At 45.3% G+C, this 108,578-nt stretch overlaps 8 protein-coding genes across 9 annotated transcripts; 4 read left to right on the top strand and 4 right to left on the bottom strand.

The window, feature by feature from the left end:
* Positions 1-32,170: 32,170 nt before the first annotated feature.
* On the bottom strand, positions 32,171-33,819 carry LOC138352026 (ctenidin-1-like). Its single transcript, XM_069304198.1, has 2 exons — positions 33,766-33,819; positions 32,171-32,894 (listed from the first exon to the last, which is right to left on the bottom strand). Exons 1-2 carry the CDS (start codon positions 33,775-33,777, stop codon positions 32,523-32,525), a joined length of 384 nt encoding a protein of 127 aa, XP_069160299.1. The 5' UTR covers positions 33,778-33,819; the 3' UTR covers positions 32,171-32,522.
* Positions 33,820-34,689: 870 nt separating this feature from the next.
* Positions 34,690-36,273, bottom strand: LOC138352211 (myosin light chain kinase, smooth muscle-like). The gene is made up of 2 exons (XM_069304491.1): positions 36,220-36,273; positions 34,690-35,220 (listed from the first exon to the last, which is right to left on the bottom strand). Exons 1-2 carry the CDS (start codon positions 36,271-36,273, stop codon positions 34,690-34,692), a joined length of 585 nt encoding a protein of 194 aa, XP_069160592.1.
* Positions 36,274-41,415: 5,142 nt separating this feature from the next.
* Positions 41,416-41,910, top strand: LOC123763493 (uncharacterized). Its single transcript, XM_045750624.2, has one exon. It carries the CDS (start codon positions 41,416-41,418, stop codon positions 41,908-41,910), a length of 495 nt encoding a protein of 164 aa, XP_045606580.2.
* A 7,844-nt stretch (positions 41,911-49,754) lies between these two features.
* Positions 49,755-52,502, top strand: LOC123763790 (uncharacterized). The gene is made up of 2 exons (XM_045751108.2): positions 49,755-49,836; positions 51,744-52,502. The coding sequence occupies exons 1-2, from the start codon at positions 49,825-49,827 to the stop codon at positions 52,341-52,343; spliced, it is 612 nt and encodes a 203-aa protein (XP_045607064.2). The 5' UTR covers positions 49,755-49,824; the 3' UTR covers positions 52,344-52,502.
* Positions 52,503-55,988: 3,486 nt separating this feature from the next.
* On the top strand, positions 55,989-59,282 carry LOC123763789 (keratin-associated protein 19-3-like). The gene is made up of 2 exons (XM_045751107.2): positions 55,989-56,022; positions 58,475-59,282. The coding sequence occupies exons 1-2, from the start codon at positions 56,011-56,013 to the stop codon at positions 58,850-58,852; spliced, it is 390 nt and encodes a 129-aa protein (XP_045607063.1). The 5' UTR covers positions 55,989-56,010; the 3' UTR covers positions 58,853-59,282.
* Positions 59,283-72,825: 13,543 nt separating this feature from the next.
* On the top strand, positions 72,826-74,107 carry LOC123763788 (uncharacterized). Its single transcript, XM_045751105.2, has 2 exons — positions 72,826-72,977; positions 73,542-74,107. The coding sequence occupies exons 1-2, from the start codon at positions 72,966-72,968 to the stop codon at positions 73,908-73,910; spliced, it is 381 nt and encodes a 126-aa protein (XP_045607061.1). The 5' UTR covers positions 72,826-72,965; the 3' UTR covers positions 73,911-74,107.
* A 2,271-nt stretch (positions 74,108-76,378) lies between these two features.
* On the bottom strand, positions 76,379-95,899 carry LOC123763615 (uncharacterized). 2 transcript variants are annotated; one of them, XM_045750838.2, is made up of 12 exons: positions 95,808-95,899; positions 89,851-89,914; positions 88,507-88,654; positions 88,072-88,279; positions 87,527-87,729; positions 84,465-84,609; positions 83,758-83,912; positions 82,771-82,945; positions 81,049-81,218; positions 80,052-80,207; positions 79,064-79,212; positions 76,379-76,848 (listed from the first exon to the last, which is right to left on the bottom strand). In XM_045750838.2, exons 2-12 carry the CDS (start codon positions 89,910-89,912, stop codon positions 76,719-76,721), a joined length of 1,701 nt encoding a protein of 566 aa, XP_045606794.2. In that variant the 5' UTR covers positions 89,913-89,914; positions 95,808-95,899; the 3' UTR covers positions 76,379-76,718. The 2 variants fall into 2 exon arrangements, with proteins under 2 accessions (XP_045606794.2, XP_045606795.2); XM_045750839.2 differs by lacking the exon at positions 95,808-95,899 and adding an exon at positions 95,200-95,269.
* Positions 95,900-103,083: 7,184 nt separating this feature from the next.
* Positions 103,084-103,648, bottom strand: LOC123763492 (cuticle protein 8-like). Its single transcript, XM_045750622.2, has 2 exons — positions 103,532-103,648; positions 103,084-103,346 (listed from the first exon to the last, which is right to left on the bottom strand). Exons 1-2 carry the CDS (start codon positions 103,646-103,648, stop codon positions 103,140-103,142), a joined length of 324 nt encoding a protein of 107 aa, XP_045606578.1. The 3' UTR covers positions 103,084-103,139.
* Between the last annotated feature and the right edge of the window lie 4,930 nt (positions 103,649-108,578).

Genomic DNA, 108,578 nt, shown 5'->3' with positions numbered 1-108,578 from the left:
CCCCACCCCACCCCTTCCCCCCCACCCCACCCCTTCCCCCCCACCCCACCCCTTCCCCCCCTTTTGGTAAAAAATATATAAGTCGAACTTCCAGAAATATTTCATGATTTTCAGGACTAGTTTCATGAACTCGTACGAATAAGTTTCCAAATATTTATATATATATATTTTGAATGTGTATTATTTTTTTGGGTAATGTTCAATTGATGTTTATTTGTATTGTGTGTGTATTTAGCCCCCGCTAGCGACTTGGTTAAGGGTTCGAATGCTGGTCAGAGAGGATTAACTAGGCGCTAATTCTTAACTCTTCGTCCCCCCCCTGTTAACCCAGAAAGTATCTTTAACTGCCTGGTTGTTAACCGATTGACGAGTATAGTGTTTCAGTGAGGGGAAAACAAGGCTTACCAGGAGCTAACAGGAGAGTCAGTTGTTTGCTCTTGAATCCACATGTGTGCAAACAGAACAAAAAACAGAACAAAGACACTGGCATATCCCGGGTCTAAGACAACGTAACCTCACCGTTACTTGTCCTTATCATAGCAAATTACTGCTTTAATAACGCAAAATGACGTATAGGTTACGTTTTTCGTTTGCTGGGATGTCCTTGACGTCATATAAACGTTACGCTATCGCCACATTAGTCCTTCTCGAATATCGTTCTAATGTCACGCAAGCGACGTTATTACGTCAACTTAACGTCATGCGAAGATCGTTAATGATTGATAACGTCATGCAAATGTTGCTAGAACGTTGAACTAACGATATGCTAACATGTAAACATCATTCTGACGTCACACATATTGACACAAAGCCATTCTACCACACCAAACTAACGACACACCACATTCTAACACCAAACTAACGACACACCACATTCTAACACACAGAACTAACGACACACCACATTCTAACACACCAAACTAACGACACACCACATTCTAACACACCAAACTAACGACACGCCACATTCTAACACACCGAACTAACGACACACCACATTCTAACACACCAAACAATATACTCTCTGCGACATCCTTAAATTTTACTCGAAAAAAAATTATAATCGTTCAAGAATTTAGAAAATGACAGAGAAGAATTCTCCTATATTAAACTTCATCATAATTTTATCTAATGAGCGCCATTGACCTTCTATTCTGCTGTTACTATAATTGAATATAATTATTGACTTAATTATGCATAAATAATCATGTAATTGTTCTGAATGATTAAGTTTATTATGCTGTTTGGTTACACATAATGTATTGTTTCCTTAAAGACCTTGGGTTTGCGAAACAGCAAACTATGCAACATTGATGAAAGAAAAAGGCTGAAGAGGATTAGAAGTTGCTATGTGTATAAAATGTCCTAAAGTGTATCAAAGATTAAGAACAGATATGGCTATTAGAGTTAAACGCTAATAAATGCAAAGTAATGGGAATTGAGAGAGGAACAGGGAGATAAAAAGAGCTAAGCAACATTAGAGGTCAACAAATGAAGGAATCAGATAAAGATTAGGAAAGACTGACGTCGACAGAATTCTCCAGGCTTGCAAATAGGGAGGGCTTTGCAAAATCAACCTGGATTTACCTGGAGAGAGTTCCTGGAGTTCTCCTACTCCGCCAGCCCGTCCTGGCAATATTTGCTCGACTTGTGATAACTTGGTCCAACAGGCTGTTACTTGGAACGGCCCGAAGGCCCACATATTCACTACAACCTGATTGGTCCGGCACTTCCTGCAAGAACCTGTCAAATAGGCAGTCAAATAGGTAAGTAAACTATAATACTATACACATCTTGATACACATCGCGGGTATACAGGACTAGTATGGAACGCCCATCTATTGAGGTATATCTCTCAATGATTCAGTCATTCAGAGATTTCCTTCAGGACTTGTGTCAGAAATAGTAGAAGTTATAAAGACAGGTTTAGGAAGAACCAGAGGAGACATAATCACAGTACACAAAATACTGAGTATTTTGCATATTGTGATATACAATTTTCATTATCCGTATAAAATGTGGATAAATGAAATTGAAAAGGACAGTCAAATTAATGAGCGGGAACACATAACCAGGATGAACAGGTGGACCAAAAATGAGTATAAGATATAGAAATCACTCATTAAATAAAGGAAGACCCAAGTGGAACTCACTGAGATGTTTGGTGGTGTTAGAGTGTGGTATTTACTGGAAGCTTTAGATCACGGGTATAAAGCCAGATTCGATAAAGCACGTGTCACTTTAAAATGTAAACAAGAGCTCGTGCTAGGTTACCTACACAGCATTTGTTAGATTAGTGTGCAGCACTGCCATGGTGTCCGCCCCTTGTGGAGCAGAACACCAGCATTTTAAGAAGTACAAAACTTTGCAAACGCACGATGACAAAGAAGCTGCGACTTTGCTAGAAGCTACGACAACACCATATGACACTGCCCGACTTAGAGCTGTAGCAGCTCCCCATGCAGGTGATTTTCTATTAGCAACCCCAACTCAGCAATCTCACTAACGAATGGCTAGTTAAACACGTGTTGACTGAGCTCACCAATCTAACAGTGAACTTGCGCATACGAGTGTATTTGCTCACCCCCCTGAATATTACGGTTACCACTGAGCTAACCTTAGCGATATTTCTGTGAGCATAAGGCAAGCAGGAAGCAGGTGATTAACATACATCAGATGCCGGGCAGGTAGGAGCAGGGAGCAGGTACCTGCTCATATGGTAGACCCGTTGAATCCGGTCCCCTCGGGGGATTTGCACGTCCAAGTCTTCCGTAAACTTCTGAAATTAACGGCGCTCTGAACACGAAGAAATTGGCCATATATCGTGTGTCTGGGATTATCTCTTTGCTCCTGATGAACTGCTGCTGCTGTTGCTGCTGCTGCAAATGTTTTTGTTGCTGCTGTAGTTGCTATGGCTGTTACTACTGAACTCTGTAGTTACTATATGAGTACTGGAACACTTGATGATATATTGGACTTGTATCCAAAATTGACCATGTAATGTATCATTCATACAATGTATGTATGTGATGTAACTATATAACCTGAGCTTGTAAAAGCACCTTCATCACCTTCAGTGATTAAGTGCTTAATTGCACACTAGTTTCTTTATCAGCTACCTCACCCTGTCAGGGTAAATGAGACAAATGTATGTGAATGCATGTATGTGTGTATATATGTATGTGTATGTGTGTGTGTATGTATATGTATGGGTATAAAGCATATATGGAAGCTGATCAGAATTACATTTCACCTTTGTGAATGTACATTAATGACACTATGTAAAAGACACATCTAATACTTTATGTAGGGCGTACGTAAATCTGTGTATCTTTGTATTTACGTATGTAGGTTAGCTTAGCATTTTAAAAGCACCGAATCACCTTCTGTGGTTGAGTGTTCAATAAACCCTTGAACTGTATGTTTAACACTTCTCTAACCCTGTCCATGGAGGACAGAAGAAAATGTATATATGCTGGTTAGCACTGTAAATGTGTGGCCACGTCTGTGGTAGAAAAAAAAAAAAAAAAAAAAAAAAAAACTGCTGCTGCTGTAGCTGATTTTGATGTTGTTTCAGTTGATTTTGTTGATGCTGATGATGCTGTTGCTATTGTAGTTGCTGCTGCAACAGTTTATTCTGCGAAAGCTGCTGCTGTTTGTTTGTGTCACTGTTGCGTCCACAGCTGCTGTTACTGTTGCTGCTCTAACTAGACTATACTGTTGCTGCTGATACTGCCATGACTGGCGGTGCTGTGTACGCTGCTGTTATTGTTGGCAGGCTAGAACCAGAGCAGCGGTTGAGTCTCCCGCCGGGGACACCCAGCCTGCAACATAGCCCTGTCCGGCAGTGAGGTCAGGAATGTACACACACAAGGTCAGATACAATCATCGCCCTTGTCAGCTGCAACACCACCGCCAATGACGCCATCACACGAGCCACTGTCGAGCCACTCGCTGCTTGTACGCTGGTTGAAACCAGCTGTTTTTGGTGGTAAGAATGTAGTCTTATCCTCCTTGTACTTTCTTGCTCTGTAGTTTTGCATATCTTGAGGTAAATTGACTCAGAGGTCTCTCTTTCTATCTCTCTCTCTCTCTCTGTCTCTCTCTCTTTCTCTCTCTCTCTCTCTCTCTCTCTTTCTCTCTCTCTCTCTCTCTCTCTCTCTCTCTCTCTCTCTCTCTCTCTCTCTCTCTCTCTCTCTCTATCTCTCTCTCTCCCAGTGAAAGGAAAAGGTCCCCAATGGCATTTTGTATTCCAAGTCTTTTACGCCTGCCTGGATGGTAGGTCATTTTCTCTTTTTCTCCTCTTATCATTAATTACATTTCGAGTCAGGAAGTTCCCCTCTGCTGTTTCTACAAGCTTTGCTCTCCGTGTCTCTTCTCTTCGAGGATTTGTTGTTTACCAATGTATTCTTCTATGGTTGAAATCCCCCTTAACTAGTCACCGTGTTCGCATATGATGAGCTCTTCCAGCCTTATATTCTTGCCTGGGGTTTCCTGTTGTTTTCCAGGGCTGGAGGGAGGAGGGGGGAAGGGTTGCAAGTCCCTGCCACTGCCGCTCTCTGTTTGTCCCGTTGTACAACAACTGCAGTATAGTCTTGGTATCCATTTGCTGCCTCCATGTGTATAGCCACAAGGTCCACATTCGGGCGACCTAACTGCCCGAAACGCTGCGCGTAATAGTGGCTTGAGGTATTGTATGTACTAGCTCTATCAATAAATCCATCAACTTTTGTATCTTACCTTGTATGTATGTATGTACCTTACCTGAATAAAAATTTATTTATTTATTTATTATTATTTATGTCATTCCAACAGCAGTGCCAGTAACCTCATTCCCTTTGTCCTGTCTTCCTCTTCTTGCTATTTAGTATTCATTGGGAAGAGTGGTATTTGGCACCATTCTAGTTAGTTTTGTTTCCATAATGGCTATTATGTCTGGCCCCATTTACCTGATCCCCTCTCGCAGTTGCCGACACCTTGGTCGTCATATCACATAGAGGAAGGAGAGGGGGGTGGACCAGCCTGTGATGTGTGGCTTGTCCTGGTATTATACCTTATTTCTGGTGTTCCTTATTCTGGTATTTGCCAAGAGATGTAGAGAGATGGGAAGGAAGTAACTATCAGGAGGAAAGCGCAAAGTCATTACGACTGTATAGCACTGGGAAGGGGTCAGGGTAAGGATTTGGGATGGGACGGGGTGAAAGGAATGGTGCTCAGCCACTTGGACGGTCGGGGATTGAACGCCGACCTGCATGAAGCGAGACCGTCGCTCTACCGTCCAGCCAAAGTGGTTGGGCACCAATCCTTTCACCTCTTCAATTCGTGTAGCTACTTCATCTCGTTCTATGAGTGGCTTCAGAGATATATTTGTCAAACTTTGCAAGGTTACTTAGGAAGATATTTCTCTCTAACGTAACTTGGGGGGCCATCTACATTTGAATTGTAGGCGTGTTACTTTCTCTGCTCGCCCTCTGGAATGAACCTATTCGATAATGGACAGTAAAGCCGTTTTGGGCCTCTAATGCAACACCATTGAATAAATCTGCAACGACCTAACACTCCGCTACTAACCATTGCCGTATTCCATGGATCACGATATATTGACCTCTCCAATAACAGTATATAACATGTATATAACATGTGTATCTAGAAGAGAGAATGTCTCCCAGGTTAAAGGTCAGACACTCGGGGCTAGCCTCGTTAAACTTTACATGATTAATGGAGACTTTATCGGAAGTGTCGTAGGGAGGTCAGGGTCGGCCGTGTCCCCTTGAAAGGGGGCACGGCCCCCATTTTCCCACCTAAACGACGTTTGTAGATTTTACCATTTGTATTACAAATTAACTTTGCGAGGACAACCATTTGGTGGCAGTGGACGAGGTGGTGTATGGGGAGAATAGTTACTGTGCTGGGGGAGAAAGTGTGGGGAGACGGAGGGGGAGGATAGTGTATGAGATAGGGAAGGGTGTGCGAGGGTGATCAGGGTACCGGGGAGACCCGGGCAGCGCCGGGTACCCCAACTAGTTAGTTACATATTCTTGCAAACGAGCTGTTGCTTATGTTGTTAGTGGTGTTCCTGCCTCCCAGAGCACAGAGAGGCATCAGGGGAATAGTTATGAGCTGAAGAAGGAACGGAAATACGGAGAGAGAGAGAGAGAGAGGGAGGGAGAGAGAGAGAGAGAGAGAGTAAGAGAGAGAGAGAAAGGTGGAAAAGGTCAGAGTAGTTTGCAATAGGGTTATAGATGACCTGTCGAGTAGGGAAGCAAACATCGTGCCTTTGCACTGGAGTAGGGGGGGGGGGGGGGGTTCTGCCGTCTCTCACCATACTTCTCTCTCTCTCTCTCTCTCTCTCTCTCTCTCTCTCTCTCTCTCTCTCTCTCTCTCTCTCTCTCTCTCCCCCCCCCCTCTCTCTCTCTCTCTAAATATACTTCCCAACTTTCTTCGTTTTGCAGAGCGGAGGAAATCAACCTCTGTCGTTCCTTGGGTGTTCTCCTGTTCATCTCGAACACAAGAGCAGGTGAGGACAGCGAGACCTCTGTGAAGAACAGCGCCCCCTGGTGTTAGTGTGAACACGGGATCGATAACAATGGGATCACACTTTTCATATTGGTAAGATCACTCTGGTGTTCAAGTACAGTCACTCTCTCTCTTGTTGAGGAAGATGCACTGATGCCTGAGTTAGTGGTAAGTCAGTGAAGAACAAGGCGTATAGCGACGATGAACACACTTATAATGATGAACATATGAACAAATCCACAAGGGCCGTGACGAGGATTCGAACCTGCGTTCGAGAGCATCCCAGACGCTGCCTTAATCGACTTGAGCTACGACATGGTCAAAGAATTGCAACCAGAAATTCTACTGAACTTACTTGGATCCTGCAGCCTCTCCGAGACAGGATCCAAGACCAAGTAAATTCAGTAGAATTTCTGGTTGCAATTCTTTTACCATGTCGTAGCTCAGTCGAAATAAGGCAGCATCTGGGATGCTCTGGGATGAAGTCTGGATTATATCCGCGACGGAACCAACCTCCCGACGACACTAGTCATGGCTAAGAGATCAGAGTTAATTTTGACCAGACCGCACAGTGAAGGGACGACGACGTTTCGGTCCGTCCTGGACCATTCTCAAGTCGATGAGACCGAAACGTCGTCGTCCCTTCACCTTCTAGTGTGTGGTCTGGTCAACTCACTTTAGCCACGTTATTGTGACTCATCGCCTGCACAGAGTTAATTTTCATGGAACCTTAACATTACCAGAGAGAACACGAGCCTCAAATATAGCCTTTGAGCCGGTCGGCCGAGCGGACAGCACGCTGGACTTGTGATCCTGTGGTCCTGGGTTCGATCCCAGGCGCCGGCGAGAAACAATGGGCAGAGTTTCTTTCACCCTGTGGCCCTGTTACCTAGCAGTAAAATAGGTACCTGGGTGTTAGTCAGCTGTCACGGGCTGCTTCCTGGGGGTGCAAGCCTGGTCGAGGACCGGGCCGCGGGGACACTAAAGCCCCGAAATCATCTCAAGATAACCTCAAGTTATACTCACAAGTCAAATGTACAAAGGAACTCACTCTCTTGTGAGTTAAGTTATCATGTTATCTTATAGATTATATATTCCTAAATATTAAATAATTTAATGAAGGGTCTTAAGCCAAGTGGTTTGATAATAGGTTTATTTATATTTATGATTGATCGAGATGAGTCCTTGATGAGTATAGTCAACGACTCATCACATGAGTGCTACTTTATGCCCAGGATAGTCAAGACCCCGTCGAGGTCACTCACCTGTTACCTCAGGTGTTCTGAGTGACCCTGAATGAATAAATGAATCTCTCTCTCTCTCTCTCTCTCTCTCTCTCTCTCTCTCTCTCTCTCTCTCTCTCTCTCTCTCTCTCTCTCTCTCTTGTGTATTCCTTATTGCCCTTCTTCCATCTTTGCTTCGTTGTTTCCTCTGTACCTCCTCCTCTCCCTCTCGTTCCTTGCCTCATCTGTGTCATCCTTTACTCCCGGGCCCCAGGAGAGAGCAGGAATGACCTCCTCTAGCAGGCATCGCCCTAACCTGCCGGGAACCACCTGATGTCTCGTTAATCTTGCCTCTAATTAGCTCATTGGGCCCCCCTCCGTCGGCCAGGTGTGTCCCCTTCGAGGCACTTCCCTGCTCCTCCCCCCCCACCCCCACACACACACACACGAGAGTGTGTGTATAGCTGCCTCTTACCGGTTGCCTAACACCAGCTGTCCCTGCACCAGCTGGGGTTCTCTCACCTCAGCAGAGGGACCGTGTTTGGAACATGTATCAGCTGGCTTACCTGGTCCCCTTATGATTCATTTATCTCAGGTGAGGCGCCGTCCACCTGTCTCTCGAACCTGTCTCCCGTTTTTTTTCGTGTCTTCCGTCAAAAATGAAGATTTAAACACGTTGAAAAATGCTTGAAATGTTTCTTGTGGAATGGAATTTGTTTTTCTGCCTATGTGATTTTTTTTTTTTGTAAAAAATCTAGATTTCGAAAAGTGTCGATTTGTCATAATTTCTGCAAGTGCATATGTCTGTCTGTCTGTGTCTTCCTGTCTGTGTCTGCCTGTCTGTGTTGGTCTCTGTCTGTCTATACGTCGCTTGGTCTGTCTGTTTATAGACAGAGAGAGAACTGTGAGGAACATATCGACCCAGACTAGATAGACAGGGAAAGATAACAGATTATTTATACCTAATAGATGTGTGGGGGGATGAGTTATCTGCGAAGGTCAAGGTTCATGGGGGTCAAAGTTCATGGAGGTCAGGGTTCATGGAGGTCATGGTTCATGGAGGTCAAGGTTCACGAAGGTCAAGGTTCACGAAGGTCAAGGTTCACGAAGGTCAAGGTTCACGAAGGTCAGGGTTCACGAAAGTCAAGGTTCACGAAGGTCATGGTTCATGGAGGTCATGGTTCATGGAGGTCAAGGTTCATGGAGGTCAAGGTTCATGGAGGTCAAGGTTCATGGAGGTCAAGGTTCACGAAGGTCAAGGTTCACGAAGGTCAAGGTTCATGGAGGTCAAGGTTCATGGAGGTCAAGGTTCATGGAGGTCATGGTTCATGGAGGTCAAGGTTCCTGGAGGTCAGGGTTCATGGAGGTCAAGGTTCATGGAGGTCAAGGTTCATGGAGGTCAAGGTTCATGGAGGTCAAGGTTCATGGAGGTCAAGGTTCATGGAGGTCAGGGTTCACGAAGGTCAAGGTTCACGAATGTCAAGGTTCACGAAGGTCAAGGTTCACGAAGGTCAGGGTTCACGAAGGTCAGGGTTCACGAAGGTCAAGGTTCATGGAGGTCAAGGTTCACGAAGATCAAGGTTCACGAAGGCCAAGGTTCACGAAGGCCAAGGTTCACGAAAGCCAAGGTTCACGAAGGCCAAGGTTCACGAAGGCCAAGGTTCACGAAGGCCAAGGTTCACGAAGGCCAAGGTTCACGAAGGCCAAGGTTCACGAAGGCCAAGGTTCACGAAGGCCAAGGTTCACGGAGGTCAAGGTTCACGATGGTCAAGATTCACGATGGTCAAGGTTCACAAAGGTCAAGGTTCACGAAGGTCAAGGTTACCTTTGGCTAAAAGATTCCTTGAGGCTTGTATGACTACGTAATAATATTATTATTTTAATATTATTATTCTTATTATTATTATTATTGAGACAATTGGAGCAATTAGGTGACTGGACCCAGTGATGAGGGCCACACACACCTAACCCCCTGCACCACGACATGCTAATATACGTCATACAACCTGGGATTCCACAGAATCCATAGAAGGCTTCCGTAGAAGCTTCCACAGACTTACTGAATGTTTCAATGTCCTCTGAGTGCTGCTTGGTCCATCATTGTGTCTAGCTCACATCAAGCAGCTGCTCTTTCTCTGATGGGTTCTTTGCACACTTCCTTGCCACTTGTGCTAGTCGGTACTGCGACGTCTGCGCGTTCTTGCGGGTCTGAGTACGATCACCGAGGGTTCAAGTGGTTGGGCATCGTTTCTTCACACTGTTTTTTCTCTTCCAGCTGCCATCTTGTGTTTAAATCTATTCTACGGTTGGTATAGTCGTACTATATGGCACTATATATCGCCAAGCTTTCTCTAATGTAATAATCACACACACTTCCTTATCATTCTCGGTGAAAGTGAGAATGATAATAGTAAGATTCATCAATTGTTACATAACCGTTGTTTTTAATGCGATTTTTACATGGAGTCTTTGTTTCACTTGTCACTTTAACTCTCTTTTCTCTCTCTCTCTCTCTCTCTCTCTCTCTCTCTCTCTCTCTCTCTCTCTCTCTCTCTCTCTCTCTCTCTCTCTCTCTCTCTCTCTCTCCGTTAAGGTGCTCGTGTGTGGCCCTCTACCACTTTCTGCTTTATAAAGGCATGCGTGACCTTTGCTCTTTCCCCGCTGTCACGCCTGTGTTCTGAGCGTCCTTGCACCGCTGGTTCAACCATAAAGTTGCTTTTTCTTGCAGCGGGAACAAGTGCTGCCAGCTGCCTCCACTATCTGACACTCCGTAAACAATGCAATGGTTTCGTGGGGCCAGATACGTATGAACCTATCCAGGTCAATCCTCAGAAAACGTTATTATTTCCATGTCATTATTTGTCTACTAAAACGCTAAAATTTTAGCGTATTGGTTCATTGCGTTGAAAATGACAACAACGTATTAGTTGAGTAGATAAGGAGTTCTGTGAGGAAGTGTCTCATTCTTTGAGTAGATAAGGAGTTCTGTGAGGAAGTGTCTCATTCTTTGTGGGTAATTTCCACTTTGTTCTGTGTCTCATGGATCTCATTATGTGTGGTGGCGTCTAGCTCATCTTTTTCTTCCCCAGTGTCTCATCTCTGCGTCCACAACGGGGGCTGAAGGCTGAGTGGACAGCGCTCGGGATTCGTAGTCCTGGGGTCCGGGGATTGATCCCCGGACCTTGAGGCGGAAACAAATGGGCAGTTTCTTTCACTCTGATTCGCCTGTTCTCCTAGGAGTAAATATGTTCCTGGGAGTTAGACAGCTGCTATGGACTGGGTTTTTTTCGGGGGGGGGGGGAGTTGTGAAAAAATCAGTTGATTGACAGTTGAGAGGCAGGCCCAAAGAGCCAGAGCTCAACCCCGAAAGCACAACGAGGTGAGTACAAGGTACTCAAGTGTCATTACTCATTAGTCACTCATTCCCAAGTGAACTATAAAGACGACGCTCCCCTTCGTCCGACTCCTTCAGAGTGAGCCTCAAGTCAGGTTTGGAAAGTTCATAGCTTTCCCTTCTTATGAGTCCACTTATGTGTAAGGTAAGGTAAGGTAAGGTTTCTCGTGGCTCATCTCAGGAGACAGAGCCGAGTCAGGGGTGACTATATAACACTTGTAAGGGTTATGAGGACAACTATCTGGGTTAGCAGGGAAGGAACGGTGCCCAACCATTTGGGCTATCGGGGGATCGAACGCCGACACGCAAGAAGCGAAACCGTTGCTTGATGGTGTTAGCACCGTGCTCATCTCTATGTTGTCTGGGAAAGCATGATGGCCATGGTGGATCTTACCCTCCTTGATGCTGGCAAACTCACATGTGTTTGACCCTGTCTTTGTTCGTTGTGTTTTTACACACACACACACACACACACACACCACACACACACACACACACACACACACACACACACACACACACACACACACACACACCACACACACACAAACACACACACACCACACACCCCACACCACACACACACACACACACACACACACACACACACACACACACACACACACACACACACACACACACACACACACACACACACACACACCACACACACACAAACACACACACACCACACACCCCACACACACACACACACACACACACACAAACACACACACACACACACACACACACACACACACACACACACACACACACACACACACACACACACACAAACACACACACACACACCACACACCACACACACACACACACACACACACACACACACACACACACACACCACACACACACATACACACACACACCACACACACACACACACACACGCTCTTCTATTAGGCTGTTGAGATATGAATATTGCTACAATATGGTCGCCATCCATTCCCTTCTGGGGCCAGATTCACGAAACAGTTACGCAAGTACTTACGAACGTGTACATCTTTCCTCAATCTTGACGGCTTGGGTTACATTTATTAAACAGTTTACAAGCATGAAAACTTCCCAATCAACTGTTGTTATTGTTATAAACAGCTTCCTGGTGCTTCGGAGCTCATTAACTGTTTACTAATTGTAAACAAAGCCGCCAAAGATTGAGAAAAGATGTACAGGTTCGTAAGTGTTTGCGTAACTGCTTCGTGAATCTGGCACCTGACCCCCATCCCCTGCCCCAACAAGACTAACCACCCACCTCTAGCCTATCCCCCTATTATATATATATATATTATGTAGTATCCCTGTCTACTCCACTTCCTCCCCCCTGTCTCCTAAACCCTCCAATATGGCCTTTCTGTTTATTTTTACGATGACGGTCAAACACCCGTCACGGACATAAACGACAGTGAGAATCGGAGTAAAAGATATGTGAAGAGACGACGATAAATCCCGTCACGGAGGAGAAGGTCGTCTTAAGAGAAGAAAACTTGGGCGCTTGGAAAGACGTGTGTGCAATCCCTGTGATGGCGCTCTAAACGGCGACTCATCCGGTCTTTCTAGTGGTCCACTGACCCGCTGCCTCTAGTGGGTCACTTGTCCGGTCCTTACAGAGGGCCCACTCGTCCGGCTCCTTCAGAAGGCCCACTTGTCTGGCTCCTTCAGAGGGCCCACTCGTCCGGTACCTTCAGAGGGCCCACTCGTCCGGTACCTTCAGAGGGCCCACTCGTCCGGTACCTTCAGAAGGCCCACTTGTCTGGCTCCTTCAGAGGGCCCACTCGTCCGGTACCTTCAGAGGGCCCACTCGTTCGGTACCTTCAGAGGGCCCACTCGTCCAGTACCTTCAGAAGGCCCACTCGTCTGGTCCCTTCAGAGGGCCCACTCGTCCGGTTCCTTCAGAGGGCCCACTCGTCCGGTACCTTCAAAGGGCCCACTCGCCATTTTGGGAGAAAGTTGCTGGCAGACACAGTGAGAGTGACGGAATTTCTCCATTCATTTATTTACATTGTGTAAAATTTATGCCGCTTCCCCGAGCAGCTGAAGGTGCGTTCCCGGCAGTGTTGGGGAGTGAGGGAGTGTTGACCTGTTTCCTGAAGTGGAAGTGTTGACCTGTTTCCTGAAGAGGAAGTGTTGACCTGTTTCCTGAAGAGGAAGTGTTGACCTGTTTCCTGAAGAGGAAGTGTTGACCTGTTTCCTAAAGAGGAAGTGTTGACCTGTTTCCTGAAGAGGAAGTGTTGACCTGTTTCTTGAAGAGGAAGTGTTGACCTGTTTCCTGAAGAGGAAGTGTTGACCTGTTTCCTGAAGAGGAAGTGTTGACCTGTTTCCTTAAGAGGAAGTGTTGACCTGTTTCCTGAAGTGGAAGTGTTGACCTGTTTCCTGAAGTGGAAGTGTTGACCTGTTTCCTGAAGAGGAAGTGTTGACCTGTTTCCTGAAGAGGAAGTGTTGACCTGTTTCCTGAAGTGGAAGTGTTGACCTGTTTCCTGAAGTGGAAGTGTTGACCTGTTTCCTGAAGAGGAAGTGTTGACCTGTTTCCTGAAGAGGAAGTGTTGACCTGTTTCCTAAAGAGGAAGTGTTGACCTGTTTCCTGAAGAGGAAGTGTTGACCTGTTTCCTGAAGAGGAAGTGTTGACCTGTTTCCTGAAGAGGAAGTGTTGACCTGTTTCCTGAAGAGGAAGTGTTGACCTGTTTCCTGAAGAGGAAGTGTTGACCTGTTTCCTGAAGAGGAAGTGTTGACCTGTTTCCTGAAGAGGAAGTGTTGACCTGTTTCCTGAAGAGGAAGTGTTGACCTGTTTCCTGAAGAGGAAGTGTTGACCTGTTTCCTGAAGAGGAAGTGTTGACCTATTTCTTTAAGTAGCCGCGATAATCAACCACCATGTAACCCCGATATAACAACTCTGAATATATACAACGGCGTATAATTGGATTATACACCGAGAGGGATGTATAACCCAATTCCACTACGTATATATATATATGTACAGAATCCTGAAACATATTTAGGACGTGGTAATATACTGGGCAGAGTTGGTCAATAAGCTGGTGTGGAGGTGCCAATAACCCTCCAGAGGCTGATATAGGCCTCATAAGCCTCCCCCGAAGCCAAAGCAAACCTCCCTTTCCAATTATCGCGAGTAATTCTCGCCGTCCACACCTATTCCCAGAGTTCGCAGTTTGGGATTATCATCACGCCAACTCCAATCCGATGTAATGAGATAAAGTTTTAACATGAAACGCTCTCTGAATGTTAAAACGTAGAGCTCCCATGTGTGTGTGTGTGTGTGTGTGTGTGTGTGTACGTATGTATGTGTGTGTGGGTATGTGTGTGAGTGTGTGTGTGAGTGTGTGTGTGTGGGTGTGTGTGTGTGGGTGTGTGTGTGTGGGTGTGTGTGTGTGGGTGTGTGTGGGTAGGTGTGGGTGTGTGTGTGTGTGTTGTGGGGAGGGTGGGGCTGGGTAGAGGGGGAGGGTGTAGAAAAAGGGGGGGGGGGAGGTTAGTTCAGGGTGTAGGGGGTGGTTAAGGGTGTGTTGTTGGGCCGCAAGAGTTGTTACACTCGAGAAGAGAGGAAACATAGTGAGTGTGAAGGGGGAGAGAGTGAAGTGAGAGTGAAAGAGGAGAGTGTAGTGAGAGTGTAAGGAAAGGAGGAGAGTAAAGTGAGAGTGTGAGGTAAGAGTAAGGGGTTGGTGTTAGTAAGATATTTAAATAGTTCTTGTGTTTATTTTATTGTATTTCGATGTTTTTGCCTTATTTTAATTAGCGTTTTGAACTTTCTCATCGATATGTGTTAGGTTAAGTCTCTCTTTCTGTTTCTCTCTCTCTCTCTCTCTCTCTCTCTCTCTCTCTCTCTCTCTCTCTCTCTCTTTCTGTTTCTCTCTGTCTCACTCTCTCTCTCTCTCTCTCTCTCTCTCTCTCTCTCTCTCTCTCTCTCTCTCTCTCTCTCTCTCTCTCTCTCTCTCTCTCTCTCTCTCTCTCTCTGTCTCTCTCTCTCATATATATATATATAACAGGTAAATATGATATCTGAATAGGAGGACCGAGGTTCATCTGACACATTCTGATGAATATATTTTTTAAAATGTAAATGTTGTTCGGGAAATTTTCATTTCCAGATGTTTTCGTGCGATTCCTGACTTATTTTGGCAAATTAAAGGACCTTGGGAACCGAAGCATTAATGTTTTAGTGTTCACTCTGAATACTAAAGAAATTCCAATAATAATCGCTCAGACATGGTCAGATTCTCTTTAACGTGAGCAGATGATTCAATTTATATTCAAATTAGTTATAATTGGATGCATACTTTGAGCAACTTGTAAACTGCGAGACCGAATTCTTTGATGCTACGAATATATAATCTCGAAAAATCATGTTTTGAAAATTAATTCTTGAAGTTCGAGGGGGTATACACTACCAAGACTTCAAAAGTTGATAATCCCACGAACTGTCACAATGAATTGACTCATGATTCATCAATGAATTGATGAGATACGTAAGAGATTCCTGGCTATTTGTCTTCTAGTCTCTGCATGAAGTAGAGGAAGCTTTTGGGCGCTCAGATGAGTCGCAGAGGTTCGAACGAGGTCTTTCATCCGCTATTATTGAGGCGTTTATAACGTCTATACTTGCTGCCGTCAATTATGAAAACAAGAATCCTTTTTTTCATCCTATAACCCCCAAATCCAAATCCAAAAATAGAAAACGAGAATCCTATAACCCCAAAAATTATTTTGGGGTTTATCCCAAATTTTGGTTCAGGCTTACGAGAACGTTGGAAATTCTTTGGTAGTGTGGTATGTTTTGATTGTGCTGGGTGAGTGTATAAACACCGGAAACCAGCTTAGTGGAATGCAAGACAAACAAGTGACGATCAGACCATCAGGATCCACACTTTTATCTCGGGCTCCAAGTCTGCTATATCATGGTCGGCAGGACTCAAGGGTTTAAAGTTTCAATCCGTGTTCTCATGAGTTCCATATTTTTGGTGTCTATAATTATGTATTGTTATATTGCGGACAACTGCTAGTTATGAGGACCAAACCTCACCTCGGAAGATGGAACAATTCGACGACGTTTCGGTCCTTCCTGGACCATTATCAAGTGTGTGAGGAAGACCAAATACTGGTCCATGATGGACCGAAACGTCGTTTCACCATCTATTGGTTGGTTTAGTCATCGTGTCTTCAGCCCCGTTATTGTGACTCATCGTCTGCAACTGTTAGTTAGATTAAACACGACCAATGAAGCTATGTGACTTCATGTCTCGGAAGAACCTGTTGCCTTGAATGTTTCTGTTTTCTTTTCTTCTCATTTTTTAAGTAATTCTTTTTGACATTAAAGTATACCTATATATTAGAGCCTGTCCAGCCTCCTGGGCTTGTGACTCGAGGACGTAGCCCACTGTGCTTCTCTGATTAACTCATTTACGGTTAACGCCTCCAGCGCCTCTCTGCCTCAGTCCTTCCAGTGTTGGACACATCGTGTGTTTGTCCCAATTTCCAGCAGTGATACTGTTCACGCTACTAACAATATCCTTGATTCCTGCTACTGGAAAATATTCTATTTTTCCCCTTTTCCCGTCGTACCAGATACCTGATCAACCAGGCTGTGACTCATACGTCAGGCTGCGAGCAGCCGCGTCTAACAGCCTGGTTGATCAGTCCAGCAACCAGGAGGCCTGGTCGACGACCGGGCCGCGGGGACGCTAAGCCCCGGAAGCACCTCAAGGTAACCTCAAGGTCGTTAATATGGGTTTCTACCTATATGCAGCCTTGGAGTCCTTATGAGTAACTCGTCCCACACATACACATGCGACAGTCGAAGTGACGACGACGTTTCGGTCTATGCTGGACCGCTTTTCGTGCCTGAGATTAGGTAGGAAGGCATTATAAGGCCAGGGTGGGAGGTCCACTCTGTGTTTCTGGCCTTCTCTCTATATAGTCCTAGATGCTTTGGGGCCAGATTCACGGAGCAGTTACGCAAGTATTTACGATCGTGTACATCTTTCCTCGATCTTTGGAGGCTTTGGTTACATTTATTAAACATTTTACAAGCATGAAAACTTCCCAAATCAACTGTTGTTATTGTTATAAACAGCCTCCTGGTACTTCGGAGCTCATTAACTGTTTAATAATTGTAAACAAAGCCGCCAAAGATTGAGGAAAGATGAACAGGTTCGTAAGTGCTTGCGTAACTGCTTCGTGAATCTGGCCCCTTGCCTTTGCCGGTTCTTGCTACCTCTTCACTGCGTGTATCCGGTAGCTGAGTCGTAGACTTTACCATTGTCTTACGTCAGTAGCTTTCTTGGCGTAATGGACGCTCTCCTCACCTCCTCCGAGCTATCCTGCTTCGAGTACTCCTTCGACGCACTCTCAACAACCGTCCTCTCTATAAATGTACAAATGTGTCGATCTCAATAGGTTGAGATCGACACATTTTTTCTGAGAAGAGAAACACAGTTGAAAAATACCTTTGAGAAAGAGCGTTTAAAAACTACCTTCGAAGACACTTTCCTTCCCATGTAGTTAGCTCTCTCCAGTATGTCAAACCTTGACAACAGCTGAACCATCCTCAGTGTAAGTATTTCAAGAGCTAAAACGTATTTATGGATATGCTAATTGATTACATATATAAAACTGTAACAGTAAATTGGAAAAGTAAGCAAGTTTAAAATTCTTGGTTCACTTTGGCGACAGTTTCATGTAAATTGTTACCCCTTGTGTTCAGTGTCTCAGGTGGAGTGTTCAGTGGCTCAGGTGGTGTGTTCAGTGTCTTAGGTGGAGTGTTCAGTGGCTCAGGTGGTGTGTTCAGTGTCTCAGGTGGTGTGTTCAGTGACTCAGGTGGTGTGTTCAGTGGCTCAGGTGGTGTGTTCAGTGTCTCAGGTGGTGTGTCCAGTGTCTCAGGTAGAGTGTTCAGTGTCTTAGGTGGTGTGTTCAGTGACTCAGGTGGTGTGTTCAGGGGCTCAGGTGGTGTGTTCAGTGGCTCAGGTGGTGTGTTCAGTGACTCAGGTGGTGTGTTCAGTGTCTCAGGTGGTGTGTTCAGTGTCTCAGGTGGTGTGTTCAGTGTCTCAGGTGGTGTGTTCAGTGACTCAGGTGGTGTGTTCAGTGGCTCAGGTGGAGTGTTCAGTGGCTCAGGTGGTGTGTTCAGTGTCTCAGGTGGTGTGTTCAGTGACTCAGGTGGTGTGTTCAGTGTCTCAGGTGGTGTGTTCAGTGTCTCAGGTGGTGTGTTCAGTGTCTCAGGTGGTGTGTTCAGTGGCTCAGGTAGAGTGTTCAGTGTCTTAGGTGGTGTGTTCAGTGGCTCAGGTGGTGTGTTCAGTGTCTTAGGTGGAGTGTTCAGTGGCTCAGGTGGTGAGTTCAGTGTCTCAGGTGGTGTGTTCAGTGACTCAGGTGGTGTGTTCAGTGTCTCAGGTGGTGTGTTCAGTGTCTCAGGTGGTGTGTTCAGTGTCTCAGGTGGTGTGTTCAGTGACTCAGGTGGTGTGTTCAGTGGCTCAGGTGGAGTGTTCAGTGGCTCAGGTGGTGTGTTCAGTGTCTCAGGTGGTGTGTTCAGTGACTCAGGTGGTGTGTTCAGTGTCTCAGGTGGTGTGTTCAGTGGCTCAGGTGGAGTGTTCAGTGGCTCAGGTGGTGTGTTCAGTGTCTCAGGTGGTGTGTTCAGTGGCTCAGGTGGAGTGTTCAGTGGCTCAGGTGGTGTGTTCAGTGTCTCAGGTGGTGTGTTCAGTGACTCAGGTGGTGTGTTCAGTGGCTCAGGTGGTGTGTTCAGTGGCTCAGGTGGTGTGTTCAGTGTCTCAGGTGGTGTGCTCAGTGTCTCAGGTGGTGTGTTCAGTGGCTCAGGTGGAGTGTTCAGTGGCTCAGGTGGTGTGTTCAGTGTCTCAGGTGGTGTGTTCAGTGACTCAGGTGGAGTGTTCAGTGTCTCAGGTGGTGTGTTCAGTGACTCAGGTGATGTGTTCAGTGTCTCAGGTGGTGTGTTCAGTGACTCAGGTGATGTGTTCAGTGTCTCAGGTGGTGTGTTCAGTGTCTCAGGTGATGTGTTCAGTGGCTCAGGTGGTGTGTTCAGTGGCTCAGGTGGTGTGTTCAGTGGCTCAGGTGGAGTGTTCAGTGGCTCAGGTGGTGTGTTCAGTGTCTCAGGTGGAGTGTTCAGTGGCTCAGGTGGTGTGTTCAGTGTCTCAGGTGGTGTGTTCAGTGGCTCAGGTGGAGTGTTCAGTGGCTCAGGTGGTGTGTTCAGTGTCTCAGGTGGTGTGTTCAGTGGCTCAGGTGGAGTGTTCAGTGGCTCAGGTGGTGTGTTCAGTGGCTCAGGTGGTGTGGTCAGTGGCTCAGGTGGTGTGTTCAGTGTCTCAGGTGGTGTGTTCAGTGGCTCAGGTGGTGTGTTCAATGGCTCAGGTGGTGTGTTCAGTGGCTCAAGTGGTGTGTTCAGTGTCTCAGGTGGTGTGTTCAGTGGCTCAGGTGGTGTGTTCAGTGTCTCAGGTAGAGTGTTCAGTGGCTCAGGTGGTGTGTTCAGTGTCTCAGGTGGAGTGTTCAGTGGCTCAGGTGGTGTGTTCAGTGGCTCAGGTAGAGTGTTCAGTGTCTCAGGTGGTGTGTTCAGTGTCTCAGGTGGTGTGTTCAGTGGCTCAGGTGGTGTGTTCAGTGGCTCAGGTGGTGTGTTCAGTGGCTCAGGTGGTGTGTTCAGTGTCTCAGGTAGAGTGTTCAGTGGCTCAGGTGGTGTGTTCCGTGTCTCAGGTAGAGTGTTCAGTGGCTCAGGTGGTGTGTTCAATCTCAGGTGGTGTGTTCAGTGGCTCAGGTAGTGTGTTCAGTGGCTCAGCTGGTGTGTTCAGTCTCAGGTGGTGTGTTCAGTGGCTCAGGTAGAGTGTTCAGTGGCCCTGACCGACGGGTGCGCCTCTGTTGCTTTATTAACCACTAAAGGGGGTAACCGGCTTAGCCCAGGTCTCTCTTTCCCTCTCCTCTATCCCAATCTTTCCTCTTATCTCTGTTCCCCTCTCACCTGTCTCCCCTCCTCTTCCATCTCCCCTCTCCTTCGCTCTCCACCTGATCTCCCAATCTCCCTCCCCTCTCACCCCTCCCATCTCTACTTCTCTCTCCCACCCTCTCCACATTCCTCACCCATCTCTCTCTCTTCCAAACACACAGAAAACGTAATCTATAAATCATGAAACACAGAAAACTACCAAATAACTCTACGGGGAAGCACATCACCTATTTCAGATCTGACCCCAAAAACTCCGTGGGGGAGAGTGGGCGGGGATCGCTATAAATACCGATATTTCTTACCCCTGTGGCATTGGGTCCAACCCCCGACTGTCCTGTGACATTCCCATACCCCCTATGTGTCGTCTTGGGAAGTTTCGTGAGGCTAGCCCCGAGCATCTAGCCTTCAACGTCGGACATATACCTACAGACAGACAGGCAGACAGGCATTCTCTTTGGTACATTTAGATAGAAGATTATGGACACAACTAATATATTTTTGGGATTTCAGTAAAACCTTGATGTTCTTGAACTTGACTTGTCGAGTTCCTTGTATCTCTCAGCTGTTCATGTTGTTCCATGTTCTTCCCTTGTTTTGTTCATGTTCTTCCTTCGATCACCTTCTCCTCTTCCTCTTCTGTTTCCGTCTTTTCGTTATTCTCTATCTGCATCTTTTCTTGAACCTTTTCCTCACATCAGCTATTATGCCTTTTCTTCCTGCCTTGTCTTTCTTCTTGCCCTGTCTTGGGTTCGCTGCCCCTGGCGGGGTGCGGCTGGCGTCCCGCGCGTCGAGCCGCGGTGCAAACGATCGCCTGGGGGAAACTGCAGTAAAAATAGAATTTTTCAACGCGATTTATGACCCTTACGCTTTGAACTCTTCTACATATTCACGCCTGTGGCCACTCTCTCTCTCTCTCTCTCTCTCTGTCTCTTTCTCTCTCTCTCTCTCTCTCTCTCTCTCTCTCTCTCTCTCTCTCTCTCTCTCTCTCTGTCTCTCTGTCTTTCTGTCTTTCTGTCTCTCTCTCTCTCTCTCTCTCTCTCTCTCTCTCTCTCTCTCTCTCTCTCTCTCTCTCTCTCTCTCTCTCTCTCTCTCTGTCTTTCTGTCTTTCTGTCTTTCTGTCTCTCTCTCTCTCTCTCTCTCTCTCTCTCTCTCTCTCTCTCTCTCTCTCTCTCTCTCTCTCTCTCTCTCTCTCTCTCTCTCTCTCTCTCTCTTAAACATTCCCCCAGATAAAACTAGTAAATTAAAACACTAACATGCATATAATCATACACATGTTTAACAGTGTTTTTTACACAGTGTAATTACCAACACGGACCTGCGTTGCTCGTGACGGAATTAACATGTTTCTATCACAAAGGGATTGAATCTGTTATTTTTTTGGTATTCACGAGTGTAAAATGAGAGCTGGAAATAAGGTCATTCGCACTTTTTTGCCGTGGATTACTGGCTTCAAAGTGATGGTGTCGGCCAGAGTTTGGAGTGGATAATTTATGAATATCGCCTGAGGTTAGTCGTGTCATATGGGGAGTGTGAGGTTCCATTCTGTGTGGGGGGGGGTTGGGGGTGGGGGTGGGGGGGTGTTCTCACTTAGTTGTGCTTGCAGGGGTTGAGCTTTGGCTCTTTGGTTCCGGTGTGCTGGTGGGTGAGGGTGTGGGTGGGAGCGTGGGTGTGTGTGTGTGTATTTACCTATTTTACTCATCTATTTGTGCCCTGCAGGATCGAGCATTGGCTCTTGGAGCTCGCCTTTCTAGCCACTGGTTGTTTATAGCAATGACTCCTGTCTTATTTCCCTATCATATCTCGGTTTAAACTATGAATGGCGTTTGATTCCACAACGTGCTCCTTTAGTTCACTCTATTTTCCCACTACTCTCACGCTAAAACACATTGAACACAGGTTGTTATCACATTGAACTTGTCCCCTAGAAGCCCACATCAAAAGGATATCATCAGCGGCATATGCCAGATTGGCCAACATAAGAACTGCCTATAAAAACTTGTGTAAGGAATCATTCAGAACTTTGTATACCACTAATGTCCGAACAATTCTGGAGTATGCAGCTCCAGTCTGGATTCCATACCTAGTTATACACAAGACTATGCTACCTGACTAGTCCCAGAAGTGAGTGGTATTAACTACGAGGAGAGGCTACGATAGCTAAACCTCACGTCGCTGGAAGACAGAAGAGTAAGGGGAGACATGATCACCACCTACAAAATTCTCAGGAATTGATAAGGTGGACTCACAAGCTATTTAACATGGGTGGAACACGAACAAGGGGAAACAGGTGGAAACTGAGTACCTAAATGAGCCACAGAGACATTAGAAAGATTTTTCAGTGTCAGAGTAATTACCAGATGCAATGCACTAGGAAGTGATGTGGTGGAGGCTGACTCCATACACAGTTTCAAATGTAGATATGATAGAGCCCAGTAGGCTCGGGAATCTGTAGACCAGTTGATTGACAGTCGAGATTCGGGACCAAAGAACCTAAGCTCAACCCCCGCAAGCACAACTAAGAGAGTACACACATCCCCAGGAAGCAGCCCGTAGCAGCTGTCTAACTCCCAGGTACCTTTTTACTGCTAGGTGAACAGGCCATCAGGGTGAAAGAAAGTATTCGTTTCTTCATCGGGCGGAAATTGAATCCGGACTCTAACGGCTACGACCCCCGAGCGCTGTGTGTGTATACTCACCTATTTGTATTTTTTAGGATCTAGCATCACCTCTTGGACCCCGCCTTTTCTAGCGCCGGTTGTCTAATGCAATGATTCCTGACCCATTTCCCTATCATATCTGGTTTTACAATTGTTAATGGCGTTTGCCCCTTCAACCTTCTCTTTTAATTCATTCCTTTTCCCAATTCTCTTTCGCCGAAAGAAAACTTCTAACATCTCTATAATTCATCTAAATCTCGAACTTCCATCCATGCTCTCGTGTTCTGTTGTTATTCATTGTGAACATCTAATCTTTTTCCACTGTCAGTCTCCAAAAGTATTTTATACGTCTCTATTATGTCTCCGCTATCTCTCTCCTCCTTTCTAGCGTCGACAAGTTTAATTCCTTCAGTCTTTCTTCATATTTCATACCTCGCAATTCTTGGGCGAGCCTTGTTGCAAACTTCTGAAGCTTTTCGAGTTTTATTAAGGTGTTTTCTAGATGGGTGTTCCACGATGGAGTGGCATACAGCTATCCTAGTATAGTTGAGTTCGTTTTAGACAGTCGAAAATCCGGGGTTCGAATCCCGGGCGGGACAAAAATGGCTGGGCACGTTTCCTTTCACCTAGCAGTAAATAGGAACCCGGGAGTTAGTGAACTGTTACGGAGCTGGGAAGGAATAACAGTCTCTGTGGTGCAGTGGTAAGACACTCGCCTGGCGTTCCGCGAGCGCTATGTCATGGGTTCGTATCCTGGCCGGGGAGGATTTACTGGGCGCAATTCCTTAACTGTAGCCTCTGTTTAACGCAACAGTAAAATGTGTACTTGGTTGTAACAACGATTCTTCGCGGCGGGGATCGTATTCCAGGGACCTGCCCGAAACGCTACGCGTACTAGTGGCTGTACAAGAATGTAACAACTCTTGTATATATCTCAAACAAACAAACAAAGCTCAATAGTTCCACCTTGGGAGAGGACCTCGATACATGCTTAACGTATATACATTCACAGGCTGCCTGACCCTCCCCGACAAGGGAAGGGAAGGGACAGGCAGCCTGTGAATGTATATACGTTAGGCATGTATCGAGGTCTTCTCCCACCGTGGAACTATTGAGCTTTCCCAGGATCCTCATAAGAGTACGCTAGTTCGGTAATATTTACAATAGTTAGCCGCCTCCAAAGTTGTTCGTTTTCTGTATTACAAACTTAATAAGAAAACGCAGGTTTTGTGTGTAACAAAAGTAATACTAATATTTCACGCAACAAAAATTCGTTGTGAATTAATATCGGGAATTTTGGACACCACATACTTCACTAAGCTGTGTTGTGCTTGGTTACCCAGCCTCTGAGGCGCATAGCTCACATGCTCCTCACAAGCAGTCCTTCCTCCTGTTATGGTAAAACTTGTAGTACCACAACAATATGTGTGTTGGCCGAAACACTATGAGTGCTATCTTATCTTGAGGTTATCTTGAGATGATTTCGAGGCTTTAGTGTCCCCGCGGCCCGGTCCTCGACCAGGCCTCCATCCCCAGGAAGCAGCCAGTGACAGCTGACTAACACCTAGGTACCTATTTTACTGCTAGGTAACAGGGGCATAGGGTGAAAGAAACTGCCCATTGTTTCTCGCCGGCGCCCGGGATCGAACCCGGGACCACAGAATCACAAGTCCAGCGTGCTGTCCGCTCGGCCGACCAGCTCCCTAGTGGCTGTACAAGAATATAAGAACTTTTGTCTATATAAATAAATAAAAAAGTTGCACAACAAATGGGTTACCTTGAGGTGCTTCCGGGGCTTAGCGTCCCCGCGGCCCGGTCGTCGACCAGGCCTCCTGGTTGCCGGACTGATCAACCAGGCTGTTGGACGCGGCTGGGAGCGGCTGGGAGCGGCAGTAATAAAAAAAAAAACCCTGGGAATAATCAAGCGGACCTTTACCCTCGAGGAAAAGAAAGTTATCATTCAATGGTGTAAGTCTCTGGTGCGTCTCCACCTGGATTATTGCATCCAGGCATGGAGACCTCATCTTCAGAAAGACTTTAACCATTACGCCACGGGGGACTGGTTAGACTCTCACCTGGCGTTTCGCGAGGGCTTTGGCCTGGGTTCGTATCCTGGCCGGGAAGGATTTTCTGGGCGCGGAAGGTTTTTTTTTTCTGGGTATAGAATGGGTACCTGGTTGTTAAACAATTTGGCGGGTCGTATTCCGGGGAATATAAGGATTAAGGACTTGCCCTAAACGCTATGCGTGCTAGTGGTTGTACTAGAATGTAAGAACTCTTGTATATATAAATATTAATAACAAAAATCATAGCTGCTCTGGAGAAGGTGCAACACCGGACAACACAAATCATCACAGAGCTTAGTCATCTCACGTATCAGGAACGGTTGAGGGCCACAGGGCTAACAACACTACAGACCAGGCATACCAGGGCGGATCTCATCGAAACCTTGAAAATACTGAACAATTTGGAGGATGTCGATCCGGACACTTTCTTCAAAAGGTCAGGAGTAAGACGAACGAGGAACAACGGGTTCAAGCTCAACAAGCCACAATGTAGGACTGAAAACAGGAGATGCTTTTTCACCCATAGGGTTGTAAACCCGTGGAACCGCCTACCCGCCGAAGCCGTAAACGCCAAAACTCTGCTGGGTTTTTAAATTAAGCTGGAAAAGAGCATCAGGGGAAAAGGGGGGACCTTTGACAAGCCGTCGGCTTCCTGTCCTCACCGAGGCCACTAGAGTGTCAGTGGCCTTCAGGTAAATACATTGAGCGGCAGCTTCCATCTCAATAAGTCACACCGTAGGACAGAAAACATGTTTTTTTTTTTTTTTGTTTTTTCACCCATAAGGGTAATAACCCTTTAGACACGCCTACCTCGCCTTGCCGACCTCCTCGCCATAGCTGTCATGGCATTTATCGCCATAACTCATGGCATTTATCGCCATAACTCATGGCATTTATCGCCATAACTCATGGCATTTATCGCCATAACTCATGGCATTTATCGCCATAACTGTCATGGTATTTATCGCCATAACTCATGGCATTTATCGCCATAACTCATGGCATTTATCGCCATAACTGTCATGGTATTTATCGCCATAAATGTAGATAGACCAGAGAGACGTCAGGAAGAACCTGCCAATGGGAGGGTTGCTCACAGATGAGTTTAATGGGGGATATTGTGTTAATATCCCCTAATAACATCCTCGTATACCATTACCTTAAGATAGCATGCAGAAAGTGAGCCCCTCGTGTTTACAACCCGATTGCTGCCAACGCTGGTTTCAAGAGTTGAAGCTCAACACCTTCACCGTATATGAAGGTTCATACGTGCACACACACACACACACACACACACACACACACACACACACACACACACACACACACACACACACACACACACACACTCTCACACACACACACACACCTACACACTACACACTCACACACACACACACACACACACACACACACACCTACACACACACACACACACACACACACACACACACACTACACACTCACACACACCTACACACACACACCTACACACACACACACACACTACACACACACACACACACACACACACACACACACACACACACACACACACACACCTACACACACACACTCTCACACACACACACTCTCACACACCTACACACTCTCACACACCTACACACTACACACTCACACACACACACACACACACACACACACACACACACACACACACCTACACACACACACCTACACACACACACACACACTACACACACACACACACACACACACACACACACACACACACACACACACACACACACACACACACACACACACACACACACCTACACACTACACACTCACACACAGGTCAATGTAAGGAGGAGGTACACAAGAAAACGCCAAGTTCTCATGTCGATCAAACCTTTATTTTCTTAATATGATACATAATGTAGAGGAAGATCAATTTTCAGCAGGCATGTTTGTGTGTGTGTCTCCTTGTCAGCCGTACAGGCCTCCTCCCAGGCCTACTCCGATGCCTCCCAGCCGGTAACCTCCAAAACCCAGGCCTCCGAGGCCATATCCACCGTAGCCAAGACCTCCAAGGCCCCCGAGCCCATGTCCAAGGCCTCCAAGCCCATGTCCAAGCCCTCCAAGCCCTCCAAGACCGTAGCCAATTCCTCCAAGGGCTCCAAGCCCTCCAAGACCTCCAAGACCGAGGCCTAAGCCACCAAAGCCAGCTTTTGGGTCAGGCTTTGCGACTGGGTCAGGCCTTGCTGCTGTCAGGCCAATCAGGACGACGACAATCTGTCGGTACAGTGATGGTTAGGTTGTTAGCATTTGAATATATATATATATATATATATATATATATATATATATATATATATATATATATATATATATATATCGTGGATGTAAACAATGCACAATGAAAATTTAAAACACAAAAAATTGTGGGGGTGGGGAGCTTAAATAATGCTGAACAAATGGTAGGAATTTATCTTGAATTTAAAAATGTACATGGACACTAAACTCAGACACGAGAGGACGTGGGAATTAGGAAACGTCTTGGTAATGGTCCAAGGCTTTTAAGAAGTGCTCTAAGACTTTTAGAAGTGCCGCCACCTCTCACCGTCTTGAGTGCGTTTTTCCTGTCATAGAATTGACTGATATTCTTCTTCATGAGGGTGATAAACACACGTGACTAGAGCTTCACACACACATGACTCAGACTTACACATATGACTCAGGCTCACACACCTGACTCAAGTGCAGCAACCTACAGGATGTGGTTGTAAGCGGATTAAGAAGACCCTGGTTTAATACTTGTAAACTAACATATATTAAGGATATTTTATAACGATATCTTTATTGCCACCACGTAGACTCTGACGAAGGAGGCGAGGGTGGCGACGTGTGTCGGACCCGTCCGGATCGTGATCAAAACGTGTTCAGGACGGACGGTCGAAACGTCGCCAGTTCCGTCCCAGAGGGCAACAGGTAATAAGATATATTAGCATATGAGAAAGCTATCTCATATTAGATATGAGATAGCATTAAGCCAGTACGACTCTGTGTAGTATTGGATCACAGTACCTCGCTCTCAGTGGGCATGCTTATCCATGAATAACGTCGATTCAACGTTATTTAAACGTCGAAACAACCCTATTTAGACGTCGAAACAACGTTAATTCAACGTCGATTTCACAGTGATATAGAACGTTACTATTGGATATTATGCCCTATATGGGTTTATTTTTTGTGTGAGAGTTGGATTATATATTTCCTGTTACATTATTGTAGCTAATTCTCCGTTTCTGTCATTAAGACAACAATATATTTCTGAACACTGAACTGTTCAACTGAAGGTTTACGAAGTTTGAACTAGACAGAGCAGCTCAACTCTAGTACCCACCAGGATCTTCATGGCTGGCCTGTGTGCTGGTGCTCTACTGTAGAGGGAGTGTGTGAGAGGGAGGAGCTGCCTCCTCTTTTATACTCTGGCTTCCAGGAGTTGAGAATGTGTGGTCACGTGACCGTGGCAAGGATAACAGTTAATCATTGAAGCATTTAAACAGTGGAACAAGTTACACAAGGTCGGTGGGACAGTGGTAATATATAAAAGCAAAGATAATTTAAATGATTAAAGATAACTTAGAGCAAAGATAATTTAAAAGATTAAAGATAATTTAAAAGATTAAAGATAATTTAGAGCAAAGATAATTTAAAAAAAGATAATTGCAAAGATAATTTAAAATATTATTTTTGTTAAGTTTTCAGTACTTTAGTATTTTTAATAGTAATTTTTAATTGTTCCATCAATACCTGTGGACACGCCCTCCCAGTTGTTCCATCAATACCTGTGTTCACCCTCCCAGTTGTTCCACCAATACCTGTGTTCACTCTCCCAGTTGTTCCATCAATACCTGTGTTCACCCTCCCAGTTGTTCCACCAATACCTGTGTTCACCCTCCCAGTTGTTCCACCAATACCTGTGTTCACTCTCCCAGTTGTTCCATCAATACCTGTGTTCACCCTCCCAGTTGTTCCTCCAATACCTGTGTTCACACTGCCAGTTGTTCCACCAATACCTGTGTTCACCCTCCCAGTTGTTCCACCAATACCTGTGTTCACCCTCCCAGTTGTTCCACCAATACCTGTGTTCACCCTCCCAGTTGTTCCACCAATACCTGTGTTCACCCTCCCAGTTGTTCCTCCAATACCTGTGTTCACCCTCCCAGTTGTTCCACCAATACCTGTGTTCACCCTCCCAGTTGTTCCACCAATACCTGTGTTCACCCTCCCAGTTGTTCCACCAATACCTGTGTTCACCCTCCCAGTTGTTCCACCAATACCTGTGTTCACCCTCCCAGTTGTTCCACCAGTTCCGTAATGATTTGTAAATGTTGTAATGAATTTATTTAACACAAATGTTTGAACGAATCAGCCCTGAATTTAATTCAGGGAATGTTATTTCTTCATTTTATTCGTTATCAGTATTTCCCGTTATCAGTATTTCCCTTACGTTTAGTAGGCAGAACTTTTAGTTTATTTTTAGTAAACTGTTCCACATGTTTATCACCCGACTATAAACAAAAATTATTAAAGAAAATGGGTTTATTAGAATTAAGGAAAACGGTTGACCAGACCACACACTAGAAATTGAAGGGACGACGACGTTTCGGTCCGTCCTGGACCATTCTCAAGTCGATTGTGAATGTCATTCTCAAGTCATTCACAATCGACTTGAGAATGGTCCAGGACGGACCGAAACGTCGTCGTCCCTTCAATTTCTAGTGTGTGGTCTGGTCAACATACTTCAGCCACGTTATTGTGACTCATCGCCTGCATAAGGAAAACGGTTTTATTGTAATTAAAGAAAACGGTTTTATTGTAATTAAAGAAAACGGTTTTATTGTAATTAAAGAAAACTGCTTTGTTTGAATTAAGGGGGAAACGACTTTATTGTAATTAAACCGGTTGTGTATAATTTGATAAGTCATGAAGATTGTCTTGTCGTTTTATTGTTAATAATATTGATAATAGGGTTAAATATATTGTTCTCCTGGGTAAAATATACTATATTGTCTTGCGTGATTTGGTTTATTAAACTGGGTATGAGGCGAGCAGTTGGAGATGAGTGCCCAGTCGCTCCTCCCTATCCTGGGCCAAGTTTTGTCAAGTACTTAAGACACCACTTACGAAGCCTGTACATCTTAGCTCAGTCAGGCGGTTTTGTATTTATTAAACAGTTTACGAGCTCTTAAGCTCTACGAGGTTGTATATAACAACTATCTTGGGACGAGAACGACCTCGTAGCGCTTGCGTGTTCGTAAACTGTTTAATAAATACAAACTACGTAGCCGTGATTGACGAAAGATATACAGGTTTCGCAGGTCAATGAATCCTATAGCTGGCCCTGGGGCTCGAACCGTGGCCGTTACTGAGTTTCAAGGCGAGAACACTGTATCCGACCACCCCCACAAGGAGGGAGGGAATTATCAGGTGAAAGCACCGTTGTTTGTTGTTTAAGATTTAGCTACTGGGAACCAAAAGTTGCAAGTAGCACGGACTATGGTGAGCCCGTAGTGGACTTGCCTGGCACCGGAGCGGGGCTGTAACTGGGAAAGCAGCAAGCCATTACGACTATATAGCACTGGGAAGGAGTCAGGATAAGGATTTGGGACGGGACGGGGGGGAGGGGGGGAGGACGGAAGGAATGGTGTCCAACTACTTGGACGGTCGGGGATTGAACGCCGACCTGCATGAAGCGAAACCGTCGCTCTACCGTCCACTCCAAGTGATTGCCACACCTTATATGGCGTTACATTTCTTAAAGCATCAGAAGGCACCTGTCTACTACCTTACCTTGCCAGGACTTCGGGGATCAGGATCCCCGCGGCCCGGTCCCTCGACCAGGCCTCCTCAGGAGATCGTCTGGGTGGTTTAAGGCCAACACACGGGGCAGAATGTTGACTACGGGGAAAGAATGACCTTGGGGGGGGGGGGAGGAGGGGGGAGGAGGGAGGTGGAAAATACGTTGGACTGAAAAGTGGAAAATGTCGACCATCGCCTCATGAAGCATTGATGATCAGTGATGGATTGTGTTGAGATATTGCCCATTGTGTTGATTGTACTTCCGTCTATTCTATGTGTACACAGACGTGTATCATGTGTACAAACGGTTATCATGTGTACACAGACGTTTATCATGTGTACAGACGTTTATTATGTGTACACAGATGTTTATCATGTGTACAGACGTTTATTATGTGTACAGACGTTTATTATGTGTACACAGACGTGTATCATGTGTACAAACGGTTATCATGTGTACACAGACGTTTATCATGTGTACAGACGTTTATTATGTGTACAGACGTTTATTATGTGTACACAGACGTTTATTATGTGTACATAGATGTTTATCATGTGTACACAGACGTTTATCATGTGTACACAGACGTTTATCATGTGTACACAGACGTTTATCATGTGTACATAGACGTTTATCATGTGTACACAGATGTTCATCATGTGTACAAACGTGTATCATGTGTACAGACGTTTATCACAAGTGCACATCCGTCTTTTGCGAGTTCACATTCGTCTGTGCCATATTTGTACACACATCTGTCATGTGTACATGTGTATACCACATGTGCACATCCACATATGCCATGTGCTCGGGATCTCTAACTTCTTTCACTCGTAAATTAAACGCGTTCACAATATGAACGCGTTTCCTATATAATTATGTTTTCATGTTCATATTTCAATAAAGTCTCACATAAATAGAACAAACTGCCAAGAACATAAGTGAATAAAACTTGGGGGTATTTTTAACCCGCCCCTCAACCCGTCCTCTTAAAAATAACGTCACTTTTGGCTCGTATGCGCACTATGGCCAAATTTGGACGTAATTTGAAATGAAATCGACTCACAAAAGTGACGTTCTGTTCCGTTTTCTATTTGAGTCGTCCGACGTACACGCAGAGCTTATAAGAGGACACTTTAAATTAACGTTTTTCATAACGTTTTGAAACTTTATGAGAATTTCCTGCCCACCTAACCTATCAGAGGACCTTAACTTACTGTTGTTGAAAAAAAAAAATCCCAAATTTATTTTCAATTTTTTTTCATTTTCAAATTACGTCTAAATTCGGCCATACGGGCAAACGGCCAAAAGCGACGTTCTTTTTAAGAGGACAGGTTGCTCACCTAGGCCTGGAGGCCTAGGTGACCTGTAGGCCTGTAGACCTTCCCCTCGTGATTTTCTAGTCATTTTCTAGTCGACCTGTGATCCTAGTTTACAATCTTTAGGGAGATTCAGAGGAGCAGGGACTGTCTGGAGAGAGAGTGAGAGAGAGAGAGAGAGAGAGAGAGAGAGAGAGAGAGAGAGAGAGAGAGAGAGAGAGAGAGAGAGAGAGAGAGAGAGAGAGAGAATAGTAAACAATGGGGGACAAGTTAGATTAGTTTAGAAATAAAAAACTCTGTAATTAGTGAATAGGCCTGCAGATATATATGCCATGATTGGTTATTCACAGAAGCGGCCTCGTATGGCCTTGTATGTTTGGTCCATTATACACACTTCTATACCGTATACTTCCCACTTGTTACAGTCACGTGATGTCTGAAAAGACATGCTTAAGGATCGCGTTATATAATGATACAGATTATGTAAGGAATTTTATTCTTTAGCAGCCATGGAAGAGTTTCATCTTTTTAATGTACGAGGAACGTTGAAGTCTCCTAACCAAAGAGGCCCCCACCGAAATTGTTAGTGCCACCGCCGTAGTTGTTAGTGCCACCGCCGTAGTTGTTAGCGCCACCGCCGTAATTGTTCCCGGCGCCCAGGTAGCCGTTCCCGCCGCCCAAACCTCCGAACCCGGAGCCGAAGAGGTTGCGCCCGTAGCCCTGGATGCCGTAACCCAGGCTGCCGATGTTGTACCCGAGGTTGGCTAGGCCGTTGCTGATGCCCCCTAGGCCCTGGCCCACGGTGCCCAGGCTGTACCCGATGCCCGTCAGACCCAGGCCTAGCACCGGCCCGATTATGGGCTTCGGGTCTGGCTTTGCCACCGGCTCGGGCCTCGCTGCTGCCAGAGTCGCCAACAGTCCAATGATCTGACGGTAGAAAAGAAGAAAAGGAGGGGAAATATAAGTCAGTAATTAGCTTATATAAAATGAAGATAATATTCATAGTGTCCAAAAAAAATGTATATATTATTTTTTATCCATTTAATTTTTTTCTCCATTTTCCTCGTGTCCTAAGGAGCGGGTTCAGAGTTTCTGTTACAAGGTGATTATGTCTTCAGACGTCTCAGCTGTTACGTAGGAAACTATGATTGAGTCGTTCTGTACTGCTGAGTCATCACCATTCACTGCGTCGTTTGCTCTCAGATTCCCACGATTGATTCACTATCATTTAGCCAGCTTTGATTCACCATACTTCTATGTTCAACACTATTTCTATCTTGACTAAAGTAGACCACTAAAGTATATACGTATACTAAGATATATATATATATATATACACACACACATACACTCCCGGTTGCAATTGTTTTGACAATGAATTGAATTGTTTTGGAGCTGGTCGGCCGAGCGGACAGCACACTGGACTTGTGATCCTGTGGTCCCGGGTTCGATCCCGGGCGCCAGCGAGAAACGATGGGCAGAGTTTCTTTCACCCTATGCCCCTGTTACCTAGCAGTAAATAGGTACCTGGGAGTTAGTCAGCTGTCACGGGCTGCTTCCTGGAGGTGGAGGCCTAGTCGAGGACCGGGCCGCGGGGACACTAAAAAAGCCCCGAAATCAACTCAAGATAACCTCAAGATAACCTCAAGATAACCTCAAGATAACCTCAAGATAACCGTGTCGTGGCACAGTCGATTAAGGCGGGTCTGGGATCCTCTCGGACTATTAATGGACTAATATTAGATTATCATAATATTTGGTAGATAAGTCTATGAGGTAGATAACTTGATCTACTCACCAAGACCTTCATTGCTGGCTGCCGCTGCACGTCGTTGCTATGGGGACGAGGGGAATGAAGGGTGTGTGAGTGTATGGCGACTGTCTATCCTTATATACTCCAGCACCCCCTCCCCTCCCCCCTCACCCCCCCCATCCCCCCCCCCCCTAAAAGTGTGTCCAATGTCCCTGACAAAGTGCAGCTAGCAGGCAAGGGGACATAACCCTATCCAAGGCATGTATATAATCATATACATTTGCCTCCACTGAGGGCCTCCCCCCCCTCCCTCCACCCCCCACCCCCCCTAGTCTGACACGCACACAGGCACACTCCAGTGACCTCAACAGGTGTTTGGGAGCCATGCTTGGAGGGCGCTATGCTCCAGGGAGCGGTGTGCTGCAAAGGTGGCGCTATGCTCCGGGGAGCGGTGTGCTGCAAAGGTGGCGCTATGCTCCAGGGAGCGGTGTGCTGCAAAGGTGGCGCTATGCTCCAGGGAGCGGTGTGCTGCAAAGGTGGCGCTATGCTCCGGGGAGCGGTGTGCTGCAAAGGTGGCGCTATGCTCCAGGGAGCGGTGTGCTGCAAAGGTGGCGCTATGCTCCAGGGAGCGGTGTGCTGCAAAGGTGGCGCTATGCCTCGAGGGTCAGGTAGGTCACCGGTTCCCGCGCTCGCGTCCCTTCGGGTCGTTCATTGTCCTTACCTGATGACTCTCAGAATGTAGTCATATATGTAGTCATGTATACAATTTTCGGATATATCGAAGACTTTATATATATGGCTACAAGCTTGTGGGAAGACTATATGTGACTACAAGCTTCGGTGAGACTATATATATGACTACGAGCTTTGGGGATCGAACCCGCGACGGTGGACTCCTCGGGAGCACACTCAGTACCAACTCGACCATGATGGGCTGCAAGTAGCTAAACCGGAAGTAATATTTATTCGTCAATTTATCACGTTTATCATTTCGTTGTGCACTACAAGGTTCCGTTCCTTAACCGGCTTGCACTCTGTGTCCGGCTTGCAGTCTGTGTCCGGCTTGCACTCTGTGTCTGGCTTGCAGTCTGTGTCCGGCTTGCACTCTGTGTCCGGCTTGCACTCTGTGTCCGGCTTGCGCTCTGTGTCCGGCTTGCGCTCTGTGTCCGGCTTGCACTCTCTGTCCGGCTTGCAGTCTGTGTCCGGCTTGCACACTCTGTCCGGCTTGCACTCTGTGTCCGGCTTGCACTCTGTGTCCGGCTTGCACTCTGTGTCCGGCTTGCACACTCTGCCCGGCTTGCAGTCTGTGTCCGGCTTGCACACTCTGTCCGGCTTGCAGTCTGTGTCCGGCTTGCACTCTGTGTCCGGCTTGCACTCTGTGTCCGGCTTGCACTCTCTGTCCGGCTTGCAGTCTGTGTCCGGCTTGCACACTCTGTCCGGCTTGCAGTCTGTGTCCGGCTTGCACTCTGTGTCCGGCTTGCGCTCTGTGTCCGGCTTGAACTACGTACATTAACCTGTTAGTGTAACTCAGCGCGCAGTTATCAACGGACAGTTCACGGACGCATAACGTTTAATAGTGCAGTAAATATTTGATAGTTCCCCCCCCGTAAGTAACGAACCTGTAGAAAGAGAAAAACGGCTTCGTTCGGAACGAGAACGAGTTCGAAACAACGAAACGGAACGAGTCATATGTATAATCTCCTCACATATTCCAATTCGTTTTCTCGAATTTCTCCTCCGTCAAACAAACAAAAAAATGGCGGTGGGTTAGTTAAACTGAAAGGGTAAAACAAAAAAACTAATTTGCCGGAGCCTATGTGTGTTTTACATGCATATACATATGTGCTTCTGATGACTCTGTCCTCCTTACCTGTCAGCCTTGATCCCCCCCCCCCCAGTCCTGCCTGATGGCACAGTCGTTGACCTTGTCGTTGACCTTGTCGTTGACCTTGTTGACCTTGGAGACTTCGTGACGCTTTATGTTCGTTTAGTCATGAATATTCTTTGAATCGTCAGACGGTGATATATATATATATATATATATATATATATATATATATATATATATATATATATATATATATATATATATATATATATATATATATATATATATATAATATACATGTAATCTATGTGTGTATGTGTGTCTGTATGGGGGATTATTTATTTTGTATTTACAATTTAATATAGGGAGTACAACTACATTTCATTCATATGTTACTGCTCCATTACATATTTTATTTACATTTTTAATGATTGTATATAGGTGAGTGTATACAAAATATAGGAACATGCAAGCAGAAATGCGCGCGCGCGCACACACACACACACACACACACACACACACACACACACACACACACACACACACACACACACACACACCACCCGGCTCCATCGCCCCATACTTCCCTGTGGTCAGTGTCCTTCAGATGAGTGACGGAGCTTTATGGGGAGTGACGCCCACACTCTCCCCGGTACCTCGTCCACGTGTACCTCCAGGTGTGGCAGTCGTCCACGTGTACCTCCAGGTGTGGCAGTCGTCCACATGTACCTCCAGGTGTGGCAGTCGTCCACGTGTACTTCCAGGTGTGGCAGTCGTCCACGTGTACCTCCAGGTGTGGCAGTCGTCCACGTGTACCTCCAGGTGTGGCAGTCGTCCACGTGTACTTCCAAGTGTGGCAGTCGTCCACGTGTACCTCCAGGTGTGGCAGTCGTCCACGTGTACCTCCAGGTGTGGCAGTCGTCCACGTGTACCTCCAGGTGTGGCAGTCGTCCACGTGTACCTCCAGGTGTGGCAGTCGTCCACGTGTACCTCCAGGTGTGGCAGTCGTCCACGTGTACCTCCAGGTGTGGCAGTCGTCCACGTGTACCTCCAGGTGTGGCAGTCGTCCACGTGTACCTCCAGGTGTGGCAGTCGTCCACGTGTACCTCCAGGTGTGGCAGTCGTCCACGTGTATCTCCAGGTGTGGCAGTCGTCGACATGTGCCTCCAGGTGTGGCAGTCGTCGACATGTGCCTCCAGGTGTGGCAGTCGTCGACATGTGCCTCCAGGTGTGGCAGTCGTCCACGTGTACCTCCAGGTGTGGCAGTCGTCGACATGTGCCTCCAGGTGTGGCAGTCGTCCACGTGTACCTCCAGGTGTGGCAGTCGTCGACATGTGCCTCCAGGTGTGGCAGTCGTCGACATGTACCTCCAGGTGTGGCAGTCGTCGACATGTGCCTCCAGGTGTGGCAGTCGTCCACGTGTACCTCCAGGTGTGGCAGTCGTCCACGTGTATCTCCAGGTGTGGAAGTCGTCCACGTGTATCTCCAGGTGTGGCAGTCGTCCACGTGTATCTCCAGGTGTGGCAGTCGTCCACGTGTATCTCCAGGTGTGGCAGTCGTCCACGTGTATCTCCAGGTGTGGCAGTCGTCCACGTGTACCTCCAGGTGTGGCAGTCGTCCACGTGTACCTCCAGGTGTGGCAGTCGTCCACGTGTATCTCCAGGTGTGGCAGTCGTCCACGTGTATCTCCAGGTGTGGCAGTCGTCCACGTGTACCTCCAGGTGTGGCAATCGTCCACGTGTGCCTCCAGGTGTGGCAGTCGTCGACATGTACCTCCAGGTGTGGCAATCGTCCACACCTGAACAGTTATTTCCACTGGTAGTTATGGCTATACATATGATATCACGTACGTAACCAGATGTGTTTAAAGAGTCGAATTCTAGCTCCTGAGCCCCTGTCTTTCCATCTCAGGGTCAGTTAATGTATAGACTGTCATTGTGCTCTAGAAGGTTCTGGTGGAATGCTCTATGATATCCTTGTGTAAACAGTTATAAATAAAGCTGACTCTACGTTCGAAATGAGAAGAAAGAGACGACGTTTCGGTCCATCCTGGACCCATATCTAGACCTTTATCCACGACTTTGTATGGATGCAAGAGTGACTGAAACATTGGCGCTTCCCTTTCATACGTGAGGGTTGGTTTGTTTCACCCAAGTTGTTGTGGCCTGCCTCTTGCATCTGGTCCGTTATATTTGCTGCCAGTTCTCATGTTAAGGGATCGACTCCCTCCTGACACACTCTCTCTCTCTCTCTCTCTCTCTCTCTCTCTCTCTCTCTCTCTCTCTCTCTCTCTCTCTCTCTCTCTCTCTCTCTCTCTCCAGCGTTCACACACTTCCTCTGTTCCTCATTTAGAACAGTGCCTCTGTCTTCACCACATCACGTCTTCTAAATAACCTGTAGCTGTTAACTGCTCCTTGATTCGTCGTTCCTTTAACGAGGAGCGGTAAAGCTCGTACAGCATTTCACTGTGAGTAAGTTTCCTCAGCCCAGAGACACGACTTGTTGCATACCTCTGTACTTTGCATAGTTTTTACTCTTTTTTTATTGTGAATTCTCTTCGTGGCGTTGCAAAATCAAGGGTTGGTCTAGCGTAGGTTGCGCATAGTGATATGGATGTCTTTGTTGTCCAGGTTCCTGAAGGTTGTCCTGATATGTGGGTAGAGTGTAGATGATATTACATGTAGGTGGGAAGGTTAGATTAGGGTGTGTGTTACATAGTCCCACATTTTCCTTCTTTTTCCTCTTTCTGCCAACTTCTTCTCTTTCTCCTTCTGGTGTGTGTGTGTGTGTGTGTGGACTCACCTAGTTGTGCTTGCGGGGGTTGAGCTCTGCTTTTCGGCCCGCCTCTCAACTGTCAATCAACTGTTACTAACTACTAATTAACTAATTTATTTTCCACGCACACACACACACACACACACACACACACACACACACACACACACACACACACACACACACACACACACACACTCACACACACACACACACACACATACACACACACACACGTTTCAGGAACCTGTACACCAGTTGATTGACAGTTGAGAGGCGGACCCAAAGAGCCAAAGCTCAACCCCCGCAAGCACAAATAGGTGAGTACACACACACACACACACACACACACACACACACACACACACACACACACACACACACACACACACACACACACACCCACACACAGAGAAGACAGAAGAGTAAGGGGAGACATAATCACTACCTACAAAATTCTCAAAAGAATTGACAGGGTTGATAAAGATAAACTGTTTAACACAGGTGGTACGCGAACACGGGGACACAGGTGGAAACTGAGTACCCAAATGAACCACAGGAACGTTAGAAAGAACTTTTTCAGTGTCAGAGTAGTAAACAGGTGGAATGCATTAGGAAGTGATGTGGTGGAGGCTGACTCCATACACAGTTGCAAATGTAGATATGATAGAGCCCAGTAGGCTCAGGAACCTGTACACCAGTTGATTGACAGTTGAGAGGCGGGACCAAAGAGTCAGAGCTCAACCCCCGCAAGCACAAATAGGTGAGAACACACACCCAGGAAGCAGCCCGTAACAGCTGTTTAACTCCCAGGTACCTATATACTGTTAGGTAACAGGGGCATCAGGGTGAAAGAAACTCTGCCCATTGTTTCTCGCCGGCGCCGGGAATCGAATCCCCGGACCACAGGATTACGTGTCCAGTGTACTGTCCATTCAGCCACCGACCCCCGTGAGTGTGTCTGAGTGTGTGTGTGGTGTGGTTGGGTTTTATTGTCTTACGTTAGGATCAAAATAATGTGACAGAAGCATTCAAGAAATTAAGTACTTATGACGACATTGTCTATACAAAATAATTATTAACATCTAACGACATTATCACGAACTAACAAATATAACTTAACACTGAATATTAGTGAGAAGCCCAAGGTTGACCTCCACAGCAAGATTTGCCAAGGTTAAACTCCTCGGCCAAAAGGCCAAGAATTCCTAATACATCAATATGTAAAGGGTGATTTCCTGGCAAAAAAATATTTATGCTCCCTTATACGTCAAGAATGTCAAGAATGTCAAGATTGACCTCGTAGAATAAGACCAGCGATCCTCAACACACACATCAAGAATGTCAAGAATGCCAAGATTGACCTCGTAGAATAAGACCAGCGATCCTCTACACACACATCAAGAATGTCAAGGATAACCGTTTTTGTAAACGAAATCAGAGGTATCCCTTATACTAAGCTAAGAATATACCTTAATATAGGCATAATCCCTTATACCTTAGGCTAAGACTCCCCCTTACACTTCAAGAATATTAAGCTTAATTAACATTGTTAAAAAAATATCAAATGAACCACAATACATCAAGAATGTCTAAGGGCGACCTCTCTGTCAAACAACTCAAGACTCCCCTTGCACATTAAAAATCTCTAAGAATGGCTTCTCCGTCAAAAAACGCCAAGAATCCCCCCAATCCCTGCCAAAGATGATCTAAGGAATTCTGACGTGTTGACAGCAAGCGACTTACGAAGCAACAGTAATGGGAGCAAGTAGCTGCAAATATTGCCTAAACAACCATGAAGAGTTGGCGGAATTGCTGTCCGTTGGCCTCGGGAACTGACAAGGACGTCTTGTTTGACATCACCGTCGTAACCACCTGACTGTCATGGCTGTCGAGAGGTGTGGACGCCTGATGGCAACCCGCCCTGCTAATAGAACGTCGCATTTTGACGTATAGTCTACTCGAGGCTAAAAAAATGACGTATTAGAAAACGGAAGCGGCCCGCGAAATTGACATATTGTCCCGTTTTCTGTTTTTTTTTGGGGGGTCCTCTGGTAGGTTAGGAGAGAGAGCTTTTTAGTACGACCGTTTCTTGACGCTGGGAGACCTTATGAGGACGGGGTAGTGGATGCCGCTTGTCAGATGGAGTGAGACTGACACACAAACTGAGTGAGAGATGCACATGAGAGAGAATAAACAGAGAAGGCATAGAAATAATCTGGAAATAAGAATAAATACATAGTGTTCACCTATCAGTACTAACCTATAAGTGACCACAGGGAGGATGAGATCTAGCTGTTCATATCTGACGTGCTAATTACCTTTCTCATCATTAACAGGTGAGACAAATTCACCTCATGCAAATATCTCATAAGAATACAATGGAGAAAACGACATTTTTTTTTTTTGGCTGGGGACACAGAGTGGGTAACTACTCAAAATGATCCAGAGAATGGGAAACTACTCAAAACAACCCACAGAGAACGGGAAACTACATAGAATGATCCACAGATAATGGGAAACTACTCAAAATGATCCACAGAGAATGGGAAACTACTCAAAATGATCCACAGAGAATGGGAAACTAAAAATGATCCACAGAGAATGGGAAACTACTCAAAATGATCCACAGAGAATGGGAAACTAAAAATGATCCACAGAGAATGGGAAACTACTCAAAATGATCCACAGAGAATGGGAAACTACTCAAAATGATCCAGTGATAATGGGAAACTACTCAAAATGATCCACAGAGACACTGCGAAAACATTTCATTGTCAGTATATTCAGTGCTCAAAGAAGTGAAGTGGTGGAAGCGGACTCCATACACAGCTTGCTTATTTACCTGAATTTACCCGAGGGCCGCTATTACTGGTGGCCGCGATGAGGACAGGAAGCCGGGGGCTTGTCAAAGCTCCCTCCATTTGCCCTGATGATCTTTTCCAGCTGTATTGTAAATCCCAGCAGAGTTTTGGCGTTTACGGCTTCGGCGGGTAGGCGGTTCCACGGGTTTACAACCCTATGACAGAGCCAAAAAGGCTCGAGAACCTATACAGCAGTCCCAGCCACAATCAGCCATCAAGCAAGCCACAATGAGTCAGTCCCAGCCATCAAATAAGCCACAATCAGCCAATCCCAGCCATCAAACGAGCCACAATCAGCCAGTCCCAGCCATCAAACGAGCCACAATCAGCCAGTCCCAGCCATCAAACAAGCCACAATCAGCCAGTCCCAGCCATCAAACAAGCCACAATCAGCCAATCCCAGCCATCAAACGAGCCACAATCAGCCAGTCCCAGCCATCAAACGAGCCACAATCAGCCAGTCCCAGCCATCGAACGAGCCACAATCAGCCAGTCCCAGCCATCGAACAAGCCACAATCAGCCAATCCCAGCCATCAAACGAGCCACAATCAGCCAGTCCCAGCCATCAAACGAGCCACAATCAGCAAGTCCCAGCCTTCAAACAAGCCACAATCAGCCAGTCCCAGCCATCAAACAAGCCACAATCAGCCAATCCCAGCCATCAAGCAAGCCACAATCAGCCAGTCCCAGCCATCGAACGAGCCACAATCAGCCAGTCCTAGCCATCAAACAAGCCACAATCAGCCAGTCCCAGCCATCAAACGAGCCACAATCAACCAGTCCCAGCCATCAAACGAGCCACAATCAGCCAATCCCAGCCATGCGTGTGACCGGAAGCCACACCCTGGTCTGGTATGATGCCTCACCTTGGCCGCTTTGCAGTTTACAATCACCTGAGCGTCTGAGAAGGACCACGTCGATGGCAGTGATGTGGTGGAGGCTGACTCCATACACAGTTTCAAGTGTAGATATGATAGAGCCCAGTAGGCTCAGGAATCTGTACACCAGTTGATTGACAGTTGAGAGGCGGGACCAAAGAGCCAAAGCTCAACCCCCGCAAGCACAACTAGGCGAGTATAACATCTATCAACTGACCGACCAGAGTAGACCTATGGGGAAGTCGTTGCTTTTGGCAAAAAAAGTAAAAGATACTTTATTCATATCCCGAAATTAAATAAAAATATTTATTTTCCGTCTAACGAGGGTTTAACAGCTGAATGATGAGGTTAAGGGACTGTCATTTGTTAAGACCTCGTAGTCTAAAGTACAGTGAATTACATCTAACTAGTTTATTGACACAAAGGTTCTTTGTAATGATTTGCTTCAAAGAGCGTTTAAAACTTTTGAAGCAAAACATTAGCAGTTTTGCCGTTTTCTTTAGAGACTGTAAAAAACGGGGGGGGGTGCAAATTTATTGTAATTTAATTATTTCAACCATAAATTTTAATATTTGTTGATAGATATTTTAGGATAAATGTTTCAATATAATAGTTATATGTGGTAGACATTTTAGAATTAATATTTTGAATAAAGAATATTATAATTGTTAGATGGTTTACAGTGATTATTTAAATGAAAATGATTTTATTTGGTAGGTATACTTGAAGGCTGAACTCCTATGATTATATCACTGGAAAGGTCCTCAAATGAGTGTCTTAACTCGACGTGACTATCACTTATATGCGAGCATTATATATTTGGGACAGGAATTAGGAAAATATAGTTTTTGACATGTTCTCTATACTACAAAGATTTGTTCACATCTGTTATATAGAACTAACGATGAACTAACGATAGACTTGAACACTTTACAAGAGCTGTTCTTATATAATTAAAAAAAAAAAACATCGGTGTATCAAAAGATGAATGAAGTCAACTCAGGTAGTTCCGGAATGAAGTCAGTGCTCGTAGCAGAAGTATGAAGTCTGTGTGTAACATCAGTATATCAGTATGTGATATATTGTGATATCACGCCTCCTTCCCTCGAGGTAATCAGAACAGACCCATAAAAATAATTCATCGTATAATTGAAGAGTAGACTACTGATTTCCATGCATAGTTCACCATCATCATCCTGATGGTGAACGGTGACAGTTAGCCACTAAGTATATTTAACATTCCTGACCCCTGGCATCGCTGAGAACTGAGGACCCGCTCACTTTGCTTCGTGAACCGCAGGAACCACTTACCCTGAAGAGGATCAGCTTACGTCTTAAAAATGGAGATTAAATGAGACGAAATGCAAATCACTTGTGTCAGTAATGGTGTTAAATCAGTGATGTGGTAGTGAGGTGTGTAATTCTTCTTCCTTGTGGATCAAACTACTTTAGGATAACTAGAAATTCACGCTGTTTGCCAAAGAGTATAACAGCGCTTTAGAGTACTGAATATACCTTGAATATATTAATATTTTATTTCATGGTGACACAAATAAAAATGTTAAGAAACTAATTCATAGAAAATTTAAGAAACTAATTCATATAAAAAAAATTCATATAAAAACTAATTCATATATATCACATAAAGGACTTATTGTCAGAAAGATTCGAGTATATTTTAAATATAAATATTGTTACAAATAAGACGACTGGAATATACAATGGTAAAATTTGTCGATGGAAATTTGAGCAAAGTTACGGAATTAATATTATCATTGGTAAAAGTCCAGAAAGTGGACCGGACGGTGGACCGGAAGGTGGACCAGAAAGTGGACCAGACGGTGGACCTTGAGGTGGACCGGACAGTGGACCGGGAGGTGAACCAGAGGGTGGACCAGAGGCTGGCCCAGAGGCTGGCCCAGAGGCTGGCCCAGAGGGTGGACCAGAGGCTGGCCCAGAGGCTGGCCCAGAGGCTGGCCCAGAGGCTGGCCCAGAGGCTGGCCCAGAGGCTGGCCCAGAGGCTGGCCCAGAGGCTGGAACAGAGGCTGGCCCAGAGGGTGGACCCCAATACGATCTCTGGTCAAATGGCGACGCTACGTAGTTTGGAATTTTGTATATTGATAATATATTACCCTTATCTCACAGCCAATAAAAAAAAAGTAGAAACTGGAAGGAAACAAATGATTACACTTTTTCCCCCCAGGAAGTTAGTCACGGGAAGCTTTCACTTCAGGCAAATCAAGAGGACCAAATGAAATATGTCCTGAGTGAATGATTCTCTTCCTCGATACTGGGAAAATTCCCACACGATAAAACACCGTTTTCACTGCTTTCTTGTCATAGATTCTTAATGTTGCCCTCAGAGGGCTCTGTTGCCTATCTGCCAGTGCCAGGCCAAGGAGTTCCTCTCTGTTATTTCACAGGAATGTAGAGTCATTAGCAAGTCATCTATCTAGTGAAGAGTCATTAGCAAGTCATCTATCTAGTGAAGAGTCATTAGCAAGTCATCTATCTAGTGAAGAGTCATTAGCAAGTCATCTATCTAGTCAAGAGTCATTAGCAAGTCATCTATTCACCGAAGAGTCATTAGCAACTCATCTATCTAGTGAAGAGTCATTAGCATTATCTTCATCTATCGAATTTGGCGATCAAAGGGAAAAAACAGGAATATTCTGAGTTTCAGGTTCAGTCTTGCTTGTCGCAAGTTTGGTGTAATTACTCTATTCACGATATGTTTTAAGGTCTTAAGCCCATCACTAAAGCAATGAACAGTTCTGAACAAGACTAGGACACCTGACATTGAAGAAGGTTATGAAGTGTGTGACATGTACACTATGAGGGGAGAGAATGGGGAGTTGAGGAGACCTTCAAGAGTATAGTCAGAGAGGCGTGACTAGTGTGTGGTAAGCATTGTCTCTCTCAAGGTCACGCGTGTGTGTGTGTGTGTAGGGGGGGGGGGCGTGGGTGTGTGTGTGGGTGTGTGTGAGTGTGTGAGTGTGTGTGTGTGGGTGTGTGTGTGTGTGTGTGTGTGAGTGTGTGTGTGTGTGTGTGTGTGTGTGTGTGTGTGTGTGTGTGTGTTTGCTTACCTGTGACTAACTGGGCAGAGATCTATCTCCCCCACCTCTGACCGGAGTTTATATTCCCTTCAATAACCACTCTCTCTGAATACGACATTTGTCTTAGGCAAATACTAAAGTTTGTTACCAGTTTCTACCTGTGCCTTTGTTTGCGTGTGTGTATTGATGAGGTGAAGAAGCCTGTCTGTACCCACTCTGTCTACTGCCCTCGGTACCATGTACGTAGCGATCATTTCTCCTCGTCATCTCCTGTTGTTATGTACTTAGAGTTCTCTGAGCCTGGCTTCACAGCCCATGTCTCTTATCTCTTATATTTCTCTATGGATAACTTTCCAACTTTTGTCTTGTGTGTCGCAAGGGTGGACCGCATCAAGTAGGAGCGGTCTGACATACGTTGCATGTAGTATCTGGAAGAATTGTTTAATCTAAAACATAAACAAATCTGAACATCAGAGTAGAGGAAACTGGAGAAGGCTTACTGGCCCATGCGAGGCCGCTTATATTTATATCTAACCAAAGGCACTCATATATTTGGCTGGCCTGCTCTTGAAACAATCCAGCGAGCCAGCGTCTATTATGTTACCTGGCAACCTATTTTCAACCCAATTTTTACCCAATGGTTTGAGAATCAACTTTTTCCAATTTGCACAAATTGTTTCGTGTTCTATTTCGGCTAAACATATTTTTCATCATATAAATATTCCCTCATATATATATATATATATATATATATATATATATATATATATATATATATATATATATATATATATATATATATATATATATATAGTGTGTGTGTGTGTGTGTGTAAATCACGAAAAGTAAACACGTGATTAAAATATGACAGTGTCAGACCACGGAGGAAAATTGAAACAGGAATTTCCTTAAGTACTTTCGTATATTAATACATCTTCAGAAGGAGTGGTTTTACAGGTCGAGTACTGGACATAAATAGGCAGGAGAGAATGGTGGAGTGAGGTGAGGTACAATACGTGGACACTGCAGAGGGCCTATTGGCCCATCTGATGCAGCAACCACACATGGATAATTATAGCATAAAATAGTAAATATTACAATGAATTAGTGAGACAAATGTGTTCCAATGATCCTACTCAAATCGCCCTTTAATTGATTTATTAAAAATGGATCTAAGTTATATAAACCACAAACCATTTTGTGGTTTATATAACTTAGATCCATTTTTAATAGATCAATTAAAGGGCGATTTGAGTAGGATCATTGGAACTATATAAAACCACAAACCATTTTATTATTAATATACGAAAGTACTTAAGGAAATTCCTGTTTAAATTTTCCTCCGTGGTCTGACACTGTCCTATATATATATATATATATATATATATATATATATATATATATATATATATATATATATATATATATATATATATATATATAATATTCAATAATCCATTCTCATATTTCACTCATAGTTCCCCCTCACTCTTTATACCTATCAGGAAATAGTAAATTAAGCTTTCTTAATCTTCCATTCACTTGGGCTGTAGGAGACTCGAACCGTGGACCCCACGGACCCCAGGGACCCCACTGACCCCGAGGGACCCCACGGACCCCAACAGACCTCCACGGACCCCAACGGACCTCCACGGATCCCAACGGACCCCCACACATCCCCATGGACCCCACGAACTCTCACGGACCCCACAAATCCCCATGGACCCCCATGGACCCCATGGACCCCCACGGATCCCATGGATCCCAACGGACCCCCACGGACCCCACGGATTCCAACGGACCCCCACGGACCCCCCACGAAAACTTCTCTTGGAAGATCGACAGCAAGAACCTCATACTCCCAATTATAGATGACCTAATTGCTGCACAGAGTAAAGGGTCTCGAATCTCCTTTGTATGGATACCTTCACACATAAATATAACCCATCATAATGAGACAGACATTGCAGCCAAATTAGCGTGTAACAAGGATGAAGTTGAATTAGATATAGGTATCTCCATTTCTGCTGTCAAAACTGTATTGGTCCAAACACTCAGGTCTGATAGGAAAGAAATTACTGACTCCCAACGACCTGAAAGTACTAGTATAAAAAGCTATGATTTGTTCAGATCTGAAACCTATATCTATAGGCAGCACAAAACGTCCACTAGACTGTGCGACAGTGTGGTTGCAAGGATCAGGTTGGGTTACCGTTACCTGTGGCAGGTGGCTACAGGTGACGGATCTCCCAATCCTGAGCACTCCAGGTGCAAACTCTGTGAGCAGGAACTGCGGCATGATCTCCCGCACTACGTCACTGAATGCCCAGTTATTAGACCTTTCAGACCAGTTGGCATGAGGTACCTGGAGCTTTGCAATTATTTTATTCACTCTCGTACTCTTGAAGATATCCTCACAGTGTACCCAAAATTTGCCAGTGCAGGCTATTAAACATATGGCTCTGTATGACTAACCATCCTGCGAGATGGGGACTTTTATTACCACTGCTACCTTTTTCAATCTTGTGTTGATGATATCCTCAAAATGCATCCGGAGTCTGCCAGTGTAGACTGCCTATCACATGCCTCTGTATGACTAACCATCCTGTGTGATGGGGATTTTTTAGCATCACCTAGTTAGCTTTTTAGACACACTGTACTTCACTTCATATAGTCTAGGGTAGCTGCACTAATGCAGATGTACCTAATATGTTAATACAAAAAAATTAATGCGAAAGATTTGGTGTAAATTCCTTATATAAATGTCACAAATACTCAAATATGGGGTGTCTATCCCCATGTTATTTTGTTTGTGAGAAGACAACATTACCATTGCTAATTATGTTTTATGAAAGGGAAGGGGAGGCTAAGCGGGTGGGAGGGGGGGTCGAGGACGAGTGATGGGGGGAGAGGTGGGGGAGGGGAGTGGGGAGGGCACCCGAGCACCGCCGGGTATCCCCTTCTACTTCTTTATGTATGAGAGGGTCTTGCAGTGTAGTGGCAAGGTTTTGGTACGCGGCAGAACCGAAACGTTTTGGTTCGCTTTCCTTTCATCGAGTGCATATGTTCCCTTGTCGGTAAATAGGAACTTATAAATAAATAGCTTTATGTAAATTAAGTACTTTGGGACGTCTCTGAGGCTTAATTGTCTGTCCGCTTTCATGCTACGTGCCAACGGTCCGCTATGTTCCTTGACAGCTCTCCTTAGTGTGTGTGTGCGTGTTGTGTGTGCGTGTTGTGTGCGTGTGTGTGTGTGTGTGTGTGTGTGTGTGTGTGTGTGTGTGTGTGTGTGTGTGTGAGGAAGAAGGTGAACGCGTGTTCTCCAGGAACAGTGTTGGTAGTCCGTAGATGAGGCTCGACGCGCGCCATGACCTTGTGGAAAGATGGCTTAATTATAGGAGTTGGCTTTATGGTGAAATAAGCCGGAGTCACTTGGGTGAATTACAGGTGCTAGAGACACTAAACACTGATGTGGTTCCCATCGACGTGTGATTCAGTGGCCACGTTAGGCACAGCTGTGGACACAAGGACGAAGTTGAGGTGTGGTGTCCTGTCCCTCCTCTCGTCCGTGACAACCCGGGGCCAGGAACTGTGTGTGTGTGTGTTACCCTGCTGCATGGGTAACAGCTTCTCCGTATCAACCTACCCAGGTTTTGCGCCCTGGAGAGGCCACTCCAGACCGACAACCAGAGCGCAATTCCGTAGTCTCCTGAGACTGATGGTTGCCTACTACTGTGTGTGTGTATGTGTGTGTGTGTGTGTGTGTGTGTGTGTGTGTGTGTGTGTGTGTGTGTGTGTGTATGAGCTTAGCTACTGGGTATTCCACCCTCTCAGTCTATGTTTGACTGATAAGATTACATCCTGTACACACAGAAATCACATTAACGTGATATATCACATGACCAAATCCACAAGGGCCTTGGTGAGGGTTCGAACCCGTGCGCTGGGTGTTCCCAGACGCGCTCTGCTCAACTGTACCACCACATGGTATAAGAACTGCAACCTGGAGTGCTGCTGCCCCCCGCACGAGGATGCCGAGGCTTCCACTGGTGCTTTTCCGGGGTTTCACATAACCCCCCCCCCCTCCTGCACCTGGGCTCTGTCAACCAAATAGCTACCTCTGAGCTATTCATCCACCGCACACGTGGATGAATAGCCTCATCATGGCCCTTCCCGCCAAACACACACACCGAAACTACGACGTTGGTACAACGTTCGAACAAGTTTTAACACCTCCTAACCAGTTATAACAACCAATATAGCAAGTTGTAACAACGTTCTAATACGTCATAAACACGTCAAGCCAAGATGTAACAACTTTATTACAAGTTGTAACAAGCAGAAAATAGAGACAGTTACGGTTTGTGTTTCCAGGGTTGTGGATTTGTTCATTATATCCTGTGTGTTGTATCATGCCAAATGCTTGGAGCGCATGATGATAACCTCAGCTTAAACATTCCCAACATTCAAAAATGTTGACAATGACACGCATCAATCAACTGCCATCCCCCCCCCTCCCCCCCAGACCTGTAGATGGTGTTGGGTGGAAGTAGAGCGTTAAACTCCATGACTGTCCCGGATGATCGTGTACAGCGTCATGACAGGTGTGTGATGGCACAGTATATAAGAGGATAGACAGCTTCCTCCTGCAGCCACACCTTCCTTCTTCACCAAAGTGGCGAGACGTACACACACACACATCATGGAGGTCCTGGTAAGCGCTCACTCTTGGGGCTCTCGTCCGTGGGGTTCACACACGTCATGGAGGTCCTGGTAAGCGCTCACTCTTGGGGCTCTCGTCCGTGGGGTTCACACACGCGGAATGAAACAGCAATGGCAAATGAAGAGTCACAATAACGTGGCTGAAAAATGTTGACCAAACCGCACACTGGAAATTGGAAGAGACGACGAGGTTTCGACTTGGTAATGGTCCTGGACGGACCGAAACGTCGTCGTCTCTTCAATTTGTAGTGTGTGGTTTAGTGAAGCAGCAGTTACGTGACTGGAACACGTTCACACACTCGGAACACGTGAGGACTGGAACACTCATCTCCTCACTACTCTACAACCCGTCCACCTACTGCAGCGTCGCATTTTGACGTATTAGTCTAACTAAGCCCCAAAAAATCGTCGTACTAGAAAATGGTAGCGGCTCCAGAGAGAGTTACAGCCCCGCTCCTGTGCCAGGTAAGTCCACTACGGGCTCACCATAGTCCGTGCTACTTGCAACTTTTGGTTCCCAGTAGCTGAATCTAACACACCAACTGTAGCGGCTCGCGAAATAGACATACTGTCCCGTTTTCTGTTTTGGGTCCTCTGGTAGGTTAGGATCAGGGGGGCTTTTAGTACAACAGTTTCTTGACTTTGGGAACCCGTAAGAGGACGGGCTGCACTCCATAATCTATCTAATCAACTGTTAGAAACACATATGTGCCAACAGCAACAAAAACTTAAAATTTGATTGGAAAAATTAACTCTACATCGTAATCAAATTAGTGAGAAAGCGAGGTTTACATTGATTGTATGAATAGAAGTGTTTTAAATAATATTGATCCGGAGAACAGGACTTGCTGTGACGTGTGGAGCACAGACGGCCGCACGAGGACGGTTTATCACCTCGGAGAACATTGTCAGTTCCTGGGAACTTTTGCCAAGACTGTCACAGTCAGATGGATCCCGGGGGGAAATTCGCTCTAAATATAATGAGTCAGTTTTAAATCATTTAATTTTAAATAATGTAAATAATTAGTCCGTTATAATTATTATGTAGATGGCTTAACGTGAGATAAATTTTAAGGAAGATGTATATATGTGTTAAGATTATATATATATGAATGTAGAGGATTGTTACACGATAAAATTGATTACTGACAAAGTTATTCACGAGACAAGGATGAAATAATATCCATAAAACTTCATTCGAGAAAAATCAATTTCAAACGAATAAATATGGAAAATATAACAACGAGAGAACGAAACGTATAGACTCGATGTGCAGTGATCCATAACTTTGTGTTCAGACGCGCAAAAAATAGCAATCATGGAATATACTAATTCACTACTTGCCCACCTGAATGATCACGGGGTCTCGAACCCGGGCCTCAGAAGTACTATAGACTGTTGTCCCACCAACCACACCAGGATCTCCGATGATCCTAGCGAATTGCATCTTACTGCGCATGGGTGTGTGCGCATCGCGATGCTCGCGTGCGCGTGGGTTGAATGATTGTATTTTATAGAGGTCTTCCCAGTCAGACCTCGTGAAGGTCAGTGATGAAGTGATCGTCTGGGATCACACCTCGAGGAAATAAAGAGTGTAAGCTTAAATATTGTGTGTTTTAGTATATATAATTTAGTCCTGGGATGCCCAACCACTTGGGCTGAACGGTAGAGCAACTGTCTCACTCCATGCAGGTCGGCGTTCAATCCCCCGACCGTCCACAAGTGGTTGGACACCAGTCCTTCCCTCCGTCCCATCCCAAATTTTTATCCTGACCCCTTCCCAGTGCTATATAGTCGCCCTTGGCCCTTTCCCCTGATAATTCCCGTCCCTTGGTCCTGGGATGATAGGTCGCCTTCTGCCGCGGGAGGAAAATAATTGTTTGTTTATTACACCTTCAGATCATTGTCGTGTTGGCGTGTGTGGTGGCGGGCCGGCCTGAGGCTGCCCCACGTCCCCTCCCGCAGTCTGGCCTCGGATACGGAGGCCTCGGACGGGGTCTCGGAGGCCTTGGGGGCCTCGGACGGGGTCTTGGAGGCCTTGGAGGCCTCGGAGACATAGGATCCGGTTACGGAGGCATTGGCCCTGGATTCGGAGGCTTTGGTTCCGGTCTTGAAGGCCTCGGGTCCGGTCTCGGAGGCCTCGGGTCCGGTCTCGGAGGCATTGGCTCCGGTTATGGAAACACCGGATCTGATTATGGAGGTCTCGGGTCCGGTTACGGAGGCAGCGGTTCAAATTACGGAGGCATCGGATCCGGATACGGAGACACTCGTGCCGATTATGACGGCACTGGCTCTAGTTACGGAGGTCTTGGATCCGGATACGGAGACACCCGTGCGGATTACGGAGGCAGCGGTTCCAATTACGGAGGCATCGGATCTGGTTACGGAGCTCCTGGTTTTGGTTACGGAGGGATCGGGTCCGGATACGGAGGCACTGGATCCGATTACGGAGGCATCGGGCGCGGTATTGGAGATTACAGAGATGATCTTTATGGCTAAGATGCCGCCAGCAGCATCCGGAGAAGGCCTCCCACACCCCTAGTGAAGACTCGCGCATCTCAACAGTTCTCAAAATGCTATCAACAAAAAAACAGGAAAACCCCATAAATCATGTCATTAAAGAATAATATCCTTGTGAAATTAAATCTATCAGAATCATTTGTGTTTTATATTTGTCCTAATATATATTTTATTGCACCGTGTTTGAGAAAATCAGTTGGAGAAATGCTGGGATTTCAATTAGCGTTCTGGGGAATACTAGACGCCTGACTTAGACCACTCGAACGCTGGTTCGAATCCCTGAATTACCCCAAAATATTTTCTCATTGATATATCATGCCACTGTGAGTTATTTTTGGACACCATGTCTGTTGCTTCGAATGTGTGTGTTTACTATTTGTGTTAACTGTTTGTGCCTGCAGGATCGAGCTGCTAGCTCTTGGACCCCGCCTTTCTCACCGTCGTTTGTCTAATGCACTGACTCGCGGGTTATTTTTGCTCTATCATATCTACTACATTTGGTGTAATTCTACTCACAATTTCTCACGGCATTTGTGAAATGTGTTTTGGGAGTTATTGGTTGTTAGTGCAACATTACATGTGCCTGTCCGTGCGGTTCTGGCGTCATCGGTCTCAACCTGTACTAGTCCGACCACACACACACACACACACACACACACACACACACACACACACACACACACACACACACACACACACACACACACACACATCCAGCCGTACATGGTTAAGACAGGATATACCACGCCCTCATCTGGCGTGATCTGTTGACCTTGACTGACAACAATCCTTCGTCTGATTATTCTGACACGACCGACTTGAATACATTTATCTACTGACTAGATAAAACAGTCAATTAAACATGATCACTACATCGAAAATAGCGACGACAATTCGGATAATGAATACTGCAAAGAGTTGACATTTGTAAATAAGTATCACCCATTAGGAGAGTCCGGCGCTTAGAGAACGGTGACACCCATCACAGTGACTGTTAGTGAACGGTGACAGACATCACAGTGCCTGTTAGAGAACGGTGTCACCCATCACAGTGCCTGTCAGTGAACGGTGACACCCATCACAGTGACTTAGTGAACGGTGACACCCATCACAGTGACTGTTAGTGAACGGTGACACCCATCACAGTGCCTGTCAGTGAACGGTGACACCCATCACAGTGACTTAGTGAACGGTGACACCCATCACAGTAACTGTTAGTGAACGGTGACACACATCACAGTAACTGTTAGAGAACGGTGACACACATCACAGTAACTGTTAGTGAACGGTGACACACATCACAGTGACTGTTAGTGAACGGTGACACACATCACAGTAACTGTATAGAGAACGGTGACACATCACAGTAACTGTATAGAGAACGGTGACACATCACAGTAACTGTATAGAGAACGGTGACACATCACAGTAACTGTATAGAGAACGGTGACACATCACAGTAACTGTATAGAGAACGGTGACACATCACAGTAACTGTATAGAGAACGGTGACACATCACAGTAACTGTATAGAGAACGGTGACACATCACAGTAACTCTATAGAGAACGGTGTCACACATCACAGTAACTGTATAGAGAACGGTGACACATCACAGTAACTGTATAGAGAACGGTGACACATCACAGTAACTGTATAGAGAACGGTGACACATCACAGTAACTGTATAGAGAACGGTGACACACATCACAGTAACTGTTAGAGAACGGTGACACATCACAGTAACTGTATAGAGAACGGTGTCACACATCACAGTAACTGTATAGAGAACGGTGACACATCACAGTAACTGTATAGAGAACGGTGTCACACATCACAGTAACTGTATAGAGAACGGTGTCACACATCACAGTAACTGTATAGAGAACGGTGTCACACATCACAGTAACTGTATAGAGAACGGTGTCACACATCACAGTAACTGTATAGAGAACGGTGACACACATCACAGTAACTGTATAGAGAACGGTGACACATCACAGTAACTGTATAGAGAACGGTGACACATCACAGTAACTGTATAGAGAACGGTGACACATCACAGTAACTGTATAGAGAACGGTGACACACATCACAGTAACTGTATAGAGAACGGTGTCACACATCACAGTAACTGTATAGAGAACGGTGTCACACATCACAGTAACTGTATAGAGAACGGTGACACATCACAGTAACTGTATAGAGAACGGTGACGCACATCACAGTAACTGTATAGAGAACGGTGACACACATCACAGTAACTGTATAGAGAACGGGGACACATCACAGTAACTGTATAGAGAACGGTGACACATCACAGTAACTGTATAGAGAACGGTGACACACATCACAGTAACTGTATAGAGAACGGTGACACACATCACAGTAACTGTATAGAGAACGGTGACACCCATCACAGTAACTGTATAGAGAACGGTGACACACATCACAGTAACTGTTAAAGAACGGTGACACACATCACAGTAACTGTATAGAGAACGGTGACACACATCACAGTAACTGTATAGAGAACGGTGACACATCACAGTAACTGTATAGAGAACGGTGTCACATCACAGTAACTGTTAAAGAACGGCGACACACATCACGGTAACTGTATAGAGAACGGTGACACATCACAGTAACTGTATAGAGAACGGTGTCACACATCACAGTAACTGTTAAAGAACGGTGACACACATCACAGTAACTGTATAGAGAACGGTGACACATCACAGTAACTGTATAGAGAACGGTGACGTAGGTATATTATATAGTTACAATAATTTATTAACTAATCAAATAATAAATGAACAAACAAGAATAAATATAATTTTTGAATTCGAATTTGAATAACTGAATTAACTGAAACTCAAATATGTGTGTATATGTTTTTCAACATGTGTAATATATGTATTTGTCCCTCAATATGTGGAAAATGGCAATGCGTTTTGCATTAAGCGATAGTAGAGATACCAAACTGTTGTGGTTGGAACATTGCTGTAAAGGACTGAGGAAATTCCATCAATTTAAAGCACTTTAGAGGTTCAACAAGGAAGAAATCCATACAAATACGTTAAAAATATTTTGGATAATCAACTTCTGATGTTCAGCCTAGATACGACCAGGCTTTGTGAACTTGAAAGTACGTTTCTTGAAATATAGGCCTAGGGGGCGGCAATAGGCCTAAAGACAACGCTTATATTGTTGAATTAATTACTTTTGTTTTATAAGCGAATTAGAATAAATAAACACTTTACTAAGAACACACAAATACTGAATCATAATACAAATAAAATATAACTCAACAAGATTCTATACAATAATGATAATATAATAGTTAATAAATCATCAAGAACAACAAAATCAAGACGTGTAAACGACCTCATTGGCTGAGAGTTCGTGGAACGACTTGAGACGTCAGTGAGGCGTCGTCCACGATGCGACCTTCACCGGGAAGACCACGTCCACGACCTCAGGTAACGACCTCTGGGTAATCCCAACGATAAAGGACAATACTTATTGTTCATTGTACACACTACCAAACACCTGTGTCCTCGATGGCTGAGTGGGCGAGAGAGTATATATGTGTGTATATACGTTAGGAGGCGGCAGTCACTCACAGACATCCACACCCTAAAGTCATGAAAGTCCAGGTGAGTCTTACTTCTGGGGCTGTCCTCTGAGGTCTATGTGGGGTCTCTGGGGTCTCTGTGGGGGCCTCTGGGGTCTCTGTGGGGGTCTGTGGAGCACCATGTAGCTGCCTTCTAGTAGATTGGTCTCTAGGTCTTCGTAGGTAGAGGCTGAGAAACACCACCAATTTAATCTAATTGAGAATATCTACCCACTGTGCACACGCACGCACAAACACACACACACACACACACACACACACACACACACACACACACACACACACACACACACACACACACACACACATTACAGAGCCCGATAGGCTCAGGAATCTGTACACCTGTTGATTGACGGTTGAGAGGCGGGACCAAAGAGCCAGAGCTCAACCCCCGCAAACACAACTAGGTGAGTACAACTAGGTGAGTACACACACACCCCAATAGAGTAGTGGGATTACCAGTGGGGAGGTAAGGAAGCTTTTGCTAGAGTTGGACAATGACAAAGGCTCAGATGGAATCTCCCCTTGGAACCTAAAGGAAGGATCAGAAGCACTGTGCCTGCCACTCTCCATAGTGTATAACAAATCACTGGTAACATTTTAACTGCCAAAAATTTGGAAGACGGCTAATGTAGTCCCGATATACAAGAAAGGGGATAGACAGGAGGCACTGAACTACAGGCCAGTGTCCCTAACCTGCATACCATGCAAGCTGATGGAGAAGATTGTGCGAAAAAAGCTAGTGGAACACCTGGAGCGAAGGAACTTTGTAACACAACACCAACATGGGTTCAGGGATGGCAGGTCCTGCCTCACAGGGTTACTTGAATTCTTTGACCAGGCATCAAAAATCGTGCAAGAAAGAGAAGGGTGGGCAGACTGCATATTTTTGGATTGTCAGAAAGCTTTGACACAGTACCACATAAGAGACTAGTGCACAAGCTGGAGATGCAGGCGGGAGTGGTAGGGAAGGTACTCCACTTGATAAGGGAGTACTGTACCTAAGCAACAGAAGACAGCGAGTCACTGTGAGGGGTGAGGTCTCAGATTGGCGAGACGTCACAAGTGGAGTTCCGCAGAGTTCAGTCCCTAGACCAATACAGTTTCTGATATATTTATATGATCTCCCAGAGGGTATAGACTCGTTCCTCTCATTGTTTGCTGATGATGCAAAGATTATGAGGAGGATTAAGACGGAGGAAGATAGTATGAGGTTACAAGATGACCTAGACAAACTGAATGATTCAACAAATGGCTACTAAAGTTCAACCCGAGTAAATGTAAGGTAATGAAACTAGGCAGTGGAAAGAGGAGGCCAGACACAGGATACCGAATGGGAGATGACGTCCTTCATGAAACGGACAGAAAGATAGACAGAACGAGTTGATATCACACCAAACTTGTCTCCTGAAGCCCATACAAAAAGAATAACATCGGCGGCGTATGCAAGGCTGGCTAACATCAGAACTGCCTTCAGAAACCTGAGTAAGGAATCATTCAGAACCTTATATACCACATATGTAAGACCAATTCAGGAGTATGCAGCCCCAGTATGGAGCCCGTACCTTGTCAAGCACACGGCGAAGCTTGAAAAAGTTCAGAGGTATGCCACTAGGCTAGTCCCAGAACTAAGAGGCATGAGTTACGAGGAAAGGCTGCCAGAAATGCACCTCACGACTCTGGAAGACAGAAGAGTATGGGGAGACATGATCACTACCTACACAATTCTAAGAGGCATTGACAGGGTAGATAAAGATAAACTTTTTAACACTGGTGGTACTCGAACAAGGGGACACAGGTGGAGACTGAGTACCCAAATGAGCCACAGAGACGTTAGAAAGAACTTTTTCAGTGTCAGAGTAGTTAACAGACGGAATGCATTAGGCAGTGATGTGGTGGAGGCTGACTCCATACACAGTTTCAAATGTAGATATGTAGAGCCCAGTAGGCTCAGGAATCTGTACACCAGTTGATTGACGGTTGAGAGGCGGGACCAAAGAGCCAGAGTTCAACCCCCGCAAGCACAACTAGGTGAGTACCCTGTTTGTGAGTACAAGTTGGTGAGTACTCAATGTATGCACACACACACGTCTTTATGCATATTACATGAAGCCATTGTGTGAATTATATTTACACAATGGTTTATATTGTGTAAATATAATCTTATATTGTGTAAACATAAAAGCTTGGCATCACAGTTGTATATTTACACAAAGTTTAAGCCAAATTAACTCATAATTCACTTGAACCAAAATTATTCACTATACATACAAAACATACAATGTTAGTTTTAAATGAAATGCGAGCTATTGTATCATAAATGTTGTGTGTGAACTGTCAGGGTTCGGGAGTGATGCGCTGTGAGTCGCTGCGACGGTGATGTCAACGCTTTTCTCTCTCAGAGAAAACAGATTTGTGAGATTTTCTCATATATAACGTTAGTGTGATTTCTCTGCGACTTTTTGTTCCTTCAGATCTTGTTGATGTTGGTCGCCCTCGCTGCCGCGGACCCGAAGGCTGCCCCAAACCCTAAGGCAAAGCCAGGCATCGGCTTGGGTCTAGGGGCTCTTGGCCCCTTAGGGGGTCTTGGGTACGGCCTCGGAGGTCTTGGAGGACTCGGAGGAATCGGATACGGTCTTGGAGGACTAGGAGGAATCGGACACGGTCTTGGAGGACTCGGAGGAATCGGATACGGTCTTGGAGGACTCGGAGGAATCGGACACGGTCTTGGAGGACTCGGAGGAATCGGATACGGTCTGGGAGGTTTTGGAGGCCTCGGCAGTGGCTACGGGATCGGCTCTGGACTGCCTCTGTACAGCTCCGGCTACCAGAACGGTGGCTACTTCGGCTAGGCAGAGATTCGCAGCTTGGAGCCGTATTGCTCTCTAAGGTGACTCTAGTCTGTATATGCTCCAAGGTAGCTTCAGTGACCAGAGCAGCAATGATACACACTACACACTGGAGCCAACTTGGAACATATTCACACTAGAGCAACCTTGGAACATGCTACATATTAGAACCAGCTTGGAAGAGTTAAACACTAGTGGTACTGTGGACACACTAAAAGTGAGCACTGGGTGACGATATGGCCTACGGTGAGAACCACTGGCCATAAGTAGCCGTAAGGGCCACTGAATGGTGGCCACACCAGCTAGGAACCACTGAACACCGTTACATAGGACAACAGCCATAGAGACCCCTTGTATCTCTGTACCTCTGTGGCTCGGCAAAGATCTCATCTACCGTCCTGTTCTTCAGTCAATAAATTACTTCAGCATTCAATGTGATTTAAATATCCTGTACTGCACTTGAATGGGGAGAAAGACTGAATTGGATTTGGTGGGAAAAGTGTACTGGAAGTGCTGGGGGGGGGGGGGGGGGGAGTGTGTAGTAAAGTTTTAAAGACTGTGTTTTACAGTCTCCGTGGTGTAGTGGTAAGACACTCGCCTGGCGTTCCGCGAGCGCTATGTCATGGGTTCGTATCCTGGCCGGGGAGGATTTACTGGGCGCAATTCCTTAACTGTAGCCTCTGTTTAACGCAACAGTAAAATGTGTACTTGGATGAAAAAACGATTCTTCGCGGCAGGGGATCGTATTCCAGGGACCATAGGATTAAGGACTTGCCCGAAACGCTACGCGTACTAGTGACTGTACAAGAATGTAACAACTCTTGTATATATCTCAAAAAAAAAAAAAAAAAAAAAAAAAAAAAGTTGTGTGGAGGCTGCTGGGGGGGGGGGGGAGATGGGGACACCAGGCCCATTACCATCCTCCCTCCCCCCCCCAACCCACTCGCAACACAAATACTCTTGAAGAAGAAACAAGCAAACTAAATTCTGGTAATTTCCGAAACTTTTGCGGTAATTATCTTACGCTAAAGCGGTGTTTGTGCGTCTTTTTTTTATTAATTATAATAAGTAATTAAATAGGCTTTCTTAATATGCAGAGAATGACGCTATAATGACAAATGACAAATTTGGGGAAATTTTATACGGGGAGTTGTTCTCACTGATTCTAGAGGATATTGAGATAACCAGAGATGAAGGAGGCTGCACCTCAAGGAGCCAGACACGGGTAAGGCACTGGTTGAGATATCACCGTTTCTACTAGAAGACTGAGCAGGTGACATGTCTACTTGCTATAATCCACTTAAATAATAAGCCGCTGGGAACAGGAGAACTACCAGAGGTAATTACCAGGAGAGAGAGTACTAAGCCATATGTGAGAGAGAGTACTAAGCCATATGTGAGAGAGAGTACTAAGCCAGTGTGAATATTCATCCCATCCTTGTCTTTGGGAGGTAGTTACAGTAACGATAACTTACTATAAGTAACGGCGCCGTGGAAAGGGGGGGGGGACCTGCTGCTTGGGTAACAGCTTCTCCGTATCAATCTACCCTGGCTTTGCGCCCTGGAGAGGCCACACCAGAGCGCAACTCCATAGTCTCCTGAGACTGATGGGTGCCTACCCTACAGTAACGATGAGGACAGTATATATACCGACCTACAGCACAATTAGAAAGTAAAAATCGGTACCATTGAATTTGGACAAAGCAGAAAAGATTTGATATTTATGTTGCAAAGACAAACTACCCTAACGTAACCATTCTAGGCCTAATACACGATATCTAAGGCCTATAGAGTGCATATGTGTGCTACACTAGGCCTAGGAATATTAAAGTTTGTTTTTAGCTTAATTTTTCGGACTCTATAAAGTGAATAGAACAAAATACTACTAATTGCTTAGAACGTCAATCTGTGTACTATGGTGCACATAGTTATAAAAACTACTATGTAAACAGGAGGATGGGTTGGAATATGCAACACTTATAAAGGATGTGAAATTAAGCATTTGGGGTAGGATGGAGAGGGAATGGTGCCCAACAACTTGAACCGTCGGGGATCGAACGGCGACCTGCAAGAAGCTATGCATCGCTGTGCTGACCAGTCCAAGTGGTTGGGTGAGAACTACCAGAGTGTTGGAAGACAGCTAATATCGGGCAAATGTATGTATAAGGGGGAACAAGAGAAAATAAACCACAGGCAAGTATTGTGTCTTGTTTACAAACCATACACAGTGATGGAGAATACCATAAACATGAGACCAGCAGAAGGCAACACTAACAGTGTCAGAGATGCCAAATACTCTCACACAAACTTGATACAGTTTGTCGTGGCACAGTCGCTGACCCTGTCGTGGCACAGTCGCTGACCCTGTCGTGGCACAGTCGCTGACCCTGTCGTGGCACAGTCGCTGACCCTGTCGTGGCACAGTCGCTGACCCTGTCGTGGCACAGTCGCTGACCCTGTCGTGGCACAGTTGCTGACCCTGTCGTGGCACAGTCGCTGACCCTGTCGTGGCACAGTCGCTGACCCTGTCGTGGCACAGTTGCTGACCCTGTCGTGGCACAGTCGCTGACCCTGTCGTGGCATAGTCGACTAGAGTATGCCTGCAAACACCCAGCGCACAGGTTCGAATCCTCATCACGGCTCCTGTGGATTTGTTCACTGATACAGTTCTATTACTGGGCGATCGAACTCGGACAAGAACCAGGAAGGGTGTGCGAATTGTATATTTTGGATTGTCAGAAAGCCTTTGACCCCCCCCCCCCCCCACAGGAGACTATTTCCCAAATATGAGAAATAGACATGAGTAACAGCATGTTTTCCAGTATATAAAGAACATCTGCAACAGAATACTGAGTCACAGTAAAAGGAGAGAGTCTCAAAGTGGGTGTCTCACAGGCGGGACCAAAGAGACAAAGCTCAACCCACGCAAGCACAACTAGGTGAGTACAGGGAGTCAAATCCTTTTCCTAATATGTGAACAACTTTCCAGAGGAGACAGAATTCTTTCCCTCAACGTTTGCTGATACAAAAATGTTGAGGAAGGAACAGACATACTATTGAAAACTGAAAGAAACTAGAGAATGACCTGAGCAATTAAAGAATGATCCAGCAATAGATTAATAGAGTTTAACTCAAGAAAATGCAATGTAATGCAACAGGGTTCCGGTAATAGACGATCGAACACAAGATACCATATGAGACTGGAAACCCCACTTGGTATCGGTGAAAATAAATTAAGGGTTACTATTATATGGAGTCTGTCATCAGAAGGCCACATCAAACAAATATCATTTGAACATGGAAGGAAAAGAACTGCCTTTAGGAGCCTAAATCAAAATATGTTGTTCAGGATCTTGTATGTCAGACTAACGTGGAGTCATAGTCTCGTTAAACACAAAATTAACCTTGAGAAGTTCAGTGGTATGATATCAGAGTTGTCCCCGAGTTGAGAGGATTGAGTTACAAGAAAAGTCTAATAGGATTAGGCACTTAACGTCACTACAAGAGAGAAGAATCAGGGGCGATATGATTATCACACAAAAGTATTACTGAAATTTGAAGGGCAAACAAGAAAAACCAATTTAACATTCGTGGTACCCGAACTAAGCGTTCAAGTGAGCCACAGAATCATTCTAAAGAATTTTGTCCAGTATCAGACATGATGAACAGATAGAAAGCACTAAGAAGTAAGGTGGTTAAGTCTGACTCTATACACAGCTTCAATTATGGGAATGGCAGATTCCAAATTGGTCCCGGAACCTGCACACAAGCTTATTAAAGGTTGAAAGGTGGGATTAATGAATTCAAGCGGAACCACCGTAAGCACAAGTAGATGAGTACAACCACACACACACACACACACACACACACACACACACACACACACACACACACACACACACACACACACACACACACACACACACTGTCATATGTAGATATGACAGAGCCCGATGTAGATATGACAGAGCCCGATAGGCTCAGGAATCTGTACACCTGTTGATTGACGGTTGAGAGGCGGGACCAAAGAGCCAGAGCTCAACCCCCGCAAACACAACTAGGTGAGTACAACTAGGTGAGTACACACACACACACACATTCCAAGACCACACGAAGGCTATGTCAGGTAGGCAGGAAGAGAAGCCACCTCCCCGGGGTCCACCCACACCACCACCTTGTGGTCGGAACTGACCTCCAAGTGAACGATCCCTGACCGCTCGTCACCCATCACAACTCCCAGAAGGTCTATTGACCTGTGACTACGTGATGCTGATGGAGACCTATGACGTCATTATACCCTTAGCTTCATGTGACGTCACTATACTCAAAGCGTCAAGTGACGTCATAACATGCGAGCTCCAATCAGCAGTTGGCAACACAAACTCCGCTTGATTGGTACTGAAAACTCTGCCACAAATGTTTCTTTTTTTTATCTGGTAAAGATTGAGTGTTGTGAGTTTACATTTTCCAGGTGTGTGAAGGAGCGGATGTGTGGAGGCGCCAAGCGTGGCGAGAACAGCTGACCGTGGCCTCCCACTCTCTACATGAGCTATAAGTAACTAGTTCTGCTAGTACCTTTAGTAAATATTCCTTTCTAGTGTTTCAGGTAGGTGATCCTACTAGTCCTACACGTAACTAGTCCTCCTAGTGCCACCTAGAACTAACTAAGCTCTCCACCCACTTTCGCATACAGAGTGGTAGACGGTTGGAACAAGTTAGGTGAGAAGGTGGTGGAGGCCAAGACCGTCAGTAGTTTCAAAGCGTTATATGACAAAGAGTGCTGGGAAGACGGGACACCACGAGCGTAGCTCTCATCCAGTAACTACACTTAGGTGATTACCCCTTTCCCCATGAGTAGATATTTCCATTTATGTCAAATAAATCATACAAATGCGCAGGTAAATGGCGGGAGTAAGGTCAACACTCTACAAATCGTAGATAACACATCTACGATTTCATTTCCGACTTTATTAAAATCGTTCAGGTGGGTGGGATTGGTTACAGTTTATGTTTCTTATAGACTTTAACAATGGCCTGCCCCAGCCAGCCTATGTTGGTCCCGTACCCCAGTGCATTCTCCCTGCATATTTGAGTGAGGCTAGCTCCAAGCATCTGGCCTCCGACCTTGGACAGACAGGCAAACACATTCTTTCATATATATATATATATATATATATATATATATATATATATATATATATATATATATATATATATATGTATATGTATATGTATATATATATTGGTATATGTGCTTCCTTGCAGGGCAGTAACATTCTCTCCCACACGAGTGGTGTCGGGGACGGTCACGGTCATTCATATAACAGATCACAAAATTGTCCTGGTGACTTTCACCCGCGTGACGCAAAAAATATGTCATGCACCTTTGCGTCCTAGTTCGAGTTCCTTGCGTCCCTTCACGGCCGCTAGTTCTACCCTTCGTCAGCAGGATGGCTGTGTGTGTGTGTGTGTGTGTGTGTGTGTGTGTGTGTGTGTGTGTGTGTGTGTGTGTGTGTATGTGTGTGTGTGTGTGTGTGTGTGTGTGTGTATATATATAGATGCTGTGGGTCCCTCCTCGCTCCCACTCATCTCCTAGTCGTGGAGTGAGATGCTGTTGATATTATGTGGCTGAGTGAAGGAAGCTGTGTGATCTGCGTCTTCGTTAGGTGTATCATGGCTTTTGTGACGTTGTCTGCCTCTTTTGAAGCTAACAGCCTCGTTTGTTAATGTGTATGTCGTTAACAAGGTGCTTAATTAACGAGCGAACACACGCACACACACACACACGGTTAAGCCCAAGATTAGAAAGAGGTGATTGAGAACATCGTCTGACAATTTCACACACACATTCAAGATAAAATATAGGATGTTTTATAATTTATATATATGTCACAAATCCCCACAGACACCAGTCAGAAGATACAATTAACAATTGACTACAAAAACAAGAAGACGTCCAACCTACTTATGAATAACTCTCCAGACACCAAACAGAACGCCTTACAAGAGACTAACGTCGTCTATGCCTTCACATGTCCGCTTGGGGACTGTCAGCCTCAAAGATCTCAGTATATAGGCAAGACCACAATGTCTCTCTAGGCGATTAACAATGCACAAGCAACAGGGCTCCATCAAGGAGCATATAATCTCCACACACAACCAGACCATCTCCAGAAACATCTTAACAAGCAACACTGAAATAATCGACAGATATAACGACAACAGAAGACTCGACATCAGCGGGGCCCAACACATCAAAAAGTCAAGACCAGCAATCAACAACCAGTTAACACATAATTATATTCTACCCAACTTCAAGACCCCGAACCAACACAGAGACAGTAGAAGTAAGAGCATAAGCTGTTTATGTTCATTTATGTAATAGCCTATTAATATCCATTATGGTTCATCCACTTATTCATCTCAATCACGTCCTGTACCACCTCACCCTAAGAGAATAAATGCCTTTGCAAAAGCATGGTAAATTTGTCTGAAAATGTAAGGAGTATCTTGTGAAACGCATCCCTAGCGTTAGATCATAATAAATTGTGAAAATGAACTTTTGAGAGTTAATTTTTCAACTTCCCTCGACAATGAAGAAAAACATAAGAAATATTGAGAAGATTCATGTTGAATCATTAATCTTACCCTTACGGTCATATTCAACAACATATGTCTACAAGAAAGAAAAATTTACCAATATATTTATATATATATATATATATATATATATATATATATATATATATATATATATATATATATATATATAAAGAGAGAGAGAGAGAGAGAGAGAGAGAGAGAGAGAGAGAGAGAGAGAGAGAGAGAGAGAGAGAGAGAGAGAGAGAGTAGCAGTAGTAGTATAGTATAAAATGATAAAGCTATCTAATACATTATATATGAGTTCATTTTTTTGGGAGTTAAAACTAACGTAGAAATATGACCAAACCTAACCTAACCCAACCTTCTCTTCCTAACCTAACCTACCTAACCTAACCTAACCTACCTACCTAACCTAACCCAACCTACCCTTCCTAACCTAACCTACCTAACCTAACCTACCTAACCTAGGTAACCTAACCTATCTTAACCAAAGCTAAACTAACATAATTAAGTCAGTAATTTATGTTCGTAATATAATATAATATTATTTCAAATAAACCCAATTAATTTGTTTTTGTAAATAACAAAAAACTACTCTACTTATTATGCAAATCAGGCCTTGCATACTAGGCCGAGAAGTACATTCTGGCTATTCGGTATGACATATATACTTTGAAGCTGGCCACACACATCTCGGTGTATATATTCATTCTTTCTCATCTTTATACTGTACATACACCTGTATGTATGCATACCTGTTTATACATATACCTGTTTGTTCATATACCTACGTGCACATATACCTATATGTGCGTATACCTGTATGTAGATATTGTAAAATGTGTGTTTGGGTGTGAACCATTTGGCTCAATTATACACCTAGGGAAAAAAGATCGTGTATAGAAAACGAGGTGTGTGTGTGTGACGAGAGTGGCGTCATTAAGGAGTAACTATCACAAAGTGGTGGCGTGTTGACACGCAATCTAAATCCTTTTGAAGTGAGATTCCTCTTGAATGAATTGTGTGTTCAAAGAGAGTTTGGCTTTGTTTCTAAGTTCTAACGTTAATTACTAACCTACATATATGCTGTTACTAAAGCTCATATAAAAAATGTTATATATAATGTAATTTTGATTACATATCAATATACATATTATATATCTGTAAAAATGATTATATTACTGTACTCTTGTGTATTTACTGTTTATGCCTGCTGGATCGAGCTGTTAGCTCTTGGGTCCCGGCTTTCTTCCCGCAGGTTGTCTAATGTACTGACTCCCGACTTCATCATATCTACAACATACATTGCTCTGTAAATTTTAAGGTTACGGGTAAAATTACAGACCAAAAAAACAAATGATTAGGGTTATGTTGACACAATAATGAATAAAATATATTATGATAATACATCAGTCATTGAAGTTTTATTTCATCCCTTCTGTTAAATAACTTTTAGCTTTTAACAAGCTTTGTATCGAATTTTGGAAAGTTGAGCTCATCAGAGTTAACTGCTCATTCAGATAGACTATATACACCATGTATATTATTCATCACGTGTATATGTTATATACCTCATGTATATATTACTCACCTGGTGTATACATTCTACACCTTGTATACACATTGTACACCTCGGGTGTACATTATACACCTCGTGGATATATTATACACCTAGTGCAAACATTATACACCTCTTGTATACATTATACACCCCGTGTATACATTATACACCTCGTGAATACATCATACAGCTAGTGTATACATTATACACCTCGTGTATACATCATACAGCTAGTGTATGTCACCAACCACACCTTCAAGGCCTTGTAAGGCAAGGTGACGAGAGGAGAAAACCCGCAAGACGGGTTCTTTCCCAACGTCAAGAAACTGCCGTATTAAAGTGCCCCTCCTTATCCTAACCTACCAGAGGACCCAAAACAGAAAACGGGACATAGCGTATCACTTTCGGGAGCCGCTCACCCTTTCTAGTACGGCGATTTTGGGCCTTTACGTATACGTAAAAAATGCGACGGTGTGTTAGGAGGCCGGGTTGAATAGGTGACCATTGTGAGGTAAGCCTTGCGTGTGAAGGTGTAACGTAACGTGCTGTAACGTGTTGTAACGTGTTATAACGTGTTATAACGTGTTGTAACGTGCTTTAACGTGTTGTAACGTACTGTAACGTGTTGTAACGTGCTTTAACGTGTTGTAGCGTACTGTAACGTGTTGTAACGTGCTTTAACGTGTTGTAACGTGCTTTAACGTGTTGTAACGTACTGTAACGTGTTGTAACGTGCTTTAACGTGTTGTAGCGTACTGTAACGTGTTGTAACGTGCTTTAACGTGTTGTAACGTGCTTTAACGTGTTGTAATGTGTTGTAACGTGTTGTAACGTGTTGTAATGTGTTGTAACGTGTTGTAACGTGTTGTAATGTGTTGTAACGTGTTGTAACGTGTTGTAACGTGTTGTAACGTGTTGTAATGTGTTGTAACGTGTTGTAACAGTGTGACGTGTTCACTGTGACGTGAACTAATAATATCACGTGTAGCTTGTGACGTAACGTAAGAATGTGACGTAACACTGTGACGTAATCCTCTCAGATCATTAGTTTCCTCCTCCCAATCATTTATGCCAATCACTAATCCAGTATGTCTGCTACCATGACTTCGTATATAATACTGCATTATGTCTGAAATTACAAATGCCTCGACATGTTGGGCAGAATCGTTTTGTCAATGTTTTCTTTCACCTCATGCACCTGTTCACCTAGCAGCAACGTTTTATATATATATATATATATATATATATATATATATATATATATATATATATATATATATATATATATATATATATATATATATATGTCGTACCTAGTAGTCAGAACGCACTTCTCGGCCTACTATGCAAGGCCCGATTTGCCTAATAAGCCAAGTTTTCCTGAACTAATACTTTTTCTCTAATTTTTTTCTTATGAAATGATAAAGCTACCCATTTCATTATGTATGAGATCAATTTTTTTTATTGGAGTTAAAATTAACGTAGATATATGACCGAACCTAACCAAACCTACCTAACCTAACCTTACCTATCTCTATAGGTTAGGTTAGGTTAGGTAGCCGAAAAAGTTAGGTTAGGTTAGGTTAGGTAGGTTAGGTAGTCGAAAAACAAATAATTCATGAAAACTTGGCTTATTAGGCAAATTAGGCCTTGAATAGTAGGCTGAGAAGTGCGTTCTGGCTACTAGGTACGACATATATATATATATATATATATATATATATATATATATATATATATATATATATATATATATATATATATATATATATATATATATATACATATATATATATATAAAACGTTCTTCCTCCGGAACGTTTTCGAACGGGAACGTTTACGAACGGGAACGCTTACGAACGGGAACGTTTACGAACGAGAACGTTTACGAACGAGAACGTTTACGAACGGGAACGTTTACGAACGGGAACGTTTACGAACGAGAACGTTTACGAACGAGAACGTTTACGAACGGGAACGTTTACGAACGGGAACGTTTACGAACGAGAACGTTTACGAACGGGAACGTTTACGAACGGGAACGTTTACGAACGAGAACGTTTACGAACGGGAACGTTTACGAACGGGAACGTTTACGAACGGGAACGTTTACGAACGAGAACGTTTACGAACGGGATCGTTTAAGAACGGGAACGTTTAAGAACGGGAACGTTTACGAACGGGAACGTTTAAGAACGGGAACGTTTACGAACGGGAACGTTTACGAACGGGAACGTTTAAGAACGGGAACGTTTAAGAACGGGAACGTTTACGAACGAGAACGTTTACGAACGGGAACGTTTACGAACGGGAACGTTTACGAACGGGAACGTTTAAGAACGGGAACGTTTACGAACGGGAACGTTTAAGAACGGGAACGTTTACGAACGGGAACGTTTACGAACGGGAACGTTTACGAACGGGAACGTTTACGAACGAGAACGTGGCGACTTGAAACAGTGAGAACCGGAGAACCCACAAGGTTCCACTCGGGTTGTGGAAGGCCATCGTGAACCACCCCGGAAACTGTACTTTTCACACCCATAGGCATTACTTCCTCATGTTCCCCCTGACTCGTCTGCACATATGTGGAAAGATATGTACGCGCGTGTCTCTAAATGTGTGTACTCACCTAGTTGTACTCACCTAGTTGTGCTTGCGGGGGTTGAGCTCTGGCTCTTTGGTCCCGCCTCTCAACCGTCAATCAACTGGTGTACAAGTTCCTGAGCCTATTGGGCTCTATCATATCTTCATTTGAAACTGTGTATGGAGTCAGCCTCCACCACATCACTTCCTAATGCATTCCATTTGTCAACCACTCTTGACACTAAAAAAGTTCTTTCTAATATCTCTGTGGCTATTAGAAAGAACTTTTTTTTGTGTGTGTGTGTGGGTGTGAGTGTTTGATTAGCAATGTGAAGGCTGCAATTGGTGGCGACATAAGAAAAACACACACACACACACACACACACACACACACACACACACACACACACACACACACACACACACACACATACACACACACACACGCACACACACACACTCAAACACCGTGACACACACCAACCGGACTGGACGGGGCCACACGTGTCAGAGGGCCGAGCTCTGACCTTCGCGGTTCCAATACAGAAACCAAAAAGTGTACTCAAAATGCTTTTAGTGACATTAGTATTTCTAGATTACTTAGATCTAGATTATATATTTAGATTATTTAGATTGGTTTTTTAGTATTTCTAATGGGACCTGAAGTATGCCTTGAATGCTGGTAGGAATGGGTGTATCTTTACATATGTTCAACATGCTCCACACATGTTCAAAATGTTCCATGTCATGTTGCACGTGAACATGCTCCACGCATGTTGAACATGCTCCAGGCATGTTCAACATGATCCACATGTTCAACAACCTCCACACATCTGCAAGATCCAGACATGTTCAGCAAATTACACAAACGTTCAACATGCTGTACACATGTTCGATAATCTCAACACATGTTCAGAATTCTTCACACGTTCAACATTCTTCACACACACATGTTCAACATGCTCCAGACATGTTCAATATGCTCCCTGCATGTTCAACATGGTCCAGAAATGTTCAGTTATTTGTTTAAACTGTCTCTAAGAGCCTTAATTATGATCAACATGACTACAACCTCACATATCGCTCATAACCTACAACACGCCGTTCAAAACATCAAGGTTTGTAGTGAGAAATATTGAACATTATTGTGTGTACATTAAGTACACAGACGTGCCACAGACGTGCCACAGACGTGCCACAGACGTGCCACAGACGTGCCACAGACGTGCCACAGACGTGCCACAGATATGAAGGAACTATGTAGCACCCGCGTCGTGAACCAGCTTGCTATAGTCATTATAGTTCCGGAAATATGTGGCTGGTGATGCCATGAGCGACCCCGAACAGCTTGCTGGATCTAAGTGTGGTCAATTGGGACCGTAGACTGCACAGCGCTCTGGTTCATGCAGTCGCTGGGAACTGGACCAACTAGCCTGTGACTATTCTCTCATAGCACGGGATCACGACTCACGTCTCTCTAAATCACTCAGTTCCATCAAAATGCAAATTTCTAAATCAAAATGTCACCCACCGGCCAAGACTGACAGTTCTGGCTGAGTTACCCATCTTCCGTCACATTGACGGCGGGCTAGAGACCATGAAGACTGAGGTGCTGGTCAAGCCTGTGTGTGGTATCGATACCTGCTCGTATCTTCCTCCTGCTCGTATCTTTCCCAGCTCGTATCTTCCTCCTGCTCGTATCTTCCCCCTGCTCGTATCTTCCCCTTGCTCGTATCTTCCTCCTGCTCATATCTTCCCCCTGATCGTATCTTTCTCCTGCTCGTATCTTCCCCCAGCTCGTATCTTCCCCTAGCTCGTATCTTCCCCCAGCTCGTATCTTCCCCCAGCTCGTATCTTTCTCCTGCTCGTATCTTCCCCCAGCTCGTATCTTCCCCTAGCTCGTATCTTCCCCCAGCTCGTATCTTCCCCCAGCTCGTATCTTCCTCCTGCTCGTATCTTCCTCCTGCTCGTATCTTCCCCTGCTCGTAACATAAGAACGGCCTTTAGAAACTTATGTAAGGAATCTTTCAGAACATTATATACCACATATATCAGACCAATCCTGGAGTATGCGGCACTAGTATGGAGTCCATATCTAGTCAAGCATAAGACTAAACTGGAAAAGGTTCAAAGGTTTGCCACCAGACTAGTACCCGAGCTGAGAGGTATGAGCTACGAGGAGAGACTACGGGAATTAAACCTCACTTCGTTGGAAAATAGAAGAGTTAGGGGGGACATGATCACCACATTCAAGATCCTCAAGGGAATTGACAGGGTTGATAAAGACCGGCTGTTTAACACAAGGGGCACACGCACTAGGGGACACAGGTGGAAACTGAGTGCCCAAATGAGCCACAGAGATATTAGAAAGAACTTTTTTAGTGTCAGAGTGGTTGACAAATGGAATGCATTAGGAAGTGATGTGGTGGAGGCTGACTCCATACACAGTTTCAAGTGTAGATATGATACCTGTACACCTGTTGATTGACAGTTGAGAGGCGGGACCAAAGAGCCAGAGCTCAACCCCCGCAAGCACAACTAGGTGAGTACAACTAGGTGAGTACACACACACACATCCACACAGGGGACTGGTGGCTGAGTGGACAGCGCTCTAGACTCGTGGACATAGGGACCGGGGTTCGATCCTCGCCGCCGTCGGAAAACAAATAGGCAGAGTTTCTTTCACCCTGATACCCCCCTGTTACCTAGCAGTAAATAGGTACCTGGGAGTCAGACAGCTGTTACAGAGCTGCTTCCTGTGTGTGTGTGTGGGAGGGGGGGGGGGGAATTATTAGTAGTTAGTAACAGTTGATTGATTGACAGTTGAGAGGCGGGCTGAAAGTGCAAAACTCAACCCCCACTAGCACAACTAGGTGAACACACACACACACACACACACACACACACACACACACACACACACACACTCACACACAACATTGACAGTTGAGAGGCGGGACCAAAGAGCCAAAGCTCAACCCCCGCAAGCACAAATAGGTGAGTACACATACAGTGAAATAAACTCTTAACTGAAAATTATTCAGCCAAATTTCTCGACTTGGTCTTGAACTGAAGCTAGTTCATCTGTTGCATTTTTTCACCGAATATATTATTCAACACCGAAACTATCAAAGTAAACTGGACGGCTATAATGCTTATGATTAGTTAAACCATAATCCCAATCAATCTCATTAGAAAGTTGAGGATATTATAATGGATATGACCTTTGGGTCATCCAAGCATACAGGATATTAAGGGTCCCGCGACACAAGGTTGCCTGCTCGGTCCAGTATATATATATATGGGACCGGACTCCTCACACTCACACCTCTCCTTTCTCCAGTCCAGGACAATCACCGAGCAGTCATGAAGGTCCAGGTTAGTATCCCCTTCTCTTTGTTGCTCTCGTTTTCTCTCTCTCTCTCTCTCTCTCTCTCTCTCTCTCTCTCTCTCTCTCTCTCTCTCTCTCTCTCTCTCTCTCTCTCTCTCTCTCTCCCATATTATTGTTTGATTTTGATATTCGACTTAATGCCTAATGAACAAGTTTTGTTTCATTTGAGTATGTTTATTAAACATGTTCCTTGCTTGTTTAATAGGCCCTACACATGTTCAATAAGCTCCACACTCATGTTCAACACACACACAAACAAACCTTCACATCATTTCAATCCGGATAAAACTTCCATGTAAGGTGCACCTTTTCATGACTAGGAATGTATCCCTATTCCCTCTCTGTATGTATTAGCTTTTTTTTTTAGAGAACACACCGTTTTCGTAAGCATATACCTCCGTGTTATACAAGAGTCGCCTAACTGCCATTACAGCTAGTATCAAGAGTTACAGATGTATAATGCTGTACTCCCTAAATGTGAACACAGAACACTTTAAATATCGATTCCAGAGAACAAATTATAAAATTATCTGTTTTAAATTCATCTTCAGGTCGTGATGATGTTGTTAGCGCTCTCTGTAGTGGCTTCAGTAGCTGTGGCGGAGCCCGAGGCCAAGCCAGATTTCCACCTTGGTCTCTTAAGCCCCGGAGGGGTCGGTGGCTTTGGTAAGCAAGCGGGTTATGGCGGCCAGGATGACATCGGGTCGCTGTTGGGTCTCAAGGTCCTGGCGGCTCTAGGGGGCCTCAAAGCTCTTGGTGTTGCTGGGGCCCTTGGAGGTCTCGGAGGCCTTAGAGGCCTAGGCAACGGCCTTGGTGGTGGTGGTGGTGGTGGCCGTGGCTACTATGGAACCCCATATTACAATGCTGGTTACGGCTCTTCTTCAAACAACTTCCCGCTCAAGAAGAGCTACACTACTTAAGAACCTCTGGCTGATTATTAACTACTCCAGCGGATACGGGTACTCGAAGAACTGGAGAATTGAACGAAGAACGAAGAGCTATGAGCTGCGGCACGTCTCCCTCAGCACCGTCCAGATCTACCGAGCTTCTGCAGTTAGCAATAACTAAGAGCTCCAGTAATGTGCATGTTCTTCTGTTAGTAAAAAGATCAGCTATTTTTATGAAGTATAATTTCATCCTCTTGGTCAAGGCTCCTGCCACCAACCTTCAGTAGTATATGTGCACATGTGAGCTTAAGTAAAATGTATGAAATGGATTAAGTTTCTTATATGTATAATTTATATAAATATAATAAGTTTCTTATATTTATGTAATTTGTAGTGGCTATAGACTTAATACTGAGACAGTTCAGCTCAGTGCATACACACTGATCAAGGTGCATATATCTTTTGGTATACAAGTAACTCTGCCCTTGATCACCCCCAGAGTAACATATATAATATAAGTGGTCTCAGTAAAGGTCCAACCTTGGGTTCATAGTGAGACCTTTATCAGTGGCCTCGTTGTCCAGTCGTCCGGCCTGACACAATCCTCAGTGATACAAACATTGAATGTCTCAAAGGAATGACAATTATTTGGCTTCCAAGTGAGTTAAAAATTTGTTGAGGGTTTATTTAAATCTTTTGATTTTGACTGAGGTAAACCAATAGGCTGTGGAAGCAGAGTTGAGAAGGATATCCACCTGCTTTGTTATAACTCCAGAATAGTGAATGTTAACAGACTTTTTCAGTTTAAAATCCGGTTAGAAAAAAAATCATGAAGAACACTGAGTGACAATATGATAAGGCGACGGCTTCCTGTCCCCGTCAAAGTCATGAGAGAGAGAGAGAGAGAGAGAGAGAGAGAGAGAGGGTGACCTTCAGTAGATCCCCCCCCCTTTTCCACGGCTATTTTAGACTAGTCCCCGCTGAATATCCTTCGTTTTCTATGTTTATCGACATACTGACCTTTCTTTTAGTTCGTTATGCCGGGGACAGAAAGCCTGTGTTTATATATACTTTAGCCTCGTATCGAAGTCTCCTTTAAGGTCGAACCACTGTCCCGCCCTAAGATACCCCACCACAGTTGCCTAATTTCCGGATACCTATTTACTTCTAGCTGAATAGAGGCATAATAGTTGGAAAGAAAAGTACTCAGCCGTTTCTGTCCCGCTGGGAATCGAACCAAGGATCCCCAATTGTGAGTGTAGAATGAAGCCAAGTGTACTTGAAGACCACCTTGTAATATATATATATCCCCTTATTATAGTGGAGAGGGGGGACCTGCTGCATGGGTAACAGCTTCTCTGTATCAACCTACCCTGGCTTTGCGCCCTGGTGAGGCCACTCCAGACCGACAACCAGAGCGCAACTCCATAGTCTCCTGAGACTGATGGATGCCTACTACTACTATTATGTTACTTGCTCCTGGTTCGTTATCTTGAAGGTTATCTTAAAATGATTTCGGGGCTTTTAGTGTCCCCGCGGCCCGGTCCTTGACCAGGCCTCCACCCCCAGGAAGCAGCCCGTGACAGCTGACTAACACCCAGGTACCTATTTTATTGCTAGGTAACAGGGGCATAGGGTGAAAGAAACTCTGCCCATTGTTTCTCGCCGGCGCCAGGGATCGAACCCAGGACCACAGGGTCACAAGTCCAGCGTGCTGTCCGCTCGGCCGACCGGTGTCTGTCCTCACCTAGATGTGCGTGCAGGGTCGAGCTAGGCTCCTGGCCCCCGCCTTCTCAACGCTCTTAGACTAATGGTCCCTCGCTGTTGTTTAGACCTTGACCATGGCGTGAAGGCGAGGGCACGGCCATGCCTCGCCGTGTTCGTGTGCTCCTCGGTGACTTACGCCTCAAGGCTGCCACTAATCTGACAGCTCTCTTAACCAGTAGAGCAGAGAGGCGCGCGAAGCAGTGATGTCAGGCCACTTCTCCCGGCCAGTAGAGCAGAGAGGCGCGCGAAGCAGTGATGTCAGGCCACTTCTCCCGGCCAGTAGAGCAGAGAATCACGTAATGGGGGTTATATGGACATCATCGAGTCGGATCAAACCTCATTATATTCGACTTTAATACAAGTCGAGCAACAAATCGGCACCTTGTTGTTCCTCATACCATAAATATATAATAATTATAAAATATATGTCGACATATTAATAATATAATATTTTACTAAGTATGATGGAAGGTTTAGTGAAATGATTGGATAAAAAATTAAATGAAGGATAAGTGAATTTAGTGAAATGTATTTTAATGAAACAGTGTCAGTGTGTCGATAATGAAATTTGAAATGTATTTTAATGAAATGAATTTTAGTTTCATTTAGTGAAATGAAGGATAAGTGAAATGATTCTCATCTTCACTTTATTTAAAATATCAGATGTTTGGAAGTCGTAGCTCCGTCGTCAGTGCTGAGACACAAGAAATACAGCGCAGGATTAGCTAAAAGCATTTTAGTAATTTTAATTCATTTAATGAGATATATAATTGTTAACTATATATATTAATATGTTAACTTTGGCTTCATGGTGAGTTTTCCAGTGGCCTCAACCAATCGTCGAATTCCTCCATTCACCTGGGCTGTAGGAAACTCGAACCGTGGACTTCACATGTGTGAGGTCGAAGCTCTATCGATCGAGCTATTTCTTCGACCGACCGAGTTGAATTCCTCATTAGCCTAAGCCAAGGCTCGACCTTGATAACAAGACAAGGCCTCAGAAGCCTCGCCCTAGGCTTCAGTACGAGACTTACTCAGTTGGCTCAGCCAACTTGACTTCAGGAGGAAACTTCCTCAGCAGTCGGCGGACATCTTCGCCAGTTCCTTCCTGAGCAGTTTCCCTGTTGAGTTCTTGGGAAGAGCCTCCACGAAGTTAACGCCCCCGGCCAGCCTCTTGTGTTCAGCCACGCGGGACTCCAAGAACCTATAAAATGACATTTTATGAAAATATTAACCAACACGATTGATTGATTGATGAAGATTAAGCCACCCAAGAGGTGGCACGGGCATGAATAGCCCGTAAGTGGTGGCCCTTTTGAGCCATTACCAGTATCAAGAGCTGATACTGGAGATCTGTGGAGGTGCGACTGCACCATGCGTGACGGGAGATGTCTCCCGTGTGTTACTCCTGAAACCAACACGTGACCGACCTAGCTTATGTATAAACTGGATAATCCTCTCATCTCCCTCACCAGAAGGTGACCTGACAAGGATCTCTAGCGCATGACTTTCGTAATGTGTGTCTATGTATATATTAACACGTTGTACTGAACGGGGTGAGAATAGCTTGAGCTACCTCATCCCTTTGTGTGTATTTTACCTCAATAAACTTATTTCTATTTCAATTTCGTATTACAAACAGCACTCACAGAAACATGGAGGAATGTGGGAAAACATGGAGCTAGTCGAGGAATACTAAACTAAGGACATTGCTTCACACTGCTGGCCAACCTAAGTGAAGAGGAACAGTACTAAGTATATAAGTTTAGAGGAAACTGCAGGAGGACTATTGGCCCATGGGAGGCAGTTCCTATTGTGTTGATTTATAGTGACATAATTGCCATGGGATCACTGGGTTGGTTCAAAGAGTATTTATGATAAATATATCAGTGGGTGTAGTTAGAAATACATAGATAGTAAGGGTAGGTAAATGTCATGAGAAAGTTTGAAGCAAGTACGACTATATAACACTTGGAGGGGCTGTGAGGAGGTGGCGCTGGAACACGAGTAGGGAGTGAAGGAAGCGTGAAGACCACTTACACTCTCGGGGCTCCAACGCTAACCCTGCACTAAGCGAGTCCGTCGCTCTGCCATCCAGTCCAAGTGATTGCGTGGAAGTAAATAGAAGCTGTCTCACATGAGGCAAGAGGACTTGAGCAATTCTTCTGTTTATATGTGAATTATTTGGTAAAGTTTCCATGAAACTGGAGAAGCGGTTGGGGGCGGTGACAGTCATGGACTCTGGGGCCGTGATCGTTGGTGCTTGTGGCAGCAAGTTACACTCTGCTGAGGGAGCCGCAGTACAGCAAGTACTGGTGTCGACAAAGGACTATTCCGTCTATACTCTACACCAAGGTGACCGCCTAACACCCAACCAGTAACCGGATACGTTGTAAAACTCCCTGATTTGTGTCCCGCAAAATAAGAAATGTATATTACAGGATGTTTGTAACGGCAGTCCTTCAGTTCGTGACATTTGATTAATGTTTCATACGATGAAAACTTATGCCCAGGACGACATCTGGTCATCGTAAGGCAGACACAACATACTCTGAGGTGTAGCTCTCAGTGTATATGCACTGAGTTACTTGCGGGTTGGTCAGTAACTAGTGTGGTGGAAGTCTTAAGAACCCTCTCTCACCTCTTGGTGATATTAGGATGTTTGTCTAAGATTCTAAGGTATGTGATAATTAAACCATCGTCACTGTATGATAAGGTCTCGTCTTATCCAATTTCTCGTGTCGTGTAGCGCACACATATACTGGGACATCCTACACCTACACCACACCCGTGGATGTCCCCCCCCCACACCACCCTCCCTTCTCCCCACCATGCTGTGGATGTCCCCCACCACCTCCCTGCCCCACCATACCTGTGGATGTCCCCCCACCACCTCCCTGCCCCACCATACCTGTGGATGTCCCCCCACCACCTCCCTGCCCCACCATACCTGTGGATGTCCCCCCACCACCTCCCTGCCCCACCATACCTGTGGATGTCCCCCCACCACCTCCCTGCCCCACCATACCTGTGGATGTCCCCCACCACCTCCCTGCCCCACCATACCTGTGGATGTCCCTCCACCACCTCTCTGCCCCACCATACCTGTGGATGTCCCCCCACCACCTCCCTGCCCCACCATACCTGTGGATGTCCCCCCACCACCTCTCTGCCCCACCATACCTGTGGATGTCCCCCCACCACCTCCCTGCCCCACCATACCTGTGGATGTCCCCCCACCACCCTCCCTGCCCCACCATACCTGTGGATGTCCCCCCACCACCTCCCTGCCCCACCATACCTGTGGATGTCCCCCCACCACCTCCCTGCCCCACCATACCTGTGGATGTCCCCCCACCACCCTCCCTGCCCCACCATACCTGTGGATGTCCCCCCACCACCTCCCTGCCCCACCATACCTGTGGATGTCGTCTGGCTTCAAGTTGTCCTTAGCGACGACGAAGGCCCTGGGCGCCTCCCCCAGCCTGTCGTGCTGCACGCCCACCACGCCCACGTCCAGCACGTCCGGATGCTGCCGGATCACGTCCTCCAGCTCCGACGGGGATACCTGCGGGCGCGGGGAAAAATGCCTAGGTTGAGTTGGGTTGGGTTGGGTTAGATGTGTTTACAGAGCCGGGCTCCCGTAGAGGGTTGCATAGTTGTCTCAGGTCTTAGACGGTACTCTAGTGTATGTGGACAACATATGTTATTACAGTTCCATCTGTAGAGTAGTGAATTTGTGCGCGTGTGCATTCACCTATGCGTGCCTTCAGGATCGAGCTCTAGCTATTTGGACCCCGTCTTTCAAGCCTCCGGGTGCCTGATGACTCCTGACCTATTTTTTTCTTATTTCATCCGCTTTTGAAATCAAAATAGAGATCCCTTCTTCATACTGATCGTTTTCTTTGTTTCACTGTTCAACTTTTACGTCAGATAAACTTTTTAACTTCTCTCTGGGTCATTTGTTGCTCACGCTCCCATCCATGGCCTCTTGATCCATTGGTTTGTTGTGGAGGTTTAATGTGTGTGTGTGTGTGTACTCACCCATTTGTGGTGAGAACACACACATTACATGTTCACAGGAAACCAATGTGTGTGTGTGTGTGTGTGTGTGTGTGTGTGTGTGTTCTGTTCCTCATTGTATGCACGATGTCTTTCTGTCTCTCTCTCTCTCTCTCTGTCTCTCTCTCTCTCTCTCTCTCTGTCTCTCTCTCTCTCTCTCTCTCTCTCTCTCTCTCTCTCTCTCTCTCTCTCTCTCTCTCTCTCTCTCTCTCTCTCTGTCGCTCTGTCTCTCTCTCTCTCTCTCTCTCTCTCTCTCTCTCTCTCTCTCTCTCTCTCTCTCTCTCTCTCTCTCTCTCTCTCTCTCTCTCTCTCCCTCCCTCCCTCCCTCCCTCCCTCAGATATTACCTGGAAGGCCTTGACCTTGATGAGTTCCTTGGTGCGGTCGACGATCTTGAAGAAGCCCTCCTCGTCGTAGTGGCCAACGTCGCCGGTATGGAGCCATCCCTCACTGTCTATGGTCTCAGCCGTCGCCTTCGGGTTGTTGTGGTAACCGGACATCATCTGTCGAGGGGTCCACAGTACAGCGTGTAAACAATAGACTTCTTTCTGTCTATTCCAAGGGAACCAGCTGAACAAAACCCCGTCCAATCTACAGTTACCGGATTAATGAGGTTTTGCTGATAGAAAACCAGAAGGCTCTCCCTTCACTCTTCTCTCTCAGCTCTCACAAAGTGTGTGGTAACCGTGACATACTGTAAACAAGTATATTGGACTTTGTTTATTACCTGAGCTATATTGCCTATTACCGCCGCCAGGGTCTTTTAAGCTGCTAATTAAGCTGGCATTGTCCACATCGTAACAGGCTGCACCCAAACGAGGTATTAGTATGCCATATACAGGAACAGTTCCTGTGTGCTTTTCGGTGGGCATTCATCAAGCACCTAGTTTGTAGGTGCTTGATGAATGGTGCTCATTCAATAGTTGACGATCTTTGGAAGCGCTACGAAGTTGTCTATAACAATAATGACATTTTCGAGCTCGTAAATTGATGAATTAAATGTAAACAAAGCCGCCATCATGGAGGAAAAAACAGGTTTCGTAATTGGTCACGTTAAATGGTTGAGAAACCCCGGTCTGGGAAGTCCTCAAGCATGGCTCGCCGTAGTCACTTCCGTAGTGGAAGTTGGCTGCCACAGAAGCCACAGTTGTTTAATAATTCAAAAGGATGAATTGTGTATTCTTATAAAGTTTTTTTTTAATTAAAATCGGTGACATTAATTATTGCATTTACAGCGTATCGAGGAGATGGTATTGTGTTGTAGTGTCATAAAGTGTCAGGAAAAGTATCTCCTGTGTTGCAACAGTTGATGTGGAAGCTCATACTCGAGGGAGTGTCACTTACTGAAGGAGTCTTGATACAAATTTCACCATCCTGGTGAGCTGGGAGCGCCTCCCCGGTGGTCAAGCTCACCACCTTGGCTGTCACGTCTGGCAAGAGCTTGCCAATCGTGCCTATTTTCTCCAGCCTATTTGGTACTAGCGAAGCAATTAGCACCTCGGTCATTCCCCATCCTGTTGGCACAAATAAATCACAGTCACCAGGAAGAGTTATCTTTGAGATATTTATAAATTATTTGAATAAGGTTATTGAGTTGACCAATCTGGTGTTATGTAGGACATGTCAAAAGTCTACATATACAGTTTGTGTTGTCTAGAAAACGATTTTCCTGTAATGCTAAACTGTAGATAAATGTTTTTTTTTTATGTATTGATGGATGTTTTAATATACTTTTTTAGCCAAAAACTGTATATGCCTATTTTTGCTAAATTCTGCCTTGCTCATGTAAAACTAGGATTAACAAAAATTATGTTCAATATAATACATAATTCATTACTTTTGATAGGTATTTATATATATATATATATATATATATATATATATATATATATATATATATATATATATATATATATATATATATATATTGATCCAACACCAACTTATCCACCTCACTTTACAGAAATAAGCGAATTTTTCCTCACTACTGCCAATCTTAAGTAGTAATTAACGATATTAAATAATAATTCACGCAATCATTCACACATTACATTATTGTAAGTAAAATATTCCACTAACGTCCAGTAGACTAAGACAAAACTCTCTCCTGTATATATATATATATATATATATATATATATATATATATATATATATATATATATATATATATATATACATATGTATTAGTAAGAGAGGAAAGAAGAGCAGAGTACACACCAGATACTTGCAAGATTAGATCGCTTTAGGGAGGTTGGAGAGATGTGTTGTAGTGTGTGTAGTGGAGTGTGTTAGTGCCTGCTGAGAGCAACATCAAACACACACACACAGGCCTGACCTGGCCTGTGTGGGGGGGGGGGCCCCTAACGGCTGAGTGGACAGCGCTCAGAATTCGTAGTCCTAGGGGTCCGGGGATCGATTCCCTGCCGAAGCGGAAACAAATGGGCCTAGTTTCTTTCACCCTGATGCACCTGATTTCCTAGCAGTAAATAGGTACCTGGGAGTTAGATAGCTGATACGGGCTACTTAATGGGGACGTGTATTCACCAAGTTGTATTTACCTAGTTGTGCTTGCGGGGGTTGAGCTCTGCTCTTTCGGCCCGTCTCTCAACTGTTATTACTAAGATTTTTCCCTTACACACATACGCTTCCCAGGAAGCAGCCCATAACAGCTGTCTAACTCCCAGGTACCTATTTAGTGCTAGGTAACAGGGGCATCAGGGTGAAAGAAACTCTGCCCATTGCTCTTCGCCCATCATGATCGAACCCGGACCCTGGGGTTACGAGTCCCAAGCGCTGTTCATTCAGCCACGGCTCCCGTATGTGTTAGAGTGAAATATACGTAATAGATATAATAGAGGAAAATAGATTGGTTAGAAAGGCTAGGCCGAAGAGCTAATAGCTCTATTATGCAGACACAAATAGTAAATATATCTACAAATCTTGAAAAATCGAATACCTCCTACCATACTGTTCCCTAAGTTACTCAAGTTAATAAGTTGCGTACCTAGTTAGTATTAAGTTAGTTTGTAAGGTTTCCCCTGATAATTCCTTTCCCTTCCTCACCCTCGTGAAAAAAGGCGTCACTGTTGATCTTCTCCCGAAGGGCTCTGGCGGCCGACGGGTGCACAGGCGCTGCGCCGCACGCGATTCTCTTGACATGAGACATTGTCTCCGGCGTCGCCTTGGGAGAGTTGATCAGGAAGTTGAGGATCGGAGGAACCAGGTGAAGTGTCTGTATCTGTGGGGAGCAGTGAGGCAACTTGTTGTGTTACGGCGCCTTACACAGATCTACAGACCTGTCCAACACTCAGTTACAAATTAGACCAAGTTCCAGCTTTATTATCCAGACGAAGAGGTTCCCGTTTCGACCACTCTCTCTCTGTCTCTCTCTCTCTCTCTCTCTCTCTCTCTCTCTCTCTCTCTCTCTCTCTCTCTCTCTCTCTCTCTCTATCTCTCTCTCTCTCTCTCTCTCTCTCTCTCTCTCTCTCTCTCTCTCTCTCTCTCTCTATCTCTCTCTCTGTCTCTCTCTCTCTCTGTCTCTCTCTCTCTCTCTCTCTCTCTCTCTCTCTCTCTCTCTCTCTCTCTCTCTCTCTCTCTCTCTCTCTCTCTCTCTCTCTCTCTCTCTCTCTGTCTCTCTCTCTCTCTCTCTATCTCTCTCTCTCTCTGTCTCTCTCTCTCTCTCTCTCTCTCTATCTCTCTCTCTCTCTCTCTCTCTATCTCTATCTCTCTCTCTGTCTCTCTCTCTCTCTCTCTCTCTCTCTCTCTCTCTCTCTCTCTCTCTCTCTCTCTCTCTCTCTCTCTCTCTCTCTCTCTCTCTCTCTCTCTCTCTGTCTCTCTCTCTCTCTCTCTCTCTCTCTCTCTCTCTCTCTCTCTCTCTCTCTCTCTCTCTCTCTCTCTCTCTCTCTATCTCTCTCTCTCTCTGTCTCTCTCTCTCTCTCTGTCTCTCTCTCTCTCTCTCTGTCTCTCTCTCTCTCTCTCTCTCTCTCTCTCTCTCTCTCTCTCTCTCTCTCTCTCTCTCTCTCTCTCTCTCTCTCTCTCTCTCTCTCTCACCTGGTGCTGGTAGATGAGGTCGATGTAGGTGTTGCTGTCGAACTTGGGCAGCGTCAGGAGCTTGGCGCCCTCGTAGAGGCCGCAGATGGTCAGCACCACGATGCCGTACACGTGGAAGAAGGGCATCAAGCACAGGAAGGCCTCCTGCTGCGTCTCTGGAGGAGATGAGACATTCTCTCTGGTGTGTCCGGTGGTGTTAGTGGGGGCATGGTTATACCAGTGGGTTGTTAAGGGGTTCGTGCCCCACCATTCAACACCTTCCCGTCTGTCTCTGTCTCTTTGTCTATTTTAATGTCTTATGTCTCTCTCGGCAGCTATTTCTATTTTTATTTCTCTGTCACTGTCTCTGTCTCTTCGTTTCATCCTCTCTCTCTCTCTCTCTCTCTCTCTCTCTCTCTCTCTCTCTCTCTCTCTCTCTCTCTCTCTCTCTCTCTCTCTCTCTCTCTCTCTCTCTCTCTCTCTCTCTTTCAATATAAAAATAAGGTTTATATGTGTTTGTACCTTACCTGTGGTGGTCCTCGGGAGGTGGCACCCCTGGTACCTTACCTGTGGTGGTCCTCGGGAGGTGGCACCCCTGGTACCTTACCTGTGGTGGTCCTCGGGAGGTGGCACCCCTGGTACCTTACCTGTGGTGGTCCTCGGGAGGTGGCACCCCTGGTACCTTACCTGTGGTGGTCCTCGGGGAGGTGGTAGCCCTGGCACCTTACCTGTGGTGGGCCTGACGCCGAAGATGTCCGGGTGTGAGAAGCGCACAGTGTTGGCCGACAAGGCGTTGTGAGAGACACTAACACCTTTGGGTGGTCCCGTGGTGCCGCTGGAGTACGGCAACACCGCTATCTCCTCCCCCGTCAGCTGTGGGGTGGGAAGATGAGGGCTGTGAGGAAGATGAGGGCTGTGAGGAAGATGAGGGCTGTGAGGAAGATGAGGGCTGTGAGGAAGATGAGGGCTGTGAGGAAGATGAGGGCTGTGAGGAAGATGAGGGCTGTGAGGAAGATGAGGGTTGTGAGGAAGATGAGGGCTGTGAGGAAGATGAGGGCTGTGAGGAAGATGAGGGCTGTGAGGAAGATGAGGGCAGTGAGGAAGATGAGGGCGGTGAGGAAGATGAGGGCTGTGAGGAAGATGAGGGCTGTGAGGAAGATGAGGGCTGTGAGGAAGATGAGGGTTGTGAGGAAGATGAGGGCTGTGAGGAAGATGAGGGCTGTGAGGAAGATGAGGGCTGTGAGGAAGATGAGGGCAGTGAGGAAGATGAGGGTTGTGAGGAAGATGAGGGCAGTGAGGAAGATGAGGGCAGTGAGGAAGATGAGGGCAGTGAGGAAGATGAGGGCTGTGGGGAAGATGAGGGCTGTGGGGAAGATGAGGGCTGTGAGGAAGATGAGGGCTGTGGGGAAGATGAGGGCGGTGAGGAAGATGAGGGCTGAGAGGAAGATGAGGGCTGTGAGGAAGATGAGGGCTGTGAGGAAGATGAGGGCTGTGAGGAAGATGAGGGCTGTGAGGAAGATGAGGGCAGTGAGGAAGATGAGGGTTGTGAGGATGATGAGGGCAGTGAGGAAGATGAGGGTTGTGAGGAAGATGAGGGCTGTGAGGAAGATGAGGGTTGTGAGGAAGATGAGGGCAGTGAGGAAGATGAGGGCTGTGAGGAAGATGAGGGCTGTGAGGAAGATGAGGGCTGTGAGGAAGATGAGGGCTGTGAGGAAGATGAGGGCAGTGAGGAAGATGAGGGCGGTGAGGAAGATGAGGGCTGTGAGGAAGATGAGGGCTGTGAGGAAGATGAGGGCTGTGAGGAAGATGAGGGTTGTGAGGAAGATGAGGGCTGTGAGGAAGATGAGGGCGGTGAGGAAGATGAGGGCTGTGAGGAAGATGAGGGCTGTGAGGAAGATGAGGGCTGTGAGGAAGATGAGGGCTGTGAGGAAGATGAGGGCTGTGAGGAAGATGAGGGCTGTGAGGAAGATGAGGGCAGTGAGGAAGATGAGGGCTGTGAGGAAGATGAGGGCTGTGAGGAAGATGAGGGCTGTGAGGAAGATGAGGGCTGTGAGGAAGATGAGGGCAGTGAGGAAGATGAGGGCGGTGAGGAAGATGAGGGCTGTGAGGAAGATGAGGGCTGTGAGGAAGATGAGGGCTGTGAGGAAGATGAGGGCTGTGAGGAAGATGAGGGTTGTGAGGAAGATGAGAGCTGTGAGGAAGATGAGGGCTGTGAGGAAGATGAGGGCTGTGAGGAAGATGAGGGCTGTGAGGAAGATGAGGGCTGTGAGGAAGATGAGGGCTGTGAGGAAGATGAGGGCTGTGAGGAAGATGAGGGCTGTGAGGAAGATGAGGGCTGTGAGGAAGATGAGGGCTGTGAGGAAGATGAGGGCAGTGGGGAAGATGAGGGCTGTGAGGAAGATGAGGGCAGTGAGGAAGATGAGGGCTGTGAGGAAGATGAGGGCAGTGAGGAAGATGAGGGCTGTGAGGAAGATGAGGGCTGTGAGGAAGATGAGGGTTGTGAGGAAGATGAGGGCAGTGAGGAAGATGAGGGCTGTGAGGAAGATGAGGGCTGTGAGGAAGATGAGGGTTGTGAGGAAGATGAGGGCTGTGAGGAAGATGAGGGCTGTGAGGAAGATGAGGGCTGTGAGGAAGATGAGGGCTGTGAGGAAGATGAGGGAATGCCAGGAAGACTACCAACGTATTTCCTCACTACGAGCAATAAACAGTTTACAATCAAGTAATACGTGCTTGTCTCAGAAGCTAGACGTAGATATATAAGAATACTTAGCAAGAGGGTAAATATAAAAATGTTGTGGATTCCTTCTCACATTGGCCTGCAGGAACATGACAAAGTTGACGCCCTTGCTAAGGCTGCAGTAAATAAAGACAGTATTGAACGGAATCTTGAGTTATCAAATAGGTCCCTTAAAAGTGTCATTAGACGAGAACTCCTGGATGGATTTGAAGAAAGTAGAACAGTGCAAACTGGAACTAGCAGGTCCATTGTTCATCACAATGAAATGTGTGAAGTAAAACATGTGTATGGAGCAAGTAACAAAGTAAGTAGACTAACAGATGTTGTCACAGCTCGTATAAGACTTGGCTACAAGTATCTCTGGCAGTTCGGCTTGTATAGGGATCTAGAGGAAGTAAAGTGTAAAGTGTGTGGACAAAGACAGGGACACACACTCGAACACTATATCTTGGAGTGTAGTAAAATTGAGCCATTTACAGATAAATCTAAGCTCACTCTGTATGATATTGCAACCTATCTTATTACCATGGATAAATTACCTGAAATCCTTGCACTGTATCCATATTTCACTTTCAGTAGATAAACGACATATGAGATTAAGAAACAAGTAGTGTATTGTGAAGACTAATAATAAACAGCAGCACCCTAATGACTGTAATATCACCATTGTTGAAACAATTATGTATTAGCGAAAAGCCCTACCATTAATGTATAATGACTTACTGTAAATATATAGCTCTTGAAATAGAACATTCTCGGTAACTAGCTGACATGTAACTATAAGGTGTGAAAGATAGATGAAATTGTTTATGTAATAATTTAAGATGAGGTCTGATAAAGACCTTTTGTGCCCTCTGTAATGCTTTTGCGCTACCGCTCACAGGATGGGTATGGGGTGCACAATAAACTTGCGGCCTCCGGCGGCAACAATCAATATTACATGAAGGAAAATGAAGTATGACATACTTGGGACTTTCGTGTCTATTGCAACATGGGGTCGTTACGTGTGGTTAATTAGGTAGAAGTTATAACTTGTTGGGGAATACAAGTTACCTTAACAGGGTCGACTAAGGGGATGGTTGGGTCATCAAGGATCTTCTGCAGGTTAAGGGAGCCATGGGTGCTTGAGGGCCCGTTAATTACTAGGTGAGTAGGGCACTTGTAGAGCCTGAGAGCCTCAGATAGTGTGGTCTCGATTTGAGGGTCACCCACTACCAGCTTCGCCTGGCTGTCGGACAGTTGTCGAGAGATCTCCTCTGTGGACGACAAGAACGAAGAAGGTAACAGTTACTGGCAAGCGTCTTTACTCAGCCAATCAGCGCTCGCCATCGCGGGAGCGGGCGAGGTTTTATAACCGGCGGGAAATTTGAAATTTGAAATTTTGCCCCGAGTGGCGGGTTTATTAGGCAGCGCCACTCATCCTGTGAGTGGACACACCGCCATAGCAGCATGTACAACACTCCCCAATAGGAAGAAAACCCACTGGGATGTTCATCCTGTCACTTATACCCAGACACAGCTGGGACTTGCTTAACTGTCTCAAGTGAACAGCTTCCCCAGCCAACCAGCGGGAGTGAGGCACAGACCAGCACACTGACCTGGGGTGTAGACGGGGTTGATGGTGGTAACTGTCGCGCCCACAGCCAGCGTGCCAAATAGGATCATAGGGTATTCCGGGCAATTGGGCAGAGCTATTCCCACCACGTCCCCCTTGGTCACCCCAAGCTTGGCCAACAGGCCTCCCCACCGCCCAACCCCTTCCATCAGCTGCTCGTACGTGTAACTTCGACCAGTCACGCTGCACTCCTGAAAGATGAAAAACATGTCAAAGACACGATCCTGTCTCGCCAGAAAATAAACAGAGCAGCAATACACAAATTCTATTTCAACCAAATCTATAAAACAACCACAATTGCTAATCAGAGTTACTAGGTGTAAAATGCCGTTGAACGACCCCCAGTAGCTATTCTGAATAACTACCGGACTGCCCCCGTCCCCGTAACTACCACTGACAAGTAGTTATGTGAGCGCACCGTAGCAGTCTTGTTGGTCCACTTGGAGACGTTCTTGAAGACCAGGTCGACGAGGTTCCCCTGCGGTAGTTCCATGCTCGGGTAATGTGACTTTTGGATATTAAGAGCAGTCTCCGTGGACTTGTGCAGGGACCTCCTCCTCCATGACCTGTGACGAGAGAGGTGTGTCAGGACACTCACCTGTCACGGAACACTCACCCGTCACACAACACTCACCCGTCACACAACACACTCACCCGTTACACAACACTCACCCGTCACACAACACACTCACCCGTCACACAACACACTCACCCGTCACACAACACTCACCCGTCACACAACACACTCACCCGTCACACAACACTCACCCGTCACACAACACACTCACCCGTCACACAACACACTCATTCGTCACAACACACACACCCGTCACACAACACTCACCCGTCACAACACACACACCCGTCACACAACACACACACCCGTCACACAACACTCACCCGTCACAACGCACTCACCCGTCACACAACACACTCACCCGTCACACAACACTCACCCGTCACAACACACACACCCGTCACGGAACACTCACCCGTTACAACGCACTCACCCGTCACACAACACACTCACCCGTCACACAACACACTCACCCGTCACACAACACTCACCCGTCACACAACACACTCACCCGTCACACAACACACTCATTCGTCACAACACACACACCCGTCACACAACACTCACCCGTCACAACACACACACCCGTCACACAACACACACACCCGTCACACAACACTCACCCGTCACAACGCACTCACCCGTCACACAACACACTCACCCGTCACACAACACTCACCCGTCACAACACACACACCCGTCACGGAACACTCACCCGTCACAACGCACTCACCCGTCACACAACACACTCACCCGTCACACAACACTCACCCGTCACAACACACACACCCGTCACAACACACTCACCCGTCACAACGCACTCACCCGTCACACAACACACTCACCCGTCACACAACACACTCACCCGTCACACAACACACTCACCCGTCACACAACACTCACCCGTCACAACGCACTCACCCGTCACAACACACTCACCCGTCACAACACACACACCCGTCACGGAACACTCACCCGTCACACAACACACTCACCCGTCACACAACACACTCACCCGTCACACAACACACTCACCCGTCACACAACACTCACCCGTCACACAACACTCACCCGTCACAACACACACACCCGTCACGGAACACTCACCCGTCACACAACACACTCACCCGTCACACAACACACTCACCCGTCACACAACACACTCACCCGTCACACAACACTCACCCGTCACAGAGAGGTCTGATGGCAGCCGCTCTGCGCCACGAGCCACGAACCAACACATGCATGGCTGGAAAGTAAACAAAACAAATTTCATTTAACCACATTTTACCTGTCGTAAAATGTTCATAAATATGAATTTAAGACGTCTTAGAAACAAGGCCACAAGACCAGTGTTCTTATCTTCGCCCTCCTTATGGAGACGATAAGTTAAACAACAATCTTGACGATAAGTTAAGCTTGACCACAGCAGATAAAGACAAGTATTTACTAGAAACAACAGGATTAAATGGCATTGAATTACGTGTTGATTAGGGTCCAAGACGGACCGAAACGTCGTGAGGGTCCAAGACGGACCGAAACGTCGTGAGGGTCCAAGACGGACCGAAACGTCGTGAGGGTCCAAGACGGACCGAAACGTCGTGAGGGTCCAAGACGGACCGAAACGTCGTGAGGGTTCAAGACGGAACGAAACGTCGGCATGTCTGTTTGATTATAGACGTTTTGGGCTGGGTTTTTGAAAGCAGTTTTTCATTTAGAAATGTGTTACTCAGTAGCACCGAATTAGATCAATTCAAGGATTAATTGAATTCAATTTATTCAAATAATCAAGGATTAATTAATAAACTAATCAAGGATTAGATCAATGATTTTTAAGTTTGTAAAGTTCATTTTATAATTATATTGAGCCTAATGCGTGTTGGTAAAGGATATGTTTTTGCTAAAGCTCTCTTTAACATCATCGGAAGCAGAGGGGAAAAATAATAATCAGATGTGACAATATATATATACAATGTAGGATGTGAGGAGGGGGGGGACCTGCTGCTGCATGGGTAACAGCTTTTCCTCCATACAGACCTACCCAGGCTTTGCGCCTCTGGAGAGGACACTCCAGCCTAGACAACCCGAGCGCAACATCATAGTCCTCCAAGACTGCAGGATGCCTACTTCTAAGATCTGAGGTGTCACTCAGTCGAAAGGACTTGAGAGCAATCCTACATTTCCTCTGATTGGCTGGAGCAGTAGATGTGGTGAGAGCTGGAGCAGTAGATGGTAGAATGTAGATGAGCGTAATCTGGCTGTTGAATAGTTGGATAAGAGTGTGTGTGTGGCATGTAGTGCTTCGGCTATGTGCCTCTACATAGGTTCAGTGTCTCTCGCAAGGTCAGAGACCGGGCCACGGGGACGTTGATCCTCGGAATCAGCGCAAGGTAGGTTCCCCGTCTCTCGTAAGTTCTGCTTTCATCTGGTATTTGTTATCCTAAGTCCTGTTTTCATCTGGTATTTGCTATCTTAAGTCTTTCTGTCATCTGGTATTTGTTATCTTAAGTCCTTCTTTCATCTGGTATTTGTTATCTTAAGTCCTTCTTTCAACTGGTATTTGTTATCTTAAGTCCTGCTTTCATCTAGTATTTGTTATCTTAAGTCCTGCTTTCATTTGGTATTTGTTATCTTAAGTCCTTCTTTCATCTGGTATTTGTTATCTTAAGTCCTTCTTTCATCTGGTATTTGTTATCTTAAGTCCCTCTTTCATCTGGTATTTGTTATCTTAAGTACTTCTTTCATCTAGTATTTGTTATCTTAAGTCCTTCTTTCACCTAGTACTTGTTATCTTATGTTCAATACGTCTAATAATTCGAACCCTTTAAATTTCGTAATTTTCCTTTCCACATAAACGTTGTTAAGGTGTATAATAAACAGGCTTGTGAGACCTTCTTATCAAACTCATCCTTAACTAAAGGTAACATTTTAAAAGAAGATAAAAATATTGGAAAATATGAGTAATTTCACTCCATTTCAAATATAAGCGAGAAAGTATAAGATATCTTCCATAAGAGCAGTTAACTGCTTATTAGAATGATAAGGCCCACTTATAGAGCGCTTATACTCGTCTGCTCGGCTTATCTTCTTCAGGAGATAACGTGTCAATCTCTGAGGAGTTAGTGATTTGTCATTCGGAAAGTACATAGTGGATGATAGTTGTGTTTCGGCTGACACGTAACGTCTGCAAGACGCTATCTTCTCCATCTTGAGGTTATCTTGAGATGATTTCTGGGCTCAGCGTCTCCGCGGCCCGGTCCTCAACCAGGCCTCCACCCCCAGGAAGCAGCCCGTAGCAGCTGCCTAACTCCCAGGTACCTGTTTACTGCTAGGTAACAGGGGCATCAGGGTGAAAGAAACATTTTGCCCATTTGTCTCCGCCTCTACCGAGGATCGAACCCGGAACCTCGGGACTAAGAATCCGAAGCTCTGTCCACCCAGCCTTCAGGCGCTGGAACAGAAGGCTTATAGAATGGTATATAATCTATAAGCCGTGTCGTTCTTGAGGTTATCTTGAGATGATTTCGGGGCTTTAGTGTCCCCGCGGCCCAGTCTTCGACCAGGCCTCCACCCCCAGGAAGCAGCCCGTGACAGCTGACTAACACCCAGGTACCTATTTTACTGCTAGGTAACAGGGGCATAGGGTGAAAGAAACTTTGCCCATTGTTTCTCGCCGGCGCCTGGGATCGAACCCAGGACCACAGGATCACAAGTCCAGCGTGCTGTCTGCTCGGCCGACCGGCTCCCTCCAGCTTGTGGGAGAGCTTGACTCAAATATTTAATTAAAGAATAGTGACTTCAATAGCTACGAAGGACCACCACTTTTTGTAAAAAAAATAATGGAAAACTAAAAAGAGTAAATGTAATGAAAATTAACTCCACAAACTAGTGCCTGTGGATCTTAATAAAATAATAATGCAATGTGAAATCACAATATATATTATAGTTAACTAAGAGTCAAACTCGCAGGCGATGAGTCACAATAACGTGGCTAAAGTATGTTGACCAGACCACACACTAGAAGGTGAAGGGACGACGACGTTTCGGTCCGTCCTGGACCATTCTCAAGTCGAACTTGAGTCAAACAAGAGTCAAACTCGCTCTCACAACATGGCGGGTACAGACGCTAAGGAAATATTCCATTAATAGCGCTATCATCCGATGCTGATTCTTCATCAGAGTAGAACAAAAAATATAAATTTATACATAAAATATATATATATATGGTATAATGATACAGGGTTAGTAAAATCAATTAATCTTGTATGGAAGATCAATCATCAACTAATGGTTATTAATAACTACAAAAATATGATAACAGCTTAGCTGTTTAGCTGGAAATTGTGTAGGCGTGTTCTTGTCACTGAGCTCTGGCTGAAATCACGATTAAATTGTAGATAATGTCTGAGCTAAAGTGAATATACCACTATTCTGATTGAAAAGTGGCGACATAAGCGACAATAATACTAACATTGGTGGTGTTGTTATCTCGTGTCCTGACGACGAGAAGCCTACAAGTAATATGTATATGTGCACACTACATAAAACATCAGTAGGAAATTGTCTACATTACACTGGCCGGGACGTGTGTTGGATATGGTCACTCTCGACCATGTTTATGTAATCAAAGATGAGGTCTGATAAAGACCTTTTGTGCCCTCTGTAATGCTTTTTGCGCTACCGCTCACAGGATGAGAATGGGGTACACAATAAACTAGCCACCTCCGGCGGCAGTAATCAAATCAAATTACTCTTGATCTCTGGCCCCTGCTGCTGCAAGGATGACGCAATTACCAGTCAATGGAAACGTGAGATCCTCAACACGGCAACTTTTCAGCAGTATGGCTGCTACACTCCTCCTCCCTCACACCTGGAGATGCGCGGGACTCCACTAGGAAGGGAACTATTAAGGGGAAAGCACCTGTTGTTTTTGATTCAGCTACTCAGAACAAAAGTTCCAAGTAGCACGGGCTATGGTGAGCCCGTAGTGGACTTACCTGGCACAGGAGCGAGGCTGTGTATGTGTGAGGAAAGCACCAAGCCATTACGACTATATAGCACTGGGAAGGGGTCAGGATAAGGATTTGGGATGGGACGAGGGGGGGGGGAAGGAATGGTGCCCAACCACTTGGACGGCCGGGGATTGAACGCCGACCTGCATGACACTCTACCGTCGCTCTACCGTCCAGCCCAAGTTGTTGGACGACTCCAGTAGGAATCCCCAGAGTAAATAATTTATCTATTTGAGGTTAATAAGGGAAGGAAAGGTTTATGAAGGATATTTACTTCATAAATAAATGTGTTATATTCAGGCGATGAGTCACAATAACGTGGCTGAAGTATGTTGACCAGACCACACACTAGAAGGTGAAGGGACGACGACGACGTTTCGGTCCGTCCTGGACTATTCTCAAGTCGATTGTGATCACAATCGACTTGAGAATGACGGACCGAAACGTCGTCGTCCCTTCACCTTCTAGTGTGTGGTCTGGTCAACTGTGTTATACTAAACTTTCTCGCAATGCAAGTCATCTTATTAAGACTAAATTCAACTAGAAGAGTTAGAGGAGAATTGTTTTACATTGCAACATTTTCTGCCAGTGTAGTTAATCTAGTCTAAATCAGCGAGTACCAGTAAGCAATAATATGCTAAATGAGTTAACACATTAATAAACACTTATCCTCAATAAACGGAAAGAAATAACTGGACTCTATGAAATCCAACAGTATGTGGAAAATTTCCTGTTTCCGGCTGACTTAACGTCACGACGTCACGGAGGCTAGGAAGGATTTGACAGAATATTGGGCAGTATGAAAATATTATTATGGTTAATTTTACAAGTTAGTAATTTTAGTAACTACTTGTTATTAATGTGAGATGTTGTATTAAAATACAAAAATACAAAGTGATGAATGAAAAACTGTTGGTTATTTCCAACAAGCCATATATAGCACTGGGAAGGGGTCAGGATAAAGATTTGGGATGGGACGAGGGGGAGGGGAAGGAATGGTGCCCAACCACTTGGACGGTCGGGGATTGAACGCCGACCTACGTTCAATCAATCCCGCTGCCAATGTTACATATGTACCATATATGTGGGATGAACCAAACGTCGACTTAAGGGGTCTAACTGAATGCTCATTGCAGTCTTGTCAGATCTTGGTGCTGAAGATGACAGTAGATATATCCCTGGAAACACAAACCGTAACTGTCTTAATTTTCTGCTTGTTACAACTTGTAATAAAGTTGTTACATCTTGGCTTAACGTGTTTATGACGTATTAGAACGTTGTTACAACTTGCTATATTGGTTGTTATCACTGGTTAGGAGGTGTTACAACTTGTTCGAACGTTGTATCAACGTCGTAGTTTCGGTGTGTGTTTGGCGGGCGTCGACCTGCTCAGATAGCAAGGGGGGGGGGGGATAATATAGACTTGCTATCGTGTTGGTCAATATTGGTGTGTTGGAACACTGTCGTGGTGGTGGGTGTCACTAAGGCACTGTTGTTCCTTGTGACTGGTGGAGCGTCTCACCTTAACTGTTGTTCCTTGTGACTGGTGGAGCGTCTCACCTTAACTGTTGTTCCTTGTGACTGGTGGAGCGTCTCACCTTAACTGTTGTTCCTTGTGACTGGTGGAGCGTCTCACCTTAACTGTTGTTCCTTGTGACTGGTGGAGCGTCTCACCTTAACTGTTGTTCCTTGTGACTGGTGGAGCGTCTCACCTTAACTGTTGTTCCTTGTGACTGGTGGAGCGTCTCACCTTAACTGTTGTTCCTTGTGACTGGTGGAGCGTCTCACCTTAACTGTTGTTCCTTGTGACTGGTGGAGCGTCTCACCTTAACTGTTGTTCCTTGTGACTGGTGGAGCGTCTCACCTTAACTGTTGTTCCTTGTGACTGGTGGAGCGTCTCACCTTAACTGTTGTTCCTTGTGACTGGTGGAGCGTCTCACCTTAACTGTTGTTCCTTGTGACTGGTGGAGCGTCTCACCTTAACTGTTGTTCCTTGTGACTGGTGGAGCGTCTCACCTTAACTGTTGTTCCTTGTGACTGGTGGAGCGTCTCACCTTAACTGTTGTTCCTTGTGACTGGTGGAGCGTCTCACCTTAACTGTTGTTCCTTGTGACTGGTGGAGCGTCTCACCTTAAATGTTGTGTGTCGTGGAGGTGTAGACGCCACGGAGGAGACGGTCACAATGATACCGTCACCTGTCCTGCCCTGGCTCTCTATCTTTCCTCCTTACCTCTCCTCCCCCCCCCCCATTACTCCCCCACTACCTCTCCCCTCTCCCTCATTCTCCCCCTAACACTCCTCTACCTTCCCCTTCCCCTTCATGATCTATGAAGGTCTATGATCTTCATGATCTATGCTGTGAAGTCTATGACATACTTCGGTGATATTGGCTGTAACTTCAACAGTTGCTGAACTCCCGGGTGCCTATTTACTACCTGGTGAACAGGTGCATTAGATGAAAAGGTGCCAAACTGTTTCCGTCCTGCTCGGGGATTGAACCCGGTTCGTTGGTATGAACCGAGGACGTAGACCACTGTGCTAATGTCCGTATTAATATTACCGAAGCATCCACTCCAGTATGTAAGGGGCAGGGTGCCTTTAACAAGCCGCTGGCTTCGTGTCCTCGTCGAGGTCACTGGAGAGAGAGAGATAGTGGCCCTCAGGTGAAGATGCCTCTCTTCCCATTGGTTTGGTACTGGACTCGAGGGTACCAACCTCTGGAGGGTTATTAAGGCCACCACAACAGATTATTGACCATCCAGAAAGTATACTTTAGTCCTGAACTTTATCTTGAGATGATTTCGGGGCTTTTTAGTGTCCCCGCGGCCCGGTCCTCGACCAGGCCTCCACCCCCAGGAAGCAGCCCGTGACAGCTGACTAACACCCAGGTACCTATGTTACTGCTAGGTAACAGGGGCATAGGGTGAAAGAAACTCTGTCCAATGTTTCTCGCCGGCGCCTGGGATCGAACCCGGGATCACAAGTCCAGCGTGGTGTCCGCTCGGCCGACCGGCTCCCCACGTTGCTCCTTTAGTCCTGAACGTTGTCCAAGACTAAAGTATTTTTTTTTTTTTTATTTAATTTACCCTTAATGTTTATACATACATACGAAGAAGAGAGGGGTATATATATCCCTTGAACCCTCAGCGTATATATACACCGTCGAGTATACAGGTATGCAGGTATACGTGTATCCTCAGCGAGGAGTGAACCTCAGCACTCGGTAAAAAGAGACGCTGCGGCTTAATTAGCTAAGTCCCTCCTCTCCTGAAGGTCTCGTTTTCCCTCGTACGCGCAAACATGGCGGACGTCAGGATGTATTTCTGTTTCGTAATGGTTGTTTGTTGTATGTGATTGTTTAGGGCAGCAGCCGCGTCTTGAGTGGCTCTTGAGTGAGTCCAACTAATCAGAAGACACGATAGTAATCTTGCCTCGCCTCTTGAAGATTGTTTCTGTGGATCTCTGAATATGCGTTGTAATTCTCAGATATAAAATGTGTCGGTCTTGTCTTCTGATCTGTCAGCCTTCGTTGTTCTTCGTTCTAATTAACTACTGTTCTTATTTACACATTGTTCTTCCATTTTCTATATATTTACAACCACTCCATTCTTCATTATTATTATTATTATTATTATTGTGTTTTGCTGTGTGTGAGGGAGACATGTTGTGTATTCACCTAGTTGTGCTTGCGGGGGTTGAGCTCTGGCTCTTTCGGCCCTCCTCTCAACTGTCAATCAATCAACTGTTACTGATTACTAACTAACTTTTTTCCACACACACACACACACACACACACACACACACACACACACACACACACACACACACACATGATGATGCAAAAATTATGAGGCGGATTGAAACAGAGGAAGATAGTATGAGGCTACAAGATGACCTAGACAGACTGAATGAATGGTCCAACAAATGGCTGCTAAAGTTCAACCCGAGTAATTGCAAGGTCATGACACTAGGCGGTGGAAGCAAGAGGCCAGACACGGGATACCGAATGGGAAATGAAGTACTTCATTAAACAGATAGAGAGAAAGATCTAGGAGTTGATGTCACACCAAACCTGTCTCATGAAGCCCACATAAAAAGAATTACATCTGCGGCATATGCGAGGCTGGCTAACGTCAGAACAGCCTTCAGGAACCTGTGTAAGGAATCATTCAGAACCTTGTATACCACATATATAAGACCAATCCGGGAGTATGCGGCCCCAGCATGGAACCCGTACCTTGTCAAGCACAGGACGAAGCTGGAAAAAGTTCAGAGATATGCCACTAGGCTAACCCCAGAACTAAGAGGCATGAGTTACGAGGAAAGGCTGCGGGAAATGCACCTCACGACACTGGAAGACAGAAGAGTAAGGGGAGACATGATCACTACCTACAAAATCATCAGAGGAATTGACAGGGTAGATAAGGATAAACTGTTTAACACGGGTGGTACGCGAACAAGGGGACACAGGTGGAAACTGAGTACCCAAATGAGCCACAGGGACGTTAGAAAGAATTTTTTCAGTGTCAGAGTAGTTAACAGGTGGAATGCATTAGGCAGAGGCTGGAGGCTGACTCCATACACAGTTTTAAATGTATATGTGATAGAGCCCAGTAAGCTTAGGAACCTGTACACCAGTTGATTGACAGTTGAGAGGCGGGATCAAAGAGCCAAAGCTCAACCCTCGCAAGCACAAATAGGTGAGTACAAAGAGGTGAGTATACCCAGGAAGCAGCCCGTGGCAGCAATCTAACTCCCATATAATTATTTACTGCTAGGTAAAGGAGCATCAGGATGAAAGAAACTGCCCATTTTGTTTCTCGCCGGCGCTGGGAATCGAACCCCGGTCCACAGGATTACGTGTCCAGCGTGCTGTCCACTCAGCCACCAGCGCCCGTGGAGAGAGTGTGTGTGAGAGACACGCTGCTGCCTGGCCGTACTCAAGTCTCCTCTGCTCTCATACTGAGCAGTTTGTGCTCACTGACGTAAGATTCCTTGTGGGGTAAAGTCCAGGGGCCAGATTCACGAAGCAGTTACGTGAGCACTTACGAACGTGTACATCTTTCCTCAATCTTTGCCGGTTTAGTTACATTTATTAAACAGTTTACAAGCATGAAAACTTGCCAATCAACTGTTGTTATTCCTATAAACAGCCTCTTGGTGCTTCGCAGCTCATTAACTGTTTAATAATTGTAAACAAAACTGCCAAAGATTGAGAAAAGATGTATAGGTTCGTAAGAACTTGCGTAACTGCTTCGTGAATCTGGCCCCAGATTAAGTGTTCAGTGGCAACATCCCTTCAAGCGCAGGTTTTCCCTAAACTTCAAGTGATTTTGTCACTTGATTTTGTCCCTTATCTTGCTTATCTTTGCTGTTTTTCTGTTGTTTTTCCTGAGAGTAATATTTTTTTTTATTTGTTGTAAATAACTGCAAGATAATGTTACGTGGGAAGTCTATGTAGTAATTGGTATAAATGACATGAATCGTTCTTGTCATCCAGTGCCGGTCACTCCTAACTTATATTTGTATCATTGTTGCATTAATCTTTTCTTAGATGTTAATTTAACAAAGGGTCTTTGTTAGGGTCAAGGGCCGCGGGGACGCTAAGCCTCGAAACCATCTTAAGGTAACCTCAAGGCTGAAGTAAACTCACAGTGTACATACACCTGAAGTACATACACCGAGCTGTGCGGTTTACACCCCTCGGACATAAAACAGGAGACATTTTCACCCATAGGGTGATAAACCTATGGAACCGCCTACCCGCCGAAGCCCAAAGCACCGAGTCATTGCTTTATTAATCCAGCTGGAAAAATCTTTAGAAACAATGGGAGGTGCCCAATTGAAAAGTCGCCGGCTTCCTGTTCCCCGTGGAAGCCACTAGAGATAAAGTAACTTTCAGGTAAATATACTATTTATTTATATGGGGTGCTATTCACCATCCAGCACTTGGCACTCCTCACACTAAGGTGGTTATCGCCTGTTCCTTGTTTACCCGTGTTTTCTCTTCTCATATTCCTTTTGCATTTCTCTGTAGCGAGTATATTATGTCAACAATATACTCGCTCCAAGCTCTCATTAGCTTAAGGAGATAAGTGTACTTAATCCATTAAATCTTTTCCCTAATTATAGGTAACATTCTTTCCATCCTATTGGAGGAAGCTGAGGTGTAGTCCAGTAATATAAGCAGTCAATAAGCAAGTAAGAATCCATGGGAGACATCTCCCTCACGCAGGGTGCAGTCGTACCTCCACAGATCTCCAGTATCAGCTCTTGATACTGGTAATGGCTCAAAAGGGCCACCACTTACGGGCTATTCATGCCCGTGCCACCTTTTGGGTGGCTTAATCTTCATCATCATCATCAAGTAAGAATCGGTGTAATTTCCACAGTAATTCAATTAACTTCAGTGCAGACGCTCGGGAGTTACCACACCTCTTCAACCTCCAGAATGTAGCACTCGGCATGTACAGTTCCAACCGACCCCAAGATACTACAGCTTCAACACAGAGCAGACAGCAGACTACGACCGCATCGAGTTTAGACACTCACCACCCCATCGAGTTTAGACACTCACGATTCCCCATCGAGCCGCCATGCTGGCACGCATCGAGCTCTGCTACTCCGGCCTCACTCAGCTCTCTTCTCTGCTCCAAGCTCCGTCTCAACGTCTACGACAATGCTTTATCCAAGACAATCGTATCCTGGCCGAGGAGGATTTACTGGGCGCAAATCCTTAACTGTAGCCTCTGTTTAACTCAACAGTAAAATGTGTACTTGGTTGTAACAACGATTCTTCGCGGCGGGGATCGTATTCCAGGGACCTGCCCGAAACGCTACGCGTACTAGTGGCTGTACAAGAATGTAACAACTCTCAATATCTCAATATATCTAAAAAAAAAACTACTAAATAAATATGAAAACACACTAAACGCTGTGTATCTAATCTACCCAACAACGTACCATAAACGTATGTTACATCACTTTGCTCTCTTAGTTATTCCTACTTCATTGATTATTTTGTGGGTGACTTCAGCTGCGGGTGATTGCTGTGGCATGCTGTTACCTTTGACATTCACAAAATGTGATTTTTATGTATAACTACGTTTACCATTAAAACTTGGCTATATTGATCGTTTTCTTTTAATATTTAGAAACAGAAAATGAGATTTTAAAGGTATACTATAATATATTATTATTGCCCTACTAAATTCAGATTCAGATTCAGATTCAGATGTTTATTCAGGTAAGGTATATACATACAAGTGATGTTACATTAATGGATTGATATATAGATAGAGCTAGTACATACAATGCCTAAAGCCACTATTACGCAATGCGTTTCGGGCAATATAGTGCAGACGCACTATATTGCATCTGCACTATAATATAAATTATAAATTAGTTTCAGTTTTTGTTGTTGTAGCAATATCCAATGGCACTGCGTCACGTTAGGTATATATTATTCCCGTATTGTGCCGCCCTGTAAGGGAACCTAATTATTTTTGCCGCAGAATTTTCCTGAAACTTCATTTACGTCCTCTAATTACTACTCAACGCAAAGCTGCTATTAGAACAGTATCAAACTCTGGCCCCAGACAGCACTCGGTACTCTTACTCAAATCTTTTAATATGTTAGATATTAAGTCACTGCACATCCTCTCATGTGTACTCTATATATTTAAAACTCTGAACTAATGTCAATCATGACCTTAGAAGCTTCCTAGAAGGTTGTAACAGATCCCATGGGCACCACACCAGAAACAAATACCTATTTTATATTCCAAGAGTACGACTTAACCAAACTAGAAATGCTCTACAAATCAAGGGATCCAGAATGTGGAATGACCTTCCCAATCATGTCAAAGGCTGTACCTCTCTCAACCAGTTTAAGAGAAAAACTAAATACTACCTAATTAACTCCGTGTAACCTACCTTACCTCCTAAATGTCAACCCATATCTTGCTATTTTCAAACAATACTGTTTGTTGACCAACTTGTACAACTGCTGATTTCTGCTATGTTCCCCCTCCCCCCTTTTTTCCATTTTCAACACAATTTATACTTTAATCTCAATTAATATTAAGTTTTAGTCTAATGTATTTTCCCACACCTTGCCCGAAACGCTGTGCGTATTAGTGGTTTAGGGTATTGTATGTACTAGCTCTATATATAAATCCAACATTATGTTTGTAACTCATCTTCTATATATGTACTTTTACCTGAATAAACATTTTGAATTTTTTGAATTTTGAATTCTTCCTGGGTATTTGTTCCTGCCGGATTTCCAACTGAAGGCATTTACGGCATCGATTGAAAAAGCCTCTCCTGTTTTCCGTCCTACGTTGTGGCTTGTTGAGCTTGAACCCGTTGCTCTTTGTTGATAAAAAATAAACGGAATGAATTTGTTTGTGTTACATAAGTGAATTATTTGGCCTTGTAAAGGATTCGTCTGGATGAATATTCTCCAAATTATTCAGTATTTTAAGGGTGTGAGACAAACCAATAGGATGACGTCGACATGAAGACATTGTACAACCTACTTCAGGATGAAGTCAACATGCAGACATTATACATCCTACTTCAGGATGAAGTCAACCTGGAGACATTATACATCCTACTGCAGTATGAAGTCAACCTGCAGACATTATACATCCTACTGCAGGATGAAGTCAACCTGGAGACATTATACATCCTACTGCAGGATGAAGTCATCCTGCAGACATTATACATCCTACTGCAGAATGACGTCAACCTGCAGACATTATACATCCTACTGCAGGATGAAGTCATCCTGCAGACATTATACATCCTACTGCAGAATGACGTCAACCTGCAGACATTATACATCCTACTGCAGAATGACGTCAACCTGCAGACATAATACATCCTACTGCAGGATGAAGTCATCCTGCAGACATTATACATCCTACTGCAGAATGACGTCAACCTGCAGACATTATACACCCTACTGCAGGGTGAAGTCAAACCCGTGTCTCCAGATATCAGTTAAGGTAATCACACACACATTACATATATAATTATATTTAGTTATTAATTCAAATAACTAGGCCGACGGCATTTTTAATTCCCGTTTTCTGCTGTTTTAATAATGCTTGTTCACGAGCGGAAGAGATATAATGCTCTAACTTGTAGGAAGGTTTTTGGGTTAAATGAACAGATATGAAAGCAGAAACTTGTTTATTCTATATAACTGATTTACAATATATAAAATCTTGACGAAAAGGCAGTAAAATATTTAGGCCTGAAGATCTGGTACGAAAGTATTTATATATTATAACCTACAAATCCCCCGCAAGCACAACTAGGTGAATACACCCACCCACACACACACACACACACACACACACACACCTTGTGTGCGTGTGTGTGTGTGCACGCACAAGGAAACGGAACCTCCCTTCACCCTCCCTGGAACGCCGACGTAGAGACAGTGACGTCTCAGCGGCGGCGCTTGGCGTAGGAGACATCGGCGACGAAGCCGTCCTCGCCGTTGACGGAGTACAGCACCGTCTGCACCCGTCCGTCGGGGAGGAGGACGTAGTAGCGACCGCTGGTAGAGGCGTGGTCGCGCGCCTCCTCGTGGCCGAAGTCGTTGCCGCTCTCAGCGTCCACGACGCCGTACTGGTAGCTGTAGACGGGCGGCGCCTGTACCACCAGCCGCAGACATTATACTCTCACCATTATCCCCCCGAGTTATTGTCATAGAATATCAGGCGAGGAGTCAGAGCAGGGAATTATTATTATGAATTATCAGCAGAGAATTGGTAATGATTATCGCGAGGGGATTATTGGGAATTATCTGGAGGGAATTATAGTATATATATACTTACATCTGGGTGTGTCTGGATGCGGGAGTCAGCTGGTCTGGCGTGGGTTGCCCCCACCACCATCACCACCACCACCACCATCACCAGCATCACCATAACCTGAGGCAGAAACAACTTCATCACTACAGACGTTCTGTGTTTGATTGATGAAGATTAAGCCACCCAAAAGGTGGCACGGGCATGAATAGCTCGTAAGTGGTGGCCCTTTGGAGCCATTACCAGTATCATTAGCTGATACTGGAGATCTGTGGAGGTGCGACTGCACCCTACGTGACAGATGTCTCCCGGACCAAATGGTGACCAAATGGTCCGTTCTGTATTTGTCTTCGTGCTCTAAATATATAGGCAAGACAATATATTTTTCAAGATGTCTGATAAAGCACGAATAAGTGTTAAAATAAGATTCGTGTTCTATATGAATATAATTGTCTTGCTGACGCTGACCCACGCAGTACAGCGGAAGAAAATGGAAAGCAATGTAAAACACTAGAAGAATGAAGGGAGATGAACAAGGCAAAGTAGGAAGATGAGAAATTAAGAGACTGGATAATAAACAGGACGATGGTAAACATGAGAATGTCGTTTAGAAACTTAAATCACGACTCTTTCGAGACAATCTACACAACGTTTGTTAGACCAGTACTGGAATATGCAGCACCGGCCTGGAATCCATTCCATATGAAGCATGAAACTAAGATAAAAAAAAGTTTAGATGTTTGCAATTAGATTAGTATCAGAAATAAGAGGGTTAAGCTATGAAGATAGGCTGAAGGAACTGAACCTTACAACCTTGGAGGACAGACGAAACAGAGGAGATATGACCATGACATACGAGATACTGAGGGGTATAGGCAAGCTGAACAAGGTCAGCCTCTCTAAGTTTAGAGAGCGTCGAACAAAAGACTTACGGGCTATTCATGCCCGTGCCACCTCTTGGGTGGCTAATCTTTATCAATCATCAATCAACAAAAGACCAAACGTGGAAGCTGGAAACACAAATGAGTCGAAGAAATGTGAGGAAATACTCGTACCCTGTACGGGAGGTCAACAAGCAGAATGCACAGAGAGAATAAGTTGTGGAAGCCACCTCCATCCATAACATTAAGGACAGATTCGACAAAGATTTTGAACGTAACTGTAATGGGTACACGAAGGCTAGTAGGCGGGGCATAAGCAGCTAGACCTCACTCACCTGTAGTCACTGATAGGTAAGCGCCACACAACCACCACCTCACGTCGCTAGAAGACAGAAGAGTTAGGGGAGACATGATCACCACCTACAAGACTTTCATAGGAACTGATAGAGTAGATAAAGACAATTTATTTAACACAGGAGGATACATGCACATTAGGGAACACAGGTGAAAACTGACTACCCAGATGAGCTATAGAGATATTAGAAAGAATTTTTTTATTGTCAGAGTAGTTAACAGATGAAATGCACTAGGAAGTAATGTGGTGGAGGCTGACTCCATACACAGTTTCAAATGTAGATATGATAGAGCCCAGTAGGCTCAGGAATATGTACACCTGTTGATTGACAGTTGAGACGAGGGACCAAAGAGCCGAAGCTCAACCCATTACTAGGTGCAAGCATGCACAACTAGGTGAATACAGCCAGTACGGACCCATTACCTTCATGGTGACAACGTGAGGAGTCCTCAGAGCCAACTAACATCCCCAGGACCTGGCACCAGTTTATATCCTCGTTACTAGCGTGAGGGAAAGTCCTTTCCCCTCCCCCCCCCTTGTTTTACCCTTATTCCCCTCACTCCCCCCTTTCTAACCACCCGTGACATCCCCCTCTTTTTATCTACAGTCCCCCCCCCCCGCATGCCCCTCTACACCCCCTCCCCCCACACCACAGACTACGTCAGTCACGACTGGCGGGACGACCCATTAAAAACATCAAGGACAAAGTTCAGTCTTCATTTTGCGGTGATTTGTTCAGAATGAAAGAAAATAATAAAACATCGACTGTACGTCGAACGAGAGAGAGAGAGAGAGAGAGAGAGAGAGAGAGAGAGAGAGAGAGAGAGAGAGAGAGAGAGAGAGAGAGAGAGAGTCATACACCGTACATATTTGTATGCCACACACACACTATATATTTTGTTTCAACCTGCTTTAGCGAATCTTTTCCATTATGCCTGTCTGCCTCTGTATAGCTTGTACACGCCGGTGTGGGTGTGCACGCCGGTGTGGGTGTGCACGCCGGTGTGGGTGTGCACGCTAGCGTTCCCTTCCAGCTGTGTGTGTGTGTGTATGTGTGTGTGTGTGTCTACTCACCTATTTGCGCTTGCAGGATGAGCATTGACTCTTGGATCCCGCCTTTCTAGCCATCGGTTGTTTACAGCAATGACTCCTGTCCCATTTCCCTATCATACCTGGTTTTAAAATTATGAATAGTATTTGCTTCCACAACCTGTTCCTGAAGTGCATTCCATTTTTCCACTACTCTCACGCTAAATGAAAACTTCCTAACATCTCTGTGACTCATCTGAGTTTCAAGCTTCCATCCATGTCCTCTCGTTCTGTTACTATTCCGTGTGAACATTTCGTCTATGTCCACTCTGTCAAATCCCTCTAAGTATTTTATACGTTCCTATTATATTCCCCCCTCTCCCTTCTTTTTTTCTTGTGTCGTAAGGTTCAGTTCCTTCAGGCGCTCTTCATATCCCATCCCTCGTAACTCTGGGACGAGCCTCGTCGCAAACTTCTGAAACTTTTCCAGTTTCCTTATGTGTTTCTTCAGGTGGGGACTCCATGATGTGGCGGCATACTCTTAAAACTGGTATCACGTAGGTAGTGTAAAGCGCCCTAAAAGCCTTTTCACTTAGGTTACTGTGTGTGTGTGTGTGTGTGTGTGTGTGTGTGTGTGTGTGTGTGTGTGTGTGTGTGTGTGTGTGTGCTGTCCACAGCTTCCTAACACATAAAATGAAAAAACACGCTCTATTCCTTGATGAAGTGAGTATATATATATATATATATATATATATATATATATATATATATATATATATATAAGCGCTATGACCCCTCAGGATTCGAACCCTGAGGGGTCATTCGAACCGAACTATTATATATTTATAATTTATAATAATAAATATTAATATTATTGTTATTATCAATTCTCAAAAATACACTAAGCGAGTGGAGATAGTTAACTCCATCCATAGTGTGATGAGTTGGTGTGATAAAATAGCAGAAAAGTCGGAATCGATTGCAATAGATGAACCGTACTTTAAAAAAAAGACATGGCCCAGGAGCTTAAGCTCGTCCTGCACACACAGGTAAGTACACCCAGCATAAATACACACCCACCCAGTGTGTTTTGTTTACAGTTTCACGCGCCCGAAGAAGCGCTTGGCCTTGTCAAATCAGGACTTTGCTTTGTCGGGTTTTTACATCATTTCTCCCACAGAGAAACCTGAGTGTCGTCTGCCTGGGAGGTGAGGATGGCGACACGGAGGATGCTGGCAGGTCGTCCTGAACCTGCACGACACACGACCAGCACGACACACGACCAGCACGACACATCCCACCCTCCCCACACAGAAGCTGGGGACGGGAGAATGCAGCACCGCTCCTGCGCCAGGTAGGTCCACTACGGGCTCACCAAACCCCGTGCTACTTGCCCCGCTCCTGTGCCAGGTAAGTTACGGGCTCACCATAGCCCGTGCTACTTGGAACTTGTTCCGAGTAGCTGAATCTATAACAACAACAACAGCATCCTGTACCTCCAGAGACAAAGCTGGAAACACAAATGAGTCAAAGGAATGTGAGGAATTACTCGTACCCTGTATGGAAGGTCAACAAGCAGAATGCACAGAGAGAATAAGTTGTGGAAGCCACCTCCATCTTGGCATGTTCCCTTAGGGCGTTATACTGTCCCCTTGTGTGATGGCATCGATGGGGCACTACGGCCCTGACTTGTCACGGCTCTCGGGACCAGTTATCTTGAGATGATTTCGGGGCTTAGCGTCCCCGCGGCCCGGTCCTCGACCAGGCCTCCTTTTTGTCACACACACCCAGGAAGCAGCAAGTAGCAGCTGTCAAACTCCCAGGTACCTATTTACTGCTAGGTAACAGGGGCATCAGGGTGAAAGAAACTCTGCCCATTTGTTTCCGCCTCCAACGGGGATCGAACCTGGATCTTCAAGGCTACGAATCCGAAGCGCTGTCCACTTAGCTGTCAGGCCCTGTGACCGCTGAAAAGTTTGTGTTTGCTATAACATCACCTTCCTTCTTGTGTTCTTGGTGCCTCTTCACCCCTCTTGGGGCCTTCAGATCTCTCTTGAAGCCTCTTTATCCCTTTTGAAAACCTCCTCAAACCTTTTGGAAGCCTCCTTGTCCTTCTTGATGCCTATTTGTTACTATTGAAGCCTGCTTGTGAAGCGTATTCCTCCTCATGAAGCCTCCTTACCCCTCATAACTTCTTGTCCCCTCTACACCACCTCCCTCACACCTCCCCTCTACACCCCCTCCCTCACACCTCCCCTCTACACCCCCCTCCCTCACACCTCCCCTCTACACCCCCTCCCTCACACCTCCCCTCTACACCCCCTCCCTCACACCTCACCTCTACACCCCCTCCCTCACACCTCCCCTCTACACCCCCTCCCTCACACCTCCCCTCTACACCCCCTCCCTCACACCTCACCTCTACACCCCCTCCCTCACACCTCACCTCTACACCCCCTCCCTCACACCTCACCTCTACACCCCCTCCCTCACACCTCACCTCTACACCCCCTCCCTCACACCTCACCTCTACACCCCCTCCCTCACACCTCACCTCTACACCCCCTCCCTCACACCTCCCCTCTACACCCCCTCCCTCACACCTCCCCTCTACACCCCCTCCCTCTCACCTCCCCTCTACACCCCCTCCCTCACACCTCACCTCTACACCCCACAGGAGCACCAACAAGTGTGAGTGGTGTTACCTGTGTGAGGAAGGCGGACAGTCCGCCTGCTATCATGACTCTCGCTATATTTACTATTTCGAAACTTTTCCCTTCACATGTGCCTCTACGGGTGTTTACCCCCC

This window comes from Procambarus clarkii, chromosome 52 (assembly GCF_040958095.1).
Source record: "Procambarus clarkii isolate CNS0578487 chromosome 52, FALCON_Pclarkii_2.0, whole genome shotgun sequence".
Lineage (NCBI taxonomy): Eukaryota > Metazoa > Arthropoda > Malacostraca > Decapoda > Cambaridae > Procambarus > Procambarus clarkii.
The sequence above is the reverse complement of the archived record's forward strand: the minus strand, read 5'-3'. Positions and strand labels throughout refer to the sequence as shown.

Coding starts and splice junctions, on each gene's coding strand:
- LOC138352211 (XM_069304491.1), bottom strand. CDS start 36,273: ATGTGGACGACTGCCACACCTGGAGGTACACGTGGACGACTGCCACAC. Junction 35,221..36,219: donor GACGACTGCCACACCTGGAG/GTACACGTGGAC, acceptor TAATGTACGTAG/TTCAAGCCGGACACAGAGCG.
- LOC123763493 (XM_045750624.2), top strand. CDS start 41,416: ATGAGTCAGTCCCAGCCATCAAATAAGCCACAATCAGCCAATCCCAGC.
- LOC123763615 (XM_045750838.2), bottom strand. CDS start 89,912: ATGCATGTGTTGGTTCGTGGCTCGTGGCGCAGAGCGGCTGCCATCAGA. Junction 88,655..89,850: donor ATCAGACCTCTCTGTGACGG/GTGAGTGTTGTG, acceptor CTCTCGTCACAG/GTCATGGAGGAGGAGGTCCC. Junction 84,610..87,526: donor CCTTAGTCGACCCTGTTAAG/GTAACTTGTATT, acceptor CCCACCCCACAG/CTGACGGGGGAGGAGATAGC.
- LOC123763492 (XM_045750622.2), bottom strand. CDS start 103,648: ATGAAGTTGTTTCTGCCTCAGGTTATGGTGATGCTGGTGATGGTGGTG. Junction 103,347..103,531: donor GCATCCAGACACACCCAGAT/GTAAGTATATAT, acceptor CTGGTGGTACAG/GCGCCGCCCGTCTACAGCTA.